This window comes from Natator depressus, chromosome 11, assembly GCF_965152275.1.
Source record: "Natator depressus isolate rNatDep1 chromosome 11, rNatDep2.hap1, whole genome shotgun sequence".
Lineage (NCBI taxonomy): Eukaryota > Metazoa > Chordata > Testudines > Cheloniidae > Natator > Natator depressus.
In genome coordinates this window covers 41,831,392-41,941,892 of record NC_134244.1, presented here as the reverse complement: position 1 = coordinate 41,941,892, position 110,501 = coordinate 41,831,392, and the positions used below count along the sequence as shown (strand labels likewise).

General features: G+C 42.9%; 2 protein-coding genes across 2 annotated transcripts; both read left to right on the top strand.

Annotated features, from left to right (window-relative positions):
* Nucleotides 1-295: 295 nt before the first annotated feature.
* On the top strand, nucleotides 296-11,112 carry CHRNA1 (cholinergic receptor nicotinic alpha 1 subunit). The gene is made up of 9 exons (XM_074966851.1): nucleotides 296-441; nucleotides 2,998-3,143; nucleotides 3,248-3,292; nucleotides 3,777-3,886; nucleotides 4,401-4,596; nucleotides 5,146-5,383; nucleotides 6,675-6,898; nucleotides 8,254-8,493; nucleotides 10,820-11,112. Exons 1-9 carry the CDS (start codon nucleotides 402-404, stop codon nucleotides 10,949-10,951), a joined length of 1,371 nt encoding a protein of 456 aa, XP_074822952.1. The 5' UTR covers nucleotides 296-401; the 3' UTR covers nucleotides 10,952-11,112.
* A 20,322-nt stretch (nucleotides 11,113-31,434) lies between these two features.
* On the top strand, nucleotides 31,435-109,358 carry WIPF1 (WAS/WASL interacting protein family member 1). The gene is made up of 9 exons (XM_074967618.1): nucleotides 31,435-31,644; nucleotides 75,828-75,943; nucleotides 87,882-87,970; nucleotides 89,480-89,609; nucleotides 93,781-93,942; nucleotides 96,394-97,161; nucleotides 100,245-100,463; nucleotides 102,795-102,908; nucleotides 104,304-109,358. Exons 3-9 carry the CDS (start codon nucleotides 87,920-87,922, stop codon nucleotides 104,357-104,359), a joined length of 1,500 nt encoding a protein of 499 aa, XP_074823719.1. The 5' UTR covers nucleotides 31,435-31,644; nucleotides 75,828-75,943; nucleotides 87,882-87,919; the 3' UTR covers nucleotides 104,360-109,358.
* Nucleotides 109,359-110,501: the final 1,143 nt, after the last annotated feature.

Genomic DNA, 110,501 nt, shown 5'->3' with positions numbered 1-110,501 from the left:
TGGCTGAAACTGACAAGACCCCAAATTCAACTAACCACGCAGGTCAAAAAAGATTATGTGCAGCTGCGGGTTTTTTTAGGTTGAGAGTATTCTAGTTAATCCTTACTTGGACGCTAAGTTACTCTATAAACAATCTTCCTTTTACCATGGAATGTGTTATGCTTAGAAAAAAATATCCCACTGTAAACCAGAGAAGATGTTTGACTGGGCAAATATAGCATGTTGCTGTTCCTGCACTCTCAGCTGTCATTCCCATAAGCAGGTGGTGTAAAACAATAGCTCAGCAGTCACATTTTCCAAGCTGTGTATCAGGAAGCAGCAGAACCCTCCTCAGTGCGAGACTGTGAAGACTTTGAGGTCCCCGCTAGTCTGTGTGTCTAGCAGAGACAAAAGGCCACACAATGAAGTTCCACTACACACCCCTCCTCTTCTTTTGCTCAGGTAAGCTCATTTCAACAGTTGGTTCATTTTTGGTTTGGTTCATTGCTTAATGTGTTGCCCACTGCTCCTTGTGTATAACGTGAACTGTGTTAATAAAGCTTTATGAACTTGCAAGGATGACATACAAAATTAATAAAATACTGGCTTCTAAGTGCAATGATATCAGTTTATTCACATTTGAAGACTGAACAAGTGGAGAAATATTCAGATGATTTAATCACAGTATGCACTGAGTTCAAAAGTCGAGCTGCTTTCTCCCCTCTACATTTGCTGCTTTTTTTCTGCCATGTGCCATGTTTTAGCACAGAACAAAAAAGACTTTGAAATCTTTGGGGATTTTTAGCAAATATAGCTTGAAATGCAATATACTGGAACAAACATTTTCATTTATTTGTGGGGAATACTGATAAGGATACTGAATTGATTGGCAGCTGCATGTGTTGTGCTGGGATCTATTAATAATTCCAATTAAACTGTCCCCTAAGAGATTAAGTATTTTGTAATCTTAAATATTTTTCACCAAATTAAAAAAATTGCTACATTCCTACCAAGACCTATTAGAATAGAACTGTAGGAAGGATTTTGTTAATTGGATTAATAGAAACCAGTGTAACTCTTGACCTAAATATGACTCTGTGATCATAACATACCGTCTGAAACATGACACCCAATACTGCCCTTCCTGTCAGTGGAAACAGGAGCTGTTTGTCTGCAGCAGAATGTGATGTAAACTTCCGTGTTTTGCCATCCAAGCATCTTAATAGCAAGAGTTGTGTCATTTCAGTAAATCTGATCCATTTGGAGAAAAGCATTTCATATAGTACAAAGCAGCTGAGACCCAGGAGCAGATTACAGCTGGATCCTCAGATTCCCAGCTCAACTATCTTAAAGGACCTGAGAGTAAATCAAGTAGAAACCGAGCGAAATCCTGGCCCCACTTTAGTCAATGGCAACACTCCAATGGACTTAAATGAGCCAAGATTTTGCCCTAAGAACCTGTTCAAGAGTCTGAGCTCAGAAAAAGGATTTTCAGAAGTTCTAACCTCTGACCTAAATCTGCTCCCATCACAGTCCATTCCTGTTGCTGGATGAAAAGATCACTGGGAGCAAAACAGGCGGCTCTGCAGAGCCAGCTTCACCTTCCATGCTGCTACCTTTGATACTGAGTACAAGGAAACGTGTTGTGCCCTTGTAACACTGCATTAGCCAGGCTGCAGTTTGGTCCCTTGTAGGTAGTGGAATTTAATTTAACGCTTTCTCAACCACATGACACACCCCAGCTATTTTCACAAGTAGTTTTATTATGTGTACTCTGCCAGTGTGAAGAGAATGAACTGACTTGTAAAAATACGTTGTTACTGAAAATGTCAAGTTGATAGCAGCTTCTAGATGTAGCAAAGGGCTTTAGCATTGTATGTTATCCCTCTCCCAACTTGTGAGGATTTGGGTTTCCATATTATGCAAAATCTGCAAGGGCCATTTTTACATACCAACTGTTCGCTTTCACTATGACCTGAAGCAGATGTACACAACCACTTTTTAAAGAAAAGATGAAAGTATGTAGGAATAAGACTGCAAGATGACCATTCCCTTGTGGCTCTCTCAAAAATGAAATGGGAACTCATCATGAGGGTATGCGACTGATCAAAATAATTTCTAAAGCAGATTTTTTTCTGTATATGTCTGCTCACTGAAAGCGTGAGTGAGCAAGATATGGGAAGAGGAAATGGAATGAACATTAAATAAAGATAAAGTGTTAGGTCTATCTTGTCTGAAGTCACATGAGCCTTTTAATTAAGAGGGAAAGCCTGTTTCCTTTTCCATGTGGATTTGAAATGACTGACTTACATGCTGTTGCACTTGAAATTCAGATATAAAACAAGATGAAGCTGGATCAGTCAACAGATGTGCACAGGGAGCAGATTGCAGGAACATAGCGTTAATGTCTTCTTAACCACACAGCCATGCTGAGAATCACTCCCAACAATTTCCAGCATTCAAAGCTTAGCATAAGCTTACATAAATAAAAAACAACAACAAGCCACAAGGTGGCACTTTTAGCTAAACATACTAACATTATTTGTGCATATTCTTTAAACCTCCAGTGTTATGGGCAAGGACAAGAATGTGGATCCAAGAAAAAAGATGCAAGAAATGCCTGGCAATGAGTCTTCAGTTTGCCTAACTATCCAAAAATGCAGGGTGAGATAGGTTTTAGGAGTTTCATGAAGCCTGATTCCAACTTTGATGGTGGGAGTTCTTGATGTTTGTTGGTCTCCTGGATGGAACTGTATGTGTTTTGAATGATACTTACTCTTGCAAGCAAATATTACTCAGAATCAGAATTGGTTATCATCCCTGATGACTATGAAACAGCCTAAGACATGGTCTACAAATAAAAAGAAGCAATGAAATAGTAAATAAGCTTTGTTATGGTTAGAGTCCCTCACTAAACTGGCACATGACTTTGTATCGGTAATATTTGCAGGATGTCCTTACCAAGATTGCGATTTACTCTATCACTGTCTTACGGATGACATATTTGCTGTTCTGTAGCTGGTCTGATCCTGTGCTCTGAACATGAAACTCGTCTAGTTGAAGATTTATTCAAGAACTACAACAAAGTAGTGCGCCCAGTGGAAGATCATCGTGAGGCTGTTGTAGTCACAGTTGGGCTGCAGCTTATTCAGCTTATTAATGTGGTACAGTATGAATGATGATGTTTAACTGTGTTTATTTATATGAGCTCATCAAACATTTCTTCTGAATAAGCTTTTTCCCTAAACTTTCTGTTTGTTGTTTGAAGGATGAAGTAAATCAGATTGTAACAACCAATGTACGCCTGAAACAGGTAACCTCTGAATCTCATTATTCTTGCTATTCCAAAGCAAACCAGTGCCCTGGACCTAATCAGGAATGTGCTACTCTCCAGACATAAATATTACACGTACAACATTTTCTGTTATGGTTTCCTGAAGCAGCTTAGGCAGATGGCAGAACTGATTGATGATTTCTTTATACAGTCCTGGAACCTTGAAGTTCCATTGAACAACATGGAGCTCCTGAAAAAAGACACTTTGCATTTGACAAGATGTCCTTCTCTGATATTGTTTCAAACAGCAGATTTGTGTTACAGTTATTTTAGATTATTGAGGTAATCATCATGTATTGTTTGAACATATATAAGAAAGCAGCATTGGTAGAAGGACACATACAGTACTTTTGTGCCTATCTACATGTATCAATGGTATGACAGTCAGTAGATCTTGGAAATATTTTATTTAGTTCCAGCAATACCAATAACAGGTTTCCACTAGCTAAAATTCTTTTTATAGCAATGGACGGATGTCAACCTAAAATGGAATCCAGAAGAATATGGTGGGCTGAAAAAAATTCGTATCCCATCTGAGATAATCTGGCACCCCGATCTTGTTCTTTATAACAAGTAAGTAGTGCTAATGGTACAAAAACTCTGCATAGAGCTTCTTATAACAAAAAAATACAGAATCTGAAGTAGAGGAAGGGGACCAATGATCAGCCTGGTGTTTTTTCAATACCTATTTGAACACTTCATATGTGTCTGAATGACTAGCCGAGCGTCACTTGGATTAGTAAATGGAAAAGATCGGGAGAGAGAACGTCTAAAACAGGGTCTGAGACAGTTATAGTAAATCCAGTGCAGGACAGAAAACCTGTCCATCTTTTGAATATCAAGACCAAATTCTTGGCACGCACGCCTCCTCATAACCCAATGACAGGGGAGTTACACCCAGGTATTTCAGATCTGAATTTGACCCATAGGTTTTATATTCAATGAGCCAAATTCTCCACGCAGTTACTTCAGAGCAACCCCTTTACCCAGTATATACCTTTTCCAAGTTTCCTTCAGATAGATACTCTATTATATGGATGTCAGTTATGCTATCCATGTCACTGTTAATTTCCTCTTCCTTTTGCAGTGCAGATGGTGAGTTTGCTATTGATCAATTCACCAAAGTTCTTTTAGAACATACAGGCAAGATCATGTGGACACCACCAGCAATTTTTAAAAGTTACTGTGAAATTATAGTCACACACTTTCCATTTGACCAGCAGAACTGCAGTATGAAGTTGGGCACTTGGACGTATGATGGTACAGTGGTTATCATAAATCCGGTATGAATCAACTTTTTAAATGACAGTACCAGTAGACATTGAATATTTTAACCTGAATTCTTTTTTCACACACCTTTTTTCTTTTTTTTTTTTAGTCTCAGGTTTAAATGTTAATTGTAAACTGCTCTGATTGAAAAATAAACAGGTACTAAATTACTGAAATTATTAATTACTGATGCCAAAATATAGAGTGTACTACCAGCAGCATTCAGCACTACCGGTCTTCTAGAGCTATTCTGCACACATTTAGTGCATAAACTTCATGGTCAACAGCATGGCTAAAACTCAGAGAGCCAACTCCTCAAATTGGCACAGCTCCATTGACTTCAGTACAGCTATGGCAACTCTTTGTTAGCTGTAATAGTATTAGGGCTTAGTATTAGGATACAGCCACTCGAGTGTGATTACACATGTATCAGGATCTCTCTCCTGGAACAAAGAGTTCCCTCAATCATCTGCGTTGTCTGTCTCTCTTTCTCCCTCTCTCTCATTTTCTATAATTTATTGGTCAGTAGCTCTAATATTGAAATATACTATTTATACTGTCAGGAGAGTGATCGCCCAGATATGAGCAACTTTATGGAGAGCGGCGAGTGGGTGATGAAAGATTACCGGAGCTGGAAGCACTTCGTTTACTATGCCTGTTGCCCTGACACCCCATATCTGGATATTACCTACCACTTCCTTATGCAGCGCTTGCCTCTCTACTTCATTGTCAATGTCATCATTCCCTGTCTGCTCTTCTCGTTTTTAACTGGGTTAGTGTTTTATCTGCCCACTGATTCAGGTATGTGCATTTATTACATTACTGTAACAAGCTCCTGATTCTCAAAGGAAAGAGCAATAACTAACAATTAAGTCAATGGGACCTGTCAGGATCAGCCCCTAAAGTGATGGACGCTATAAACCTGGCTGAGAAACAATTTAAACTCTAAAACTGCTATTATATAGGCCTGACCCAGCTCCCTTGGAAATCAGTGGTAAATCATTCATTCCGTTTCACTGGGAGCAAGGTTCAGCTGATTGGTTTTGTGCCTTTGAAATTAATGTATTGAATATGTTAATAATCAAAGGATGACACTGGAAACCCTGATATAGCATGTTTGGGTAGGGGATTGTTTCAGCCATTAGCTTCTGTGATGGCATGAATAAATATATTAAGCAGCCCTGGGCTCTTTCTGTGCCTCACTATTGGGTGCTCTCTAATCTGAGAAAAGCACCGAGTCACTGCAACCATTTCCTGGTGCTTAATTTGTTTTTAATCCATGCCAGGATTTTGTCCCTTATCCTTGGTTGTTTTTTTCCTTCAATTTCCTTTTATGTAAGGTCTTATCAGGAGCTTTTTTAAAAAAAATGCTTGCCACTGGACTGAACAGAACAAAATGAATGTTCATTGTGCTTTGTGGTTCAGTTTTGTCATCCTTCGTTCTAAATAGGGTTGCCAACCCTCCAGGATTGTCCTGGAGTGTCTAGTAATTAAAGATTAATCTTTAATTAAAGATTATGTCATGTGATGAAACTTCCAGGAATACGTCCAACCAAATTGGCAACCTTAGTCCTAAAGGAAGTCTCAAATACCGACTGAGCTCTAAGGCCGTGTGCTCTCTTGTCCATTCAATCAGCCCCCGGTGAGGCTGCCATTTATCCAGAGCAAAAAACAAAGCCACCCAATGGAGCTGAGGAAATCAACCCAAAGGCGCAAGCCCTGATTAGAGGCTGAGTTTACTCACTTAACTCCTGCAGCACATACTCATGCTCATAGCAAGTGAGTTGTCAGTATCTTCAGCCTGTCCCCAGTCCCAGTTTTGTCCCGGAAAACTCCAACTTGATGCTGGGGGCTTGATCCTAATTTGATTCCTCCACAGTGGCACAAGAACATGAATGACCAGCCAGGTTTGCTGCTTCTTGTGATGCAGGGAGATATAAAAGTAGTCCTGATGTATAGGTATACATTCAAGTATCCAAAATGTACCAACAACCAATCACCCATGAAATCACACTCTGTTTCTCTCCCTGATTAACACCCTCTGCACTGTACCACATTAATGGCAGTGTTGTTGTTTTGTTCTGTGTGGCAGGTGAGAAGATGACTCTGAGCATTTCTGTTTTGCTGTCTTTGACTGTGTTCCTTCTGGTCATTGTGGAGCTGATTCCTTCTACTTCAAGTGCAGTGCCCTTGATAGGCAAATACATGTTATTTACCATGGTGTTTGTCATAGCATCAATCATCATTACCGTCATTGTAATCAACACCCACCATCGCTCCCCAAGTACCCATATTATGCCACAGTGGGTGAGGAAGGTGAGAAGGATTATTTGTGAATTTCTCTGCTAGAGCAGGGCCTTAAATATTTCACTCTGAGGTTTATGTGTTAAAAATCTCAAGGTGTTGGGAGGAATTTCTTAATCCAGATAAATCTCAGGGCTCCCTGGCTGGGCTGCAAAATCACTCCTTTAAGTAGCAACATTTCCTGTTGTTGGGTAGACTATCAGAGGGAAAAGCCAACACCTGGAGGCAGATGAGGCAAAACAAAGTGGCAGCTGTGGACAGAGAAGGAATTAGGTAGGTTGCTTATATAGCTGTTTATGGGAACTGACAGATTATCAGGCTGCATGACTCCTGGCCCAGCAAGTGGCCAACTCCATCAGCCAGCTGCCTGCCCGGGTGTTCATTGTGGATCCACAGAGTGGAGCTCAACTGGGGCTCCCATGACAACTCCTCAGCCCATTCCCTACTCTCCTATGAAACAGCATTATTCCACAGCTGTTTGGGAAGGGAGGGAAATCTTCCTCTCCAACTTAAATGATGGCCACCAGACCTTACCAAGACTCATGGCAAAGTTGTGGGTATGTCTCCACCAGGGGAACTCAGACCATCTGTGGCCACTCCTGCTAGTCTTTCCATTACCCAGCTTGCATGAACTGGCATTAAACTATGTAGGCCAGACCTACCACATACAGACCTATATCTTTAAAATTGCTCCTGTGTTGCAGTAGAAATTGTCTTTTTTTTTTAATGGAACTTTAAAAAATATTATTTTATCGAATCCCTGCAAGGCAGAAAATCCCCTGCAGAACGTGAGGAATTTTAAAAGGCCATGTCTGTACATGCTGTGTGATCAGGAAGAAAAACCTCCACTGATTTAAAGAAGGTAGTGAAAATCTGTGTTCATGTAAGTGAAACAGGATAGCCAACAAGAAGAAGGGACAAGCAAAAGCAGGCCAAAAGGATTTCTCTGCAACACTTCTAGACAGTGTGGGCCAGATCCTCATTTGGTGTGTATCAGCATAGCTCCATTAAAGTCAGTCGAGTTACGCCAATTTATGCCAGTTGAGGTTCTGGTCCTGGGTGTTATACTCTGGTTATGTTTGGATCCTGTTAAATCAGTATACATTTTATATAGCAGCAAGAAATTGTTTCTTGAAAATGTGTGAGAGGCTTGTGTATGATTCAGTAAGCTCCAGGGCATCAGATTTATACAGGACAAGTAAAGTGTGACTAAGGCTTGGGCTGTGACATACTTTCAAACAGGGAATTTCTAGCAAATCCAGTAGAGGAGATTATTTGGTAGTTAAGAATGTTGTACCTGCTTTTGTTTGTTGTAATGCCACATCAGTAAGACAATCTCCCTAAACTAATACAATTTCTTTTTTCAGATCTTTATTGACACAATCCCAAATGTTATGTTTTTTTCAACAATGAAACGACCATCCAGGGATAAACAAGAGAAAAGGATTTTTACAGAAGACATTGATATTTCAGAAATCTCTGGAAAACCATGTCCTGCTGCCGTCAACTTCCACTCCCCACTTACCAAAAACCCAGATGTGAAAAGTGCCATAGAGGGAATCAAATACATTGCTGAAACCATGAAATCAGACCAAGAATCCAGTAATGTAAGGCATTTTTTATGTGTGATTCATCCTTCGCTTTTAAAATAAGACACTTTATTTTCTGGGAATAATAAATCTTTCCATTTCTCACAAGTACACCCCAAACATAGTTTCTGCTGTATCAAAGAGCCCCGTTATTCCCTTGATGCAATCTGTAAAGAATGATAAATAAAAGTTACAGATGACAATTGAGTCTTTGAAAAAAATTATGCACTAAGATTTTCCAAGTGTAGTACATGAACTCAGAGAGGAGTGAGTACGGATAGTTAGAATGGTTTCAAGGAAATTAACAATATTCCCAAACAGATTCCTAATGTATTTCATGCAGGACATTTTCCTAATATAATAGGCAGTTTGCAGTACACTCAAAGCTGGGAAATAAACCTTAACAAAACTCCATGCTAACAGAAACATTTTTATTTCACCACCTCAGATCTTACATGTGATATGCAAATGTTAATTCCAATTTTGGTAAGCTTTGATTTTGTGGACTCAGTGCTCCAAATAATTCCTATAGGGGGGCACATAATAAGCATCTTTTAGAACACACTGGCCTTTTCTACTGTACCACCGAAATGAAGGCTTAGACAGCATTTCCCAGGAAAAGCTAGCTTTGCCCCTCTTCTGTAGAAAGTTAAGTATATGTGCTAAAACCCTTATTTGTAACGCCTGGTTATATACTTCTGTCCTGAGTCGTTTCTAATATTTGGAGGTTAACTTTAATACTAATACAGCACTTATCATTTTGAAGGTCCCAGAGACTTCTTAATTATATACAAAAAGCACCACTGAGATGCAGCTGTTTCTGGATGGGTGGCGGCAGCAGCTTGAGCTTGGGGCTTGTTGATGAGAGAATTATTTCGGGCACCCCCAATTTAACTCATTCATTTTGGGCCACAATATGGAAAAAAAAGCTCAAAATTCTCACCTGAATGTTCGACTGCAACGGAAATGCTGGCTCAGCTGAGATAGTTAGAGGTTCAGTCAAATACTCCAGTTTGCATCTGAGTTCATTTTGTGGGTGAAAACTGCACCTGAAAAAAGGGAGGCCCGACCTCAGCTCTTTTGAAGATTTGCACCTCATTTGTAAAGGAGGCTCTTTGAGTCACTGCCAGCCTCTTGAAGTGGAGCTCAGCTGTCTGTGTGGTCTGTGCATCATTTCTAACATTTACAAAAGGTTTCCAAGGCAAATTGCAAAACCAAGCCAGGGGTTGTAGCCATTCTGGTGAAATGTAGCACTTATGAAATACTTGAAAATAGTAAGTGATTATCACAGTCCCACTGGGAACTAGGTAAATCTAATAGTCAGTTTTACAGATGGGGAAACTCAGGCAGAAAGGTTGGAAAAGCCTTAGGTTACAGAGAGTCATTGTCATAAGCAGTATTAGACTGTATGATTCCTATGTGCCCACTCCCATGCTTGGCACACTACTCTGTGCTCACTCACACTGCTTGTCTCCCCACAGAAGTTGCTTAGCAAAAGCCCCAGCTCTGAGCAAGTAGCTTGGAGGTTCTTGTACTGGCAAAGCCAGCTTGGGCACCATTGTCCCCCACAACTCTGAACTGAGTTTGGCTCCCCACAAAAATCCAGGGGCCTATAGAAAAGGGTGTTGTGTCCCGAAGGTTGCTGGGTGGACAAAATGGGGACCATGAATAACCTAAAACGTTTAGGAAAAATGGTGACTGGTTTTGAACACTCACAATTGGCAGACACTTTTAAGGCTCATTTTGCAGTCTAAAGGGTATTGAGGTTGATTTTCAAAAGAGCCTGAGGGATTTAGGAGCACGTGTTCCATTAAAAGCCAATTGGAAGGCGCTTTGAAAATCTTCTTTATTTAAATTAAAACCCAGGCTAGCTTTGATATTTATAAGTCCCCACAATCAGGAGTAAGCCTGTGGCCAAATGTTTGCAGTGCTCTGAAATGCCCACTTTGGCAGCTGTCCGCACACTGCAGAGTGGTGTGTGGGAAGGGGGTGGGTGTTCAAGAGTCTTGGCTGGAAACACCACGGCAAATCTCTGCTCTTACAAAATGAGCAATATGATCTTTTAACCACTGTAGAGCACACAGGACCTCTGTTCTTAAGGCCGCTGTTGAAAGGAAGGTTGAATCATCCCTTAATTTGAATTTGTGAGTCCGGCTAGCATAGGCATCGCAGACCACTAACTTGTCACTTCAAAGAAAGTGAATATTTTTCCATAATAATATTAGAAGCCAGAGAAAAGCTTTCCTTTGCACAAGACAGTAATTGCCCACACTTCCATATCCTGCCTTGTAAGGAATATAGCTCTCGGGAGGTTCTAACTGTCTCCTCTTTCTTTCATGTCCAGGCTGCAGAAGAATGGAAGTTTGTTGCAATGGTAATTGACCATCTTCTCCTTGGTATCTTCATGCTGGTTTGCATTATTGGAACATTGGCCGTGTTTGCTGGTCGTCTTATTGAATTAAATCAAGAAGGATGAACATTAAATCTAAAATGTGTACTATCCCTGGCCAGGGGTAGCACATCTTTATTCACTTCGTAGGCTTTTATTGAATACATTTCATTGTTCTACCTGTTGTGTTCTTCCCAGCTGTCTGAAGGTTGCACAGCTAAGAATCACTTCCCATGGGGAATAAATAAAGGAAAAATTAAAATGATTTTTCCACACTTGGCATTTCTGAGCCACTTCCTGGTGATGTCTCTTTTGTCAAAAGAAAAAGATCTGTGCCACTGACAATGTGAAAATGCTATGGAAATGGCTATGGAAATGCTATGGAAATGGCTGTAAACCAGGTTCTGACCCATTTTAACAATCTTAAAAAACATTAATGTATAAATAGAATGTTTAACTTTGAAACATATTAAGGGCCAGATTGTGCCCCAGCTGCAGCCCATGTCGATAAAGTCTAACTGATGATAGGATTCTTCACTTCATGTTTTATCTATGCTTTAGATCATTATCTAAACTTAGCTTTCAAGCTGGTTTTAAATCTCTGATATGTGGTTTCTGTATTGGCCATGTCACAAATGACCCTTCCATTAGCAAGAGAGGTGCCACCGGCACAGGGCTCTAAAATTCTATTGTTAAGTGTGATTTTCAACTACAGGTGACTGTGTGAAAAGTGCTTCTGCCCATGGAAACTCTGCTTGGCTCAGCAAGAAGGGGGCAACTTTCCTTTCAGGTGTTGTAGGTGGAATCCAGCTCAGTACAGGTGATCCGCACAAGACCTCCTTGCTGCCAAGTCCTCAAGGAGCCACGTGCAGGAAGTTTCACAGGTAGAGCAACTGTGCAGAGGTAACGTGCACCCAGTGTTCACAGAGCAGGTCTCTGTGCCTGTCCCAAATAGCCTGCACAAAAGGAAGCTGTTGGAAGCACACCAGGAGCCGGGTCAGTGTTTAAAGTGGTGATTCTAAACCCCCCATGGGATGGCAGCAAGGCGTGGACACTTTTGGCTGAAATAATGGGTGTGGAGAGGCTGCTCACGGGCTGGTGTCATGGATTCCTTCCCTTGCCCCACCACAGAGTTTCCTGAGAAACTAGGTGTAGTAAGACCTATTCCTTGGTCCCAGATCTCCTGTCCCCCTGCATGCTCACTCCCCCCTTCCAACCTCAGCCTTCTTTCTAAGAGTGTATCTCTACTTCAAGCTGGGGGTGTGATTCCCAGCTCGAGGCGACATACCCGCACTAGCTCTGATTGACTGAATACATTAAAAATACTGGGTGGCTGGGGCAGTGCGAGAGAAGTATGTACCCGTCCAAGGCAACAGGCATGTACTCAAGGTGGCTAACCCCTCCTGCCATATGCACTGCTACGGCTATGTGCTGGTTTTAGCACACTATCTCGATCAGAGCTAGTGTAAATTTCCTCCATCTGGAAATCACCCCCACCCCCAGCTGTAAGTGTCAATGTACTCCAAGATGTAGTCATGCTGAGGGGGTAACTTATGTGAATTTAGCCCCTTCGTGTCTGTGATTTCTCCAATTAATTCTTGGCCTGTAGATTGTTCCCCATATTCAAAATTCCAGCTGCGTTGACACACCCACAGGTAACATGGAATTGTTTCTCTTCCTTTACTGTATGAGAGCCATTCTTAGAAGCAGATTGTGGATACTTATATTTCTGAAATCAACATTTGCTCTCTATGAATATGCTCTAATGTTGGCCTAAAATGTTGTGCCATTCCTGCCTTCAATATGTTAACTGGGATATTCTCTGAAACTAACACAAAAGGAGTGTGTACACAGGGGAAGGAAATCCAGTTTCTTTTTGGATCAGGTAGTCACAGCATGTGTTTTGATGTTTCCACTCAGCTGTGTTGCCAAAATCAGAACAATACTTCACTGTGGAGAATGGGAGCAGGTTAGCCCATGGCACTGGGCTACAGAACCTCTCAGCTTTAGGTCGCTGGTTGAAATCTAGACCAATTGAGTAGTAACTTATTCATTAGCATATGGTGGCTGTTGTTTGGCCTGTGTACAGGCCCAGCTTTGTAATTTTGGGGGGTGAGCATGATCCTGGGAGGGGAATCAGGCCATGATTTTGCTTCCCCTTGTAGTCCTGGTGCTAAAAAAGGAGATAGGGCCAGCTAGTAAATTGCCGAGCTGCAGCAGGATGTCAAGGTGCTATGCAGCCTCCTTTTTCTCCTCGTGCTTAATGCCAGCATTGTATTTTTGTGAAGTTATTCTCAAAGTTATTCTCCTTTAAATATGTTTTCTAAGGGAAAAATACTCAAGCTGGCCGTTTACAAAGTTAACGTTAAAGAAGCAAGACATGTGTGTGATGTACTACTAAAATCACCAATGCTGTCATTATTAGTTCATTTGCTCAAGGCTTGTGATATGGGAAAACCCTTGGACTGAATTATCATTCTACCCCTGTTCCTACTAGGTCAGGAATAAGGCAAATTGGCATGGGAACCTGCTTTGCCACTATACTGATTGTACTTGGTCTCTGGATAGACAGAGGACTCATGCTTCTCACTGAAGCGAGCTTGAAAACACTGGAGACTAAGTCACATTAGACTGCTCAATATCTCTATATACAGCCTGAAGATGTTTCTTTGTAGAATGTATCTCGGAGGAGACTTTAATATAATATTAAGTGACAAAATGGTGAAATAAAAATACACCATTTTGAATAACAATGAAAAACCAGAGCAAATGTGCTACTACTCAGATACGTTAGACAGCAGCTCCATCCTGTGGTAAGACTGAGTACTGCTGCTTTTGTGACTGTGAGCCATTTCCAAAATATTTCCTATTGTAGGGATTTTTTTAGTCAATATTGAACTGATGTCGGCAACAAGCATCTGTTCACTAGTTTTGGTGATACAATATTAGGCTTGAAATTCTCCCTTTGCAGCCTATTTTTCCTGAATAATGAATAGAAATGAAGGGGAAAGGACTGAAATTAATTACTATTCATTCAAGACAGCGGCCCAGGCAAGTGGTATTGCTATCTTAATGGTGCTGAAGAATTTGCTGCAACTTTAACAAAACAACTCTGAATGTACTATTGTTCTGCAAGAGTTATATTGTGTGTTTGCACGGTATAGACATTTGCAATATACTGTGGACTAAATTCCTCCCTGCTTTAATATGTAAATCTCTGCCAAACAAGAGGTGGTGGAAGCTCAACCCGAAGGGGGAGGGCGAGGTTTGGGTATGGGGATCTGAGCGGAGGAGGGTGCTGCGCAGAGGGAGCTCGGGTTCTGGCAGTGCCAGGGGGTGGGGGGAGAAAGGGGTAAGCACTCGCCTTGACCTTGGAGGTGCACGGCCGGCCTAGGAAGCAGCACACTCAGGCACCTGCCGCAGAATGGTGTCCACACTCCCTGTCCCAGAGCAACCGCCCATCTAGCTTCCCATGCTGGCTGCTTCTTTTATACAACTGGCAGAGGCTTCTGCCCTGGAGGGGAAACAGGCCTCCCCCATTCCCAAAATGACTCAGCTCAGCCTAGCTGTCCCTTCCAAGCCCAGCCCAGCTGCACCCCCACCTCCAGGGACTACCTCTCCCTATCTAACTTAGGCTTGAATAGAGACTGGGAGTGGCTAAGTCATTATGCAAGGTAACCTATTTCCCCTTGTTTTTTCCTACCCCCCCCCCTCAGATGTTCGTGTTAAACCCTGGATTTGTGCTGGAAATGGCCCACCTTGATTATCATACACATTGTAAGGAGAGTGGTCACTTTTGATAAGCTATTACCACCAGGAGAGTGGGTTTGTGTGTGGGGGGGGGGGGGTGAGAGAACCTGGATTTGTGCTGGAAATGGCCCACCTTGATTATCATACACATTGTAAGGAGAGTGATCACTTTAGATAAGCTATTACCAGCAGGAGAGTGGGGTGGGAGGAGGTATTTTTTCATGCTTTGTGTGTATATAAAAAGATCTTTTACACTTTCCACAGTATGCATCCGATGAAGTGAGCTGTAGCTCATGAAAGCTTATGCTCAAATAAATTGGTTAGTCTCTAAGGTGCCACAAGTACTCCCTTTCTTTTTTCTCTCCCTGTCAGTGAGCGGCCTGGGCCAGAGGAGGAGCAGGACCCACGCTGCCCTGTCTTGTGCCCTCCCAAGTACAGAGGAAATATTGCATGGGCAGAAATACAGCTCACCCCCCACAATGTTTCCCTCACTAGCCCCCACTCAGTTCTGTTGCCCCAGTGCCAAACTGTATGCTCAGCGTTTTCTGGCTGACTGTTGTTTTGGTGAGCTACAGCCCCAAAACACAACTAAATAAGCTTGCTGTCTGGACTAGAGTCCTGCTATTTGCAATACTCCACCAAGAGTTTTCACTACCTGCTCTTCCCTATTGAAATTATTTGAGAAGGAAGGGAAACTCCCAAGTCACATCTTGTCATTCTCCCACTCCGTGGTACCATTGAGTCTCTTAGCCCTATAAACCACCACTGAGAGTTAAGTATCAAGGCGAGGTCTCTGGTGGCATGGTAATAGGGCTAGCTGTACTTCTGACCTCTCTGTGGTCACTGAGTATGTCTTCACAGGTCTCAGGCAAAGTACACAGGGTACTGTAGTCGAGCAGCCAATCTATCTAGTCCAGTGCTTATCCAGCAGGTCTGACTAGATTGGGTACCTGCAGCGTTCTTCCCTTTGGGAGCTTGTGACCAGCAGTGAAAACAGTGACCAGATAGCCTTCTTAAAACATTGTTTGTTCTTAGCAGTAGGAACAAAGCATTAAACCTAAAAAAAAGGAGGATTTTAATATAGCAAAAGGTCTACACATCTATCTGACCTTGAATCAAGCCATCCTCTTGATGGGGACCCAGCATGTCTAACTTCTCCCAGACTCTCCCACAGCAGGCTGTAGGTTCTCAGTCTCAAAAGGCTGGCTCTTGCTTTGAGGGAGTGTGTGTCTCTTGAGTCTTTTGACCCCTTCACAGACACCGATTTATTCCTGGGGGAAACCTGTCTGGCAAACCAGCAGGAGGTTGCACCAGAGCATCAAAACAAATAGCTCTTGCATTGTCTCACAAATGTGTGCTGAGAAATGTACATCAGTGTTAACCTTCCCCTTCCTGGGTGCATTTCCTGACAATCCTGTAACTGAATTACCACAATATATGCATGCAGCAAACATCACAAAAACCCCACACAATATTCATAAATTATGACAAGCAGTGCCAAATCATCACAGCTGGTATTAGTGATTCCACATCCTCCCTTGGTGGCTTGTACCACTGCCCACGGGTTTGCTTCTGTTGGCAGATGCAGGGCACAGAGCTCAGTTTATAGTGACAGACTAACCCAGGGTGGGGTGTGGCAATGCAAAGCTGCCACAGCCAAGTAGCTCTGTCTCAGAAGCAAGCAGTGCCAGCCATTGGTTACGCGCCTCTTGGGGGATCTATTCTTTTTCCATTTTAGATTAAATATGTTCTCCTAACTCTAACCAAAGAAGGGGGCACCCCAATTCTCTTAAGATGCGCCTTGCTAGGAATGAGCTATACTTTGTTCCCCCAAAAGTCTCTAGAGGATATTGAGGTTATAGGAAAGTGTCCAGTTTGTACACCCAAAGAGGCAGTGATGGGCTCTGAGCTAGTCTCCCTGGTACAAAGGGGCCATCTCCACCATGGTCTGAGGAAGTAGACTCCTCATCAGCCTCTGAGGTTGGATGATGTGTATCCTGACCTGAGCATGCCCAGCAGCCCAGCGGGGTGCCTGCCCATTGCCTCCCACTGCTAAAAGGTGGAGAGAAGATATTATGTCCCTTCACAGGGATTTGAGCACTTCTATAACCATGCTCCTCCAGGCTCCCTGGTAGTCACTGCTGCTAATGAAAAAAAGAGACAGGGACACCAGGTCTCTACCCCCCCCCCCCCCAGAAAAGCAAAAAAAAGCAGACTTATTCAGCAGGAAGGCTTATTCCACAGGGAGTTTACAGCTTGTGATCATGAACCAGCTGACTCTGCTGGGTTGATAGGATTTAAGTCTGTGGGATAATATCCTGAAGTTCAAAGCCAAGCGTCCTGATCAGGCAAAGAAGGAGTTCACTGCTATGGTAGATGAGAGCAAATTTGTTGCCAAAACAGCACTGCAAGCGAGCTTGGATGTGGTGGACTTTATGGGCTCAAGCTCTGGCTTCTGCCATCACTGTGCAGTGTTCATCTTGGCTGCAGTTGTCAGGTCTTCCCTGGGAGGCAACAAATGATTCAAGACCTCTCATTTGAAGGCCGCTGGTTCTTCCCCAATAAGACAAATGAGACCCTTCATAGTGTTAAGGTTTCCAGGGCGACCCTCTTAGGATTTATACATCTGCTGCAAAAAGAAAATCATTCCACCCACAACAGTCCCAGCTGTTTCAGCCCTTCTTGCTGCATACCTTGGACTTATCTAAAAAGAGGAGCAGAAGTTACAAGACTGTCGTCCTCCTCTCCTACAGCTGTCAGTTCTTCTAGGCAAACTAGTTCCTTCAAACTATCATTTTTGACCTGTTGGTTGAGAGCAGTTTACCACTCACCAAAGTACCATCTTTCCCCACTCCAATTTTTGCCAACTGCCTATCCCACTTCCTGAGTGCTTGGACCTCCATCACCATGGATCTGTGGGTCTTAAGCACAGTGGAGCTGGGACATACCCTTCAACTTACTTCTATCCCCCCATTACCTGATCCCTCTACAGAGACCCCTCTCTTGGGAGAGTGCTACTTCAGGAGCTCTAGGCTCTTCTCCTCATGGGGGCCATAGAGGACGTTCCCATGTCATTCAGAGGGAAGGGATTTTATTCCCATTACTTCCTAATCCTAGTCCTGAATACAAAGGGGAAGTAGTGGCATGAGGCGTTCCTGCTGCCCCAACGGGTACTGCTGAGAGGAAACTCTCCAACAACTGTGCACAAGGTGCACACACCCCTACAGTGCAACACATCTCAAACAACAGGGAAAGAAAAATCGGTAACTGTTTTATCTGACTCTCCAGACTAACAAGAGTGCTGATCTTCTGAGTAAGAAGGTGCCATTTGCACAGTGAGGAGTATTGTAAGTAACTGACCTGCACTTTTCATTTTCATCCTCTTGCTTATTAAACTGTTATTGTTCCCTTTAATCCTTTGCTTGTAGTACTCCTTCATGTGCTTTTGACGTTACTCTTCCATATTGTCAAGGCTGAATCCCCACTCTGTCACGCCAAGTACAGAAGGTGAGGGCCTGCAAGGATTCTAAAAATTAATACTGGCCACTCCAGGCTTGTATTAAACTCCTAAGATTACAGCTTTTCTCTGACATTGGCTTGGTAAACACTGCCACCACCCAAATGCAAAAAAAACAAAACAAAAAAAACCCTTTGAACCCAGGAAGGAGCACTTGGGAATTCCTTCCTGGGGGGTACCCTCAAGCCCTTTCTCCCCCCTCTCTCCTCCAGGGAAGAGCTGAGAAAGAAAACAAAGGAAATTAGCTGTTGCCGCCAGCTAGTCAAACAGCATATGCACAAATCTCTTAGGACACCAAAAATCCAATCCTGTTCTTAAAAAAGGTAGATTCATAGATATTTAGGTCAGAAGGGACCATTATGATCATCTAGTCTGACCTCCTGCACAACGCAGGCCACAGAATTTCACCCACCATTCCTACAAAAAAACCTCACACCTATATCTGTGCTATTGAAGTCCTCAAATCGTAGTTTAAAGACTTCAAGGAGCAGAGAATCCTCCAGCAAGTGACCCGTGCCCCATGCTACAGACGAAGGCGAAAAACCTCCAGGGCCTTCCAATCTGCCCTGGAGGAAAATTCCTTCCCGACCCCAAATATGGCAATCAGCTAAACCCTGAGCATATGGGCAAGATTCATCAGCCAGATAACTACAGAAAATTCTTTCCCGGGTAACTCGGATCTTACCCCATCTAATAACCCATCACAGGCCATTGGGCCTATTTACCATGAATATTTAATTACCAAAACCATGTTATCCCATCATACCATCTCCTCCATAAACTTATCGAGTTTAATCTTAAAGCCAGATAGATCTTTTGCCCCCACTGCTTCCCTCGGAAGGCTATTCCAAAACTTCACTCCTCTGATGGTTAGAAACCTTCGTCTAATTTCTAATCTAAATTTCCTAGTGGCCAGTTATATCCATTTGTTCTTGTGTCCACATTGGTACTGAGTTTAAATAATTCCTCTCCCTCTCTGGTATTTATACCTCTGATATATTTATAGAGAGCAATCATATCTCCCCTCAACCTTCTTTTAGTTAGGCTAAACAAGCCAAGCTCCCTGAGTCTCCTTTCATAAGACAAGTTTTCCATTCCTCGGATCATCCTAGTAGCCCTTCTCTGTACCTGTTCCAGTTTGAATTCATCCTTCTTAAACATGGGAGACCAGAACTGCACACACTATTCCAGGTGAGGTCTCACCAGTGCCTTGTATAACGGTACTAAAACCTCCTTATCCCTACTGGAAATACCTCTCCTGATACATCCCAAGACCACATTAGCTTTTTTCACAGCCATATCACATTGGCAGCTCATAGTCATCCTATGATCAACCAATACTCCAAGGTCCTTTTCCTCTTCCGTTACTTCTAATTGATGCGTCCCTAGCTTATAACTAAAATTCTTGTTATTAATCCCTAAATGCATGACCTTACACTTCTCACTATTAAATTTCATCCTATTCCTATTACTCCAGTTTACAAGGTCATCCAGATCCTCCTGTAGGGTATCCCTGTCCTTCTCTAAATTAGCAATACCTCCCAGCTTTGTATCATCCGCAAACTTTATTAGCACACTCCCACTTTTTGTGCCCAGGTCAGTAATAAAAAGATTAAATAAGATTGGTCCCAAAACTGATCCTTGAGGAACTCCACTGGTAACCTCCCTCCAGCCTGACAGTTCACCTTTCAGTAGGACCCGTTGTAGTCTCCCCTTTAACCAATTCCCTATCCACCTTTCAATTTTCCTATTGATGCCCATCTTATCCAATTTAACTAATAATTCCCCATGTGGCACAGTATCAAACGCCTTACTAAAATCTAGGTAAATTAGATCCACTGCGTTTCCTTTGTCTAAAAAATCTGTTACTTTCTCAAAGAAGGAGATCAGGTTGGTTTGGCACGATCTACCTTTTGTAAAACCATGTTGTATTTTGTCCCATTTACCATTGACTTCAATGTCCTTAACTACTTTCTCCTTCAAAATTTTTTCCAAGACCTTGCATACTACAGATGTCAAACTAACAGGCCTATAATTACTCGGATCACTTTTTTTCCCTTTCTTAAAAATAGGAACTATGTTAGCAATTCTCCAATCATACGGTACAACCCCTGAGTTTACAGATTCATTAAAAATTCTTGCTAATGGGCTTGAAATTTCTTGTGCCAATTCTTTTAATATTCTTGGATGAAGATTATCTGGGCCCCCCGATTTAGTCCCATTAAGCTGTTTGAGTTTCGCTTCTACCTCAAATATGGTAATGCCTACCTCCATATCCTCATTCCCATTTGTCATGCTACCATTATCCCTAAGATCCTCTTTAGTCTTATTAAAGACTGAGGCAAAGTATTTGTTTAGATATTGGGCCATGCCTAGATTATCCTTGACCTCCACTCCATCCTCAGTTTTTAGCGGTCCCACTTCTTCTTTCTTTGTTTTCTTCCTATTTATATGACTATAGACCCTTTTACTATTGGTTTTAATTCCCTTTGCAAGGTACAACTCTACTTGACTTTTAGCCTGTCTCACTTTATCCCTACATGTTCTGACCTCAATAAGGTAGCTTTCCTTGCTGATCCCTCCCTTCTTCCACTCCCTATATGCTTTCTGCTTTTTCTTAATTACCTCTCTAAGATGCTTGCTCATCCAGCTCAAAAAATATCAAAAGCTCATCCAACTTGGTCTACAACTCCTGCCTATGAATTTTTTCCCCTTTCTTTATTAAAAATAAAAAGAAAGAAAATACATTTGGAACTTAGGCTTTTGCTAGATTTTAAAAGAGCAATTCCAAAAATCAAGCACCCAAAATAGCTTTCTTGGGGGTTCAGCTTAAAGGTTACAAGAAAACAAAAGCATCTGGGGTAAGCACCGAGGAGTCCACGAGCCAATAAGGAATAAAAGAAATAACCCTAATCGCATCTTTCTAGACATTCCCTAATTGTACTTACATATCTGAGGCTTCAGATAAGTAGGTTTGAGGTATGAATTGATAATCTATAATCATACCTGGTTTAAAGCTGCTTCACCCCTGCAGCCCAAAGAACAACAGACAAAGGGAAAGTTTCTTTCCCAATTTTAAAAAGTTCTACCTTCCTATTGGCTCTTTTGGTCAGATGGCCACTTTTTTTTTTCTCTACCTGGGGGCTTTTTAACCCTGTACAGGTAAAGCAAGTAAAGAACAGCTACCAAGAGGAGTTTTACAGCCAACTGGCTGGCTGGGTGTCCATCAAAGGGAGCTATCCCCCCACTTTATTTATCACACGTCCTTAATTCAGCATCCCCTTGTCACTTTTCTAGTCTACCTTATTTTTGGTATGATTCTTTTTCTACTTTCAAAGGCTCTTTTAACCATATTGGCCACTCTTTCCCCTATGCACTTAGATTGCTTTCTAATGGGCCTTGGATATTTTGCCCCCAGAAATTTCCAGCCATCCTGAATGTGTCTTCTTCTTCAGCAATTACTCTGTCCAAGGGACCTGACCCATTAACTTGAGGGGTTTTTTAAAGTCTGCATTTTAAAAAGGCCATTAAAGAGTTCCAGAGGACCGTTTCCAGTGCTGCTTGTGCCTGGAAGCAGCAATCAGAATGGGCTGCTGCTCTTAATATTCACAGTGCAAATAAGCTAAATTTGACGGCCTTATTTAACTTCCTCAGACAGTTGTACCTCAGCCATGTGACATGCAGCTGAGTTGAAGTGGATATGGCAGAATGAGCAGGGAAACGACAGCAGCCTACTCTAAAAGCCTGATTATGAGCTCAGATATGCCAAAGGTTGGAAATATTTCCTTCTGAGCACTCACCCGGGACCAGTGATTGGAAAAGCTTACTGGTCCTGAAAGCATTTGTCCAGGTCCTGCCAAAGTGGTTCTGGCTCTGTCAGGTCATGAGCTATTAAACATTAGACATTAAAAGACAGGTGTCACTTGATAATCTGAACACAGTGCAATACATTGGTTTTGAATATTAGTGTCCTAAACATTCTCAGCATTCCCCCAAAGCTTAAGATTCTATTTGTTCCTTTGCTGTGGTTGCCTGAGAGGCAATCTGAGTCTCATGATGCTGCTGAGTAAGCAGTTTCTGTTTCCATATTTAAAAAGAGCCACAGAGACGTACTGAAATTAAATGGAGAAAATACTGGATTTAAGGATGGGGGTGGGGAGTGGAGGGAGATAATTGGACTTTAAGAGGGACGTATGTGGTGCATAAGTATTGAGCTGGTTCTCTGCCTGGCGGGGAATTTCACCACTAAAGAATTTGTTTTCAGATGTGGTGATCTTTACAATATCAGACTTCACAGCTGTCGCTGGTCTCTCGCATTAGCACTGCTTTTGATATTTGTCCAGAATTTAAGATAGCAAGACCCAGGTCTGAGTAATTTTTGATCACCAGATAGCCACACATGTATCATCAACACATAGATTTGTGTAGGAATCTGAGCAGTGCTCAGTAACTCACTGCGATCCTGACACCCTAAATATATGCTTTGAGACAGCTAGCCATCCTCCACATTTGTGCCTGGTGTTACAACCCTGGAGGAGCTCCCCATAGTGGACACTCACCAGGTTGCTGTACTTGGATTCATTCACTGGACCCATGTGCTCTTAGGCAGGCTGGGGATGGATAGAGTCTAGGAACAGTTTCTGGCTCTGGGCCTCTAGGGATGCAGATATTCTGGCTAGCACTCCCTTTCTGAGAGATAAGGACTCCACAGTCCAACTATCCAGACTCCAAAACTAGAACCAGCTCTTCCAAGCCTTCCCACCAAACCTGTGGACCCTCTGGGTTACTGTTTCTCTCTTTGGGACTGGCAGTGAAAGCAAGGAACACACAGATTTTGCAAAGGAATTTCTAAACCAATCACACTTTACTCCTAGACAAAGCACAGGAGATATGCAGATCTATGGCAAAATAACAAACACCTGCACACAAAACCCTCCAATGTCTTCACTACTTCCACAGCCCTTTGGGTTTTGGTCTGTACATTCAAGAGTCCAGGACCTGCTGCTGCTGCTCGCCTCGCCTCGCAGTTTTAGTCTTCTCTCAAAACAGCCAGGGAGAGAGCCTTCTTTTTATACATTTTCAGTCCCCCTCACACCACTCCAGATGACTTGCCTCAGTGGCATCAAGTCTCTCATTAGCTGCTCCATTTCTTGGTTACAAGTCTATCTGGGAGAACTGGTTCCTTTGGGCAGCAGCAAGCTTATTGTCCTAGGGTGCCTTAATTTGAATGGGAGACCCTCCAGGTTAATGACACTTGATTGCTCTGCATTGTGAGTCATCTGCTAAGTCCTCCTGGAATCCTAGTCTAAGATGGAGGTAAAAAGGCAACACTGAGGGCACAGAGCAGCATACACTCAAAAGGGCATTCACAAAACAAAATGAAGTTTGTAGTTTGATATAGACATGGACAGACATAATCTGTCATGTCATGTGACTAAACAGAGAGGATCTTAGTCTTACACCCATTATTCGTGTAGCCTCCTTTCCTGCCCCCCTTTCATAGGTATGGCGGGCGTTGCATGCATCAGAATCAGTGCAGATCTGCTGATGGTAGGGGGAGGTTTTGTGGAGCCCACTTAGAGCAGGCACACCATAGAGCCCAGTTTTGTGGGTGAGGCTATGTTCATAGGTACACACAGTGTGTCTGAGGGGTGGGCATATGGTGAAACGGGGACAGGCTAATGAAATTTGCGACTGTTTGGATTGACCAGACACTGACCATGCAGAGAATTGCACAAGGGCTGTCTATGTAGGCTACTCAAGCCTTGTGAACCTGGGATAGTGGCTTCAGAGCTGTATAAGAGGGAGAATTCTTCTCCATTCCCTCTCCCTGTGGATTCACATTTCCTCCAGCCCAGGTACTTAGGCTGGGTGCTAGGAACAAGATTTTCACCAGAGTCTCAAATGAGTTGATCTGAAAAAAAGTATCTTGATGTAATTTACTCCATACACATTGGGGAATAAACATCTCATGAGTTCCCTCACATGGACAGTCCATAGGGAACAATTTACCTACATCAGTTTTAAACTGCTTTGAGCTAACTCAGTGACCCAAATGCAAAATCTGGTACTCAGGAGCCTCATGTGGATTTGTGACCCTCTTTAGCGGTCCTTGTGTCTGTGAACCCCGAATGGCTGTAAACAGGTATCTGCTTTTTTCACTTGTGAGCTTTGTAATATGGATAATATTCTTCATGTGTGAACTAATCCAACTATAAATGGGGAAAATAGACTTTTCTCTGTTTAAACGTTGCAGAGCACTATGCGTGTAATGATACAACAGCATAGAAATGGCTTATAAACGTGTTTGAGGGCTTTGCAACATTATATAGCAATACCATTCCACTAAGTGAGGTGATACTGCTTTGGTTTGATAGGAATGCAGCATGCCACATGACAGTGCAGCCCTCAATACTGTCTTGGGGTAACTACTAATCTCTTGGTGAAAGCATGAGCATAAGACATAACTGGTTTGTTCAGGAACCAGAATACCCAATCTTTGGTCTCATACTTCTATGAACTTTTGGGCATACACAGTCCTGAGGAATCCAGAATGTATTCAGATTTCTGATTTCCCTGTATGTCTTTCGGCAGAAGCCATGGCTATGCCTTTTTGATGAGGTGTCCACCCCACACAAGGCCTAAAGAGGTTTAGGTGGCTTGATGGGGCAATTAACTGCCCAGGCTGCACCTGGAGGAGGACCCAGGGAGTAGGAATTAATTAGAGAGGAGGCTCAGCTGGTCAGCAACAGGAGTGGCCTGTATGAAGCCCAGGAGCTGAGAGCAGAAAGGGGGCTACAGGGAATTAGTCTGCAGTTATTCCCTGGGTGAAAGGAAATGTATTTGGGACTCTAGACGGTAGTCTGCATCTACAATTACTTCCAGGGGGGAGGGAATTTGGGCTGGCAAAGCTAGGCAGGGAACGGGCAGTTCTCCTACCAGACACTGGGAAAGCAGCACAGACCAGGCAGTGGAGAGTAGACTGCCTGGGACAGTTTGCCCTGAAAGACTTTGATAGCCTGAAAGAGGAGGACTATAGTGACCTGGCCAGAGGGCTAAGTCATGAAGAGGAAGCTGTAGCTCCTGGAGCAAGAGGGGCTACAGGGTGAGAGAGGATGATGGGTAGAGAGACTGCCAGAGAAGGGCACAGCACCTGGAAGGAGCTAACCTGCAGAGCGGCCAGGAGGAGGTGTCACAAGTGGTGAGTGGACCTGTGACAGTCTCATATAATACCATTTGCAGTTGCTGAGATGGCCAGGGTTTGTACAGGGATCAAATGAGACAGGTCAGTTAAAAAAAAGGAAGACTACGGCTTGTTATACATGTAATGTGCATAAATGGAAAATAATTCTCAGAACAAAGGTATATTGGGACAATCATAGAAGATTAGGGTTGGACGAGACCTCAGGAGGCCATCTAGTCCACCCCCCCTGCTCAAAGTAGGACCAACCCCAACTAAATCATCCCAGCCAGGGCTTTGTCAAGCTGGATCTTAAAAACCTCTAAGGATGGAGATTCCACCACCTTCCGAGGTAACCCATTCCAGTGCTTCACTACTCTCCTAGTGAAATAATTTTTCCTAATATCCAACCTAGACCTCCCCCACTGCAACTTAAGCCCATTGCTCCTTGTTCGGTCATCTGCCACCAGTGATAACAGCCTAGCTCCATCCTCTTTGGAACCCCCCCTTCAGGTAGCTGAAGGCTGCTATCAAATCCCCTCTCGCTCTTTTCTTCTGAAGACTAAACAATCCCAGTTCCCTCAGCCTCTCCTCATAAGTCATGTGCCCCAGCCCATTAATCATTTTTGTTGCCCTCTGCTGAACTCTCTTCAATTTGTCCACATCCCTTCTGTAGTGGAGAGACCAAAATTAGACTCAATACTTCAGATATGGCCTCACCAGTGCCAAATAGAGGGGAATAAATCACTTCCTCGATCTGCTGGCAATGCTCCTACTAATGCAGCCCAGTATGTCGTTAGCCTTCTTGGCAACAAGGGCACACTATTGACTCCTATCCAGCTTCTCGTCCACTGTAATCCCCAGGTCTATTTCTGCAGAACTGCTACTTAGCCAGTCGGTCCCCAGCCTGTAGTAGTGCATGGGATTCTTCCGTCCTAAGTGCAGGACTCTGCACTTGTCCTTGTTGAACCTCATCAGATTTCTTTTGGCCCAATCCTCTAATTTGTCTAGGTCACTCTAGACCCTATCCCTCATGGACGCTGACTTCGCCTCTGCCCTGTGGGTGCTCAATGCCCAGCCCCTGTAGCACCCTCGCCCCGCCCCAATTCCACCCCCTTCCCACAAGTCCTCGCCCTTGCCCCGCCTCTTTACCACCACCTCCCCTGAGCGAGCCGCATCCCCACTCCTCCTGCTTCCTCCTAAATGCCACCAAACAGCTGTTAGGCGGCAGGTGGGAAGTGCTGGAAGGGGGAGTAGCAGGGACTTGGTTCCTCCCGGGGGAGGAGGAGGTGAGGATGGGGTGGGGTGAGCTTGGCTGCCAGTGGAGGCGTGGAGCACCCGCTAATTTTTCCCCAGGGGTGCTCCAGCCCTGCAGCACCCACAGAGTCGATGCCTATGCTATCTCTACCCTCCAGCATATCTGCCTCTCCCCCCAGCTTAGTGTCCTCTGCAAATTTGCTGAAGGTGCAATCCATCCTATCATCCAGATCATTAACGAAGATGTTGAACAAAACCAGCCCCAGGACCGACCCTGGGGCACTCTGCTTGATACCGTCTGCCAACTAGACATTGAGCCTGACAATCTAGCCAGCTTTTCTATCCACCTAATAGTCCATTCATCCAATCCATACTTTAACTTGCTGGCAAGAATATGGTGTCAAAAGTTTTGCTAAAGTCAAGATCTATCATGTCCACCACTTTCCCCATATCCACAGAGCCAGTTATCTCATTATAGAAGGCAATCAGGTTGGTCAGGCATGACCTGCCCTTGGTGAATCCATGTTGACTGTTCCTGATCACCTTCCTCTCCACCATGATTTTTCCAGGGACTGAGGTGAGGCTGACCGGTCTGTAGTTTCCCAGATTTTCCTTCTTCCCTTTTTTAAAGATGGGCACTACATTAGCCTTTTTCCAATCATCTGGGACCTCCCACAATCACCACAAGTTTTCAAAGATAATGGCCAATGGCTCTGCTATCACATCAGCCAACTCCCTCAGCACCCTGGGATGCATTAGATCTGGCTTCATGGACTTGTGCATGGCCTGTTTTTCTAAGTAGTCCTTAACCTGTTCTTTCACCACTGAGGGCTGCTGACCTCCTCCCCATACTGTGCTGCCCAGTGCAGCAGTCTGGGAGCTGACTTCGTCTGTGAAGACCGAGGCAAAAAAAGCATTGAGTTCTTCAGCTTTTTCCACATCATCTGTCACTAGGTTGCCTCCCCCATTCAGTAAGGGTCCCACATTTTCCCTGACCACCCTCTTGTTGCTGTAGAAACCCTTCTTGTTACCCTTCACACCCCTTGCTAGCTGCAACTCCAATTGTGCTTTGGCCTTCCTGATTACACCCCTCAGCGCTGGCTCTAGGCACCAGCAAAACAAGCAGGTGCTTGGGGCGGCATTCCAGCGCCGGCCCTGCCGCCCCTAGAAATGTGCCCCGCCGCCCCAGCTCACCTCCACTCCGCTTCTCCCCCCTCCCTCCCAGGCTTGCCATGCACGAAACAGCTGTTTGGTGCAGCAAGCCTGGGAGGGAGGGGGAGAAGCCAGCGTGCTTGGGGGAGGCGGCGGTGGTGGAGCGGAGGTGAGCTGGGGTGGGGAGCTGTTCCTCTGCCCCTCCCCCCCACCCCCCGTTACTTTCTGCACTTCCTCCGCTCCACCTGCTTCCCTGAACGCGCTGCCTCACCCTCGCCTGAGAGGGAGGGGGGAGAAGCGGAGCAGCAGCGTGTTCAGGGAAGCAGGTGGAGCGGAGGTGAGCTAGGGCGGGGGATTGCATGTTGGGGAGCCACAGGAAGCAAAGGGCCGGGGGAATGTGGCATGCCCAGGGGAGGAGGTGGGGCTGGGGATTTGGGGAAGGGTTTGGGAAGGGACGGAGTTGGGGTGGAGCCGGGGGCGGGGGAGGGCACAAAAAAAAAAAGAGGGGGCGGCCAAAAATTTTTTTGCTTGGGGCAGCAAAAATCCTAGAGCCGGCCCTGACACCCCTGCATGCTTGAGCAATATGTTTATACTCCTCCCTAGTCATCTGTCCGAGTTTCCACTTCTTGTAAGCTTCCTTTTTGTGTTTAAGCTCACCGAAGATTTCTCTGTTAAGCCAAGCTGCCATTTTTGCTATTCTTTCTACATAGCGGGATGGTTTGTTCCTGCACCCTCAATAAGGCTTCTTTAAAATACAGCCAGCTCTGTATTGGGCTCAGAGGGACAGTAGTGCACAAAGGAGAGTCCTTCTACCCACAACAGCTAAAAAGTGATGCCCTGGATAAACCCTGCTAAGCTACTATGTCACCAGCACTTTTTTGTTTTGAGAACTATTTTATTCAGGTACTCAGCACTGGGCTATGAGGCATTATTAACAGAAGTTTCCTTTCTAGAAAACTGGAGGAAGCCTAGGTTCAAGGAAGAAGAATCTGTTGCTTGCCTGCCAAAGCAATTTCTATATGAACAAGTTAATTGAGGTAAGACGACAAATGCTGCTCAGAGGCCTCATGTGGAGAGGGGTAATTGACCTCCCTACATATCTCCTTCCCACTGTTTAATTATGTTTGTTTTTTCTGCTGCCTGCCTCTCTGCCTGCAGCATCATGTCTCCAGAGCTGCACTACTCTCCCCCTGCTGCCTGATCTCAAATCTATCCGAGGCAGGCAAGGCCTGGGGTTGAAAGACCATTCTGTTGGGAGGCTGGAACTATCTTTCAACCCTGATTCAGATATGCTGCTATTCTACCTGGAAGGTCAGGGCAATGCTAAACTGACTGAGATAGCATGTAGCGCTTTCACTTTGCCAGTGGAACTAATGGCCACATAATAGCACTGAGGCCAAGAACCCAGCAGGATTCACCAAGTGATCATCCTGTCTGGATAAGAAGTACTTCCTGAGTTCAAGGGGGGAATCTAAAAAAATAACAGAGATTTGCCCTCATGCTTCAGGCCATAACCTCCCTCTAACAATTGGGGATTAGGAATAAACTTTCTCTGGGAGCAGGCTACCCTGTAACCACTTACTTCAGAGGCAGGTACAAAAAACTCCCCAGTATCTGGTGCCACTCCTGGAGGCAACTGGTCTGATCTAGTCTGACCATTCCTATGCATTTATGATGGCAGGAAATAAGTTGGCTTGTTCTTGTGACCTGGTTATAACTGGCTTTCTCTTCTTGATTCTCATTCTCTGTTTGAGTCCCATGCATGGTGTTACTGGGGTGGAGTAGTGAGTGTTGCTGGAAGAGTGTGCTGAATGCTACTCTTCACCTTTAAATCTTTTTCATTCTTTTTTATCTGCCTGCCCACTCTCTAGTTTCTTCTAAGATATATCAGTTTTTCCCAAACTTTTCTCCCCCTATCGCTACCCAAATCCCGTATTTACCTGTGAAAGGGCACTTTATAAACAAAGGTTTCAGAGTAGCAGCCATGTTAGTCTGTACCCACAAAAAGAAAAGGAGTACTTGTGGCACCTTAGAGACTAACAAATTTATTTGAGCATAAGCTTTTGTGCTCAAATAAATTTGTTAGTCTCTAAGGTGCCACAAGTACTCCTTTTCTTTTTATAAACAAAGAGGATATAAGATGACGTAGGTTGCCTCAAAATGGGCCTGTATCCCTCTTAACTTCTGAGAATTAAATATATGGCTAAAGGTTTTTATATGCCTCAGAAAATGCCTTAATTATACAATGTGTCGCTATAAATTCTATGGGATTTTAATATAACCCCTAGAGTTTGAATGCTGACCCCTGTCATAGGACAAGGATAATCACTTTTGAACGCTGACTGGATCATGTGATGGGAGGGGGGGGGTCATGAAGAAAGTTCACTTTTATATTGGCATCTCTGTGTGTGTCACCTTTATTTAACAAGATCATTTAGAAAATGCCTACCCTCCTGTTTGCATCCCTGGTCTCTATGAGTGCACACTCTGAGATATGCTATGCATGTAATGCCTTTCCTTCAAACTTCTGTCCCTGATCCATTGTAGGGCTCAAGAGGTGTAGTACAGCCTTCAGCAGGTGTGCAACCGCCTGTGTTCATACACACTCCATAAGAGAACTCCCCTGAGGGGTGTGGCAAGATGTTTGGCTGTGTGCCTGTTCCCTCTGTGTGATGCCCCAGCCCTGCACAGACAGCTGGCATGGCAGACTTTGAGCGAACTGCCAATGTCTTAGGCTTGCTTCCTACTACATTCCCCTGCTTTTTGTCTTTTTATGGAGAGGATGTTTACCCTTCGTCCTGGAAAAGTACAATGCATCGACTGAAGATGGATACTCTTCCAAAAATGATTAACTACCTGCTTTTTCCCCTTGGCCTATAGCAAGGGCACCCTCTTTCATCTGATTTCTTCTTTGTCCAGTTTGTAGACAGTCTTTGGAATGAGAACAGCCACTCGTCTGCAAGCAGATTAAGAGTGAGGGGCAAGAAGTGTGAACTGCGTCTATTTATTATCTATATGGGGGATAGCTCGTGATGGTGCATGGGTTGCCCGGGAGCTGAGAGTCACCTGGATACCCCCTGCCTCCACTGAGAGAGAATTGCTTGCGTTTAACCGGGTGTCACCTCTGGCCACCACCAGCCTGTTAAGAGCCCAGGGGGGAGAGATTGGGTAACTACCAGATCTTACAGGCTGCCAGTTTAAAAAAATCAAATCTATTAATAAAACACTGTGTTCAACTGATACCTCCAGATGGGGGGGGTTAGGCAAAGTGAAATTCAGCGTTTCATTTTAATGGCGGGGAAATGTGGATTTTATGGGGGTTTTTTGTGGGAGAAGTTTCTTTTTAATCACAGAAAACAGGCGTGCCTTGCTGATGATACTAAAGGATGGAGGGGAGGAAATACAGCTCCCGCTGTTTAGAGTCCAAAACACAGAACACTTCCTTTTTAGAAAGTTAAGGGGCAGCAGTTTTAAGACCGTAACATTTCTTCAGCGGAGCCGAGGCTCGAACCCCCGTTGCTCGCTCCTCCTGCGGGTCTGGTCCCCAGCTCCTGCCCTTGCAACAACGGGGCTGGGCTTCCCGGGAAGCGGAGCTTGCGAGGAGCCGCTCCGTGCCAAGGGCAGGCGGTGGGCATCGGCCCTGCTGGAGCGTCACTCGGCTAATGGGCATGTGCAGACACGTCGCACATGCTCATTCGGACCAGCTCCGGAGTCGGGACATGTGCAGAAGCAAAGAGGGCTCGTTGGGCAGGTTCTGCTCTGGCTGCTCCGGGAGCTTTTCCTGCTGCTGCTCAGCCGCTCACGGGCTCTATAAATAGTTTCCCATCCCAAAATGCTCCGGCCGCTAGAGCGGCTGGCTAAGAGGCGGGCGCTGCCTCCCTCGCCCGGGGCGTAGGGAGCCCGGAGGGACCCAGGCGGAGTGCGGTAAGGGGAACGCGGGGGAGGGAGTGTTGTCTCTGGGTGGGGCTGGCAGCGCGGGGCGCCTCGCTCCTTGCCCCCTCCCCGGGCGGTAAATACAGGGCAGCAGCTGGAGCGCGGCGCTGCCGAGTTGCCCGAGGCGGCGGAGGGCTCGGGTGCGTGTCTGAGGCGGAGCAGGGGAAGCTGCCGGCTGGGTTCGGGGCTTGTTTACTGCAGCGGAGTCCTGGGGGTGCTCGGGGTGCTCAGAGCCGCGCTAATGAGCCCTGTCAATCACCCGCCGCCCCCCAGCGCGGATCGCCGCAGAGCCTCGCGCCGCTTGCCCCTGGCTCCCTTCCCCGGGCCAGGAGCTGCCTCCCGCCCCGTGCCTGCCCCCAGGCACCGGGGGCCCGCAGCGCTCCCAGGCCGGCCGGGGCGGGCAGCCTGCTGGCTGTGGCCCGCAGGCGCAGCCTTTCGGGAAGCGCTTGAGCTGGGCTGCTCGTCCAAAGTTTGCGCGTTGGGGGAAAGGTCCCTGCCTGCCTGTCACAGCACCACGCCGCCGAGCCGTGTCTGGCGGAGCCGCGGAAGGAGGCGGGCTGGCCTGGCCAGGCTGCGAGTCGGGGACTTCCTTGTGAAAGGAGCGAGCGAGAGAAACCGCGCCTGTCTTACTGCGATGACACTGAAGCTGAATTCTTGCCTATTTCTGTTTTCCAGACCTGTCTGTCTAACCCTCGGATAAGCTCCCTGCATTCTGAAGCAGCTCCCGTTCTTCCCAGCCGTCTCCATAGACTGTGTGCCCTTTTATTGCCACCCTTTTCTCATTTTCCTTTCCTTGTGCTCTACCTTCTGGACTGCTGCTGTTGGGGTATTTTTGGAGGGGCGGCTGGATGGAGCATGGTTGGATTGTCTATTCCAGGGGTAGGCAACCTATGGCACGCGTGAGCTGATTTTTCAGTGGCACTCACACTGCCCAGGTTCTGGCCACCATTCCTGGGGGCTCTGCATTTTAATTTAATTTTAAATGAAGCTTTTTAAACATTTTAAAAACCTTATTTACTTTACATACAACAATAGTTTAGTTATATATTAAAGACTTATAGAAAGAGACCTTCTAAAAACGTTAAAATAATATTACGGGCACGTGAAACCTTAAATTAGAGTGAATAAATGAAGATTCGACACACCGCTTCTGAAAGGTTGCCGACCCCTGGTCTATTCTGTTAGTAAGCTGTGGGGCCAAATGCTGCCCTTCCTTAAACGCCGTAATTCTGCCCTACCCTAAGTAGATGTGTTCCAGCTAACATCAAAATGCCTGTTTCTGCCCCTGTAAGTCCCATGCAGCCAGATCAAACTGGAGGAATCGGGGGAGGCCAGGACAAATTAAGCTCCTTCCGTTTGTGACACCAAACTAAGATGCGTTCTCTGTAGATTGTGCAGATCTAAGAAAAAAAGAGGGATGCCCATCTTATGAAGTGCTTTGATCAGTAATTAAATGGTATATGCTGGTATTTTAAATTGTGTAATTAGGCTTCAGAGTTAATACCCCATGGAGATTGATGGAGCAATTCACCTTTCTGAGCTATTGTTTCAGGCTTGCTTGCTTTATTTATTTGTAGACTCAAGCAGAAATTACTAAATCAGTTTACATTCTCTTCAGAATCTGAAGTCTTTTTTGTCTTTTGTTTCTGCATTTTGTCATTTGTGTACAACCAATTGAGCCAAGGTTGGAGCAGAATTTGGCCCTGTGACTTTGGGTAAGAGAGGTTCAGATTTCCAAAACATGAAACTTCTTGTTATCACTTTTTTTTTATTTTTAAATGTTGCTTGAGAAGGGGGAATAATTTGGCTAGAGCCAGGCATACAGGAGTGATGTGCAAGATTCTCCCATGATGCTCTGCCAACTTGCCTCTCTCCTGACCTCCTGCCCCCCCTTTCCATACCTTTCCTCGGCAGAGTCTGAAGGTTTTGGAGATCAGACATTCACCAGGGAGCCAAAGTGACCATCAGACTCCTTTCAGGTGTTGCCTAGATAGGTGGTTTTTGTGTGGGTTTTTTCATCTTCTCTAGAAATGGAAGGCTATTGCTGAGCTAAGGCAAACAACAGCCTGCAGGCCTGCCCCAGGCGACAGCCTTGTTAAGCATAGCATATACCATGGCTTATAGTAGAAAGACGCAAGCAGATTCTCTGTGCTCTTAATACACGTGGAGAAGGTGTATGAAAAGTGGGAAAAGATGGCTGTTCTCATGTGTTCCCACTGGCCAGACAGGTGGGAGCACATTAGAAGAGAGCAGGAACAGAAAGACTGAGAGGGTCAGAGGAAAGCTACACAGGAAAAATACCTTTTTTTTTTTTTTACAGAAAACCCTCCAGCAGAAGCATGGTAGGTATGTGCTTACCCCTGTAGGATGGTTAGCTATTTTTGACAGTCTCTGTGGTTGTTATTCTTCCATTCTTTCTGTCTCCAGCTGCTGCTGTTTTTTAATCCTGCCAGTACTTTGGGTATATCTACAGTACAGTGGTACTGATGCAGCTACACTGCTATAGTCCTGTAGTGTAGACACTTGCTACAGGAATGAAAGGGGTTGGTCTGTCACTGTAGTAAATCCACCCCCTCGAGAGGTGGTAGCTAGGTTGACAGGAGAACTATTCCATCTACCTAGCAGTGCCTATACTGGGGCTTAGGTTAGCTTAACTACATCTCTCAGGGGTGTGAATTTTTCACATCCCTCAGCATGTAGACAGATCAACCTACATTTTAGATGTAAGCCAGGCTTTTGTCTCTTCCCCGCTTCTCTCTGCTGCTGCTTTTCTGCTCCATGTTATCTTCTTCCCATGGAGTTCATTGGGATGTTGGCCCTTAATGTGTGTCTGTCTCTTGCATAGGCCCTTGAGTTACAACTTAAATCACTATGTTGTCCAGTCTCTCTTCCAAAATCAGTGAAAACGAATGTACTAGGAATATTATGTGACACACACTAAAGCAACCTGTTTGGCTGTCTTCTCTTCAGAGTGGAAACTCTCTGGGGCAGGGTCTGTATGAAACATAGAATAGTTAATCCAGCACAGTGAGGGCCTCATTCTTGGATTCAGTTGGCAACTAACCACAACCATAATAAATGGTCATACCTCAGTTATTCCTTTTCAGATGCACACACTCTGTATAGCTAACTTGAAACTAAAGGTGGCGAGAACCAACAGTTCTGCAGCTTTTTGTTGTTTGTTTTGCAAATCTTTTCGTAATGCTCTGGATACAGCGTAACATTTTCGTTCAGTATTTACCATCCCATCTGCCTTGAAATGGGAATTACAAGCACTTAAGCTATCTTGTTGCACTCCAGTATTTCTTTAACTTCAGTGTCCTCTACTGAAATGTAACTTTCTACAGTAACACACCACTCATTGAATGGCAGCAGATATCCTTATGTCTCCTGTAGGAATGAAACTCCAAGGGACTATTCTTCCTTTTTCACCCCTAAAGTACTCACACCAGGATGCCATAGCTGCATCTGGATTCTGGACTCTAGCCCTCTTACTTACACAGTTACTTCTGCGCTTAGAGTAGACCCAAAGAAAATCTGAACTGTATTGGAAGCAAGCCTTTACCTGTGGCAGATTGTGCTCTTCCATTCCCCCCAGCCCCTGCAGCCTCACGTAAGACAAAAATAAGACCCTAGATGTAAGATACCAGAGGGGCTAATGACAGGTGGGTGCTATCCTAGCCTCTTTGTGAAGGCTGCTCATTAAAAGACGGTGCAGTAGGACTGCCGGCAGGACTGAATCGCCGTGAGACGAAACTTAAAAGGGAAATGACCTGGCTGAGTCACTCCCATGTTTGCCCAGGCGCTCCGACCGACCTCACCGAGGTCAGCTAAAAGAACACCCTGGAGTACAGCGACAATGGCTACCAGCCATACTGCACTGTCTGCTGCCAAAAGGCAGTGAGCTGCTGCTGTGTAGCAATGCAGTACCGCATCTGCCAGCACCCAGGAGACATGCGGTGATGGTGAGCTGAGCGGGCTCCATGCTTGCTGTGGTATGGCGTCTGCACAGGTAACCCAGGAAAAAAGGCACGAAACGATTGCCTGCCCTTGCTTTCATGGAGGAAGGAAGGAAAGGGGGAGCCTGAGGATATGTACCCAGAATCACCTGCAACAATGTTTTTGCCCCATCAGGCATTGGGATTTCTACCCAGAATTCCAATGGGCGGCGGAGACTGCGGGAACTGTGGGATGGCTATCCACAGTGCTACGCTCCGGAAGTCAGTGGTTGCCTCAGTACTGTGGATGCACTCCACCAACTAAATGCCAACTAAATGCACTTGGAGCATTTGTGTGGGGACACACACAATTAACTGTATAAAAACACTTTCTACAAAACTGACTTCTATAAATTCGACCTAATTTTGTAGTGTAGACAGCCTCAGACTGCAACATCCCTTCTTTATTGTCCCTTACCATTATCTCACTGAAATTCTTACATCTACCAAGTTGTTTCTCTGTTTGTAAAAATTGCTAAGCTTTCTTGGAAGCAGAAAAGACTGTACCTTTTGGCTGGTGGTATAGTAGCTACACAGAAACAATAATCCATAAGTCTCCCCAAGGAACAGAGCTCTTCCTTAAAGGCACATACACTATCTCCAATTACATCATAGTGGTTCCCTTGCATTACAACTCAAAAATCACTTCAGTCTTGACTAAATTGAATATCTGGACCTTCGAGTTACTGTTTGGAAACAATGAGAAAAGATATTGCGCCCCCCCCCCCCACAAAAAAAGGGGTGGTGGGGTGGGGGGGGAACCTGTCTAAAGAATTTGTGAAATGGGCAACACATGTATCCAAAGCCTAACAATGAGCTGCTGTGAAATGGTGTAAAACTTCCATTCTGATTAAAAGTGGGTGTTCTCGCTGATTTCTCTTCTTCTTCTTGATAACTTGACACCTCAGGACTAATTTAGACACTTTCTCCTTTGTGACTTCATTCCTGCATGTGGTGTAGTTTTAACTTTTTAAGCACTGGATCTGGTGTAATATGTATTGTAAAGGGGGAGTGTGATTGTGTCTTGGTTCACAACTGCTCAGTAAGTCTCCATACGTTTGAGAGAAATTTCAAATAAGCATTGCTGTTACAAGTTGCAAACAAGTCTCCTATTTTGGGCAGGATAGCTTTTATACTTGGCAATATTAAAGGGAAAATACTAGAACTGGCTTTAAATAATAGGTCTTGAAGATATACATCGTATTGCATCAAGCGCATAGCAAAGTGTTCACATTCTTCTATTTGATGTTTCTTCTTTCAAAGAGGATCATGAATCATCTGTTAGTTAATCAGCCATGCAAGTTGCTAACTTACACTAGTTATCAAATAGCCCAGGGAAATGCATTAGAAAAAACCTAATTTAACGAAGTTGTCTAGGACGCTGCTTTGTAGGGCACATATTGTTGAACAAAAATAATGAAATATTGATGGATTTTTGCAGCAGCCATTCCTCTTGCAATATCAGTTTGATGCTCTGAGCTGTAACATTGACACTGTGTAGATTAAGGCTGAACATGAGATACGGTTTGGCCACTAGCATGCGGCATGATAGATAAAGCATGTGAAATCTGCAGAACTATTTCAAGAAAGCAGCAATAAATATATTTTTTTTCTGTGTGGAATTATTAGCAAAGTGCTGGATAGTTCTTGCATGTTTTCTACATGTAGATACTTTTTTTCCAAGAAAACATACAATGAAATCAGTGTCTGGACCACAGTACTCCAGTGTTAGGGGCTGGATAATGAAATAATAGAGATGGTCTCAGCAGCATTTAAAGCTAGGAGAGTAAAAACCGACTGCTGTTGAGTCTTAAGATTTGAACCTTTAAAGGATGCTACAGAGCGTTCAACATGGGGGTTTTGCAAGATGAGGAGACTAAAGACCCATGCCTATAACGGAATGACGTACAAAGGCCTGAAAGAGCTGCTCTCTCCAGGCCCAATCCAACTGCCACGGAAGGCTGCCTGCCACTGACTTGGAGGGTGTCAAATTATATCTGGTAATATCGACCTCCTCTTGTGGGTGCAGGTCAAACCAAATCTGAGAGAGTAATGAAGTTGAGAGTAGTAGAAAGTTTGCCCAGCCCTAGTAGGAGATAAATTGGAAACACATCAAATAGCTTGACCTGCCTGTTTTATAAAGTGGATTATTAACACTGTGTCAAGTTATGATGCCTGTCTAGGATGTATTTCAGCATTTGGTTCTAATTACAGATAACTAAAATTTGGATTTAAAACTCCTAATTTTGTAGCTAAATTACCTTCCTGATATAAACTCAAAGATTCCTTTGGCTTATTAAGATGTTTATACAAGACTTGCCTTCTTGAATCTTTCCATAGCGTGTATACACTATCCTCCTCCTCTTAGGGCTTGTGTCCTTTGAAGACTACCCACCCTCCACACCATTATTACATCTTTTTATTTTTGTTTAGTGCAAACTTTAACATGCATCTAGCCATAGAGAAAGTACAGGATGTTCTCTGTACTGTGGAAAAGAAAAGAGGCTAAACAAATAGCCAATTGCGTACTAGACCTAGGTGCCTTTCGTAGCATTTTTTTCTTCTGGCTTCAAATGTCTTGTTGCACATGCCACTCTACGTACATTTTCTGAAGGGGGTGGGGGGTCTCTCTCCTTTCAAATAATTTTGATGAACTTAATGGTAATTAAAGGTGTGAGATTGAGATCACCCTGGAATGCGAAGTACTCTGACAGCTGTATAGGTATAGCGTAGGAGCAGCAGAGCACACTTCTCCACTAATATTCTTCAGCCTTGACCTGGAGGGAAGAACTTCTAGTCTTGAGAGGGGAGTAAAGCTTATGTGCCCTTTCAATCTTTGGCCTCTCTTTTTGCTGAGACCGCTATTAGGGACCCAGCTGCCATGTGGAAAGGTGGCCACTAGGAACTGGACTGGTGGTAGACACTGTACAGATTCCTAGAAAGAAATCCCTACCTCCAAATAGTTTAGACTCCTAAACAGAGAAGCCTTCCAAAGAGATTGGGGGGGGGGGGGGGCGAGAAATACAGAAGCACCGAGAGGTGAGGTGATTTTCCTAAGGTAATACAGCAAGTTTTGTGACAAAACTGGGAATGCAACCTAGATCTCTCGACTCCCAGGCTAGTGGATTATTCACTAAACTACACTGCTTCTCAACATAAGGCTATCGCCTCCCACTGCTCAACTTTTATAAATCAGTGAACAGCAGGGGTTATTCCATTTTATTGATCTTATTTTGGTTACTCATCTGTCATTCTCTATTATTATGTTTTAATGTTTTTAAAAGTCATCCACAGAATCAGAGTTTAAAACTTGCATTTTAAAAGAAAAAATCTCAAATCTTTTTTTAATGTAAAAATTGTTTAGAAGTAAACAGAGCAGCATATGCAAGGGAGCCTTTTGGGAATTAAGCCTGCAGAGTTAACTGTGTCTCTGTTTCGAATTCCAAATGCTGTGAACAAGGGCCCATTCAGCTCTTTGGTTATAAGTTATGCTGAATTGTATCAAGAAGAGAGAAAGTGAATCAGAGAGAAGCTTCAACTTAGTGTTTAATTCTGTTGCTTTTGTTTCAGTAGCTCATTTTTTGAGTGATGAGGCAGGATTCTACTTTCTTTCCTGTTTCATTGGCAAAATTATTTGCCTAGAACGTAACTTGTGCAGGTCATCTGCTAATTGCTAGCATCTGTGAAACTCTACTAGGTTATATAAGCATAGCTAAAAAGTCAGTAAAACCTTGCATCGTTCAGATTTGTCCATTTTATACTCCATAATAAGAGCTTGACTTTGTGACTAACTTGCAATGGATAGCAAAATCTTAAGAGGGCAGAGGTATGAACTGAAAGCTGTGAAATCCTTTAAGTCACAGAAATAGATATAATAATGTGTCATTTTATTGTCAATACAAGTGTTATAAAGATCAGACAAAGTATTGTGGTGCTATATTGTAAGGAGAGTTGTGTGTCAAGAGTTACTCTAGCAGCTGAGTCTGCCAAATAAAGCTGAATTGTCCCTTAGCCAGACTGCAATGGTAGTGATAAACCGAAGGGCTTGTGCTCTAAAATGTATCACAGATTAGACACTCTCAGTGACAGAGCAAGCTGAACTATTCAGTCTTTTCTAAAAGATGAGTCCTCAAATGGGACACATGTACAGTAGAAATAGTTGACTAGAGAAATATCCCTCCATGTGAGAGATCGTCCAGGGCTCACTGATCCAAGTTGACTTAAAGTCCCAATGTTTATAATGTTCAATATGTCTGAGACTTCTGTTTACCAACATCAGCCACTAATTACTGATACCTAAGGGAACAGTACTTGTATCCGATGAAGTGGGTTTTAGCCCACGAAAGGTTACGCCCAAATAAAGTCTTTAAGGTGCCACTGGACTCCTTGTTGTTTTTGTGGGTATAGACTAACCCGGCTACCCGCTGATACTAAGGGAACACAGTCAACTTGAAATCTAATGAGTCAAAATTTAGTTGTAGATCATGTCCTCTCAGTCTCCCTGCTGACTTGTGTCATACAATCACATTTTCCAGCTTTGTGGTGTTTTCCCCTTTGCTGGCTAACAGACCCACGCAGACAGAGGAGACCATGGAAATGACTGCATACAAAGTGCAGTCAAATGTGCAAAACAACCAGAAAAATATTTTGTTTTTTGTAACAGTTCTCTTAAGTGTTTAATTGTAACAATTGAAGGGGAAAGGGATTTCAAAGAAATGTGACTTCAGTTGGGTGTCCGTTTTTAAACCAAAGGTCCTGCACTAATAGCTTAGAACTGTGTGCTCTGGCTTCACACTCAGACCACTAAAAGAAAAGGAGTACTTGTGGCACTTTAGAGACTAACCAATTTATTTGAGCATAAGCTTTCGTGAGCTACAGCTCACTTCATCGGATGCATACTGTGGAAAGTGTAGAAGATCTTTTTATACACACACAGCATGAAAATTTTTTTTTCATGCTGTGTGTGTATAAAAAGATCTTCTACACTTTCCACAGTATGCATCCGACGAAGTGAGCTGTAGCTCACGAAAGCTTATGCTCAAATAAATTGGTTAGTCTCTAAGGTGCCACAAGTACTCCTTTTCTTTTTGCGAATACAGACTAACATGGCTGTTACTCTGAAACTCAGATCACTAAATCTTTAAGCCCTATAAAGCCAGCAGATCCAGCCACCTGAGATTTTCCCTGCCTAGGAGAATCCCCTGGGTAGCACAGAGCCTTTGTAGTGGCTCCTACACTACTGCCCTCTATTCATTGATGAAGGGTGTCCTGCTTGCGGCAAGGGGCCATGGCTGGGACATTGCTAGACCCTGGCAATTCCCAGCTCCTAGAATGGCCTTTTAGAGCCATGGAAGATGGATGTAAATTACAGCAGCTATTTGCCCCCTTCTGGTCTTGTACCAAGTGAAATGTGCATGAGCTGAAGATCTGAGCCAGGGCCTTGGCATCCATAACCTGTTTTCAGCTGAATTCAAGATGATACTTTTTCAGCTCCCATTAGTGCAGAGAACAGTTCATTCAAATCAATAGATGTGTGGCTTCTGATGAGAACTTCCCATGAGTGCAGGAAGATCCTTCCTTTTTTGTGGGTAACCCAACCTGAAATCTAGCAGGTTTCATATCTGGTGTCTGCTTTCTTTAATACTTGAGAGAGGTGGGAGAAGAGAATGACCCTCTCTCCTTCCTCCTTTTGCTAAAAAAAGACTCAACCCCCAAAAGTTAGTAGTAGTGTGTTGTGAAAATGTACTTTCTGACCAAATTTACTGGACTGATCAACATTTGATCTGTATGGACAAGGTCAACAATTAAATATTTAGCTCTTGTCTCTTTCAAATCCTCCCAACTTGAGCACTGTGACCACTATCATTTTGGCATCCTGATAATCACATTGCACAAGCAACATTAATGCTGGTATTTCCGTACTTTTCTGAGTGCTTGACTTTGTGACCTGAATGTTCTTCTAATGTAGTTGTTTGGATCTAATTTCCTACAGTGTTTGCCTTTTTAAAAAAAAGAAAAACAAACAAACCTGAAAAAGATCGTGTGGAACATACTGATTCACCTTTAGATCCACCAACTTCTGCCACTTGAGTTATCATCCTCTTTATGGGTAGCCACTAGAGGGAGACAATACAGGCTACTTTTTTTTCTCAGTGGGTTTCATAGAGAGTTGCTGACAGCAGATGAATGGTGGGACTCGGGAATCCTGAGCTCTATTCATGCTTCTGAGAGGGGAGTATATCTAGTGATTATTGTCCCACCTCACCCTCCCCGACTCCACTCCATGTCCCCCTTTCTCCCAGTCCACCTCCTCACCCTTCTCCATTCTAGCTGCCTCCTCCTGTTCCACACTGCTTGGGCACCATCCAAGGGGGAGCTTTGAGGCATGCTCATAATCTTAATGAATAATCTTTAAGAACCTTAAACCCATATGCTCAAGGTTTAGCTGATCGTCATATTTGGGGTCGGGAAGGAATTTTCCTCCAGGGCAGATTGGAAGAGGCCCTGGAGGTTTTTCACCTTCCTCTGTAGCATGGGGCACGGGTCACTTGCTGGAGGATTCTCTGCTCCTTGAAGTCTTTAAACTACGATTTGAGGACTTCAATAGCACAGATATAGGTGTGAGGTTTTTTTGTAGGAGTGGTGGGTGAAATTCTGTGGCCTGCGTTGTGCAGGAGATCAGACTAGATGATCATAATGGTCCCTTCTGATCTAAATATCTATGAATCTATGGGAGAGACAGTCTTCCTGCTCTCAGTCCCTGCGTGTGACACCATAGTGACCCATGGCAATTGCAGGGGAAAGTGTCTCTCAGTCCCTGCAGTCCTGGGCTGAAGTATGTTCAATGCAGACTGAATCTTCAGCTACCAAACTCTATCAAGTCTCTCCTGAGCATAATTTGGGCTGATTTGCACAGGGACAGCAAAAGCACATCCCTGACATTAGGGTGGCTTCTCCCTGCCAAATTTCAAGCCGTTGTTCCAAAGCATGGAAGCGCTAGAATCTCTCAGTGAAATGATGGTAAGAGTATTTTAACGTGGGCGAAACAATGTATTTTTTTTTCAGAACTAGGTCAAGAAAATGGCTGAACCACTTTGGATGAACTATTCCTTTTTAAAAAAATCGTCCTGAGGCAGTCACCCAGCATGGAAAATTTCAACACAAATAATAGTTTGGCCCAGTTATAAGCAACTGAAAGCAGGGTCTTATAATGGGAAGTGTCAGGCAACCTTAACCATGGGCATCGCTACCTGTACTACCTATTACAAAACCTTTAAAATGACCTCGAACCACAGAGCAGGGAAAATAGCTAGTCTATAACTCCATGTTCTTATTGCTGTTACACTCATGCTCCTTCTGTTTCTTACACTCACTTGTTACAATCTAATTTAAGACCAGATACAACCTGTGTGGGACAGAGGCTGTGTTTGTACAATAGGGCTCTGATCAAGAAGCACCAGAAGCTCCCTAAAATCAGGGGGGTCCACCAGTGCCTGGACTGTGGACCTGCACCCCACTCTGCCCCTTCCCCCACCCCAAGGCCCCACCTGCACTCATCATGCCCCATACCGTGTGTTTCCCCTCAGGCCCTGCTCGCTTCTCTCTGCCCTACGCCCCCTGATCACACACCCTTAAGGCAAGGGGGAAGTGCCCCCCCCCCCCCGCTTGTTCTGACACCCCTGCTCTGATCCTAATTGTGAGCTATGGCAATTCAAATAGTAACACCCTAGTGAGGTAGGTTATAAAAGTATTCCTGTTCTGATCTTACACATAGTGAAATCAAGGGAGAGGTGAGGTGAGGTGAAGCACCCCAAGGCCTCAGAGAGTGTGCACATCAGAACCTGGTCTAGAAGTCTGTAGCTTCTAATACGTGCTCAGAACACCTAAGACCCTTACTGTTTGGCCTCAGAGTGTTAATATATTTGCTAACATGCAGCTGTGCCAAACAATTGCTCAAATTGTATCTAACACCATAAAGCTACAAAGGAAAACAGACCACTCCCAGCATTTTGCTTCTCTAAGAAGAAGCCACAAACCACATTGCAGTGGCCACCCTGAGGACCCTGCTTCTGTGTTCTCAAATCAAAGCTCGGTGTTTGTTCTAAACAGGTGACTCTGGGTAGGGTGGAAAATAAAGGAGTTATTTTATAGCAAAACTCATTTTAGAAGTTCTTTGGCTGGGCTGGCATTCTAGTGGCATCACAACATATTATATTGTGGAGAGTCAAGTTCTGAGTCACTTTTCATTTGGGGGAGCATGTCAGGTCTCCAGGAGCAGTATGGATGCTCTCTGAAGAGAGCTGATTTAGCCCTCCTTTACTAAAAGTGGGACTGTAACTCAAGTGAAGAAAATGAAGGGGCTCTTTGAGGTTTCAAGAAGGGTTTGGAGGAACCCCTAAAAGAGGTAATTTGATTGAAACAGTGAGTGTAATTTTTTTAATTTTCTCTCTTTCGAATTCCCCAGTATGGTGCACTTCAAAGTGAAGAATATAAGGCCACATGCTTCCTTGTACCCCCGAGACACCTAAAGTAGATAAAATGGGGTCAGAGCAATAACTAGAAGTGTCCTGGTTAATAGGTAGAGCCCACCTACCACTCCCAATCAGAACCCTGCATAGTCAGGCCCTCTGAGATTTGACATGGTCTCTCTTTCGTTAGCATGTCCTGAATGTGAGCGTCTGTATATTCTGACTAAAGTGAAGAGGAAGACAAACTACCCCACTGTTATGGGGAACTAGAATGTGAAGTGTTCCATGACTGACAAACAGCACAAGATGACTGGAAAAGTTCCTTTTTTATTTATCTAAAATGAGAAATTGCATGGTAGAACATCTGCGCTCTCACAAGTGCATTGCAGGGTAAAAAGCTGCTGATGCATGTCCGTGTGAAGGCATGTTAGAGCCCAGACTAGAATATTGTAGGCAATTCACAATATCTTGATGATAAATTCTCCTCTTAGGAGAGGCAATGGTGATTTGAATTGCTTACAGTTGGATTGGTGCAAGACAACGCCATTCTTAAACTGAAACGACTTGGTTTTTGGCTAAGATCTCCCTTCAGTGCTGATTCTCAGAAGTTTGTGTTGCTAAGGGATTCTGTGTGGCATAATGCCAGCTATAAAATTAGAGGACTTTTGTTGTTGAAAGCATAGTTGTACAGGGGGTACTATTTGCTTTGGGAGCATCAGACACAAATAGGCAGTCAAGAATCTTCAAAATTAGTATTCACAATGGCAATCGATTTTAAAAATACTTCTACATGGGACTTTTGCTTAATTGGGAGAATAACTTTGGACAATTACTAAACACATCAAAGAGTTAATGTAAATCTAAGTTATTAACATATCAGAAGTAAGCTTGGCAGAATTCAGTTTTATTTCTTTTCTGTGGATTCAGCTGTTAATATTGATGATTTTTATCAATTCTAATAATTTTTTTTCAGTTTTCCAGCCAGGGCTGCCTACTACTCTCTGTAGCGCCAGGGGCACTGGATCTTTGCAAGCTCAAAGTATGGGGAAGGCTGTGGTCCTCGTGGGGTAGAGCAGAGACCCCTGGCCAGGACTGGGAGGAGGACAAACTGCTGGACATGGGGGAGGCCATTCTTCTGCTGAATGGTTCCTGCCAGGGGACAGCTTGTGAGTGAGTGGGGCCATGGCAGCAGCACTGCAAAGGGCTCCCTGCATGGTCCCAGAGCTGGGATACTGTATCCTTGTGGGCGTGGGCTTACACTCAAGGACTGCTATGAATGGATATTGTTTTCACATATTTGTGTATGTCCGGTGAAATCAAAATTGACTGATGATTGCCAACTTAAATTGAATGTGCCAAGCCTACATGTAACCCTGTAGCTATAAACATACTGTCTAACAGCTGGTTTAGCACAGTCCTCTGCTGGTAATAACAGGGAAATGGATGAAGTAACATTCTAATCTCCTGTAGCATGTGGTAATGCTTGGAGGCACGCCCACAATACTGACAGCATACCTGCCAGTCAGTCCAAAGAGCACCGTACCTATGCCTCTTATGCCTTAAGGAATCTGACCCTTAGAAAACTCAAACAATGAGGGAGAGAGGGTTGGCATAGAAAGAACCTCCATAAAAACTGTGAGTCCTGCACCTCAGTGCCTTTCCCACTCCCGGGGCACTCTAACTTGTAAAGGAGAGGGGATGTTTAGCACTATCCCTTGGCTGATACTCTATTCTCTATGCTCTAGGTTTACAAGTATAGTACAGCCCTGAGGGAAGTAATCTTAGTTAAGATGAGTTTTGGAAATTGGATTGTAGTATATTTTTACTCTATAAGTAATAACCTAACAGAAATCTTCAGACAGCCTACTTTCAAAATATACAGTGATAAGGGTCCTCACTGCCCCAAGATAACATTGTTAGAGCATATATCCATCTGCTCAAGCACAAATTCAATATTTCCTTTCTCCACTGAGGACCTAACCGTCTACTGTTTATTTTTTCATCTTTGAATAATCAGATGCTTACTGCCTTTTACACTTAGCTGCATTATTCCACGGAACTCCTGCTGACTTGACACTGGTGCCAGATTGCTTGAAGCCAGAACACCAGATGAGTGCCTTATCTTTCACTCTTAGGCTGCATTTTAAGGGGCTCCTCCTGCTTGCCAAATTCAGTATGGAGCCCAGTCTATCCAACCCACTACGGCCCCTGTCTAGCGTTGGTAACTGTTTCCTTCTATTTATGTAATGGATAAAATTCCACACACTTCTCTGTTAAGATAGAGAGGTGGTCCCCTAAAACTTTTTCAGGTTTAATTCACTAAAAATTGGTTGAAGGGGGGGATTTGGAGCCAAGCACTGATAATGGGCAGTGAGCCTTTTGCTTCTAGATTAGCAGTTTGAATCTCAGCCAGGTTAATTGTAACTGAACATCATTGCCATATAATGTCTTTTGGATGGTCTACGTGAAATGAGACACAAGGTGGGTGAGCTCATACCTCTTGTTGGACCAACTTCTGTTTGGTGAGAGAATGAGTGAGTTGTCTCACATCTATTTCCAGTGGGACAGGTGCCCGTGTCAGAAGAGATGCTAGCTAGCTTTCATGTTGAAAGGCATGAGGTGGTCAACGACTGAATCCGCATAAGCCTAAACTGCTCCCTCAGCCAAAGCAAACGTCCATTTCAGGACAGGGCATGTGCACACTGGGCATGGTGATCTGAGGAAACTTACATGCATGCAGCCAGTGCTACATCCCTAGGGCTTAAGTGGGATTTCAGTGATGCATAGGCCTTGAGCCTGCCCTCTGTATGTGCCCTCTCTGAATAAAATGGATCACATCAGTCTCCAAGGCTAGCTAATAGCAATCATTTTTTAAAAGCTAGTGGAAACCGACTGTGATCTTGCATTCCTCACTCAGCCAAAGCTTCTATTCATGTGAAATTGCTAGCAGTTTTACATAAGAAAGGAGCAGAGGATGCTATCCGTAACTCATCAGAGGTGCAAGTCTCTATTTTATTAGCAGACTGTCACACTGAGATACACACACTGCAATCTGAGGTGCGATATGAAGCTCAGGTAGACATATCCACAGCTGCAGATATTAGGAGAGATACATTGGTGTGGGTTTTAGCGCAGGCTGTACAAGCATGCCATGGACCCTGGGTACCTACTCACATTTTGTTGAAGCCTGCACTGCCGCATATACACTACAATTTTTAGCCATGCTAGTTTGGGTGTGTCTACAGTGTAGATGTGCTCTCTGGTTCCCACTGGTGATAGCACAAATAGGAATTTGTGTGTGTGTGACTCACCCAGGGTCCAAATCAGGCAGGGTTCAGATAGAAACAAATTCATAGGCCAGTGTCCTTCTCTTCCTCGACCACTGTTGTCACCTTCTTACTTCTCTTGAAGGGCACTCCAACCCCGTGAACCAGGTTGCAACACCCGGAGTGGGCAGCTAGGCCCATCCCAGTGGCAGAGAAGCTGCTGCTGTGGGGTAAGCTTGCTCTCCACTTTTCCCTTTGCCCCAGGCCTGAGACCCACCTAGAACTTTCTTGTGCCCCACTAGAGGGTCACAGTCCTTTTTTTGGGAAACACTGCGCTAGATCAGTAATATCCCTTCTGGCCTTAAAATCTCTGCCTCTGTGAAAGTTACGTTAGCGCCCAAATTCTAAGGGCATGTATGGGGGAGAATGTATATAACTTTGTTAATACATATTTTTAAAGTAAAAAAACTGGACAAAAAGGAATATAAAATATTTTGTGATTCAAGAATTTGGAAAAGAGAACTATGTTAATCTGTTCTAGCTGAATGGTGGGTCTCATCTAAGGTCAGTGGGAGTTCTGATTTTGTAAAGAATGCTGCATCCAAGTATGCAAGCTACAGAAACTCTTGAGATCACATCATATGGTTTCTGGTATGAATAATCTTTAGAACTCATAATGTCTGCTAATAAGGAATTGCTGCTGCCGTACTAAACTTCTTCCTTTTACCATCACCACAATCTAACGGCAATGTAGCAGAAGGATAAGTAGCTAGCAGACATGCCACTAGCAACCCAGTATTCTAGAAAAATGTTGGAGGGATTCCACTCTAATGCTTCCCAGAAGGTGAGTGTGGCACACATTCTGATTTCACTTCCAAGGGTTTTATACTAGTCTGTACAATGAAGTCAATGTAGTTAGACCCCTGATTTGCATTGGAATAAAGGAGAGAAGTGTACGGCCCTATATTTGTCTGTAGTAAAAGTGGCCAATTTTTGGGTGGGAGGGAAATGACTAAAAATAACCAGAACTATTTTTTTTTAAATGCTGCTGGGTCACTAACTCCCAGTCTTTTGGATCATATCTTAGGGCATGGCTACACTGGAAGCAGCAGCGCTTTGAAGTGCGAGTGTGGTTGCGCGCGAGCACTGGGAGAGAGGTCTCCCAGCGCTCCTGGTAATCCACCTCCATGAGGGCATTAGCTCTAAGTGCTGGGAGCATGGCTCCCAGCACTTGGAGCCTGTTTACACTAGCGCTTTAAAGCGCTCTGACTTGCTGCGCGCAGGGGGGTGATTTTTCACTCCCCTGAGCCAGCAAGTTAGAGCGCTATAACATGTAAGTGTGGCCAAGCACTAACTCTCTATTCAGGTGTGGAGTACTGTATACAGAAATGCTGCAGACTTAGAAATCAAATACTATGTGGATATGATCAGCCACCAATTCAGTTAATCATAATAGAAGTCCTTTGTCTGTCTGATTCTTGAGATTAGACTAAAATTCTGAGTCATCTAATCCAACATAGGATTTCCACAGCTATCTAGATCTTTTGGCAGCAGTAGGTAATGTGATTACTGGATCATAATAACAAAAAAATGCACAGAACTTCTTCAGGAGTTTACTGATATTCATGATATTTCCTTTTTTTTCGAGCCAAACAAGTAGCATTTCCAGAGCACTATTTGTCAGTTTAGCAACTATTACTCACTTAAAGTATGTGGGAAAGCTTACAAGCTTCTCGATCTCTTCATGGTACCAAGCAAAGATTTAGCCATATGACTGGGCGTCCTGTAGCTAAAACAGTGGGCGGAAACTTGAAAACGTAGTCTCCTCTTTGCATACGCCTCTTAGCTGTTATAACTTTAGGTGCAAACCTCTAAAGAGCTTGAAGTTTATGTTGGAAAAGCATTCAAAATTCGCTTATCTGAACCTTTTATGAGCTCTCCATATTAGGTTTTGATGCAAGACTCCTGGTTTCACAGAAATGGCATGAGAACAATGTCTTTTGTTTTTGTGGTGTTTCAGTTCTTCCAAATGATATCAGCAGAGATGAGTGAAAACTTTCTTTCTAAAGGAAGTTACCTGAGAATTTTTGGCCCTCAAAGGTTCAGTTCAGGTTCTTTTTGACTCAGTTCACTCATCGTTCTACCATGTAAGGAATGGGAAAATGTGCTTATATTTGATATTTGTGAAGGAGCCTCTTGGGCATCCATTAAATATTTAAATCTCACTACAAACCATTGGTGCCAACAGGACACCTAGCCCTATATCACACATGCTCTAGTTCACCCCAATACCAAACTCCCACTGTTTACTAATCTACAGCCCCCATCTGTGCTGATAATGAACAAGAGGAAATGGAAACAGCAGGGATTATAAACTATTGAAGTCCCAATTTCCATGCCTGAACGTAACTCTCTCAGCATATATTGCCTACCATATGCCTGCTTTGAAGTCTGAACACCTCTCTATTAGTGTCCCAATTCTTGTGATATTGGAAGATTACTGTTGAATATTAAAACACAAAAACGTTAAGAGAACCTGTCCTTAAAATATCTGTGTATATGTTGGCCTTTGAGTGTTAAAGCAAAGCAGTATGTTAAGTTGTTAAGGTTGCTATTGAATTAAGAATGGAAGTAGGAGGTTATTTAGCCCCTAATATGAAAATGCTGTCCTTTTAAGAACCTCATCACAGGATCATTGTAAATATTTTTATATGGAAAAATGCTTTATTTTAAAAATGAAATAGCTTTTAAGATAGATAGATAAATGGCTTTGCAAGCATTTAAACAATTTTCTGTCAGTAATTCCGACGTCAATCCCAAATTGCTTCAGACAAGAGGATGAAATGAATCATGTGGAAATAACATATAACACCACTTACTATATTCTGAAGTTCCTCAGAAATATCTATGCACATATCTCTATATGGTTCTTTACTTACTTGTGAGCAGTTCCACATACTGTAGTGTTCCTGCATTCATTTATATCTTGCTTGTTAAAGTTCAGGACCAGTTATGGCTGTGATTGGAACATTAGAAATAGAAAATATTTCTCACAATATTTCACTAATCAGTGTGTATCCAGACTGTCATATTAGTTAAGTATATGTGAATTTCCACATAACAAATATGCATGGTCCAGTTCTCTGAGGCGGGCACTAGATCTGGCATATTTACCACAAGTAAACTCTGGGGCTAAGTATTCCCCATTTGTGTATATTGCATTGTCCAATATACTTGCAAGTGTTTTCGTAAACTAGTGGTGCACTTGTTTTCAAGTCAGACACCTCAAACATCCTATGATTTTTCATTCTACACTCTCAACCCATCTGGGACAACAAACATTGGTATAACTTGTCACTACGGCCACGGGTATTAGCATCTTACAGTAGCATATCTGCTTGTGTTTATAATGGATGGTACACAGTACTGGTACCTATGCTAATAAGCTGCACGGTGACCTTTGGCTCAAAGGTTCAATCAGCCTGTTAAGTGTGCTGGTGTGGCAAAGCATCATAATATGACATTGCAACCACAGTTCTCATTGGTGTGTATTACAGTCCTCTTTGCTACATCCACAATTCACTCCTAATAAGGGTAGTCTCTTTTTCAATTGTAAGTTACTGTAGTATCTTGTAGTATCAGTGAGGGAAATATCAGGACCAACTGTAAAAATCTTTCCTTTCCTGTAACTTACTGTCTTGTTACTGCATATACCACCCCTTCTTTGGTTATATGGGTGCACACCAGCAGGAACTTAGTTATGTCCTGCCCTCAAAAGAGGAAGGGATGACTTTGTTTCACAGTGTACATAGGACACACCGCATTAGTTATAAATGATTGGCTCACCTCATAATGTGTTGGGTAACCATAGGGAATCCACTGCGAGGGACAGCAGTACTCCCAGATCTGCCAGAGTACAGCTTCCACATTGCGGGCGAGGATGGACAATATGATGAGAGAGGAGAAACAAATAGTTTGTCTGTGGGAGATGGGCCTAACGGCCTTCAGATGCATGTTTCCTTCCATATTTTGGAGATGTGAGGACGGACCTGACAGACAACAGGATAGATCCTTAGGCTACAGTGGTGGCTCAAAGCACCCAGAAACCAGCAGATCCAGCTAGATGGGAAGTGTAGTAAATTCCCCTGATGGCACAGGAGTGGCATAGCTAGAGCTCCATCACCACCTCAGAACAGGGAGAGTAATGCTGGAGTGCTGCTGCACGCCGATCTGTGGCTGTGGCATGGCTCCTTGGGAACAGCTGTGGCCAGGCATAATTGTAAAGCAGCTCTGAGGTTGCTGTAAGTCAGGGGAGGGCTAACTTTTTGGCCTGAGGGGCACACTGGGGTTCCAAAACTGTATGGAGGGCTGGGTAGGGAAGGCTGTGCCTCCCCAAGCAGCCTGGCCCCCGCCCCCTATCTGCCCCCTCAGAACCTCCCATCCATCCAACCCCCACTGCTCCTTGTCCCCTGACTGCCCCAACTCCTATCCACACCCCCACCCCCTGACAGGCCCCCCGGGAATCCCATGCCCATCCAACCCCCCATCCCCTGACCGCCCCCGTCCCCTGACTGCCCCCTGGGACCTCCTGCCCCTTATCCAACCCCCCCGTTCTCCGCCCCCTTACTGTGCCGCTCAGAGCAGCATGTCTGGCAGCCGCGCCACCCAGCCAGAACCAGCCACACCCCCATGCTGCCCGGCAGGAGCTCGCAGCCCCACTGCCCAGAGCACTGGCGGCAGGGCAAGCTGAGGCTGCGGGGAAGGGGGAATAGCGGGGGAGGGGCCAGGGGCTAGCCTCCCCGACCGGGAGCTCAAGGGCCGGGCAGGACGGTCCCATGGGCCGGATGTGACCCGTGGGCCGTAGTTTGCCCACCTCTGCTCTAAGTTATGCTGAGGACAACCTGTTCCCCAGAAGATGGGAGTACAGAGCTACGTATGCGGTCCTCCTACCCCTGCCAGCTGCACCAAGCAGAGCTCTGGCACAACTGAGGATCTAGCTTTCTATCTCTAACGAGCAGGTCTCATGTTAAATGTGCCACTATAAATGGAGCCCTTTTTCATGTGATTTAAAAAAAAAAATCACCACTTGTCAGCAGTGACTGTTACTCTTGAAAAACTTCTAAAGGATCGGTTTAAGCTGAAGATGAGTACAATGGAGCAGTGTGTTGTGAACAAACATACAGCAAGTTCATGAACTTTTCAATTTCCCCTTACTCCTCTAGTGCTGAGGCATACAGAGCAGAATGTCTCTGCATGCTCACAGAGAAAGATTATTCTAAATGAAGGCATTTCATAGTGTGCTAAATCATCTTCCAATATAAGTAATACTAGGCCCTTTATTTGGGCCCAAATTTTCAATTGTGGGTGTAGCAAAGGTGTCTGCAGGCGCATAGTACAACCACAGGAACTTGCAGGTGCATGCACAAACAGGCACTCGTGGACCCAAAATGGGAATCTCATGCGCAAGTACCCATTTTGCACGCAGGTGCCTATTTTCCAGTCACACTTACACACACATTTTTGTGGGTGTAGTTGTGCCCTCTTCTTGAAAAATATAATTCTCTCCGCTTTCATGGAGGATTGTTTACATAACATCCAGGGGCCAAATTTTCTTAAGTTTTGAATTGGCATTGCTTTCCCAGTTGGAATGGATCTGTTTCTTTCTGAACTCCTCCTTTTATACCACAACAATTGATACCAGTTTTGGGCAATTTTCCTAGTGATAAGGTCACAGGGCTAGGAGGCAGATCTGTTTCCCAGTCACTCACTTTACGACATGAGGCAAGTTGTCTGTACGTAATTTTTTCCCATCAGTAAAATGGGTTTAATACTTGCCCATTTGAGGTAAAGTGTTTTGAAGTCTTCAGATGAAAGGCTTATTATGTAAGTATGTGGACATAGCACCCACCTCATGAGGACAGACCGTACAAAAGGAACTAGAAATGGCTTTTTCTGGAACTGGGGAGGGGTCGATCATCTCTTTTAGATGAATGATTCCTTCCACGTTTCAGAGCTCTTTGGGCAGCCAGAATATATCTATTAAGAAATTACACTGCATTGTTGCCCCTTTTAGCCTGAGCAGTTAGCCAATATTTGGGACCTTGTCAGATTGCATCAGTTTCTCCTGCTAACAGAAACAATGAGTCAGCTATTTCAGTTCTTGTTAATTTAGCCTCCCCCCCCTCGCCAAAAAAAAAAAAAAAAAGGCAAAAAGTGTGGTTTCCCTGAACATAGCAGAAACAAACAGGAAGCGGTTTCCTCATCCAGAAATCCAAGTCTGCCTTCTCTGCAAGTATTGTGCCCAAGCTCACGCTCTGGGCCTCCTCCTAGGCCATGCTCCCATTGCTTCTCTCTCTGTTTGCACACTTTTTCTCCTTGCTTTCTGGTGTCTTTCGCATACATAGATACATGCAGCTGCAAAGCAGTGCCCTAGCCCCTGCGTTTGCAGTGAGGCTCTAGGGAAACCCCTTAGTCCACATGGCTTAGTTTCTACTCAGGCCTTGCCATGCTGGAACTTGCCTTCAGTGGTGGCTTCTATTGTTTCCGTTGTCACAAAAAAAAAGACACATTTAATTATTCCTTTAGTTAAGCCTAAATGAAGGATGCTTAGGATACCTATCTTTTCTTACCAGGTCTGTGATTGATGGCCACTCTTAACACATTCCAGCATAACAATATTTTGTTTCTCCTCTTTCCATGCCTTCTCTGCTCCTTTTGTGATGGCAGTTTTTGATACTCTTTCTCTCAAAAACATCTGTCTCTCCTTCCATGGCGCCACTTAGGACTCAAATGCTCTTTCAAAGTCCACTTCTTAGGTCTCTATCTTGACTTCAAATCACGGCTGAAAACACACTTCAAAAACACTAACTACTGAGTAACCATGTAATCATATCCAGGACTTTCACCATCCTCCCCCTACCCGTTGTATGTTCTATCCCAGCTTGTTTGTCAAGTCCATCGTTAGATGGAGTTACTTTGGATGTAGACTGCTGTAAATGAGAGGAGAGTTTGGCCCTATATTTTCAAAGCACTTTATAAGCATTAAATAATTACTCCTACAGCAGCCCTTTGAAATAAGTAAATTATGTTGATGGAATGATGTGTATGTCTTAGTCTGTACTGAAGACAATTATTTTCCCAAAAAACAAATTTCTACTACATACTGCCTCTATGCAAAATGAATACTTCAAGCCTAAATACTACCACTCTGAAAAGCCTATGAGCAAATATATTCAGATGGAAATTTCCCATACCCATGTTCTATTGCATTAGTGCAAATCTACCTAATTACTGCCTGATGAGGCCATTCATGCTTCCTTTAAGAAAAAAAAGCCAGCTAATGATATTGTAACAGCACCATAATATTCAAAGTGCAGCATTAATATAAATGAGCAGCATACAGTGATCCATTCAGTCCTTTGGAAGCAGCCCCCAAAAGAAATGTACTGGGTGTCTTTCTGGCTATGCAGAAATGTATGAACTGTTCATCTTGACATTGTGGTTACAGTATGTTTGTAGTTCTTCATATGCTTCTGCCCAGTAACTGAGGCAAGTTTAACAAGGTGCGGTGAGGAAGTGTGATGTCACATGCAGCTCTTACAGGAAACAAGCTAGAAGATATTTAGGGGAACTTCAGAATTTGGTGATTTGCAACGGATTAAACAACAGGTTAGTCTTTCTGAAATGGCTGTTTCTACCCGCTCTAAAGATGTGTTATATGCATTTTAAAGGTCCCTTTTAACAGTTGACTAGGACTGCTTTAGCAGAAAACTTATGTTAGTAGCTGTTTGTAAGCATGAGCTATTACAGGAACAAACATGGAGACTATTATGAGCATGAAAAAGTAGCATTTAGCATGGCTTGCTGTATTGGGATGGTGTAGACTTGAATTGTTTAAAAAAATATGAACTTATTAAATTAGATTTACACTGTGGAAATACTCCTACTATCTGTTTTTGTTTGTTTGTTTTTTTTGTCGTGGAGGGGTCTTTTTAGATTCTTTATATTGAACAAAGGAATCGATTTTATAAAACGAAAGTTCAGGTGCTAATAAATACAGTAAAGTACTTTTTAAAAGGTAGATACAAGTTGTCAGCTAGTATAAGAAATTTTGATATTAAGTGGAGAAAATCTACAATTCCTTTTCTTTTAACGTACATAAATTCTTGTTTAGTCACTTAGTGCAGGATTCTTAATTTCCCTTCTCTCCATTCTGCTCTTTTCCCACACCCACCCTAGATTTCCTATGGAGATTCTGTCTCAATCTTTCCTCTACTTTGAGTTTCCCATGCTTGGAAATTTGTAAGTGTCTAAAATGAAACTGAACCAATGTCTTTCATGTTCCACCTGGAATACACAGGGAAATAAGTAGACAGAATGAGATCGTCTTCTTTTTAAATTTTAAATCCAGACTAAATTTTCTTTTAAGGGGTGAAAAGATGTGTAAAATTTTAAACATTACTAGAGCATTGTATTTTAAAAAAACAAAAGGTTTTTGAAAGTCAGAAAACTCAGCATGAAAGTTAAAAATAAAAGAAACCTCTGAAAGGTAGGAAATAGAATGTTGTACTAGTACTTCTAAAAAATCTAAGCAGAGATCCTGAAATCAAGATAGAGACATATTCTTAATTGAGTTACTGCATTCTTACCAAAAAGAAAAACAAAAAAAAACGAGGAGTCCTTGTGGCACCTTAGAGACTAACAAATTTATTTGGGCATAAGCTTTCGTGGGTTTTAGCCATGAGTATAAAATCATTCAGCAGCATGTCAAGGACCATGCTGACCCTTGCCAGGCTGTTCCTCCTACTTGCCCCTGGATAGTAACACAAGTCCTCCCACAATGGCTGTTCCTGTGCTACTGCTTCTCTCCTCATCCTAGCAGCACATGAAAGCTCCTTGCATTGGTCCTACATGGAGCTTTGAAACTCTGCAAGGCAGAAGCTCCTGCAGAAGTCCAGCTTCTGTCAACCATTACTTGAGTAACTCTCAAGGTCTGCAGAGTTTATAAACCCAGGAGGCTGCAAGCAAAAGCTGTCCGATTCAGGTCTGAGAAGTTTGTACGCTTTGTTAAAAAGGCTCTTAGCCCTAGCTGAGTTTCCCTGATCCTGCAGAACTCAAGTTTTGCAAGCTCCCAAACTCATTAAGAATCTCTGCTCCAGTGGAGTATATAGTCTTTACCAGGACTCTGTGGACTCTCTAAAACCCAGGTACTTCTTAGAGGTTCACCAATAAAATTAAAATGAGCACCCCTCTTCTTGCAAAAAATAAATAAAGGCATTACTCCTCATTGAGGATGGAAGAATAATCTGAATGATGACATTTCTTTGAATTATAACATACTCCAAAAAGATAGGAAACCTCTCTTTTAAAAAATAAAAATCTTTGATTAGTTTTCAAATGCCTTGTCATGTTACTGATTAGACTTTCAAAAATCACCACTTCTGACAGGGGACTAAACAAGAGACATTGACGGCAGATTGGTGTAGCAAGAGGACAGGTAAAAATTGGGCATATAATGTAAACTTAGTCACAGTATAAACTATAAAGAAGTTACCATCTCTCCATGATAGCTAATGAGTGAGTTTCATGGGATTGCCGTATAGCTAATTGTTCCGATATTACATTGTGAGGGGAAATAGTAAACAAAAGTAAAGCATAAGAATGGCCATAATAGGTCAGACCAAAGGTCCATCTAGCCCAGGATCCTGTCTTCTGACAGTGGCCAATGCCAGGTGCCCCAAAGGGAATGAACAGGTAATCATCAAGTGATCCATCCCCTGTCGTCCATTCCCAGCTTCTGGCAAACAGAGGCTAGGGACACCATCCAATTTTCCATCTTCAGACTGTGTTGTTTTAGTTAAATCCCAGCTCCTGGAATCATATACATACTGAGAATTTCAGCTTGCAGTGGAAGAAGAAAAAAAAAGTAAGATTCTACCCATCATGGTCACAGAGAAAAGATAGACACATGAAGCCTAAAGGCTCAAAATCAAAAGGCAAATAAAAGACCCAGAAAGCTGGTGTGTAAGTCAGTCTCTCACTTTTTGAATGCATGGACTTGGCAATACTGGAAAATGTTAAAATAAAACTTTCAGTCCATAGGAACAGTGACATTTGCATGGTGTGTGTTCTGTTAGTCAGAGATCATAGGCTTGACTCCATCAGCTGGGACTCTTATTTCTGTGCAGTTCTTGGTAGCAGGCACATCAGTGGCTGGCAGCTTTTTTGTTAAATATGATACGAGTGTGATTAAATCATGAGGTCTTCCCAACCGTCCCCATCGTCCGTCCGTGTCCCTGTCCCCCCCGCCGCTGCCACCATGCTCCTTTTGTGCTCAGTGTGAGGCTTAGGCTTTGTCTACATGGAGAGCTGCACCAGTTTAACTCAAGGTGTGACTCTAAAATGATTTAGTTAAAACAGTGCAAACCCTGGTTGGACATTATTTCAGTTTAATAGTGGTTTAGCATAAATCAATTAGGAATTAATGTAAACTAAATCAAAATATGCTACTCTTAAACCAAAATAAGTGTGTCCACACTGGAGTTTGCAGCTGGTATTTAAATCAGTTTAAAAATGAATTTTTTTAAGCGGCTGCAACTTTCTCATGTAGTCAAGGCCTAAGTTTCATTCTGCCACCAAGAGTGAAGGCAATTAGAAGAAGTACAAAAGAAGGGGAGGTAGGAGAATCAAAAATCCGAAAGCAAACAATGGGGTCAGGAAACTTTTTCTATAAAACAGGCTACTGTGTCAGTCTCTTATATAAAAAAGGGGAAAATATTAATTTTTCAGACAAGTTAAAAAGGAGGGCTGCAAAAAGAGAATAGAATATAAAATGGATCTGGAGGGAGAGAGAAACTAAGACAAAATATAAAAATAGAACCAGATGGGGACAAATTCTGTGCTCAGATAAATATGCATCTTCCACTGAAGTTGATGAAGGGGGGCCAGGGGTATTCTTACATCTGTCTAAGGGTATTATTTGATCCTTAGCTTGTAAAGTAGAGAATTTGATTTGTTTGTGTTTCTATCTATGTTCTGGTTGAATTCTGCAGGGAAGAAAGCACACAACTCTGTAAGTTTGTGGTAGTTTAGAAGTGACCTGCAAATAATAATTAGGGCTGTCAAGTGATTAAAAAAATTAATCATGTGATTAATCGCACTATTAAACAATAATAGAATACCATTTATTTAAATATTTTGGATGTTTTGTACATTTTCAAATATACTGATTTCAATTACAACACAGAATACAAAGTGTACAGTGCTCACTTTTTATTTATATTTGATTACAAGTATTTGCACTGTAAAAAAAAAAACAAAAGAAATAGTATTTTTCAATTCACCTAATACAAGTACTATAGTGCAATTTCTTTGTCATGAAAGGTTTCAGAGTAACAGCTGTGTTAGTCTGTATTCGCAAAAAGAAAAGGAGTACTTGTGGCACCTTAGAGACTAACCAATTTATTTGAGCATGAGCTTTCGTGAGCTACAGCTCACTTCATCGGATGCATACTGTGGAAACTGCAGAAGACACCCCACTCTCCTGCTGGTAATAGCTTATCTAAAGTGATCATCAAGTTGGGCCATTTCCAGCACAAATCCAGGTTTTCTCGCCCTCCCCCACACAAACTCACTCTCCTGCTGGTAATAGCCCATCCAAAGTGACCACTCTCTTCACAATGTGTATGATAATCAAGGTGGGCCATTTCCTGCACAAATCCAGGTTCTCTCACCCCCTCACCCCCCTCCAAAAACCACATACACAAACTCACTCTCCTGCTGGTAATAGCCTATCCAAAGTGACCACTCTCCTTACAACGTGCATGAGAGTGGGGTGGGAGGAGGTATTGTTTCATGGTCTCTGTGTATATAATGTCTTCTGCAGTTTCCACAGTATGCATCCGATGAAGTGAGCTGTAGCTCACGAAAGCTCATGCTCAAATAAATTGGTTAGTCTCTAAGGTGCCACAAGTACTCCTTTTCTTTTTGTCATGAAAGTTTAACTTACAAATGTAGAATTATGTACAAAAATCTGTTTTATTTTTGAATGCAATGTAAAATTTTAGAGCCTGCAAGTCCACTCAGTACTATTTCTTGTTCAGCTAATCGCTCAGACGAACAAATTTGTTTACATTTTCAGGAGATAATGCTGCCCGCTTCTTGTTTACAATGTCACCTGAAAGTGAGAACACGTGTTCTCATGGCACTGTTGTAGCCAGCGTTGCAAGATCTTTATGTGCCAGATGCGCTAAAGATTCATGTGTTCCTGATGCTTCAACCACCATTCCAGAGGACATTCTTCCGTACTAATGATGGATTCTGCTTGATAACAATCCAAAGTAGTGCGGACCGACGCATGTTCATTTTCATTATCTGAGACAGAAGCCACCAGCAGAAGGTTAATTTTCTTGTTTGGTGGTTCAGGTTCTGTAGTTTCTGCGTTGGGGTGTTGCTCTTTTAAGACTTCTGAAAACATGCTCCACACCTCATCCCTCTCAGATTTTGGAAGGCACTTCAGATTCTTAAACCTTGGGTCGAGTGCTGTAGATATTTTTGGAAATCTCACATTGGTACCTTCTTTGCATTTTGTCAAATCTGCTGTGAAAGTGTTCTTAAAACGACATGTCCTGGGTCATCATCCAAGACTGCTATAACATGAAATATATGGCAGAATGCGGGTAAAACAGAGCAGGAGACATACAATTCTCCCCCAAGTAGTTCAGTCACAAATTTAATTAACACATTAATTTTTTTAACAAGCGTCATCAGCATGGAAGCATTTCCTCTGGAATGGTGGCCGAAGCATGAAGGGGCATACAAATTTTTAGCATATCTGGCATGTAAATACCTTGCAATGCCGGCTAGAAAAGTGCCATATGAATGCCTGTTCTCACTTTCTGGTGACATTGTAAATAAGAAGAGGGCAGCATTATCTCCTGTAAATGTAAACAAACTTGTTTGTTTTAGCGATTGGCTGAACAAGAAGTAGAACTGAGTGGACTTTGTTTTGTTTTTAGTGCAGTTATGTAACAAAAAAAATCTACATTTTGTAAGTTGCACTTTCACGACAAAGAGATTGCACTACAGTACTTGTATGCGGTGAATTGAAAAATACTATTTCTTTTCTTTATCATTTTTACAGTGCAAATATTTGTAATAAAAAATGTACACTTTGATTTCAATTACAACACAGAATACAGTATATATGAAAATGTAGAAAAACATACAAAATATTTAATAAATTTCAATTGGTATGCTATTGTTTAACAATACAATTAAAACTGATTAATGGTGAATAATTTTTTAAATCGCGATTACTTTTTTTTTAATTGTGTGAGTTAACTGCGATTAATCGACAATCCTAATAATAATGTTTAAGAAATTCCAGATTTAGAAATGTGCTGAATTTTCCCCACAAAAAGGAGTAATAGGAGTGTTTAGCACAGGGGTGAACAAACTTTTTGGCCTGAGGGCCACAGCGGGGTTCCAAAACTGTGTGGAGGACTGGTGTAGTGTATTAAATTGCTCCCCATAGGAATATGCTACTTACGGTGTACTACTTACAGCTCTTGCAGCCGTGCTGCCCCGCAGGAGCACGCAGCCCCGCTGCCCAGGGTGCTGGCGGCATGGTGAGCTGAGGTGCCGGGGGCTAGCTTCCCTAGCCGAGAGCTCAAGGACCAAGCAGGACGGTCCCGTGGGCCGTAGTTTGCCCACCTTTGGTTTAGCACAACACTTATTCACTCGCCAATTCCTGCTGTGTATGAATCCAGCTTGCATTGTGCTGGTGACTTCACACCTGTCACAGAACAAACTGCTATGGCTTGAAGCTGACCCATCCTACAGGGTCTGATGAGTGAACAAAAATGCACAGCACTGTAACGAATATGTATCTGAACCTAATAGGCTAGAGTCCGAGATTAGAGGCAGCTTCCAATGTGCATTTCACTTGATTAGTATAGTTCACCCAGGGACATCAGATGGAGCAGGAGTTAGTCTGGATGTTTGACCTAAAAATATAGGTAAGTTTTATAAGTTGTTAACCTGCTGAATGATCCCCTTATCCTACCCGGAAGGGCATTCACTACACTATTCCAGAGTCACTGGATTTTTAAAAAGACAATTTTCAGGTCTTTTTTTAAAGCCATTTCATTGCCCATAGCAATGTGCCCCATCTGCTGAGCTGGCCAACAGTATCTTTTGTCTGTTGTGGTGTTTGCAGGACTTCCCTCACATGCCTTGGTCCCCTCCCCCTGTTTGAATTCAAGTTCTGCAAATCATTTCTGTAAGCGGCTGTTCAGGGTGGCTGGAGGGCGTGGGGGTTGGTTTCAGCTTTTGCTGGCATTTTTCCTATAGTATTAAACTTCAGAAAAGCCTGTTTATTATTAAGCTATTCACTGAGTCTTGGTTCCTTCAGGGGGGCAACTGCAGAAGCACCATTCAGTCTCCTCAGAACATACCCACCTGCACATGCTTGTTGTGTCCGATTCTGCTTTCACTTATGTTGGTTTTCACACTGGTGTAAGTCCACTGACAGACTTACATTCATGTGGGACTAAAATCAAGCTCTTTCCTTATTAGAGTCAAGTATTGCCTCTGGGTACGCACACAGCGTCTTTGTGCCTTCACCAATTTGCCCAAAGAAAAGGGGCAGCACCCCCTTGGCACAACTGCCAGAGTTTCCTGTACAAATTCTCACTGCCGCGAGCAAATGCATTTCCTCCCTGGTGGCAAAAATAGATGCGTGTATAAGTTCAGGGGCTTCTGATAATTTGGCCCTCTGTAGATACCAGTTCCATGCTTTTGTCCTGTTAAACCACTCAACTTTGGCAATGTCAACATTCTCTTTAACACAGAGCCCCTGGTATGTGTGGGAGGCTTGGGAACTGTGGCATGGGGGTACATAGAGCCTGAGGTGGTGGGGAGAGTTGCAGCGAGTCCTTGAAAGATAGAGGGGTAAGGAAGGGTGGCATAGAGGGAGCTTGTGGGGGAGAGTAGACGGGAGCAAGGTGACAGTAAGTTCAGATACAGAAATAACAAAGTGTGTGTGACCTACTAGTCATTACTTTTTAGAAGGTTCCTTATTGCACCAAAAAAAAAAAAATTGGAAGGATTTTCCTGGGGAAGAATTAATGGCAATGTTGGCTGGTTGTTTGAAATCCTTCTGATGTGGCAGTTTTCTTTCCTGGTGCCACAGGAATTATTTAAATTCTGGCTGTTCCAAGGTTAAGCGTATCAGATCCTGAGCCAGACCCACAAGCAAATTGGCATGCACAGTATGTTTTTCCAAAGTTAACTGCATCTTAGAGCTGTAAGATTGTATCAGCAGATCAGGAGCTCACAGAAGGGCTTGCTTTGACCAAGCATCATGAATTTCTACTTGTCCTAACTCCTGAATTTGTATAAACAATTATTTTGCAAGTTTGCATATTTGGATCCATAACTATAGCTGTACTATGAAGCTAAATCTTAAGATTGGACCGGGCTTTTTTACCAAAGAAAAACCACCTTCTCCAGTTAATGCTTCTGTGGTAGAAGGCTTGATGGAGGTGCAGTTTAATGGACTATGATATGCAGGAGGTCAGAGGACTAGATGATCGAATTGTGCCTTGTGTCTATAAACTCTCTACAGATTCACAGCTGCTTGGCTAACTTAGCTTGATGTAAAGGTGATGCATTCTTTCCATGGGTCTTTACCAATAAATACAACAATCAGTAAGTGTCTGTTTTCAAATTCATTTTGAGTATGTGCTAGTGGGAGCTTGGCATTATTCCAGGGATCAACAAATATGTACAAAAGTGAAATTTTATGTATTTCTTCCTTTTGTGTCATCAGTGGCAGAATTCACCCTTTTGCTGAAAAAGTGGCAGGGATTCAGTAGGATTCCCTGTTGAGCCAAGCTGCTATCAAAAGGGAACCATCCCCCCCCTCTAGTGCTGCATCTTTCCCTTGATTTGGGATGCCTTCATAGTTTCCAAGATCAGAAGGTACCACTGTGATCACCTAGTCTGACCACCTGTGTAGCGCAGGCCAGAGAACATCCCCAAAATAATTCCTAGAGCAGATCTTTTAGAAAAACATCCAATGGCAAAGACTTAAGATTTTGTCAGTGATTGGGATTTTTATTCTCCATGGTCATGTTGCATGCCTGTGTTTATAAGACCCATCAAACACAGGCCTTTAGCAGACTTTTTGCTTTACCTTGGCAGGAAAGTCACTGTCTCAAGGGCAGAGATGATGAACAAGTTCTTGGAAAGAGCTAGAAAAGAGAGCACATCTGTAAGTTTGTATGGCTGCAGCTATTTATTGTGAAATACCAGGTCAATACTGTCACTATGTCCAAACTCGTGCGTTCAGGAAACTGAATGTTTTTAAAAGAACACTTGCATTTCTCCCGAATTAGTGGCAATGTGTGCTGTAACGGAAAGTTTAGTGCTATACTGAGGGAGGAGTAACACTGATGCATTGTTTTACACTGGTCCTATTCCAACTTCACAGTGTATGGCTAATTTCAGAGTCTCTGTATTGACAGCTTACTTTGACATTGCTCCAGCTACTAATGAAAGCTGATGGATTTAGTTTTAAAGTGTGGGGAAACAGCAAACTTTATATTACTAGAAAGGCAATGAGAACTTTCAAATGTATGGTACAATAGTATATTGAATGCTAAAACATTTCAGAAAGTGTAACTGACATGTTATTGCTAGGTTCCTCCTGAAGATTTGACTCTCCTAGTTTGAAGTCATCAGATGCATTGGGTTTGTTGTGTTATGCACTGTGACAGAGTATGGAGGTACTATCCATCACCAGCACCCAAAGGGTTAACTCTAGGTCTCTGCTATACACAGATGTTCATAGCAAGGTAACAAAGCAGGCCTAGAAATTGCAAGCCAGAGGCAGCAGTTAATTCTATGCCCTGAGCCAGGACCCAGACACTAAGAACTAATATTTACACTGAATTTCTGGCTGTGTAAAACCAGTTTGTTTTGTTGTAAATAGAGCTTCCTAAAGAATAACAAGTTAATGAGGAACATAGGTGGCATGAAGTGCTGTGGTGTAAGTGGATGGGATCTTTTTCACCTTCCACTGGCTTTGTCCATTGTGGTCCTTTTCCCCTCTATAATTTCTCATCATTGCTACTATTGCTGCTCTAAACAGGATTAGATGAACAGCACCTTGCCTACATTACACTAATGAAGCTACACTAGTGGTAGCAATAGCAGGAAATCTGAAGGTGAAAGAAAAGCTAATGTAGACACAGCCTGTGAGTCACTCTGGTTGATTAAAAGCACCTTGACGAATTCAATAATCGCAAAGTCCAAATCTTGCAAGGTCTTTCTGTCTCTTGCAAGATCGCCATCCTGGGCTGCAGTGTTAGGGTAACATTTGCTCTCTTGAGAATAATGCTTTCATGACTGAACAAAGGACCACAAAAGCCCCCTGCTAGTTATAGAGTTGACCTAGACACAAAGCTAGAGATGGGTTTGGGGGTCTGGGGTTCCTCCATCCCGCTTGAAGGTTTTGGGGCTCAGGTTTGAGGTGGTTCTTCATTTCTATACCTGTATCTAATTCAGAGATTTGAGGAACTGGGCTTCAGTCCACATATTCTAAACTCCATTTCCAAACCCGTTTAAATTAAACCCAATTTATCTTTGTCCATGCTGTCCAGTCAAACATGGTTTAACCAGAGTTAATCTGCACAGGTTTTAAACTATACATTTTAAACGTGCTGAGCAAATCTGGGACCCAACACCTCGCTGCTGCTTGCCATTCCCGTTATAAAGAGGAAACTGAAGGGAAAACTAGCTGCCATTCCTTGAGTTCCTCCAGTTTAGGGACTACAACACAAAGCATGCCACAGTCAATCTGTAAATCACTTTCTCTTGTTGCGAGGGGATATTTCTTTATTCTATTGAATTTCAATGTGTTAGTAATGATTGAGATGTTAAACACTGGTCACGAAATTCAGTTGTTTCCCTCACTATTTGTAACACCTCTTCCTTGAGCATAATAAGTACTTTGCACAGGTACTGAAATGTGCATTTAAGAGTTTATAATGTACTACAGTGTGTATATATAGGTGAGTGTTTGCATGTGGCTTCATGTGTGCTGGGGTTCTGTCTCCTTCAAAGTGTGCAAAATTATAAATAGATGATTGGAGGAGGCCCCAGGAGACAAGGGCTCAGTGTGCCTGGTGGCCGGAAATGCCACCGAAAGTGTCAGAGACTCTAAATTAGGGGACTCAAACTCAATTTACCTTAGGGCCAGTGCCAGTCCTCAAATCCTCCCAGCGGGCCAATAATGTCACTGAAGATTAGAAAAGAAAAGATTAGATTAGATTCAGAAAAGAGAACATTTATATTGTATTTTTTATTTCAAATTTCTTAGAAATAATAAAACTGTCATACAACTTTATACAATTCGTCACCTGCCAGAGAGTTTTTAGTGTTTGGCAGACACCTGGCATCGCTTCAGTTCTGTCAGTTTGTTGATGTTTGGCCTCAGTGACTGAGCAGTTGAAACCTTCAGGATTGCAGCAAGGTGTGCATCAGATAGTTTAACTGGCTTGCTGTCTGGAGCAGAGTGTATTGTACTTATGTGTAGTAGATGGAGCTCCCTCTCCATTGTACAACCACTGCCTATGAATTTCACTGATCTTGAACAATTATTTTTAAACCCAATTTCTCAACTGGAAGTTTTCCTGAGCTTCTCTTTGGGCTCTGAGAACAAACCTGAGATACTTTAGCTCAAAGGAGGACTTCCTTCACCTATTCTGAATGCCTGAGAACATGTGAATTCATGTGTGCTGTGGTTCTGTGTCCTTCAGAGTGTGCAAAATTACAGAGTGAATCTGTAATGAAAGTGCCTCCTCAACCATGCAGAAATTAGTGGTGCTACAGGAGCACTAAATGAATTTTCATATATTCCACTTTATTTCTCACGCAGCTTGTGAAATTGACTGATTTAGTGAACCTTTCAGAGTGTCTACGCTGCAGCTGGGAGTGAGTCTCCTAGCCTGGGTAGTAAATTTGTTAGTCTCTAAGGTGCCACAAGTACTCCTTTTCTTTTAGCCTGGGTATACAGACTTGTGCTAGCAGGGCTCAAGCTAGCATGCTAAAAATAGCAATGTGGATGTTCCAGCTCAGACAGAAGCTTGGGCTGTGAAGTCCACCTGACCTCTTAGGCTTAGGAGCCAAAGCTGGAATGACCACATCACTACTTTTAATGTGCTAGCTCTAGGGTTACCATATGTCCGTATTTTCTCAGACATGTCCTGCTTTTTAGTTCTTAAATCGCCGTCCGGGAGGAATTTTTAAATATCTAAAACATCTGGGATTTTGCCACATCGGTCGGGGATGCCTTTTGTCCCAATATCTGGGACCGCTCACCTCACCGCGCGCACCAAAGTCCTGGGGCTGGCGGTGCTTCCTGGGGCAGCTCCTGGTGCCGACCTCCAGCAGAAGCATGCAGTGTGGGTAGCCCCTAGGCACAGAGGTGGAGGGGGGTCTCGGTGTGCTGCCTCCTGCCCGGCTCCCTCCTGCCCAATCAGAGCTGCGGGGGCGGGGCTTGCAGGCACCGGCAGAGAGCCCTCCCCCTCCCTCCCCCCGACCTGACCCGACCCAACCCGACCCTAGGAGGAACCAGAGGGACCTGCCAGATGCTTCCCGGGAGCCGCCCCAGGTAAGCACCGCTGGGACTCCCCACCTCGCCCTCTGGCAGGTTCCTCTGGCTCTTAGGGTCAGGGCAGAGGGTTCTTTGCACGCTGCCGGCACCTGCAAGCCCCGCTCCGCAGCTCCAGCACGGAGCTTGTGCTTGTGGCGGGTGCAGCACGTGGAGATTCCTCGGCTGCCCTGATCCTAGGAGCCAGAGGGACCTGCGGCAGGATGGCTGAGTAGGCGACTGGGGTGGGGTGAAGAGGCGAGCGGTGAGCCAGCAGTGGGTGAAGGGGGGAGAGTAGGTGAGCGGGGGGGGGGGCAGTGGCTGGCTGGCTGGCGGGCGGGCAAAGAGGCAAGTGGTGGGCGGGGAGGGTGAAGAGGCGAGCGGGGAGGGAGCCAGCAGCGTGCGGGGTCCAATGGGGCAGGGAGGGGGTGGAGTTGGGGTGGGGCTGGGGGGCAAGAGCAAATACCCCCCCCCATGGAGTGTCGTCTTTTTTGAATATTCAAATATGGTAACCCTAGCTAGCTCAAACCCTGTTAGCACAAGTTTATCGGCCTAGGCTACGATGCTCGCCCCAGCTGCAGTATAAACATATCCTTATAGTTGGGTCCTGCATTTCTGCGAAACCACCTCTTTCCATGTTTTAGACCAGCAGCTGAGATCATGTGGGATGCTCAAGCTGATAAACCCAAAATTTACATACTTGGTGAGCCTTGATGCTGGATCTTGTTTCCTCCTTTGGTCTGGCAGAACTGTGTGTTGACCATCCCCTCCCAGCATGTCGTAGGGCTACCAATTCATGGAGGTCTATAATTCATCATTCTTTGCAGCTTCCAACAATCCTCATTCACTAGTCAAATACTTAGTTTTCTGCAGCTTGCATAAAACATTTCTGAAATGAACCGTGCTATGAACTGGAGCCGTAAGGGTGCACTTCTGTAACCTCAGCATGGGAAGGCCTCTCTTGACGTTCTTGCTGTGCCTTAAGTAGTACATTTGATGCCCCAACATGTGGGCCCCCTGCTTGCCTATGCTCATGTGTTTGTCAATGGCACCCAACTCATCTAATTTAAAACTGGCCGACCACCTTATATCTGCTGTGAAAAGGTTCAGATAGGCAGGCTGACTGATGCTGCAAGTGTTCTGGGTTCTGTAATAAATCCCTCTACTGGCCGGCAATGCTGTATTATGTGACAGAAGAGAACTGTACTGAAGCTCCCTCCAAGACAAACCTTTGAAAGTGGTGCCTTAAAACTATGAGTTTGTTTAAATTTAGGTGCCCAAGTTCAAAAAATTTGGTGTGGATCTATAGGTGAATGTGCTAAATGTTTCTGGAAGAAAATGATGGAATTCTGTAGATTTCAGACACACACATACACACACACAGCAGGAATAGAATATGGTTCCTCTCCATACGTAGAATGGGGGCTTTAATCTGGCAAATCGAGTTGACAGTGTGACTTGACTTCCACCTAATGTTAGCACTGCTATGAACTGAAGAGGAATTACTTGTTTAATGAAAAATTTAAAAGTACCGCATAAAACTGATGGAAAACAGAGACTCTACTTGGTTATCTGCTGCAGCAATAAGGGGAGGAACATCTTTCTGGTGTGTCTTTTTATTTCATAAATGCAGTGTTTAGAAACCTACTTTAATTATGGGACTTCTAAAGGGACAGTAAAATTGTTAGATTAAATGGGGGTGACTTAATAGGCTGTCCAAATTTGGGGTGTTTATGCATCTGCAGTAATTGTCAACTTAAAGTGAGCATTTCTGTAACTATGTGCGAATTTCATTGGCCAAATGCCAAGTTCAGCCATCCCATTAATGTGCCCACATTTTAAAAACTGGGCTCTGTATTTTAATCTTCTCTCATCTCCCTTGGGGCCAAGTTCAGTAAATACAGTGCTCCGCCCACTTACATTTTTGAGCAAGACCCAGAAAATACATAATTATGGGCTTGCCCGGCCTTGCCAAGTTGAAGTTTTGTTGAATCTGAACTTCCATGAGTGAAATAAAACATATTTTGATCATATTTACACTATTAAAAGCTAAGTGGAAATTAAGCCAGTGAAGAACAAAGTATATTTGCATTAATGAGACTTTACTGTATGAATCAATTTATAAAACATTTATGAAAAATGTGTTTAAAAAGTTCACCTCTCTTTTCCAAGTGCCTTATGATGTGATATTTCTTTTTTTCCAAAGAGCAGCCCTGGAAATACTACATACAAGACTGAATGTTTTCTGTTACTCAGGGTTATTTTCCAGAATGGCCTGGAAGGAAATATTGGGTGATAGGAACAGCAAATGAGCATTGATGGCTAAACTACCTGCATAAGGATAAAATATCAAATGCAAGTACTGAAGGCTAAATCAGAGGTTCGGGGTCCTCTGCGGGGCCGCGAACAGGGTTCGGGGGGCCGCCAAGCAAGGCCAGCATTAGACTCACTAGGGCCCAGGGCACAAAGCTGAAGTCCCAGCGCATGAGGCTGAAGTCCAGGGCCCTGAGCCCTGCCACCTAGGGCTGAAGCCAAAGCCTAAGCAATGTAGCTTTGTGGAGGCACCTGTGGCATGGGGCCCCAGGCAGTTGCCCCTAATGCCAGCCCTGGCTTTTATATGCAGAAAACCAGTTATTGTTGCACAGATGGGCCGTGGAGTTTTTATAGCATGTTGGGGGAGGGGCTCAGAAAGAAAACTGTTGAGAGCCCCTAAGCTGTAGTGTCCTCTATTCAGTGCATTAGAGGTGAATCCATGGGCTTCCAGCTGCTATTCCATCAGATAGGCTGGAATAGCAGTCACTTACCCTTCTGTGTCTCCTGTGTAGGAATTTCTGGATAGAGCCACTGGATCTATGTAATCACAAATCCAGTGGTCCCATCCCTAATCTGTTCCAATGGCTTGTGGCTGGTGTGGCACACACTTCACAGTGCACAGGGTATGGAGGAACCCCCATTCAGCCATTCCACCTGCAGTACTGCATGCTTTTACAGGGCTACCACTGGGGCTTCTGCAGGCCCCCACAAAGCCGTTCATTTTACCTGACGTGCATTGCCTGCAGAACAACATGTAGACATGGAGGGCACACCCATGCTTCCTGGGTTTATAGACTGGGGCCTAGATCCACAAAGGGACTTAGCCATTGTGATGCTGAGCTTTGCAGAGCCTAACTTTCAGGTGCCTAGAAAATCATGGAACAACACTGTGATTGACAATGCCGGAGTTAGGTGCTCAGGCTCCTATACAATGAATGGGGGGAGAGAGGCACTTTAGACTGTGATCCACAAAACCAGCATGCTAGCTGGGGAGCCACCTAAGCTAATCAATGGGAGAGGGGGCATGAGCTGAGCTGAGCCCTGCCCCCACTCAGAGATAGATGCCTAAACTGGGGCTGCAGGAAGGTGCCTATCTCTGCTTGCAGTCCATGAACGGTGGAAAGCTAGGTGTTCATGCACTAGGCTATAGAGTCATTCTAACTCTCTCTGGCCCAGTTAATATTTAATTATCTAAATGAAGGAGAGATTGAGGGATACACACATTAGAATAGCCCAGTGGTCAAGACACTCACCTGAGACGTGGCAGATCCCTGTTCAAATCTCTTCTTCCCTTCAGAAGGATGGGGGAGTTGAACCAATGGCCTCCCACGTCCTAGCTGAGTACCTTATCCTCTAGACTAAAGCAGCTTATCTGGCTCCTCTGTCCATTTGTGTGAACTCACCTGAGGGGGCCCAATCCAGTAGGCATCCTCTGAGCACACATGCCAGAGTGGACCATGTGACTGACAGTGCAGGGAGTGAACCAGTGAGCCTGCACTCTGGTCACTTAGATGTTAATCAGTTCCCCTTGAGAAAACTGACAAGGGTAATTAGACAACCAGGATGGATGGTATAAGGAGCCAATTACCTCCTCAACCCCAGGTTGATAAAGAGGCAGGAGGGAAGTGCCGAGAGGGGAGCAAGAGGGGAACAGGGCTAGTTGAGCTTAGTAACATGGAGGCCTCAAGGGAGGGAGAACTCTGTTTCTCTCAGGTCCTGGGGAAGGGCCAGAAGGTGCTGCTGGCGCTGTAAATAGACTATGGCACAGGGATTGTTGTGGAAATGATGAAGGGAACTTAAAAGAAAAAGGACAGGGTGAAGGCACAACTCCTGGAGTTCATGCAGTTTCTGCGGGGAAGAAAGCGGGAGAGGAGCCACACCCTCTGACCAGGGTTGGCTCCAGGCACCAGCTTTCGAAGCAGGTGCTTGGGGCGGCAGTTCGTGTCCCACGGCGGCAATTCGGCGGCAGCTCTGCCGATCTTCCCGCTGCTGTGGCTTTCGGCGGCGGCAGCAATTCAGCGGCGACTGCTTGGGATGGCAAAATTGGTAGAGCCGCCCCTGCCTGTGACACGCCCCCACATGCAACCGAGCCGGCCAAACACTCATCTTCCTTGGCTTGTGAATCACTGGAGCTTAGGAAGGAGACAGGCATTCAGTCATAGAGGGACACAGAGTGCGCATGCTCAAGGGCAGAAACATAGGCACCAAAGAGATGTCACTGCAAAAATGTAGGCACTGAGCACCTTTAGGCACCTACAGGGTTAGATGGCAGCCGAGTGGGAATTTTGTGGGTCACAGTGGTGCCTAAAAACAGGACTTGGCCACCTAAGTATGTTTGTGGATTGCACCCTATATAATTACTCCTTATAAAATATTGCCACTCTGGAATAGTCTTTCTCCTCCAGAATCCTACCTCTGAGAGTGGCAAGTGCCAGATATTCAGAACAAGGCATAAAAACCTATAATGCATTCAGCTGTTCAGTGTTATACCTGGGAGAGAGAATTTCTCCTGACCCCAGCTAATAATCTACTTGTCCCCTGAAGTTTAAACTGATAGCCCTTGTAATTTTATTATAGCTTCTGTAACTGAAGAGTTCGGACCAGATCCTCAGGTAGTGTAAATCTGTGTAAGTCCATTGACTTCGATGGAGCTATGCCAATTCAAATCAGCTGAGGATCTGGTCTTCTATTTTTATTCATTAAGCTGTTTGCCAGATGTTTATTAAGACAATGAGATAATACAGGTAATGAAATACATGGGATAAAAGCTACATTTTAATAGTGAAAAGCTATTTGGACTTTTTTTTAAGTAAATTGGATGTATGTAATATGGATTTTTGACCAATATTTAAAAACACCAGTTGTGATGCTAGACCTATTTAAATTGGAGTTAGCTGAACCATTTGTTTGGCTTGAGCCACCTACTGATATTTTGGAACTGTATTTTTGTTTGATGGATTTTTTTTTTAACAGCATCATCGGCATATTGCTTCCTTTATGCATTTCTCTGAAAAAGCTTACAGCAGAAGTTCCTGCTGGACAAATGTCAGGCAAGCCAGCTGATGGTGAAAGAACATAGCTGGTAAACTCTTGATTTTTTTTTTCTTTTCGTGGCTTAAAATTATATCTCATTTGCTGATATTGCTATGGAATTAGGTGATGAAGTGAATTAATTTTTAGTAAAGTTCAGAGTCCAGTTTTTAAAACCAACCCCTTCAAACAAAAACAAAAAATCTAGGTCAGGATATTTAGAGTTGAGATTAAACCCTTGCATTTGAGTCACCCTGTGGGGGTTGTTCAGGGTGTTTGCTTGTTTGTTTGGGTTTTTTTTAGTATTGCAGTTCACATTGTATGTGCAATCACACCTCCAACCGCAGTACCGAAGAACCGCAGGGTCAGCTGTGGACAGTTTGAGGCTTAATTCTGCTCTAGTTGATTAAAGCAGATCCTCAATTTATTTTAGATGCCTTTTGCGTGGGAACTTCCTCTTTTTTCCCTCTCTCTCTCTCTCTCTTTAATTTTAGGTTTAAAACCGCTTCTGAAAATTTGTTTAATTTGTTGGACGTTCTAAAATATTTACTGAAACTGTAGTGGCATCTCCAAATTTAAAAATGTGCTGTAAAATTAAAGGTAAAATCCAGATGAGGCTAAACTTTAAAGGGCAGAGACTTAGTTCAACCAGGCAAAAATGTGTAAGCACAGTTACTTTTAACTGCTCATGCACAGGGATATATTGTCTCTCATCTCTGTGCACATACAGTTATTCAATCTACATGCACATTTGCACAAGCATCTATGACATACAGATCTCTGACTCCTTCTATAAAAATAAATGTGGGCCAGAGAATTACCCAAGGGCATACTTTATTTTTAGAGGCTCTTTTGGAAGGAGGGCACTTGATAAAATGCCACTTAAAAACAAACAAACAAACAAACAAAAAAAGCTTTCAGCATGCAAACATTAATAGTGTAATTTGGACTAATTTGCACTTCAATGGTAAAGCTTTATTTTTAACTGAAATTTTGCATTGTTTATAAACTTGTATTTGGTTTCTATCAGTTATTTATATTTAGTAGTTTTTGCCTTTTGAAGTCTGTGGATACTGGGAGCATGAGAAATTCAGGGATATGCCCAAAACATGTCTTCGCTTAGTATGACATCAGTTCACAAGCCCAAATCATCACTACTTGTGTGCAGGAGCACAGAGGAAAAGTCACAGGAAGTTCTTCATCTGGCCCCAGCCCTTCCATGCAACTGGCAGCACGTGTTGCAGGTTGCTCTCCCCAGCCCCAAGAGGCAGGGTGCCAGCTGTGCTGAACGTGACAGAGGTTATATTTGAGCAGATTGTGGGTGTGGCCCCCAGCCATCACCTTTCCTCCCCAGCAAGACAACCAGCGCTGAGGGAGCACAAGACATACCTTTACTAATAAGGAGTAGCAGTGGATGCTGGTTAGTATATTCCCCTAATTTAGTATAGTGTTTGTGCATGCAGATGTATAGCTCGATGCCTTATCAACAGTCTGTGTGCACAATCACAATTTAGTGACTCAACACATTTATTTTTGCGCACCTGATCCCAAACATTTTGAGCCCCAGCTTCAATATCCTAAACATGCCATGAGCCTGAGCAAACTGCCACTAAAGTCAATGGGAGTCTATCCATTGCCTCTGAGAGTTGGATTAGACCCTGCATCACTGCTTTCAGGGAGTTATGGGTGCTTACCACTTTGCAGGATCAGGCCCTATGTATATCTCTGTACTTTAGAACATGAAATACAATTTTAGCTATCTACATATCAATTCATTGTCTCCCCATACTCCAGAAAATTGACTGATATGGACTTCCACATCACAGACTTGTAAAGTACTTGGATTATAATGTTCTGGTACCATGGCAATCTTACTTAGTTGGAATTTTCAACATACACAACTCTCCTGGATTTCCACGATGGAATTCTTGGTTGCCTCAGGCTGGTGGGGAACAACTGTTGTTGGACCAATAAAATGTTACTGTGCTGGTGACAGCTATCACTCAGCACATATCTGCTCTCATACTGGTTCTTTACATGCAATTTTGTTTTGCCTTTACTTTCTTCTGAACTAATGTACTTTGTTTTGTTGGATCTGTTCTGGGGTCCTGTGCGTGACTTGTTACTAAGTACGTTGAAATTTTTGAGAGATTTGGAGAGGGTAAGGAATTTTTCAGCAGGATAATTAGGGTTAGTGTTACCAGAAAGAGTTCACTGTGTTCAGCTGGCTCAACAGTTATAAAGGAAATGGGTCTGATTCTCTAGGAGAAGATCTGAGAGGAGCCTAAAGAGCAATCATGCTTGGGGGCCAGTATGAGCTGAACGTTATCTTATTGTTGGGGGGAGGGGGTTTATTAGAGGATAAACATCCAGGCAGGGTGAGTTTGGACTCCATAGCATGCCTAGATTATTTGAACAGATATCTAATCTACCTCGCCCTACACATAAGAATGTAGACACATCCTACCCATTCTTGCATTTTTTTTCAAGAACAAAAGTTTTGAGTTTTATTTCCTATTGTGTTTTGTTTTTCTTTTTTTATGCTTGTCCATGAACCATCAAATACTTGTGGTTTCTATGTGTCTCAGTTCATGCTGCTGTTTGCAGGAGGAAAAGGATTAAAACATGGATTAAAATGTTGTCATGTTCAAAATTTAAGCTGTGACTCTGAAAGAAATGAACATGTCTCTCTGCAGTCTGAATGGGTCTGGAAAAACACTTACCCTGACATTGGTTTTGCATTCGCATATTTCCGAAGACTTCCACACACATTGTTGTTAAAGATCTCTAGTAGCCTGCTTTCCTACTCCCTAGTTTTGGATGCCTGTAAAAGCTCCAGTGTTGTGTGAAACGGGCTACCCTGGTCAGTACTGAATTGTTCTGTTTTGTAAGGGTGAAATTCCCATGCAAAAGGGCTACACAAGACCTGTGTGCCATTTAAATCACATTAAGCCCTGTTTTGAGGCCTTAAGTGTATAGATGTATAGGCCTTGTTTGGTTCTCTGCACAGGGGTGAGAGAAGGGGAGCTCTGAGCTGGGTCCCAGAAATGGAAGCAGATGCTCAGTATGAGTGTCAATCCCTCTCTTACTTCGTTGGCTCAGACTGCTTCCTTAGCCTTTCGGTGATACTGGAATTTTACACAGGCGGTGGCATGTTTGGGATCAGGTCTCCAGCCAGACAATACCATCCCTCTTTGGGAACTGCCTCTGCTTTCAAATAAAGCCCAAAAGTCCCAGAATAAATGAACTTCCCCTTTCTGGAACTGTCTTCTCCCCAGAATTTCCCTGTGTCTCTTGTGTCCATGGTAACTTCCTTTTCTGTAGCTATCCAGTTCTTTACAAGGCCTTTTTAAAGGCGAAATGTGTACATCTCCTGTTCCTTCCTCGGCTTTCCCTGTAGTGCAGGTTAGTAGTATTTTTTTTCCTCTCCTCTCTTTTCCAGGATATTTTGCTGTGAAAGCCTTTAATGCTCCAGTGTTCTTCTAGACTACGAGTCTGGTATGCCTTGCAGCAGGAGCGGGACAGACTAATGCTAGACCCCAGGCCTTCCTTTTAAAGGTACATAAACTTTGTTAATATGTACAAAGTTATTGAGGGTAAACTATCACTTTCCCTTTACTGAGCTGCCATGTTTTCCATGGAAGATTATTTTATTTTATATTTTGCCCCCAAACCAATTTTTTTTTTTTTGGCCTGAAGGCTGAAATATTTCAGTTTGGATATGCTGCCCTCATGGCAGCTGTCCCCATTCTCCTCTGTGTGCCAGGCCCCCTGGCCAGACTGCATCTTCAAGGATGCACTTTTATGGTGCAGCTCTCTCACCAGGAAGGGTCACTGATGCATTGTGTGGGAACTGGAGTTTGACCAGGGTCTCTGGTCAACAGAGGAGAGCGGGGACATGAAGCACCACAGCAGCATTTCTATAGTTGAATTTTTGCTGAACAAATCTCAGTTTCCCATGGAAAATTGAGATGAAAATGAATCTTTTTTTTCCCATGTGCATGGATGTTATCCATGGTGAGGAAAGCCCATTTTCTGACCCACTCTAGTTCCGAGTTGTGTTTTAATTGTGATGTTGTAACTCTGAGGCTTGCTCTGCCTGAAGGCAGCGACATTACCAAAGTTGTGGCTCATATTACCCGCTTTCCTCTAACGCAGCACTTTTTGTGTTCCTTTCCTCTGTCATTAGCAAAAACCGTTGGGGATTTAACAGTCCCAAATCAGTGCTACTTCGGAAATTAGGCTCCTTTTCACAGAATAAGGAAAGTCTTGAGAGGGACAATCAACGGTTTTGACTGGTGACTTCATTTTTTTTCCCCTCTTAAGTGCCATATTATTTTCTACAGTTTGTTGTTTGTTCCTTCCTCTTTCGCTGTTTGGAAATTAATCATACAGGAAATGATTAACCGCAGCTAGCTCTCTGTCTGCCTGTCTCTGACTTAATGTGTCATATTAAGAGAGAGGCCTGAAAGTGAGTTAAAATGGATGGCTAGATGCACACAACATGCTTTTGTACAGACTTACAATCCAGTTGTTCACTTTGGCCATCCCACACAACTAGTCATCCGTTTAGTTTTAGTAGAATAAGATGTTTGTTAAAAATAACTTAGAACTACAAAGTTAGAATCTGAAATTGCCAAAGTTTGGGGATCCAGGGTCTCAGCAGGCCCATTTCTACTTAATTCCCTTGCCGCTTTCCTTTGTAGAGTGTGATGTCTATAAGAGAAGTCTTACTTCTACCTTTAGATTTTTAAATGAGATTTTTGTTGTTGTTATGACATGCTGCATATCATGGCTGTTTTTTATTCTATTGTTGGAAATGATATGATGGCTGTCTAACCAATAGCTGGTGGACTTAATTAGCACAACAGTCAGGCACATTTAATTACTCCTGGGGGAATTCTGCAACTTGGCGCATGTGCAGAATTTATGTCCCCCGCAAATTTCTTTGCTTCCCCGCAGAAAAAAAATGACTTTCTGACAGAGAAGCAAAGGGAAGCCACAAGGGTGGTCATGCAACTCTTCCCAGCAGTATGTTTCAGGTTCCCAGGGCAGCCGGCAGAGAGGTAAATCACTGTGGGGCAGGGGGCAGGACTGGTGAAGAGAAGACCCGGCTGGTGGCTCCTACCCTCTGCCTGGCTCCGCTGCTATTCACAGCTGGGCTAGAAAGGATGGGACTTCCTCTTCCCCTGCATGGCATCTGGGGCGTGTTCAGACCCATGCCAAGATTTCTCCCCCTGCTGCAGGAAGCTCTGCAACCCCCCCACCCCCCCCCCCACACACACACCCTCAGTTGCAGGGAGAGGTATCCCTGTACAGGAAGCTGCTCCCCCATACACCCAAACCCCATGCATCCAGACCCCCTCATACTCAGACCCTCCCGCCAAGCTTCACCCCCTTCCACATGCAGACACCCCCCCCATGAGCCCCACTTCCCCTGCACCCTGGACTACCCCACCGAGCCCCAAACAGCTGCACCTGGATCCCGACCCCATGCTCCCAGCATCTAGACCACGCTGAGCCCCAACCACCATCATCTGGACCCCCTTGAAGAGTCCCATTACTGTTGCACCCAGAATCTCCAACAAGCTCCTGTGCATCCAGATCTCCCTGCACCCAGACCTGCACTGAGTTGCCCGTACCCAGATTGCCCCATAAAGAACCCTCTCAACGCACACCTGGATCCCCCCAAGTTAAGCCACTCCACACTTGGATCCTGTCTGTGACGGGTTTGGTCAGAGAGACCCCCCCCTTGGGACTCTTACCTGACATACTGGAATTACCTCTGAGCCCGTTTTCCACTGCCAGCTTGGGACTCCAGAACCCTGCCTCGTTGAGCCAGACATGCTAGCCTGCTGCAACGCAGACCCAGGTTTGGTCTACGCCCCCAAAACTGCAGACTTTAACCAAAAACTGCTCAGCAAGTCACCTATCTCCAGCACCCAGACACCCAGCTCCCAATGGGATTCAAACCCCAAATAAATCCATTTTACTCTCTATAAATACAGTGTAAACTCATAAATTGTCCACCCTCTATAACACTGGTAGAGAGATATGCACAGCTGTTTGCTCCCCCAGGTATGAATCACTTTGGGTTAATTAATAAACAAAAGTGATTTTATTAAGTATAAAAAGTAGGATTTAAGTGGTTTTAAGTAATAACAGACAGAACAAAGTAAGTTACCAAGGAAAATAGAACAAAACACGCAAGTCTAAGCCTAATACAGTAAGAAACTGAATAGAGGTAAATCTCACCTTCAGAGATGTTCCAATAAGATTCTTTCACAGACTAGACTCCTTCTTAGTGTGGGCCTGATCCTTTCCCCTGGTACAGTTCTTGTTAGTTCCAGCTCAGGTGGTAACTAGGGGATTTCTCATAACTGGCAGCCCCCTTTGTTCTGCTCCACCCCCTTTTATATCTTTGGCACATGGCGGGAATAATTTCTCTCTCTGGGTTCCCATCCTTCCTTCTAAATGGAAAAGCACCAGGTTTAAGATGGATTCCAGTTCAGGTGATATGGTCACGTGTCCTGTGAGATCCCAAACCTCCATTCTTTCCGGCCTGAGTCACAGGAAGGCTTACAAGTAAACAGAGCCTTTTACAACCAGTTGTTCTAGTTAATGGGAGCCATCAAGATCCTAAGCCACCATTAATGGCTCACACTTTGCATAATTACAATAGGACCTCAGAGTAATACTTCATATTTCTAGTTTTAGATACAAGAATGATACATTCATACAAATAGGATGAACACATTCAGTAGATTATAAGCTTTGTAGTGATACCTTACAAGAGACCTTTTGCATAAAGCATATTTCAGTTACATTATATTCACACTCATTAGCATATTTCCATAAAATATATGGAGTGCAATGTCACACTGCCTTGCTGGGCCTACCTGCCCACACAGAGGAGCAGGGCCCTCGGGCGTTTCTGGGACAGGCCAGGTCCTTGCGCTGTGTTGGGGTTGGGTGCAGCCTCACTGCTGAGTTTGCGTCGGGTGGGGGGAGGAGGGGGCTGCACAGTAATCTCCCACCTCTGTGTAGCCAGTGGCATGTGCTCCCCAATGCCATGCTAGAGCCTCCACATTTATTTGACAAACAAAATTTTCAGAATTTTTGTAAAGGATTTTGGTGCAGAATTTTAAAATTTTTGGTGCAGAATGCCCTTGGGAGTAACATTTGGTAATTTGCAAAATAACTTAAATTAAGATCACAGCCTCCCTGCACTGGTCCTTAGTGCTCAAGATATGTAAGTTTTAGTGCAGTTTTTAGTTGTTATCAGCTCCTAGTGACTGGAATAAATGCCTTGAAAGAGGATGAAAACATATAATGCTGCGTTCTAATCCTCCTCTAGATGACTTTGTGGCGTAGATGCTTTTGGATTTGAGAGTTTTTAGTTTTAGTCTCAGCAGAGGCAGATTCCTCAAACCAATCTGTGATGGAATCCCTGGGATGGTCTGTCTGATATTAGTAACACTAACCTGATGGATTATAAACCTCAACAGATTTGGAGGGTTTTTTTGTTTTTCTTTGCTTTAAGAAAGGGAAGAGTTGGAGAAGCCCAAAGAAAATGGAGAAAGTCTATCAATATTCTAAGGTATATTTAAAAGGCGTAGTTATATTGTGGTAGCTTCTTATCATTCCAGTCCTTGATGAAAGGTGCCAGCAACATTTTCACTCGGGTATTTCTGTTATTACTTTGCACATGGCCCATGATATTGATTGTGGAGTCGTCATAATGTATTGGATTTGTCTGTGAGGTTGCCTCACAACTGTTGCCCTATGGAAAATTCTTCTTTTAGCACAGATACAGACCTTTTTTTTTTTTTTTTTTTTTTTTTTTGGAGCTTAAGGACCGGGTTTCTAGTCTTGGATGAGATGTGTGTATTAGGTTCCTGTTATTGTATCTCTTGTCTACAGCACAGGATTCATTACAGTGTGTGCTCAGATACTGGCCCTTTTAATTTTTATGTATAAAATAGTGGTAATATACAGTACTTTCCCGAAATAAAATGCAAAGAAATTAACCTTGGATTGCAAAGATCTATGGTCCTAAAGTGTCAAAGCCAGACACCCTCATCCTTTTGATTTGTAATGTGGTGCTTTGTCTCACTGTTCATTAGTGTTACAAGCACCTTCGTTGTTTGCAACTACAGTAGGTACATTTATTATTGCACCAACAGAAGTTAACATAAGAAGGGCCATGTTGGGTCAGACCAATGGTCTGTCTAGTCCAGTATCCTGTCTTCTACCAGTGGCCGTTGCCAGATGCTTCAGAGAGAATGAACAAAGGAGGGCAATTTATCAAGTGATCCATCCTCTATCATCCAGTTCCAGCTTCTGGCAGTCACAGGTTTAGGGACACCCAGAACATAGGGTTGCATTCCTGACCATCTTGGCTAATAGCCATTGATGGACCTATCCTTCATGAATTTATCTAATTCTTTTTTGAACACACTTTTATGCTTTTGGCATTCACAACATTCCCTGGCAATCCACAGGTTGATTGTGCATTGTGAAGATGTACTTTCTTTTGTTTGTTTTAAACCCACAGCCTATTAATTTAATTGGGTGGTCCCAGGTTCTTGTATTAAGTGAAGGGGTAAATAAGACTTCCTTATTCGCTTTCTCCACACCTTTCATGATTTTATAGACCTGTATCATATGTACTTCCCCCTTAGTCATCTCTTTTCTAAGCTGAACAGCCTTGATCTTTTTAGTCTTTCCTCATTTGGAAGCCATTCCATACCCTTGATCATTTTTGTTGCCTTTCTCAGAGCTTTTTCCAGTTCGAGTATATCCTGGACAAAGTATTCAACATGTAGGCGCACCATGGATTTATGTATTGGCATTATGATATTTTCTGTCATATTATCTATCCCTTTCCTAATGGTTCCTGATGTTGTTGGGGTTTTTTGACAGCCGCTGCACGATGAGAACTATCCACAAGGACTCCAATATCTCTTTCTTAAGTGGTAACAGCTAATTTAGAGCCCATCATTTTGTATGTATAGTTGATCTGCTGTTTTCCAATTTGCATTACTTTGCATTTATCAACATTGAGTTTCATCTTCAATTTTTTTGCCCAATCTCACAGTTTTGAGATCCCTTTAACTTTTTGTAGTCTGCTTTGGTCGTAACTATCTTGAGTAATTTTGTATTATCTGTAAACTTTGCCACCTTACTGTTTATCCCTTTTTCCAGATCATTTATGACTATGTTGAACAGCATTGGTCCCAGTACAGTCTTGGGGAACACCTCTATTCTCTCCACTGTGGGGGAAAATGACCATTTATTCCTACCCTTTGTATCCTATTTTTTTAACCAGTTACTGATCCATAAGAGGACCTTCCCTCTTATCACATGACTGCTTAGATACCTTGAGAGTCTTTGGTGAGTGACCTTGTCAAAGGCTTTCTGAAAATCCAAGTACATCTTATTGACTGCATCACACTAATCCACATGCTTACCATCACCCTCAAATAATTGTAATAGAATGGTGAGGCATGACCTCCATTTACAAAAGCCATGTTGATTCTTCTGCAACATCATGTTTATATATGTGTCTGATCATTTTGTTCTTTACTATGGTTTCAACCAGTTTGCCTGGTATTGAAGTTAGGCTTACTGGGCTGTAATTGCCAAGATCACCTCTGGAGCCTTATTTGAAAATGGGCATTATATTAGCTACACTCCAGGACAGGATTACTGGACTAGATGGACCTTTGGTCTAACCCTGTATGGCCGTTCTTATGTTCTCAGTAGGATTTTACTTCTAATTTTTAAAAGATGTCTTTTTGTCTCTATCTATCTCTTTTCCTCTGTTATTTAGCCATGGTGACACTTTATTGGTCCTCTTGCTGTTTTGTTTGGGGTATACATATAGTTTGAACCTCTTTTATGGTGGTTTAAATTAGTTTCCATGCAGCTTGCAGGCATTTCACTCTTGGGACTGTTCCTTTTAATTTCCATTTAATTAGCCACTTCCTTTTTGTGTAGTTCCCCTTTTTGAAGTTAAATGCTACTGTGGCGTGTTTCTTTGGTATTTTTTGGTATTTTTCTTCCCTACAAGGATGTTGCATTTAATTAATTACGGTCATCGCTTTTACTGAGCAGTTCAGCTATATTCATCTCTCAGACCAGATCCTGTGTTGCCACTTAGGACTAAATTAAGAATTGCCTCTCTGCGTGTGGGTCCCAGGACTGGCGTCTCCAAGCAGTCATTAGTGATGTCTCTAAAGTTTATCTCTGCATCCCATCCTGAGGTGACATGTGCCCAGTCAATATGGGGATAGTTGAAATCCCCCACTATTATTGGGTTTTCTATCCTTTGTGACCTCTCTAATCTCCCTGAGCATTTCACGAGCACTATCACGTCATGGTCAGGTGATTGGTAGTATATTCCTACTGCTATACTCTTATTATTCAAGCATGGGATTTCTATACACAGAGATTCTACGGTACAGTTTGATTCATTTAAGATTTTTATTATATTTGACTCTAAGCTTTCTTTCACATACAGTGTGCTCCCCCACCAGTATGACCTACTCTGTCATTCCTATGTATTTTGTACCATGTCCCACTGATCACCATTGTTCCACCAAGTTTCTATGATGCCTATCTTATCAATATCCTCATTTAATATCAGGCACTCAAGCTCACCCATCTTAGTATTTAAACTTCTTACATTTGCGAACAAGCACTTATAAAATTTGTCAGTATTTAGTTGTTTGCCTTTGTTATATGATTGAATGAGACTTGTTTGTTTGATAGTTTCTCTTCAGCTCCTGCCTGTACTTTGTCAACTTCTATCCTCTTCACTTTACTAGTATATAGAGTTTTCCTTTTAATAAATTGTCTCCTATTGGATGTGTCTGTCCAAACTATGCACCTGTTGGCCTCCCCCAGCCCTTCGTTTAAAACTACTATACGACCTTTTTAATTTTACATGCCACCAATCTGGTTCCATTTTGGTTTAGGTAGAACCCATCTTTCCAGTATAGGCTCCTCCTTTCCCAAAAGGTTCCCTGTTCCTAATAAACCTAAATCCTTCCTTTGAACACCATCTCATTCACGCATTGAGACCCAGCAGTTCTGCCTGTGTAACTGGCTCTGCACAAGGAACTGGAAGCCTGTTGGAGAATGCTACAATGGAGGTCCTGGACTTCAATCTCTTACCTAGCAGCCTAAATTTGGTCTTCAGCACACCTTTCCTACCTTTCCCTGTGTCATTGATACACACATGTGCCATAACCACCAGCTCCTCCCCAGTTCTACATATCCACCTGTCTAGATGTCTTGAGAGCTCTGCAACCTCCACACCTGGCAGGCAATTCACCATGTGGTTCTCCTGGTCATCACAAACCCAACTATCTGTATTTCTTATAATTGAATCCCCCATTACAGTTACCTGTGTCTTCCTGGTAACTTGGTTTCCTTCCCCCACCCCAGAGGTATCCTCAGTTCAAGGAAGGAGCTGGAAGGAGGGTCCCAACTATGGGATCATTTCCCCTCTGTTCCAGCTTGATGTTCTCACTGATTTTATCCTTTCCCTTTTATCACTGATGTTCACTGATTTTAACTTTGAGCTGCCTAGATGCATGCATTTGTATATATAGTGTCATTAATTTGCAATGACTTACCCAAGCTGCCTTTGTTAGCTTTTTGCCATAGCATTTACATGAAGACAACAAATTATTTCCCATTTAACTCAGTTGAAGGAGTTAAGATTTTCTTATAAGTGAATAGCATGACTATTCCCTCCCGCCCCTCCTGGTATGATGACATAGTAATTGTTCAGGCAACTGCAGCTATGAAAAGACTGTATTAAGAAACAGGATGGTTGTGGTTTGCTGTCAGAACTAATTTTCCTGTTGACTTTTTTTTTTTAAACAGAAAGTTGAAGAACAAAGCTGCATATGTCTTAATTAGCTCTTCTGTTAGATTTCAAATTTTAAATATTGAATTTTAGTATAAGAAGATTGGGAATGGATAGTATTTTGTTCACAGTTTTATTTGATGATCATAAGAGTTGGAAATATGCAAAACTCTGAAAAGAAATGTTCAGAACTTACTGGGATAGTGTCAATTAACGCCTACTTCTGTCTGGAAATATTTCACCTGCTAATATTAGAGGTAACTCCTACAACTACAAAGATCAAAGAGTATTTCTATCAGTTTGGTTTGACAGCGCTGTGTGTAGACTCAGTAAGTTAGTCAGCTTCTCCTTTCATTTGCATTGGTGTCTCACAGAGCAACAGGAGAGAAACTTTTTTTAAAGGAAAATATAAACCTACAAACATTGGGAGAGAGACTCCAAGGCAAAAGTAGTGCCTGAAACCATTTTGAACTCCATTTTCTTCCCCAGTTAGTTAGATTTCAAGATGGTGGTGTGTTCTCCCCCTTTCTTCTCCCTGTTGAAGACTTTAGGCAGTATTGATTACGGTCCCAATTCAGGAAATTACTTACACACATCAGTGGGACTGAAGCACATCTTTAAAGTTAAGCACATTCCAAAGTGCTTTCTTGAACTGCAGCCTATGTAAATTCCTTCTCTCCTCTCCTCTCCTCTCCTCTGTGTAGCATGGATTTTGTTTTAAGTGTATTTGGAATGCTTTTTATGACTTTACAAATAACTGGGAAAATAAGTTGTTTTTCCTCTTTGAAACACACTAGCATCTTAAGATATAAATCTCTATTTCTAAGCAAGATTTTTTTCCTAACACTCCTAAACCTTCTTGTCATTTCTGAGATATTACAGCATTGCAAAGTGGTGACTCGAATCCAGACTAACAGCTCAGATAATTAAATTTCCCTTTTCTAGCATTAATCTGATTTTAATCCATGTATGCTATGTAGCATGAGGTAGAGCTGAAGTGAGTAGAATGTGTTTTATGCAAGTCTTGTTTTGAGACTTCAAAAATAAGTGTGGAAAAAATAAGCTTTGTGTAGTCCTCTGAATAACTACTGTGGGTAATATTGCTGTCAGCACGGAAGCCTGGAGGGTAACTTTTATGTCCACTCCCATGACTTTTTACCTGTTCTGCATAGGTATGTTTTGAGTGACTGACAGTGGCAGCTTCTTCTAATGCCTGTTTGTTTGAACAGGCAAAAGAAAAATATATGGGAAAAGGAGGCATCTTAAATAACAAACTAGCTTCCTGTTCCAGAAACCACTTCCTTTTAAATGTGTGCTTGTTACCTCCACTTACCTATGTCAGTGAGGGAGGCAAGTGTATAATGTTCCCATCTGTGGTGATCTCTTCTTTCCTGCTGCTGCAGCTTCTGGCCCAGGAATTTGATCTTTCCTTCATTCAGCAGCAGTCAGCATGTTGACCCCATCCTGCTTCTCCCTCCTTGTCTAGTACTCAGTGGCAAGGCTTCTCCGGAAAGAAGCAGCTGATTATAGAGGTAGCACTTTCTTTGCACTACCAATTCCCTTCATCTTCCCATTCCACCCTCTGCACCATAGGACTTGCTGGCAGTCTGTGGGACCTTCAGCCATAGTTGGCGAATCATTGATCTTAAGGATACCTCTAAGCTAATGCTTCTGAATGCAGCTGTGAAAAAACAAATAGAAAAGTTCTAGGACTTCTGTTCCAAAATGCCATCTGTAAACATTGGACTTGCACAGAACCTTTTTTTTTTGCTTCTTAAAGTCTGACCTATACTTTTCGCCTTAATGAGATCTGCAAAAAACCCAAGGTTGAACGTTTTACTTTCATCTCTTCGAATTATCCAAGCATGAGATTTCAGATCACGGGAATGATGGGAAATCTGTAGTGTGTTTTCCTCAGAAGCCAAAACACTCGGGGGTAGATCTACACGTACGGTGGCGTGTTGAGTACAGACACTGCACATCCAGCTAGCAAGGGTACAAATATCAGCATAGATGGTGAGGCGCAGCTAAGGCGAGTAGAGGGCCCTCCACACCGGGGCCCCCAGGTGTGTACCCCGTACAACCCAAGCAGTGCCCCCTACCTCTGCCCTGCCATTTTTAGCAGTGCAGTGTCCTGCTGCCTGCCTGCTGCGAGAGCCTATCTTCGCTGCAGTGAAAGGCTCTGGCAGGAGGGAGGAAGCTTCTGGAGCCTTTCGCTGCAGCATGTAGCTACACATGTAATGCCTATACTCCGCACACCACCATAAGTATAGACATAGCCTAGGAGAGGCTGCAGAGAGGTAGTCTATTCTCTCTCAGTTGGGCAATTTTGTGCAATTCCCTCCTCTCCCCCCCGCCCCCCCCCGTGTTTATTCATGAAAGTGTCATTTGTGCCTGTCGCTGATAACTTGCTGTCACAGTATTTGGTAGGAAATCTTTCTCTCTTCCACACCCACTCAGTCTGTTCCTATACCAAGCTGAGATTTTTCTTTTTAAAGTACATTGTACTGTGAGGTCTGGGTTTCTGCTACAATAATAATTTGCATTAATATGGTGCTTTTCATCCTTGCAGATCCCCAAATGCTTTGGGCTAAACTGCCCCTTACCCGGCCATGTGCGGAAGTAAGGCATCTTCAGCATGGCCAGGTAAGGGCAGCCCTGACTGCAGCTCCAGTGGAGTGAGGGAGAGAGTGGGCTGCTTGCCTGATGCTCCCTCGGTGAGGAAGCAGGTGGGCAGTGAGAGGAGCCATGGCTGGGCATACTACTGGCCCGCCAGAGTAGCTGGCCAGGCACACCGCAGGGAGTAAGGTGCTCCCAAAGAGAAATGAAGTAACATACTTTCCCTTCCCCATACCAGTCACGTAGGGTAAATAGGGAGCAGAGAAGAGGCACAACTATTTCCTGGCATTCATGGCGAAGCTAAACGCTTCCTTTAGTCAGGGATGGGCATGAGCATGAGCCTAGTGTTTCACTGTAGCCCTTGATAAAATACAAGTTGTAGATGTAGCAGTACTTGCAAACTCCATCGTTTAAATGGCTCTTAGGGGACTGCATCCTTTTTTAAGTATGAATTTAAAAGTTCTAATAGCTATGGGTGTTTTTTCAAAGTGATGCTTGGAGATTTAGCTGTGTGACAATCCCTGAGACTTATCCTGCAGTGCTTGCTCAGGAGAAAATCTCATGGGATTCCATGGGAACTTTGCCTAAGCATTATTTATTATTGCACGTTCTAAAATGCCTGCCACCAGAGCGAGTAGTGCAGAATAAGGGCCATCAACAGGAAGTGCACAACTGAATCCTCACACACTGCATATACATTGTGGTGGTATTGCTCAGTAATAAGACATCTTTACCTGATCTCACCTGGAATTATCATAGCTGCAAGCCACTGAAATCTTGTGTGAACCCCCAGTTTATGTATGTCACTACTGCTAATACTTGTAGCTGTTTCTTCTGTATTCTTTAAAATACGAAATATTCTCCTAACACTGATTTATGCTCAGAAAATGTAGCTGCTAAATCTGTTAGCTAAGCAGGTGGTTCAGCAGTCAGGATAAAGTGTGAATACAAAGGTTATAGATTGGTTACTTTACTGTATCTCATTGTTGTTGACAGGTTTCATAGCAATATCAGGAAAAGTTCCACGATAGACCATGCCTGTCCCTCCCCCTCCAGCTCCTCCACCTCCCCCAACTCTTGCACTGGTAAGTTTCAACTTAGAAGTAGTCACATGAAATATAAATGTAAAATATTTGTTGTTACAGTGCACCATGTGGATCATATTTAAAGGGGCAAATTCTGGACCTTTGTGCACAGTTGTGTATCTCGGACTCGGGTGAGGGATTCCCTCAGTGGTTGGAGAATGTACGCTTTGCAGGAATACAAGCAGTGCTGCTACTCCTTCCCCCGACTGACGGCATTACTGTCCGCACCTGCTCTGCATCCCCTTGCTCCCTCCATACAGGTCGGTTAGTCTAATATACGGTTTCTCAACCTGGGGATCACGGCCATGTTTCAGGAGGTTGTGACCACCTTCTCTATCATTACAGCTACATGGGAGGAGGTTCGTGAGACTTTTTCTTTGTTGTAACATGAGGCCACCCTATGGAGAAGGCTGAGAACCATTAGGCTAATGGATTGTCCTGTTCGATGAACCAGTGGCTTTGATCCATCCCTGCCCCACTTCCCCTTTATGCTGCTGCTGAAAGCTATGCCACACAAAGGGTGCAGAGGCATTCTGCTGTCCCCACTTCCTGGGAAACGTCCATGTTACTGAGCTAGCAAATCAGGAAACCCTTTCAATGATCATTAAATGATCTCAAAACAAATTAGGTTTTGGGATCTTTTCTCAGCTGCAGTTTTGCAACGAAATGGATCAAAGAAGGGGAGAAACCTAATGCAACAAATTCAGTCTGAATGAGTAACATGTGTTTTCCGTCAATCATGAGAGGCTTTAGAAACGTCTGGAAAGGTTGGAACTCTTATTTTGTATACCAATACAAAACATTTCCTCTCTTTTTCTAAACTTGTCATTACCCTTTCTGAATGCTGAGGTAATGCAAAAGTTACACTCTGAAAAGACAAAGCAGATGCAACTGAGGTTGGGAATCTTAAAACCTTGACTGGAAATCAGAAAGGCCTGTGATTTTTGAAGTGGAGGATCAACATTTTCAAGATAGATTTTAATGAAGAGAAAACAGTAGCCAAATGCTTAATTTCCATCCGAGGCATCCAGTGTTTGGATATGATGTACTTCAGTATGATTTTTTTTTCAAAAACTTCAATTTTTCTGTGCAGGTCAGCAGTGTGTATGGTTTGCTCTTGTTCATTCTCCAAAATAGCAACCTTTTTATTTTCTTCCATCTTTTCAATTATATTTTTAAATTGAGATTTCTAAAAAAGACAGATCTATCTTGGCTTCATATGTATCAAACATGGACTCTGAATGCTGGGTGGAAGAGAGGACTGTTTCAAATTAGACCAGTAGTGTGGCAATGGATCTTGAGTGCTGAAACAGAAGTAGATTTTTGGGGACCAGAGTCTTTGTTTGCAAGGCTAACTGCTTTTAGTGCCACGTTTGCAAGAAGGAGACTGTGACACGAAACTCATTTTGATTGCTTTGGGGTTAAAAACGAAAGTATCCATTTCACCCCTTACTTCAGCAGGTTGCTGCAGTTTTATTTCATATCTTTATTTATTGTTTCATTTTGCAGGCAAATACCGAAAAGCCTTCTTTAAGCAGGTCTGAACAAGCAGGGCGAAATGCTCTCTTATCTGATATTAGCAAAGGAAAAAAGCTAAAGAAGGCTGTTACTAATGATAGAAGTGCCCCTGTCCTAGATAGTAAGTACAATTCTGTTTATTTTAATGTATTTAATGAATGATGAGTTAATGTGCAAAATTAGAGTAGGTTGTATAATCAGGAGGTGAAGAGATGCAGGGTGGTCAAGCAAAATAAATTATTGTAAAATGGTCAAATAATTTGCTATATTAATTCATGTATTAAATCACTTGAGATATCCATTACTGTTTATAAAGTGTGTATATTAATTTGTGTGCTAACTCTGGTAAGTCTATAGCAAAATGTAATTGGCACAACTAAGTGTAGTGGTGGGGAATGGGGGAAAAAAGTGTCTTCCTTTCGAGTTTTGCAGTACATGCTTATTTTAAAGGCAGACTGCAGTGATTTTTTTAAGTACTTCTTTAGATGGCTATAGAAAAATATTCTTAATTTCAAAGCCGTATCTAAAAATATCTTCACCCACCACTGATATGAAATGGTCAGCTGTTTTAATAATTACAAAAGGAACTGCATCTTGATGTCAGGACAGGATTATGAGAGCTGCTGGTATGCAGATAACTGGCTCTGTGGATGAAGGGAAAGCAGTGGACGTGTTGTTCCTTGACTTTAGCAAAGCTTTTGACACGGTCTCCCACAATATTCTTGCCAGCAAATTAATGAAGTATGGGCTAGATGAATGGACTATAAGGTGGATAGAAAGCTGGCTAGATTGTCGGGCTCAACAGGTAGTGATCAATGGCTCCATGTCTAGTTGGCAGCCGGTATCAAGTGGAGTGCCCCAAGGGTCGGTCCTGGGGCCGGTTTTGTTCAGTATCTTCATAAATGATCTGGAGGATGGTATGGATTGCACCCTCAGCAAGTTTGCAGATGACACTAAACTGGGAGGAGAGGTAGATACGCTGGAGGGTAGGGATAGGATACAGAGGGACCTAGACAAATTGGAGGATTGGGCCAAAAGAAATCTGATGAGGTTCAACAAGGACAAGTGCAGAGTCCTGCACTTAGGACGGAAGAATCCAATGCACCGCTACAGACTAGGGACCAAATGGCTCGGCAGCAGTTCTGCAGAAAAGGACCTAGGGGTTACAGTGGACGAGAAGCTGGATATGAGTCAACAGTGTGCCCTTGTTGCCAAGAAGGCCAATGGCATTTTGGGATGTATAAGTAGGGGCATTGCCAGCAGATCGAGGGATGTGATCGTTCCCCTCTATTCGACACTGGTGAGGCCTCATCTGGAGTACAGTGTCCAGTTTTGGGCCCCACACTACAAGAAGGATGTGGAAAAATTGGAAAGAGTCCAGCGGAGGGCAACAAAAATGATTAGGGGACTGGAACACATGAGTTATGAGGAGAGGCTGAGGGAACTGGGGATGTTTAGTCTGTGGAAGAGAAGAATGAGGGGGGATTTGATAGCTGCTTTCAACTACCTGAAAGGGGGTTCCAAAGAGGATGGCTCTAGTCTGTTCTCAGTGATAGCAGATGACAGAACAAGGAGTAATGGTCTCAAGTTGCAGTGGGGGAGATTTAGTTTCGATATTAGGAAAAACTTTTTCACTAGGAGGGTGGTGAAACACTGGAATGCGTTACCTAGGGAGGTGGTGGAATCTCCTTCCTTAGAAGTTTTTAACGTCAGGCTTGACAAAGCCCTGGCTGGGATGATTTAATTGGGGATCGGTCCTGCTTTGAGCAGGGGGTTGGACTAGATGACCTCCTGAGGTCCCTTCCAACCCTGATATTCTATGATTCTATACACCCAGGATGGGTGGTAGAAGCAATCTGCATTCCACAGGTACCACTGGCCCTTTGGCTCTGACTAGGTGTCTGTATTATATGGATGGAAACACTAAACCAAAGAGAAGATCCAGAAAAATATTTAATTTGCCTAAAAATATCTGGTAAAAGCATGTACTGTTCCCTGAATCTCTGATCTTCCTGTTACAATGCTTTAAAATCTAATCAGTCTGATAACATTTAATATGAAACAATTACATATTTATGTACAAGTTATCTTAAAAATATCTCCTGAATTATTTAGTAATGTTCTACTTTTGATCAAGTGCATGGAAATGCTCTTTAAATCCCATTACAGTCTTTCTGTAATGCACTAAAAGTCTCTGCACAACAAGACAAAAGTATGTGCAGTGTTGGGATAGTGCCCAAGTTGAGTCCTTATTTATGAATTGACCTTAGTATCTCTAAGCAAAATCTTAGCCAAACTTCCGAATCCGAACCTGGGAGGTGTCACTCTGATGCATGCAGTTGCATCATGCTGAGGTGACCCCTATAGAGTTACCTAGCTAGACATTTTTGTTCTATGCATGCAGAGGTGCTAACAGGCTACTTCACCTTGAATAAATATGTGCTAACAATATGTGTTAGCATCTGTTCCACCTTGTATTTTGTTGTGATGCTCTGAGTATCTGTCCCAAATCTGAAGAAAAGCTCTGTGTAGCTTGTTCGCTTGTCTCTCTCACCGACAGAAGTTGGTCCAATAAAAGACATTACTTCTTTCCAGTCTGGGGACAGAAATGCTGTGTGGCTCAACCTGCTAGATAGTGTTCTGATGCACTGTAGCAACTCAGCTGCATGACGGGCTACCTGTGCTGGAGGAGGTGCTCCATCCAGTTGAGCTGCTGCAGTGCATCAGAACTCCACTTGGCAGATGCAGAGGCGCCTGGAAAAGCACCATTCCTAAGGACTCTGGGAAGGTAGGAGAGAAACAGGAAAGAGGATCAAGGGAAACAAAAGCCCGTCCCTTTAGTAGGTCATGGGGCCACTGTCTGGTGACAGAAGGCATTTCACAGCCAGATCAGCCGATGGGAAGCACATTGACAGGCACTCAATCCGGACTTCCAAGGTGGGGGTGTAGAGAAATACAGCCTCGGCTAGCCCAGCATGTTTTAACCCTGGATTTTAACGGGAAGATGACTGAAGAACACTAAAGCACTAAAGTGCACAAAGCACTAAAAGGAATGAGATCTCTTAAAAGTGAACCAGAAAAAACAAGCAAAGCAGATCTAGGGCCGCATGCAGCAGGGTGCCTAATTTTAAACAAGTGTGTATTCCCACTGAAAGCTAGACACATGTTTCACTACACTGCTGAATTGGAGCTATCATGGCAAGGCAATCAATGGGGATTAAAGGTAGATTAAATAGTAATATTAAAGGTGATGGGATCTATTTTCTTGTTTGCATGAGTTAGTAAACTATGAAAGATTAAAGTCTTATAGCATCCGATGAAGTGAGCTGTAGCTCACGAAAGCTTATGCTCAAATAAATTTGTTAGTCTCTAAGGTGCCACAAGTACTCCTAGTCTTATAGCAGGAACTCTCCAGAGGTTTACACCCTAAGCGAGTCAGAGCTGAATTTGGCCCAGTGTGCCTAACAAAGGGGAAGGGTGCAAGTGAGCATTTCTCCATAAATGCATCTTTTCTCTTTAAGAGAGAGACTACTGAATAGTGTGTCTCATTCACAGACCAGAAACCCTTTACAAAAGATGGGAAATACCATTCTCCCCTTTTTAAAAAAATTGTGGAAACTGAGGTGCAGAGAAATGACTTGCTCAGGTTCATATGGTATCAGTGACAGAGCAGGGAACAGAACCTAGGTCTCCTGATTTCCCCATCCTGTGCCCTGCTCATTGCACCATGCTGCTCTAAAGTAGTCCCTTGCCTTTATTTAGCACCAGGAAAATACTTTCATGTGCCATTTCAGTTACTGTGTCAATATTTGTCATGGTCAGAGTAGAGAGAAGCATCTTTATATTATGACCTGTTCTGCCTGTTAAAGCTAAAATCCATTCCTAGGCCTTCCCAAAACTATCTAAAAACAAATCACTGATCCCTTGAGGGGCTTTGTTCAATATGTATTGGTGGCAGCAACCCCATTGGTGACTGAGGTTTGTGCAAATTCCAAGCCTCCAAATTGGACAGACCACCACCAGGAAGGACAGGTCTTCCATCTATAACCAAGCCTATAAATCTGGGGAAGGTGGAGAAGGATTAGGGACCAACGGCGTGGGGAAAAATGGAAGCCCAACATAAAAGTGTGGCTGAATACCAAGTGGAATTCTCAACACCCCAACCTATTCTAGTCCCAACTTCTGCTTTGTGCCTGCTTCATAATCCTGTAGTCCAAGACAGCTACAAGGAGAAGGAGAGGCTATGAAAAATACTGGCTATGTTTTAAAATTTCTGATTTTTGTTTCAACAGAACCCAAAGGATCTGGTGGTGGTGGCGGCGGCAGTGGTGGAGGAAGTGGCGGAGGAGGTGGTGGTGGCGGTGGTGGCTATGGCGGAGGTGGACCACCTGGCTTAGGAGGCCTGTTTCAGTCAGGAATGCCAAAGCTCAGATCTGCAGCAAATCGAGATACAGGTAAGGAGGATTTCCCAGATCTGTGAATTCAGTCAAGAATCTTAAAAGCTTTCTAAATGATAAATTTACAAAAACATTCATACAAGAGTAATAAAATAATGCAAGAGTTCTTTGGCTCAGGGAATACCTCCAAACATATGTAAACAAAATACAACTAAAATATCATTAAGGGGTTAACTTTAAACTCTCTCACACAGTAAACTCTGAGGAAAACCAGCATTCACTCTTGTGCCTCAGTATTTCAGTCTCTATAGCAGGTATGGTCATCCATTGAGTAACTAGGTACAAGGAAGGGAGTTAAAAAAAAACAAACAAAGTTTCAGACTTAAATTTGGCTTTGTGTGTTTCATTCTTAGTGCTATGTTTTATAGGAATATTTGTGGGGGAGAAGTTAAATTCCTTCCTTCCCCCACTCCTGAAGGTATTACTGAGAAATAAAAATCTCCGGGATTGAGACCTCACCTGTGGTGTACAGTAATAAGGGCCAGATCCAGTCCATTGCTCTGTGTGTGCGCACCCTCAAAGTGTAGTATCCAGAGGATCCCAAGCTAGAACTCCCTTAAGCCCTAGAGAAACTGGCCTCCTCTTAAACTGGAGAGCCCATTTAACCCCATGGGGGCATAATTTACCTGTTAAGGTATGTGTCAAACATCCCATCTGGCTGCAATGCAAGTTGTCAGCAGCAGCATGCATTAGCTGGATATACACACTTTTTTGTGTTTCACAGGTTTTCAAAGGAGCTGCCCCATGGAACAAAGCAGATTCTGCGGCGGGCAAGATTTATAAAATTGGGGATTTGCCACTTGTTGAGGAAGGTTGGGCCCTAGTGATTATTGACATGAGAGGATATAATGGCTCCACCTAATGTGTACTTAGGATGCTGTTAATGGCCTATGCTCATTATAGATCTAACTTAATCTTTCAGCACATGTTGACACAAACACAGACTTTCAGAGGTGGTTTTATCTATGTTAGCCTGTGCTGGGAACTCTTCTTAATCCAAAGGTTCCCGGCATAATAGGCCATAATAGGCCAGTTTCTTCAATTGCAAAACTGCCTCTTCCAGAGAAACACAAGCAAATCCATAAAAAATAGATATTGGAAGAGGGGAGAAATGGGAGAGTTTTTTTTCTGGATTACTTTCAAGTCCTCTTCCTTTTGCTGAATTCTAGTGATCAAATTCCTTTTGCTGAATTCTAGTGATCAGATATTGATGGAAAGTTAAGACGGTTCTGCTCACATGTTGAAAACCCTAAATCATTGTTCTTCACAGTTTTTCCAAGGAGAATTTCTTCCCTCTATGCTGTTAATGTTTGCATCAGGGAAGCCTGAAAATAAATCCTATTATATCATTAGCAATGGTCCATAATCGCTCTAGTCCAGTGGTTCTCAACCAGGGGTATGTGTACCACTGGAGGTATGCAGAGGTCTTCCGGGGGTACATCAACTCATCTAGATTTTGCCTAGTTTTACAACAGGCTACATAAAAAGCACTAGTGAAGGCAATACAAACTAAAATTTCATACAGATAATGACTTGTTTATACTGCTCTATGTACTTACATTTCAGTGTATAGTACAATATTTATATTCCAGTTGATTTATTTTATAATTATATGGTAAAAAATGAGAAAGTAAGCAATTTTTCAGTAACAATGTGCTGGGACACTTTTTTGAATTTTTGTCTGATTTTTGTAAGCAAGTAGTTTTTAAGTGAGGTACAACTTGAGGGTACGCAAGACAAATCAGACTCCTGAAAGGGGTACAGTCATTTGGAAAGGATGAGAGCCTCTGCTCTAGTCTATCATAAGTATCCTTTCTATGCAATCCTGCTGTGATAGAACATAATGGCTACATTAGAGCTATTGCTACAAATGCTTTTAAATTACCTACTGAGTAGCCTTATGGGGACAAATCCAGTCGCGTGGCTGGCGGGGGGGCGGGGCAGCAGCCGCTCCCCCCACCGAGCAGAAATGGCGCCTTTGTAATTCTTCGGTACCTTTGAAATTTTTACTCACTCGGCGGCGCTCTGGGTCTTCGGCAGCGGGTCGGGGGAGCGGAGGTAAAAAAAGGCGCCACCCCCTGATACTCACCCGGCAGCACTCCAGCTCTTCAGCAGCATTTCGGCGTCGGGTCCTTCACTCGCTCCGGTCTTCAGCAGCATTGTGGTGGTCTTTCAGTGCCGAAGACCAGAGCGCGTGAAGGACCCGCCGGGTGAGTACTGGGGGGTGGTGCCTTTTTTTATCTCCGCTCCCCCTGTTTTTTCCGCCTGGCTACACCACTGGACAAATCCTGAAGACTTCAGTCAGTCCTTACAACCAGTGCAAAACTCCCAGTGCATTCAAGTAACGACTTGAAAATTTGGCCCATTCTCACAGTGTGTTTTACCTTCTCTTGCCTATTGCCTAGCCTTTTACCCTGATGTGAGTAGTATTTACTTCTCTGTTTCCAGATTCTGGAGGAAACAGACCTCCCATGCTGCCACCAGGAGGAAGAACAACATCTGCCAAGCCTTTTTCACTTCCAAGTGCCGCTGGGAGATTTCCAGGGCCTTCTTTGGGGCAAAGAAGTACCGCTCCCGAACCACAGAGAAACCGAATGCCACCTCCGAGACCTGATTTTGGTTCCAAACCAGATACAGGACCTCCTCCAGTGCCAAATACTCCAAGACCCATTCCATCAGGTTTACACAACAGAGTATCCCCTTCTGTGCCAGGAGTAAACAGGCAAACCAACGCAGGGCCTATCCCTCCATCTTTCCCAGGAAACAGAAATACAGGATTCGGAGGATCTGTTCGCCAGTCGACTGCAAGTTCCTCGCCTTCTTTCTCTAACAGACCTCCCCTTCCTCCTGCGCCTGGCAAGTCAACAGATGACAAGCCGCCGCCGCCACCACCTCCAACAGGAAACAGGGCACCCATCAACCGGGAACCTTCCTTTCCACCTCCACCGCCTCAAAACAATAAACCTCCCATTCCTTCCACGCCTCGGCCATCCACTGTCTCACAAGCTCCACCCCTGCCTCCAGGCAGGCCAGGCCCACCTCCAGTTCCACCCATTTCCAGTGGAAATGATGACATGCCACGTCTTCCACAAAGAAATCTCTCTCTAGGTTGTCTTGCACCTCCCAGCTTGCCTGGGACAGGTCGATCTGTCCCTCTTCCTCCCCCTCCAAATGAGCGGCCTCCTCCTCCAGTAAGAGATCCACCTAGCAGATCAGGTATGGCAGTGTGCATTTTTTCAGCTCTCCAGACCACCCTTGTAATGACTAAACTAATTGTTATCCGCGTGGTTTCAGTGACATAGCTGAATTTACCTCCAATACGAATTTCCTTTATGCTTTTCAGAATGTAATATGAGCTGTAGCTTTAAATTGATTGACATGCTTTGCTGTTGTTTGCCATATAAATTGAAGCTATAGACCAAAATGCCAGTCAGTTTTAAAAACTGAAGTCCTCCTTTCACTGAAAGAGTGTGACTGACTGGTTTAATCAGTTACATCTTTAAAAAATCACTATTCAGACTTGAATTAACTATCATGACCTGAGTTTGATTTGCAAGTTATTTTTGCAGAAACATGGGTCATGTAGTTGCCACTTCGTGTAATACTACCTTTCTTCAGTTGGGCTGATTACAAGCACCATGCCACTCAAGTCATTTTTAGTAGTAGTAGTAATTATGCTGTAGTATTTACACATTCATTATTATTATCATAGTTAATAGCAACTACAAACACTATGTTTGATCATTATATTCTTTGGTGCAACAAACTTGTTTTATCTGTGGGTCCAACTAGATGAGTAATCTTTACTCCCAGGAGTAATACAATTTGTCGGTGGCAATGTTCACAAGTAAAGGTTTGCAGAAATAGGCCCTGTGCATGTTAAACACCATGTACTTATGGTACTTTAACTTTAAGTTATTTTAACTTAACAGTCGTTAGCATAACAAGTGTTATTATATTTATGAATCAACTTTGTCATTTATCATATGCAGATTTCTAACGAGACAGAAAATAATATTGTTTCCATGGTGATATTTCATAATATACTTTGCCCTGTGTCTTCTATTACTAATGTTCAAGAAGATAGATTATACCCTTATTGTTAATAACAATCTTCTTCATAATATAGTAAATAGAAGGGGACCTTGTGTTTGCTTCTTAATCCATATCCTTCCAATATTTACGCTGTTTTTAGTTGGAATAATTTCTCTCATTATCTTAAAGTTACTAAAATGAATAAACTCTCACTACTGGAGCACCATTCCAGGATTGCAAGCTGTAGTAGCAAGTAAATGTAAACAACAAAGTACGTAGGATTTCTTGTGACACATTTTTGCTTTTGGATAGTGGCACAATATCTGCTGATTTATTTTTAATAAATGTATCTGTAATACATCTTTAATAGATGTAACTAGATTTCTTTGAGCTGAGGGAATACTTGTAATAAAAAAATCTTAATCAACACAATTAAATTCTCCTAATTGCCCCACATTATGTGTAATATATTTCACGCTGGTTCTAGGCATGTTACCGCGACAGTTGCTCAAATACACTGACATTGGAAATGTTAAAATCGGTGTGTGAGGTCTGTTTCTAATTTACAGACAGATTGATGTACTGCAACCACAGCAGAGCCTGGCATGCAGCAAATATTTGTGTCAGAGAGAGAACTGATCCCACACTGCTTAACATTGCCATTACTGAGCTGAATTCTCCTTTACACTATACCACTGGCAGAATCTGGTCCTAACACCCATCATGGTATAGGAAAGGGAGTGAAGAGTAAAGTGCCAACGTTTGCTGACAATACAAAATTATTCAGGATAGTTCAGTCCAAAGCTGTCTGTGAAGAGCTACAAAGGGATCTCACAAAACTGGATGACTGAGCAACAAAGGGGCAGATGAAACCCAATATTGATAAGTGAAAAGTGATGCACTTATCACTTTTGGATAGTGATTGGAAAAAAGTAATCTCAACTATACATATATAATGGTAGATTCTAAATTAGCTGTTTCCATCCAAGAAAGAGATTTTGGCGTCCCCATAGATTGTCAAAAAGGCTAACAGAATGTTATTAGGAAGGAGATAGAAAATATGACAGAAAAATATTATAATACTACTATATAAAGCCATGGTGCGCCCACACCTTCAATACAGTGTCCTGTTCTGGTTGCCCTATCTCAAAAAGGATACAGTAAAACTAGAAAAGGTTCAGGGAAAGGCAACAAAGATGATCAAGGGTATGGAATGGCTTCCATATGAGGAGAGACTAAAAAGATTCGGGCTGTTCAGCTTAGAAAAGGGATGACTAAGGGGAGATACGATAGAGGCTTATAAAATCATGAATGGTGTGGAAAAAGTGAATAGAGAAGTGTGTTTTACCCTTTCCCATAATACAAATATCAGGCATCACCCGACTGAAATTAATGGTCCGTTGGTTTAAGGAAGTACTTTTTCTCATAATGCATAATTAACCTGTGAAACTCATTGCCATGGGATGTTGGGATGGCCAAATGTATAACTGGATTTGAAAAAACTAGATAAGTTTATGGAGGATAAGTCCATCAATGGCTATTAGCCAAGATGATCAGGGTGACCCTAAACCTCTGATTGTCAGAAGCCAAGAGTGGAAGCCAGGGGTTGGTCACTCCAAAATTGCCCTGTTCAGTACACTCTCCCTGAAGCTGTGGTACTGGCCACAGTTGGAGGCAGGATCCTGGGCTAGATGACTATTGGTCTGGCCAGGTATGGCCGCTCTTATGTTCTTTTGGTTCAGTGAGCTCTTACACCACTTCCCGTCCCTTTAACTTAAAAGAAGGTGTGGCTGAAGGAAATGGGATATGGCCAGGACCCTCTGTGCTGCCCTGATGCTCCATTGTGGTTTCAGCTGTTTGTGACCATTCGCAGCCAGCACAAGTTAGAGTATCTTTAGGGCTGCATTAACGGGGAAGGAAGAGACCAGCCCTGCACAGAGGCTATATGAGGCAAAGGGAGTGGAAAGATGACATTTAACCCTCCTTTCTGTATAAACATGCCCCTTGAACCTGCAGTCTGTGCAGATCAGCCACACCAAGGGGAGGCTGGATCAGGAAAGAGGTGTCAAACACTGCATTACTATTATCCCTCTCTCTGGCTGAAGGAGGCAGACAACTCTCCCCATTTCTTTTGGATCCCATCAAAGCTCATGTCCTATCTGACACCCTTCAGAGCGATGCAAGACAATAATGCTTAGAGCTGATAGAATAGCAGTAGGTTTTATGGTACAATAGATTACTGATTTGTTTCTGTCTTGATTCAGGACCCCTTCCACCTCCTCCTCCTGTAAACAGAAATGGCAGCATTTCACGGGCATTGCCTGCTACTCCACAGCTGCCTTCCAGGGCAGGATTAGAAAACCAGAGAGGTGGACCAAGGCCTCCACTTCCTCCTGACAGACCTGGTTCCGGAGCTCCTCCACCACCACCTCCTGCACCATCATCAGCAATCAGAAATGGCTTCCAGGACTCGTCATTTGAAGGTGAGCTGTGTTTTCAGACGTACTCACCATATTACTCTCTCCTCACTCAGAAGCTTTGCTTAAGTAAAGCTATCGGTGTTTGGCCCCACAAACGTTAAATGAGATACTTCACAGATGCTTTGGGTCTGATTCTGAGCTCTCCCTAGTTTTACACCGGAGTTATTCCTGACTGTCCCAGGTGTAACTTGGGTCTAAAAAGGCCTGCCATATGGAGTTATCTAAATATTTTAATGCAGAAAACAGAAGTGCAAAGTTAACAGGACTGACATGAACATACTAGCATGCCAGTGGGACTTCAGCAAGCACTGGACCTCAGAAATAACCATTCAAAGGTAACCTAAAAAGAGGAAATGTGTGTGTGCCATTCTTTGCTGCTTTATGCTGTATAAAGAAGGCCTGAAGGATTTTTTTTTTTTCAGTGTTAAAAATTCAGGTCTCCTCTGCCCTGAAACCCTTGGGATGATTGAAGTAGTGGGATTATGACATCACAGGAGACAAAGTAAAAGTGGTAGAGAAGGAAACTCTCTCTACCCAAAGTCAAACTGCTTAAAACTTTGAGTTTTTCCATTTTGGCCACTAAACTGTGGGGATAAAGGATATATATGTGCATTAAAGATGAATCAGTCCTTTCCTTTCAATTAAGGAATGAGCTGAGAATATACATTTGAGTCTCCCAACAAAATCAGGAAAGACCAGGCTTGACATTCCTGATATTTCTAAGGTAAAAAGCAAGCAGAAAATAAAACTATAACGTAATCCTTCTGAGCTTTCTTGATGCATCATAAGAGACACAACTGAAGGCAACCATTTTTTTTCTGTGCAAATCGCCTTTACGGGACAGAACCTACATAGTTCCTGTACAAGCAGAACTCTAATTGAAATGAGGGTGCGTCTTGCTTGCCGCAGGAATGCAAATCTGGGCCCCAAAATAATCAATCCTGTGGTCAGTTGTTGGTGAAGTTCACTCAGGTCGTAGCTGGATGACATTATACAAAACCCTACATTACAAGAGTGTCACGGTTGCAAAGTGCTGGAAATGACAAAAAACAAAGTTGACTGTGTGCCCTTATTCTACCCCTTGAGCATCTGCATTCAGATACAGGACAGTGTAATATGAGCACGGGCTATTTTTGCCAGGATTTTGATTTGCTATTAATATGTCACTGGAATCCGACCCCTCTTTTGTTGTACAGGGAAACGTGGGTCTCTAGTGGTTGAAGAAATACTGATACTTTAGCTTTATCTTCGCACTGTTTACAAAAGATGCACATGTCTCCTTGATTATGCGTTTTCTCACAGGTCTGCTCATTTTTCTTTTTTCTTTGAACATTGAATTTTATTGGATGCAGTAGTGGTTCTAGTTATTTGGATGCTTTGTACATCAATGAGGTCTAAATACCTGTAATGCAAATTCAGCACCCTGAATCCTACTACACATTTCTATCGTAGGAGGTAAGATTAATTTAATATAGAATATGTAGGGCCAAATTTATTTTATGCCTAAGTGGGTGCAATATTGATGTCACCAGCAGGTGACCTAGAATCAGGAAACCACCTAGAGTGAGATCCTCCCACCAACTTCAGGCCCTTTACACTGCGTACAAGGGCCAGAGTGATGTAAAGAGACTCTCTAAAAGCTTCATAGCTGACTATGGGAGGATCCCCCCAGCACAGGCACTGTGCGAAAACAGTCATAAGGCTGCCCTTCAAGGACTACCCCTTACAAGCCATAGCATGGGGGTCATGCCCGGGTGGGGCAAAGGGCAGAAGGGGCCCCAGCACACAGCACTGCAGAGATTCAAGGCAGCGCTATGACCTGTAGGGCAGCCCAGGGGTAAATACCATAATTTAGCTTAGGCAGCCTTTGGAGGCCTATCTATGCCAAGGCTTGAAGCCACCGTCCCCTTGGTCGGGGCATCTAATCTCAGCCCTGAGGGCTGTGTTCTTCTGCACAGAACGTAAGGTGGGTGGAACATACTGAGTCTTCATACAACATTCTGAGTCACAGTATTAGGATTCCTGTGGACGTCAATGGACTCCTGTTTGGATTATTTTTCTTAGTTTGTTTTTAATGGAGCATTGTAAAACAATAAGGCAAGGCAGGTGCAATGACATAAACGATCAATGAATGATGAACTGAATTCAGGCTAATTTGGGCCATCTTTTTGTTCTGTGTTTGTATAGCATCTAGCATAGTGGGGTTCTGGTTTATGACTTGGGCTTCTAGGAGGTATTGCAATACAGAATGTGTAATAATATCAGTACTACGCAACTCTTCTATTAAGGATTGTTACTTTTTAAATTTTCCTGTAATGGTTTATTTTTCCCCAGATGAGTGGGAAAGCAGATTTTCCTTCCATCCGATATCTGACCTGCCACCTCCAGAGCCATATGTACCAATGAACAAAAGTTACCCCAGTAAACTAGCAAGGAATGAAAGCAGAGGTAAGTTGTTTCTTTGTTGGGTTTTTTTAATTTATTTATTTATTTGCCAAATATTGTTAATTTTGAAAGATAATAGTCAGGCCTTCAGATGGCCTAGTGATGGATCTGGTGAAAGAACCTATACAGATTAGTGGAGGATAGGTATATTTATAACTGGGAACAATTTGCATCTGTATGTATCTGCTTTCCCTTAGTAGACTGAGTTTACTAATTTCTCTGCTAATTACCATTACCCCTTTTCTGTTAGCTATTGGCTACGCACACCATCCAACCTAAACACTCATAATTGTGCCTTCAGACATGCAAAAACAACTCCCATTCGGATTGTAAAGGTGTTGAAGGGCAGAATAGGGCATAATAGATCTACCAATATTTTTGTTGTTGTTGACTTGAAGAAATTTAATGGTTGAGTTCTCATGTATACAAATAGTGTAGGTGTTCCCTGTGCAAGTCCCTCTTCTGTTGTTGAGAATAGACTCTCTAGACACGAAAATATGTAAAATGTCTTTGGGAAAAAAATGGGAGAAACCAACGTCCTCTTAATAATTTAAGATTTATAAGTCTAAGGGCCTGATCTCGCACCCTGTCCATGCAGGAAACACTGAAAAATTGTTTGCAGGATCAAGTCCTATGAAACTTGTTACTTTTTTTTAAGTGGGGGGAGGGCCTGGGACTGTATACCCTTCTCAAATTTAATTCGCTTAGTTTTTGGATGAAAATTTTCTTACGGAGAAATGGTGCTTTGAGATTTTATCACACTTAAACTGTAGAACATCAGTGTTTTTATTAAAAAGAAAAGGAGTACTTGTGGCACCTTAGAGACTAACCAATTTATTTGAGCATGAGCTTTCGTGAGCTACAGCTCACTTCATCATGAATGCATCCGATGAAGTGAGCTGTAGCGCACGAAAGCTTATGCTCAAATAAATTGGTTAGTCTCTAAGGTGCCACAAGTACTCCTTTTCTTTTTGCGAATACAGACTAACATGGCTGCTACTCTGAAACCAATTTTTTTATTACAACTTGCATTTGTTTTAAAGTCACAGTAGGACTTAATGCCCTTGTAGAAGTGATAACTCTTATTAATGCTAACAAGAGTTATAGATGTGTCTCAAGAGGAGGAAAGAGCGTAAAGGCAGAAAAACCACATGCTTTCCAGGCATTTGTGGCATTAAATATATACTTAATAGGAATTATGCTGTACATCATTTATATTTTTTATCTTGGTAAATAAATCATCCAATAAACTACACACAACTGCTCATAAAATGGATAATACAGGTACTTAAAATGTGTAGTTTTTCACATATCGTTTCATGAGGAGCTTGGGCATGCGTTTCTGTGTAAAAGAAATATATCATGATGAACACGGCCATCTCTTTCTTCTGTTTCTAGATGGCTCTGGCCGAAGGGAAAGAGGTGTCCCACCGCTCCCGCCTATACCGAGGTGAAGTGGGTTTCCAGCCCTTCTGAGGGTGACTGCTGTTTTTAAATGTCTCTTGAATTACTTCTCACGCCCATGTCATTGGAAAGTTGCCTCTTCTGCTTTATTTCCACTTTTGGCTTGTGATTAGGGGTAATTTGAGTATCTGTTAGAGAAGTAAGGTACAGTTTATGAACCATAGTTGCTTAAAACTGTAGATTTTACTTGCTTATATAGCAGGCTGCCATGAAAGGCATTTTGGGGACCATATATAACAATATATATATTCTTACTGTGTCCCGTCCTGTTCCCAGTGATCTTGGTGGGAGTTTTGCCATTGAATTCAACAAGAGCAGGCATAAGCCCATTGACTAGTTTTGGGTGAAGTAGTTGTAACATTTCAACTACAAATTCCAATAATTTACTGCTGTCTGCCTGGAAACTAATCACATGGGGACAGCACACAGATGAGATTCCCTTGGATCTTTTTTTGCATGCTTCCACGCCCTATCCCGCTTCTGCATGCTACTGCCCAACTTTTATGTGAGTCTGCAAGTTAATAGTTCAACGCAAATTCTTTTGACCATAGTTTAGCCTGTCAGAAGCGTGTGTTTATGCTACAGATAGCCTTCCCTGAGGGTGACAACTAAATGGCATAATCTTCTGACACCCCACGAGCACTGGGCTACAGCAGAGGCTATCTCCTGCCTTCATTCTCCAGGGGAAAGGTTGCCATGACATGAAGGAGAATCCTCAAAAGAAGAGAGAAAATTGAGAATTCAGCAGTGTAATAGTGTCCTGTATGGCCCTGATGTCTTGTTTTGTAATAGTTTTATGTTGTTAATCTCTACTTGTCCTTTCCATTTGGACATGGATCATGCTGCAGTTATCCATGCCCTCAAAATTGGATTACTGTAATGATCTTTGTCGGACTACACCTGAAGACTACTCAAACTACGACTAGTACAAAATGCAGCAGCCCCCTTAATTATATGCTCCTTCTGTGAAGCCTGCTAACACCTATGTGCCACAGATTGCATTGGCTTCCCATTTGGTTCTGGGTATAATTCAAGATGTTTTTGACTAATGAAGCTCTGTGTGGCTTGGCTGCTCGAGAAAGTGCTTCTCCCTTGTGTTGCATGGCAATTGAGATCAACTGAGTGCTTGAGTGAATGGCCCTCACTTTTAAATAGGAGGGATCTAGTGGAAGGGCATTTTCTAGTGAAAGCCATAAACTCTGGAACTTTCTGTCCATGCTGGTTCAACAGGGGTGGAGTGTATTGACCTTCTGAGCTTGCTCTATGGCCTACCTGGGTCCAAACTTTTATTTGAGAGGGTATCAGGAGGATCTGAAGGAAATTCCCTTATTGGGAGAAAGCAAGCCTTTTTTAGGCATTGTGATGATTGGTGAAATTGCAGAACTGCTTTTAAATATTGTACGTAAGCAAAGAATGTTTGTTTAGTTCATTTTATAAACTGATATAAACAAGTGGAAAAAGACATTTGGAAATCATAGGAGGACTTTGATTCTGGATTTGAGCGTGGCTGATGAATGTATCTCTGTCAGCTGGACTTCTGAAAGTTAGCTTTGAAGAATAACTATCCGTCACCTCCCCACCAATCTCTGACTCTCTCAATGTGCTCATTGGAGTCCCCAGGAAGTCCTCACTGATGGACATGTTTCATACTGTGTTGCTCATTAAATCAGAGGAAGAAGCCATGCAGGTTAGAACTATATTGGGCTAAATGCCTCTCCCCGCCCAGCAGTGGAAAACATGATTCCTGATTCAGCTCTGCAGGTTTTGTTACGGTATGATACTTTTGAGCCCAGCACTTGAATATCTGCAGGGGGGTGGGTTGGCAGAAGAGACTCTTCGAAATGAACATCGAACCCTAGGGAAACGTGTCCAGTAGGACCTTCTCCATTATGTGACTGTGCAGTGGCAGATCCCACCCTGCCTTACAATCTGTGCAATCCCGTTGACAACAGGGTAGGATTTGAACATGATAAATACAGCTTTGCCTTTCCAGTATGTTTGTTTACAAAGTCACGTTTGGATTTTTTTACCTATGATAGTATTTGATAAAATACATATTTTTACATTTTGATATCTCTGGGCCTAATTCTGAGATGTGTTCCACGGACCTGATCCTACATCGAAATCCACCCAGCAGCGCGCGTGCACACACATGCGCGCACGCGCACACACACACATGCAGAGCTGCAGGATCAGAGCCATGTGAGCTTCTTGCACAGATTTCAGAAGAAGCTCCCCCTGCGAAATGTATCTTTGGATCAAGCCCATGTGATCAGTAAATATACTAACATCACTTGTAAGAATGGCACTTAAAAAAAACAAAAAACATACAGGCTATAATATTGAAAGTCTGTATGTGGCTCACTATTGTGTGAGTCTAAAGTCCAAAGAAGATTTAAAACACCTAGTGATATTTATAGGATAAATGATTGTATTCATGCTGTTTAAACTAAAGCACTTATGGCTTTCTGAGGAATGACATCATGGACTTGAGAATACAATATTTTAATGCATCACCCTGCCAAAGTCTTAATAAAATATGAATAGTTATGGAGTGTAACAACTGAGAGCAACTCCAGATGTTATACATTTTTGTAACTTATCTGCATATAGCAAAACAGTTTTACTTTGGCTGTGTCAATGAAAATGCTGTATTTCATTCCTGTAGCTGACTGCACCATCCAAAATACTCCACAATTCGCTTCCTGAGCAGAATTTCTCTATAATAATAACCAAAGCCATAACAAATTAGCGTAAGTCTAATTTTAAACTATGATGTGGGCTTCAGTGAGGGAAGCAAAGAAATCTAATCTGTTTGGAACTGTCTGATTCTTAGCACTTTCTTTCGAGTAGAAATTTTTTCAATATGTATACGATAAGCATCCATAAAACACCTTTGAGAAATGAAAGTAGTCATTTTTCCCTCAGATAGTAATAACTGTATATCTTTTGATTGTAAAATTCACCAAATATATTCAAAAAACAGTGCATCATTTTAACATTCAGTATATCATTTTGTATACAAGTAGATATTTACAATAAGATCAGTATTACAGTATTTATTTCACTATGCATAATGTTTAAAAAAGATAAGCATGAAACAAAACTGGTTAATCCAAGGGTGCCTTACTATATTTTAACAAACTTTTGATGTCAAAATAGCAATTACTGCCTTTTTATAAAAATTTTAGATGTTTTGCTTTGATGTCTAATGTAAAATACAAAACAGTGCTTATAGAGTGATAATACAATGTTTGAGCTAAGTGTTTGCATTTGTAACATGCTTGATCCACTAATTTCAAAGGGAGTGAAATGTTTGAAAAGACTGCTGGATCAGGCCTTTAATTGGGGTATGAATGGAAGTTTGCTTAATTCCAAATCAATTTCTGGTGTTAATGTATTTACCCCACATGTTTACAGTCATTGGACCAATGTATCTCTTCTGTTATACCTGTACAATCCAATTAACTTCAATGGGGCTGTGCAAGTGTATTAGAGGACCACTGACTGACTGTGTTTAGGATTTAGTATGTTTATTTTGGTGGCATGGCATTTTAAACATGCACTCCTTAAACTATCTGTATGTCATCACCTGAGACTCAAATTGTGACAAAGATGACCACTGAAACTCATTTCTATGCAAATCAACCAGATAAATAAAATCAGAGCTTTCTGTGTGAGATGGCCATTTTTATTTATATTTTCTAGTCAGTATTTTTTGATGAAGACCACATGCTATATATCTGTTGGAGTAACTTTCTTGATGCTTTATGACTTTATTCTAGCCACTCTGTTTAGGGATAAGAATTGGACTAAAATTAGACTAGCTTCTGTTCACAGGAATAACTGTTTTACATGTCTGTGGTGAAGTTTGCATCCTATTTATGAGGAAGGTGTGGGGAGCTAATTTCCACTTGGGTTTGGGTGTCTTAGTAATATAATTTTGCTATGCAAAAAAATGCAAGTAGAAACTACACTTTTCTCCTTTTAGAGTCAAGAATTCTGAGTCTTATGAGCAAACTTGTAATTTTAATTCAAACAAAATATTATGTAATGAGAAACCTTGACATAGTCTTTATGGCAACAGAATCTTAGAAAGAGGAAGGAAGAATTTATGTGCATGGGATTACATAAAAAATGGACTAAATATTGCTATAACAGTTCAAAACAAGACTTATATGTGCTTTTTCATGTCACATTGTAGTATTGCGAATGTTGATGTCTTACTGTCCAGTAGGAACAAAATCTACTCTGGCATTACATTGGGTGTATAGTTTTCCAAACTGTACTCAACCAGGAAATAATGAGAATACCTTGCATGAAATATTCATTAAAAGAAAAACTGCTAAGGAAAATGTCTCTTCAAGTGAAAAGAGAGGAGGTGAGAAAGCCCTTTAGGCTCCAAAGCATCTAAAGTGAAATCTTCTAGGCTGTTTCATTAGTGTTTAGACCTGCGCAATTGCCGACAAAGGGGAGGTTTTGCAGGTGTTCAATGGGAGCAGCTCGGGCTTATATAAGTTTTTAGTTCCCAAGTGTGTGCAATGGCTATGCAAGTCAAAGAGGAGGAAATGAAGACTGTGTGTTCAGAGAAAAAGAATAATGAACCTAATCGAGTATGTTTGAAATACAGTTTAACTTGGTGCACTGATGACAGGCCTGTAATGTAAAGTAATATAGAATGTGCTACAAGGCAACACTTGACATCTGGACTTGCGAAGCCACACAAGACTGTAACAGAGGAAGGAATAGAGCTCAAAATGGTTCCTGAAGAACAAATGAAGCATTTCTCTGAAAGAAATGTGTCAAGTCCAGCTGACAGCCTGCTGTGCTGAGAGAAGATTCTGGTAAATGTGAAGTCTTTGGGAAGCTTAACCAAAATTATCCAGAGCTGAACTTGGAGCTAAGCTCGCTGGGCTTTTCATAAAATGTTAGTCATCGAGCAGAACAAAAATAACATTTATTTTGTTTGTGATTCTTTTTCTCTATTTTCTGCCCTATGTTAAATAAATTTTTTGCTTTTATTTAAGATAATGAATTGATTGTGGAGACTTACTTTAATTTAGGAACAACCACTATCAGGTCCTTCAGGAGAGAGGAAGCTGACTACTGATCTTAAAGGGAAGCAGAAGTGTAATAATTAACCTGGACACTCGCTCCAGACTTGCAAAACTTCTTCCCAAATTGGTATATGCCACTTCCTTGCAGCACAGTGTGGGACAAAAAGGATGTCAAGCTTGGTTACAATGATTTTTATATACACTAATTTAATACTTAAATTAGCCTGTTAATTTTGGTTAATGAATGTTACAAATTTACATTGTATCTTATGATACTATACTTATAGGTAGGTATTATTTTAGGGCCAGATCCTGCAGTCATAGCTGAATAAAGACTTCAGGATTTAGTTCTAAGCAAGACACACACAAATTTTAAAGTGAGGTATAATGCCAAACAAAATTGTATACGCGAGGAAAGTGTTATGCATCAAATGTCTCCACTAAACAGGGAGAAGCAAATATTTTGCCTTTTGGAGTGCAAAATATCAGGCACTTCCACATTTCCCCAAAGAAGTGTCCTTTCACTCCTCGCAATTCTGCTCTCACTCCTGGTCTTTAGACTTTTCCTATACTATACTCCAATTGGAGCCAGTATATAGGGTTAGAACCCCCTAGTCAATGTCTGAAAATACAAGCTGGGCTTCAAGTCTCTTTCTCCCTTCAACCTCTCCTCAGAAGTAGAAGGATTATTTAACCCTAGTTAGGATAGTTCACAGCAATAACCCTAAAGCAGCCAATAAGTAGAACCACAAAAATTGGCAGGTGTCTGAATGCCTGAAACTAATTTTAACCGTGTTCCTAAAGTGACTGGATTTCAAGTTAATGGTGTCTCCTTATCACAGTTTATTATTTGTATTCCAGTAGTTCCTAGAGCTCCCAACTGAAAATGGAGCCCCATTGTGCTACGTAGCGAACACCTAGTGCGAGAGAGCCCTGACCCCAAGAGCTTGCACTATAAGAAGGGAGAAGGAGAAGAAATATGATTGACAATGATGATGTCTGTGACAAATGTTCTTTTGATGATCAGATCCTTTTGTGAAAGAAGTCCATATAGTACTGCATCTCAATTTACCAT

Coding starts and splice junctions, on each gene's coding strand:
- CHRNA1 (XM_074966851.1), top strand. CDS start 402: ATGAAGTTCCACTACACACCCCTCCTCTTCTTTTGCTCAG. Junction 442..2,997: donor CCTCCTCTTCTTTTGCTCAG/GTAAGCTCATTT, acceptor GCTGTTCTGTAG/CTGGTCTGATCCTGTGCTCT. Junction 3,293..3,776: donor CCAATGTACGCCTGAAACAG/GTAACCTCTGAA, acceptor TTCTTTTTATAG/CAATGGACGGATGTCAACCT.
- WIPF1 (XM_074967618.1), top strand. CDS start 87,920: ATGCCTGTCCCTCCCCCTCCAGCTCCTCCACCTCCCCCAACTCTTGCA. Junction 89,610..93,780: donor AAGTGCCCCTGTCCTAGATA/GTAAGTACAATT, acceptor TTGTTTCAACAG/AACCCAAAGGATCTGGTGGT. Junction 97,162..100,244: donor AGATCCACCTAGCAGATCAG/GTATGGCAGTGT, acceptor GTCTTGATTCAG/GACCCCTTCCACCTCCTCCT.